The 121,896-nt window shown below is 40.5% G+C and overlaps 3 protein-coding genes across 3 annotated transcripts; 2 read left to right on the plus strand and 1 right to left on the minus strand.

Moving 5' to 3' along the window:
- The first annotated feature begins 11,283 nt into the window (after nucleotides 1-11,283).
- Nucleotides 11,284-45,656, plus strand: LRP12 (LDL receptor related protein 12). The gene is made up of 7 exons (XM_058177172.1): nucleotides 11,284-11,609; nucleotides 28,235-28,291; nucleotides 36,043-36,178; nucleotides 37,403-37,605; nucleotides 39,035-40,133; nucleotides 41,394-41,526; nucleotides 42,716-45,656. Exons 1-7 carry the CDS (start codon nucleotides 11,531-11,533, stop codon nucleotides 43,574-43,576), a joined length of 2,568 nt encoding a protein of 855 aa, XP_058033155.1. The 5' UTR covers nucleotides 11,284-11,530; the 3' UTR covers nucleotides 43,577-45,656.
- A 6,595-nt stretch (nucleotides 45,657-52,251) lies between these two features.
- DPYS (dihydropyrimidinase) lies at nucleotides 52,252-105,424 on the plus strand. The gene is made up of 10 exons (XM_058178214.1): nucleotides 52,252-52,517; nucleotides 71,081-71,239; nucleotides 72,700-72,879; nucleotides 75,927-76,116; nucleotides 87,013-87,169; nucleotides 88,541-88,682; nucleotides 91,828-91,970; nucleotides 100,465-100,672; nucleotides 102,346-102,447; nucleotides 105,033-105,424. The coding sequence occupies exons 1-9, from the start codon at nucleotides 52,272-52,274 to the stop codon at nucleotides 102,418-102,420; spliced, it is 1,500 nt and encodes a 499-aa protein (XP_058034197.1). The 5' UTR covers nucleotides 52,252-52,271; the 3' UTR covers nucleotides 102,421-102,447; nucleotides 105,033-105,424.
- A 1,182-nt stretch (nucleotides 105,425-106,606) lies between these two features.
- DCSTAMP (dendrocyte expressed seven transmembrane protein) lies at nucleotides 106,607-120,845 on the minus strand. Its single transcript, XM_058176989.1, has 4 exons — nucleotides 120,723-120,845; nucleotides 118,316-119,361; nucleotides 108,952-109,278; nucleotides 106,607-108,436 (listed from the first exon to the last, which is right to left on the minus strand). The coding sequence occupies exons 2-4, from the start codon at nucleotides 119,327-119,329 to the stop codon at nucleotides 108,350-108,352; spliced, it is 1,428 nt and encodes a 475-aa protein (XP_058032972.1). The 5' UTR covers nucleotides 119,330-119,361; nucleotides 120,723-120,845; the 3' UTR covers nucleotides 106,607-108,349.
- Nucleotides 120,846-121,896: the final 1,051 nt, after the last annotated feature.

The following is a 121,896-nucleotide window of genomic DNA, read 5'->3' on the forward strand; positions in this document are numbered from 1 at the left end:
TATATAATGGCATCCAATTCCAATATCATGTTGGGGCTTTTGAGCAAGGGAGGAGGAACGTGAGCACCGCCTTTCGCGCTGGCATTCCGGGATTTCCTTTGTTTAGAGCTGGGAATCCTCCTTCCCCTTTGCACTCCTCCTCCTCCTCTCTCTCTCTCTCTCTCTCTCTCTCACACACACACACACACACACACACACAGACTTCTAAAGTCGATTGGCACAATGAAAGGCAAAGACCACAATTGTTTTAAGAAAGAAGCTTTAGCAGGAGGGGATGGGAGGGTGTTTTAAGTTTTGGCAAACAGCCAGGCCAACTGTATTGGAGAAGGTCACACAACTGGCCTTAACATTTTAGCTGCTGTCTTTTCCTCACACTTGGGTTTAATGATATTAGAGACCCTTATTGCCCTGCCAAAAAAAAAAAAAGAGCCACCCCAACGTCTATGAAAATTAACCTTCTCTGCCAAGAGACACTGTGCAGGGTATTTTCACTATTGGTGTGCATACAGGCTTAGATTTGTGCTGGGTTCTTAGTGCTTAGAGCACTGACCTTCAGAGGCACCCTGGTCCCTTGGAAGCTAAAGGAGGACTCATTTTCATGCTTGCAGTTGTATTGTCAATTTCTGTGAGACAATGTTGTTGAAGTAACTCACTCACTCATTCATTCATTCATTCATTCCTTGTGTGTCCAATCACACTTAGCCAATAAAAATTCTATTCTATTCTATTCTATTCATTCATTCATTCATTCATTTTATTTTGTCAAATACATATTAAATAATTATATAAATATAAGCATGAATTGAATACATAAAAGGAATACAACTAAAGGGAACATTAGGACAGGGACGGTAGGCACGCTGGTGCTCTTATGCACGCCTTACAGACCTCTTAGGAATGGGGTGAGGTCAATACTAGATAGTCTTTGGTTAAGGCTTTGGGGATTTTGGGAAGAGACCACAGAGTCAGGTAGCACATTCAGGCATTAACAACTCTGTTACTGAAGTCACATTTTCTGCAATCTAGATTGGAGAGGTTCACTTTTAAGTTTGAATCTATTGTGTTCTCGTGTATTGTTGTGGTTGAAGCTGAAGTAGTCATTGATAGGAAGTACATTGTAGCAGATAATTTTATGAGCTATGCTCAGGTCATACCAAAGGCGGCGTAGTTCTAAATTTTCTAAAGCTGGGAATCCTCCTTCCCCCTTTTGCACTTTTATTGTTTTTCGTTCAAATAAATATTCATGTTATTTTACTTGGCTCTATCTTTATTTTTTACATTGACCAGTAGCTGCCTCATTTCCCACCCTCGGCTTATACTCGAGTCAATAGTTTTTCCCAGTTTTTGTGGTAAAATTAGGTGCCTCGGCTTATATTCGGATCGGCTTATACTCGAGTATATACGGTATATAAATCACACATTGTAGATTTCAGAAACCTATTAAAGTGATGTCTTAATAAGCCTTCCTATGGCAATGCTCCCATTTCTTTCTATACCACACAAATCAGAGTTTTCATGTCAAACCTCCATAGGATTCTGTTTAAAAACCTCATAATCAAAGCAAACAGATTTTTGCCAGACCTTGGGAAGTTCAGTTCATTCACCCCAGCAATCCATTATCCAATTCTGTCAGACCACAGATCCAGAAACAAATCTTTGCTATCCAACACAACTTGCATAGCCAGTTATTTACCTGCAGTGTTTTTTGACCCTTTCCAGTCCTCTGCCAGCAGTGATGGGTTTCAATTTTTTTATTACCGGTTCTGTGGGCGTGGCTTGGTGGGCGTGGCATGGCATGGCATGGCTTGGTGAGAATGGCTTGGTGGGCGTGGCAGGGGAAGGATACTGTAAAATCGCCTTCCCACCCCACTCCAGGGGAAGGTTTTTGCAAAAGCCACATTTCCTCCCGATCAGCTGGGACTTGGGAGGCAGAGAATAGATGGGAGCGGGGCCAGTCAGAATTTTTACTATTGGTTCTCTGAACTACTCAAAATTTCCGCTACCGGTTCTCCAGAACTGGTCAGAACCTGCTGAAACCCACCTCTGTCTGCCAGGTAATGCAGTTGGTAATGCCAACTGAACCCCCAGGATCTTCAACTTCCTTCCTACATAATAATAATAATAACTGTAACAGAGTTGGAAGGGACCTTGGAGGACCTTGGTTGCCAAGTGCCCAAACGTGGATCACTTGACCGTGGGAATTCTGCAATGGTCATAAGTGCAAGGACTGTAAGTTACTTTTTTCAGTGCTGCTTTCACGTTAAATGGTCACTAAACAAGTGGTTGTAACTCAAGGACTACCTGTAATTGCTTCTCCAGTATTAGTTGTCCTCAGTTGGATAGAACAATTATCAGTAGACTTAATAAACCTTGGGTGTTCTTTTGTGACTTCCCTGATCCATACCTAGTAAATACATTTACAAGTCAATGATTCTGGCTGGTACAATTTGTTGAAGGTCCTCATAGTAGGGAGTCACTGATTGCCACAATTTTATTGTCTTCTTGCACAGTATAGCTCCATCTTCTCTATTCTTTCCTCTCTTCAACAATGCGTCTTTTTCTTCTACTGAAGACAATCGTAATTGCCAACTCTCAGGACACCCACCCACTGTAAACAGAACCCTTCAAAATATAACCTTTTCTTCCCACGCAACTGAGCTCAGTTGTTCAGAGCACAATTCCCTAGTCATTCATTTGGCTTCTTGACTCTTCTTCCCATTGAATTCTGCCACCAAAGTTCTGTTCATTTTGTTTGCTTCTCCAGAAGGCTGGCTGCTGGGAAACTGCAAGAATTTGAATACTTTTATATACATTTCTCCCTTTTAAATTGTGAGTGAACTGCATTGAAAAACTGTGTACCTTGCTTATGAATTGGGTTGAAAATACAAAATTAAGGAGACTCCAATTAAATTTAAATTGGATGAATTTCTCCTGATTTCTATTATACAAAGGCTATAACTGTCATCCCATTTATTATAGCTTAAATAATACAGATGCCGCATTTCATATTTTGCACATTACTAATGAAAATTGCATGCTTCAATTCCTGTCCTCCCATGCTCTCACCAGGCTAACAAAAGTGATGTTTAAAAATAGCTATACAGAACTCAAAGCAAGAAAGCATATATACCGAGTGAGTACATGCTTCAGAGCTTCTTAGCAATATATTCCTCCCTGTTCTTTCAATTGTCTATATGTATAATGAAAATTCAGAAATAGCTTTCCAAGAAAATGGGACATGAAATGATAATATCATCATCAAAAGCATCTATAATGGCCATGAATTTCAAAAAGATGCTATTGTTTGTATTGCACATGGACAGAGTCCAAGTATAAAAAGGGAACCAAACACAAAATGTTACTTGCTTATACTCTGCCCGCCACACGTTTTTATTTCTCTTTTACTTCATCACCATCAAATAAAACAGTCCTTTTTAACACTAATTTTCCTTGATTTCAGTAATACCCAGAAGTCCCTAAAAAATAGAATGGGATCCACTGATAGACCTCTTGATGATTTGCATATCCAGGGGTTAGATTACTGTAATGCAGTCTTTATCAACCTGAGGAATCCTTGAAATAATTTACAGGTCTCAGGGACAACCTGCATAAAAATTGCAATACACAAAACACACACCAAAACATCATGGTGCAGTTCTCTTCTAACTTAAACAATATGTGTTTTATAATATTTATAACAACAGCCCACATAATAACAGCACTCCCTCTGACGAAACAGTGATTTTTAAAAAGTGTTAGAACATGCAGAGATGGACAGGCTAACAATGAAAATTAAAAAAAGAGGTGAAATGGAATACTATTTGATTTGAGGCACATGGTATAACTGGTTAGAGAATAGAAGCAAAGAATAAGAATGTAAAAGTAAATTAAGATGTGACAATAAAGAGTAATATATATAGGTATGTAATTGAAATATTGATGCATTGTATAAAATAGATATGTACACAAAAGGAAAGGAAGAATAACGAAAATAATTTGTATGTACTTAGGAGATATACTGATACTGAAGCGCTGTAAAGATTGAAATCGTGATATAAATGAAGAAAACTGTTTAATTAAAAACTATTTTTTAAAAAATGTTTATAACAGCCAAGTGGCAGACAGTTGTGGTATATACAGTTTTTCACTATTGTGTTAGCAATGTGTAATGCACAAAGATCCAAAAACAATAATTGGTTGTGTTTGTTTATTGACATCATGCAGAATCCCTAGTGATCCCCCTTGGATCTTTACAGTACTATGGTACCCTCCACTAAGAAAGCTTCTTTGACACAATCCCCAATCCCTCAGTGACTGTTTTTTCATTTCTACATTTATATTGTCACATAGAAGAGAAGAGGAGAGGAGTGGAGAGGAGAGAATTTTGAGATCCATTTTAGTAAGTGTTTTAATGCCACTTTAAGATTAGAAGATGGTTGGTTTATCATCTAAATTCTGGAGCTAAAAGTAATCTATTTTCCATCAAAATTAACTCTACTGGTATTTTGGATACCAATATTTCCAAAAATATTAAAACTTTTACCAAGGAGCTGAGTCACCCACTGAAAAGCTGCTATCAGTACAATATGAAAATGCTAATTCTGATCAGGCAACAAGGATTAGATTTGCAACAGGAGCAGAACCAGGTTTACCAATATAAGCATTAAGAAATTCAGCTGAAACCAGTTAAACCAAGGCCTCTCATTTCACCTATGTTTCCATAAAAATAATCTGCTGTGGTCACATTGCAAATCTGCATACCATGCTCATTTAATGAGCATTCTTTATTTGCTTCAGTTTTGTATAGCAGCTGTGAATCATTAAAGGTGTTTGTATCATTAACCAGGGACTGAAGATGTGGATTTAAGTGATATATACATGTAAAATCTTGAAAAGTGTAATGTGGGAGTGGTGTTTACAAAGTTGTTTAATTATGTTTATGTCCTACAATTATGATTACAGCGAATGGATAGCTAATTTTTTTTTTTGGTCCATCTGATCTGGCAAAATTACAAAAAAAGAAAAAAACATTTTACTTCATAAAATGAGACTCACATATAGAATAAACAGACACTTACAAGATCTATAAATGATGCTTAGACCTTTCATTCAATCTGAGTTCAAATACAACTTTAACTGTGGTCTGGATCTGATACCAACTCTTATCCTATCTCTAGTAAAAGTAGTCCTTTACTTAAAATGTTCACATTCGAAGTTACAATGGCACTGAAAAGAGACTTATGACCATTTTTTCACACATACAATCATTGCAGCATCCCCATGGTCACGTGATTTACATTTGGATGTTTGACAACTGACTCACATTTATGGCGGTTACAGCATCCCAGGGTCATGTGATCACCCTCTGCAACCTTCTGACAAGCAAAGTCAATGGGGAAACCAGATTCATTTAACAACCGTGTTACTAATTTAACAACTGCAGTGATTCACTTAACAAAAGTGGCATGAAAAGTCAGAAAATATAGAGCAAAACTCATTTAACAAATTTCTCACTTAGCAACTAAATTGTGGTCGTAAGTTGAGGACTACCTGTAGTCAGTGGTGGTATTCAAGTGATTTAACAACCGGTTCTCTGCCCTAATGATTTCTTCCAATAACCAGTTTGCCAAACTGCTCAGAAAGTTAACAACTGATTCTCCCGAAGTGGTGCGAACTGGCTGAATCCCACCACTGCCTGTAGTAGCTTCCAAGTTCCTTCAATGTGCCAAGATTTTTTAGGAATACATTTACCAATCTTTATCTTTATTCTAAATAACTTCATTTATCACGTCTTGGCAGGAGTTTAATCAATACCAGAAGTTAAAATTCTTCTGAACTGTGCTGGTTCAGCAAGCATCTTCCTTTGCTGTTCTTAGCATTTCAATTGAGGATTGTACTTTGTTCGGCTTGATTGCTTCTCTAACTATTCACCATTATTAAATTCCTTTTCATTTTGGTTATTTGTGTGCTTTCTGTAAGACTAAATTAGTCAAATATATGTAAATAAAAGCCCATCACTTATTTTTAAAAGGAAATGTTTTTACTAAAAATAAAAAACGTTTTCATAGGAACTTTTTCTTACACTATTTTATTTTTAGAAATAGAATTTCATAAGAGTTACCATCTCCTGTTGGCAGTCTTTTGTACAGAAGCAGGTAACTCACTTCTTACTCTTTGGATAAAATCCAGGATAGTAGACTGATCTTTCCCCCATCTTGTTCTTGGTTCTAAAAACCACAAAGAAAAACCTACCACTAGCCATGATCTTTGCTGCTTCCATCCCAGTCAGCCACAGACCAAAACAAATCAGTACAAATCAGCTAAGCCAGTATTTGGATATGAACAAGACAAAGATGCTTCATATCCAACATGGGAATCTTCACTATGTTTTGAGGTTCCTTGAAGGAGCCCTGCTTTTTTCTAAGTTCATACAGTAGTTATGCAGATTTCTAACAATGCATATTTAAGAACGTTTATGGAGATTTTCAACCATCCTGGTCATGGTTGTCCCAAAGGTGCATTTCAAAAGGCAACTTTCTTTTTTCCTTTAAAAACATTTTGCTTCTCATCCAAGAAGCTTCTTCAGTTCTGACTGAATGGTGAGGAATAGAAGGATTTATATTCTTTGCAGTCATCTGGTCATTAGCACTCTGAAAGTTGGTCGTTAGTCCCAAGTTGTTGTGGCCACTTGGGAATTTATCTGTACACTCAGGGTCACCTGAATCAGAATGAAGATCAGTGGTGGGTTGCCCCCGGTTTGGACTGGTTCACAAGAACCGGTATAAAACCAGTGGAGGCTCTGCCCACCGGCCAGGATGTCGTCAGGAAGCTTCTGTGCATGCACATGTGCGGTCCCATTGTGAATCAGTAATAAAGGTAAGTAGAACCCACCCCTGGTGCAGATGGGTCTGGAACCTTCTTGGGACTGCTGAAAGGACTGTGTTGTAAACAGAAGATAGGTAATGTCATATTCCTCCCTGTCTGTTGAGAGAGGGCTGTTCAATTTTAATGTGGAAAGCATCTTTGATTCTTCTTTCAAATCAATAGTACTGTCTGTCCAGATTGTGGAGTTTGCTGTCTTCAAAAAAAGTGATCTTTTTCTTTCAGATGCAGGTGGATTGCTGAATCTTGTCCTAATGGGTTTGTTCTCCTATGATGTGTGATCCAATTGCGAAGTGGTTGTTTTGTTTCCCCAATGTAATGTCAGATCAACATTGCAGATCTGTACATTTGGGATATGAACTGCAGATTGTTCTCTTTAATCCTGGGCTAATACATACACATTCTTAGCAAAACTGCTAAGAATATAGATAAAGTGAGAATCCATTATATGGAACAGATCAGAGTATCATGTAAAGGCAATCTGAATGTTGATTCTTTGTGTTTAGCATATATCTATTTTATTACTGCTTTTTCTTTTACCTATTTTATCCTGGAAATAGATCTTGTATTTTACCTTTTTTTTTTAATATGATCATAAGGCTAATCAATCAATAAACTACTTAACACATATCAATGTATTCCTATTTTACTTTAAAATATTGCACAGAGATTAAGTATGGCTTTATAATTTGATTCTATTTTGAGAACTAGCTGTGTCTCTTATATAGGGTAATTAACTAAAACTTTTTTTTTATCAACATAAATCTTTGCCAGAAAAATCTAGGGCAAAGATCTCAGTGGTATATAAGACCAACTGAGTTTTAAAAGTGGTAGAAGGAGAAATATCCTTCAGCAAAGTAATGTATTTCTAATGCAGACAAGATATAATAAATGTTGTGAAAGCTACAACCTCAAGGTTTCCTCAAGGCTGTTCGAAATCTCGTGTCCTATTTCTTGTAGAGTGACATGGGGGCCCTAAAGGCCTTCTAAACACCCAATTTTTATGTAATTGTAAAGAAACTGTCAAAAGAGGGGAAAGCCTTACTGTTAAATTCTGTGAGCATAGGAATGAGAGAGGCAATTTACAAAACACTGCAGGGCCATAACACTTATATTTATTTTCCTTATCAGATAAACATTTCTTGCCCTGATATAGAAGGCTTAAGAGAAAAGGAAGCCTTCTCTGAATTAATGGTTAATACTACTACCAGTAGTAGTTCTTGAAGCATTTGAATCTTGAAGCATTTGAATCACCTGAGGTGGCAGAAACTGCTTGAATCAAAGGATTCTTCCTAGTTACATTGAACTGATTTCATGAAGTCAGAAATCTAGATAAGGATTATCCTTCTCACCACCACTACCATCTCCCTTACTTAATAATTAATGTTAATGGACATGTTGGTCATCCAAACTAGAAACAAGGTTAACTTACAAACTGATCTGATTGATCCAATCAGATTTGACATAAAAAAAACCTTCCCTGTAAAACTGATTAGTATATTTGTTTACAGGCCTTAGGTGAAGGAAACTGACTCCTCACATGGTCACCCTTGGCATCTTTCACCTTTATTTTATATGGTTGATTTTATTGTGGTTTCTTTGATTGTTGTAAGCCACACACATATAGAATAGAAATATAGAGTTGGGAGGGACCTTGGAGGTCTTCTAGTCCAACCCACTGCTTAGGCAGGAAACCCTACACCACTTCAGACAAATGGTTTTCCAATCTCTTCTTAAAAACTTCCAGTGTTGGAGCATTCACAACTTCTGCAGGCAAGTTGTTCCACTGATTAATTGTTCTGTCAGGAAATTTCTCCTTACTTCTAAGTTGCTTCTCTCCTTGATTAGTTTCCACCCATTGCTTCTTGTCCTACCCTCAGATGCTTTGGAGAATAGCTTGACTCCCTCTTCTTTGTGGCAGCCCTTGAGATATTGGAACTCTGCTATCATGTCTCCCCTAGTCCTCCTTTTCATTAAACTAGACATAGACAGTTCCTGCAACCGTTCTTCATGTTTTAGCCTCCAGTCCCCTAATCATCTTTGTTGCTCTTCTCTACACTCTTTTCTAGTCTCCACATCTTTTTTACATTGTGGTGACCAAAACCGAATGCAGTATTCCAAGTGTAGCCTTACCAGGAATTTATAAACTGATATTAACACTTAACGTGATCTTGATTCTATTCCTCTGTTTATGCAGCCTAGAACTGTGTTGGCTTTTTTAGCAACTGTTGCACATTGCTGGCTCATATTTAAATGGTTGTCCGCTAGGACTCCAAGATCCTTCAGTTACTACTATTTAGCAAGGTACCACATACAGTGTACCTGTGCATTGTTTTTCTTACCTAAATGTAAAACCTTATTTTTTTCACCATTGAATTTCATTTTGTTAGATAGCGCCCAATGTTCAAGTCTCTCAAGATCCTTCTGAATCTAAAGCCTATCTTCCGGAGTGTTGGCTATTCCTGCCAGCTTGATGTCATCTGCAAATTTGATGAGTTCCTCATCTATCCCCTCCTCCAAGTCATATAGTTGTTCTGAGTCAGGCAGCAAACAAGTTTAACTAATAATAATATAGTAAAATATATATTAAAGAGCAGGTTTAATTGGCAATAACCAAAACTTTTTTAAAATCTTGGATGAAATCACCTTGTAGTGACTTGAGGTTCCTTATCAGTTAAGTTCTGGATATCAGTAGGACTTCTCTTTAAGTAATTCCATACAAAGTGTTTGCTTTAATAAAAGAAAAAGAAAAACTTGTTATTTACTGAGCTCCCATAATACTGTATAATGAAAGTCAGGAGGATACAGCAACACTGAATCTGAGTTGCTATACAAAGTAGGTGAATGGGGAGTGTGGCAGCTGACAGGTAGTCACAGTAAGTAAAACTAAATTCTAGCACAGGTTTGATCTGTATAACCTATACTTAAGTATCCTGCTCCCCAAAGAATGCTTTACACAGAAATGACAAACTCAGACAGGGACGTTAACGGTAAAGATTTTATTTATTTACTTAACTTCCTTCCTTCCTTCCTTACTTACTTATACAGGTAGTCCTCAATTTACAAGTTTGTTAAATGACCGTTCAGTTACGATACTGAAACAAGTGGCTTATGACCATTTTCACACTTGCGACCATTGTAGCATCCCCATGGTCACATGATCAAAATTCAGACACTTGGCAACTGACTCATATTTATGACAGATTGCAGTGATCTGGGGTCATGTCATCACCTTTTGCAACCTTTATGGAGATTCTCAGTCAACCAGGTTCTATGGGGGTGACTTGATGGGTGTGGCAGAGGAAGGATACTGCAAAATCCCCATTCCCTCCCCACTCCTGGGGGAAGGATATTGCAAAATCTCCATTCCCACCCCACTCTGGGGCCAGCCAGAGGTGGTATTTGCTGGTTCTCCAAACTACTCAAAATTTCGGCTACTGGTTCTCCAGAACTTGCTGGATTTCAGCCCTGCTTCTCATCCAAGAAGCTTCTTCAGCTCTGACTGGATGGTGGGGAATGGAAGGATATATACTCTTTGAATATGACCAGTTGTCTGCAAGGAGTATATATCCTTCCATTTCCCACCATCCAGTCAGAGCTGAAGAAGCTTCTTGGATGAGAAGCAAAATATCTTCAAAGAAAAACCAGTTGCCTCTTGAAAAAGCACCTTTGGGACTTTTGCAACCTTCTCACAAGCTAAGTCAATAAAGAAGCCACATTCACTTACAACCAGGTCAACCAACTTAACCGCTACAATGATTCGCTTAACAACAAGGTCGTAAAATGGGGGAAAATTCACTTAATTCCGCAAGTCTCACCCAGCAATAGAAATGTTGGGCTCTATTGGGCAGAGGGCGACCTGCAGTTTATTATATAGCAAATTTGGAGGCTCCCTCAGTGAGCGGTTCTTCAGCTTTTAGGAAGCTGCTTCGAAGTAATTCCTACGACCTGGGAGACAATAGATACGCCGGAGGAGGGGGGAGGAGGAAGGACGACGGAAGCTGAAATCCAAGCCATACGGAAGGAACCGGGAGGGAAAAGGCCGTCCCACACAGAAAGACCGGGACTCCCTTCCCAGGAGCAGCGACCGAGCGCAGAAGCGCGGGAACAGCATGGCACGCTTGTCCTCCGCGACGCGTCTCCGGGTGGAAGGGCAGGTCTAGGGCTGGCACCTCGGCCACCACCTCCGGCGAGGCGGTTGAACCGAGAACCCAGACACACGCCGCCCGAAGCCTTCTGCCGGCGGCTGCCTCTGCTCCTCCTCCGAGGGGAAAAACAGGGGTTTCCCCGCCCCGGCCAACCCTTTCGGGAGGCGGCAGCGGCGGCAGCTGCTCAGCTTTTTGGTCATGCGCAGTTGCGCCGGGGGAAGCCCCTCCCGTCGGAGAGCGCTCCGGAGACAGGCGAAGAAGCCGGCGGAGGGGGGAGCAGCGGTAGAGGCAACGGCGGGCGGCTCATGGCTCCCGGAGGCTGAGGGGGAGGAGGAGAAGGAGGAGGGCGGGGCGCGCGCGCGGGGAGCAGCGGCGGCGGGGGAGGGGGGCTCTTCCCCGGCCAGGCGACGGCGAGGCCCTCCCGCTGCGGGGCTCGCGACGCAACTCCGGCTGGTCTCCTCCTCCCCCCTCCCTCCCTCCCTCCCCCGCGCGGCGGTGTTATGGCCTCTTGCTGGGGCGCGGAAGGGTCCCTTGCTTGGAGGTCAGCGCAGCTCCTGCTCCTCGTCGCCTCCTGTTGCGGTAGGTGATGTCCTTTGTGTCCGCCCGGGAAGCCGGGCTGTCCCTGGACGAAACGCCGCTTCTCTTTCGGCGTCCCTCCTTCTTTTCCTCCTTCCTTCCTTCCTTCCTTCCCCCTCAAGCCGGCGGGACGAGACTTCCTGGCCCGGCTTTTGTTTCCGAGGAAGTCTGGGACGGCGGCGGGCGGCCCTGCTTTTCGTGCCCGTCTCTCCCCCACCCACTCCCCGTCTTGCCGGGCACCGAAGTCTCGGCCCGTCCCCGACTTTCCCCAGGAAGGATGGTTTTCGCTGTGAATGGGTCAAAAAGCCTCCTGGGGTTTAAAGCAGGGCCTGGCCGCGCTGGAAGATTGCCCTTCTTGGTCCCGTCCCCCCCACTTTGAAATGGGGAATTCGGCTGTCAAGAGATGCAAGCCGTCCATTGTTGGTGCTGAGACAATGGGAGGACCCCTGAAACTTCGGGGTGGGGGGGTGTCTTGGTACTACTTACCTCCCTCCCCCCCCCAAGACCACTGTTTTCTGGACTGATTTTCATTAACCGCCAAGCGCCTTCATCCCATTTCTGTCAGCAATTACAATGCAGTATCGGAAACGTCTCTCCGGTGCCCGTGAAGTTCAATGGAAGTTAAATCTAGAAGTATGTCTAGAGCACCAGCCTTTGCAGCCTATTTTAAGATCATTTTTATATAATTCCTTCCCTGAGTGGCCGAATTTCCTCAGATTTTTTTTTTCTATTCTGCGGGGGTGGGGGGTGGGGATGCTAAATGTCATTTTTTTTTTATTTTTTGGCATCCTTAAATAGGGTAGCTGTTTTTAGTTTTTTAGAATTTTGCCTGGGCGGGTTTATAAACGATCTCTAAAATTCCCCCGTTCTGCATCTTAACTTGGTTCTGAAATAGGTGATTGGTATTTGGCAGGAATAGACTTGGTGTGTTTTACAGGTTCTGTAACCGGAAGCTGCTTTCTGCTAACAGTTTCAGAGCAACATTTTCAGCACTGCACTTGGGAAGAAAGTTGGTACTATATTTGTGAGGGTGGTCTCAAGGGAAGAGGCTGTTCACACAACTTGGCTAAATGTTGAGTTACAGTTTTTAAGAAACACTACAATCTAATAGATTGTAATAGATAAACAGCAGGTGTGGTTTGAACCTTTGGAGGAGGAATTGATTTCTGTTATTAGGAAATCAAAGGAGATATGTTTCAAAGCATGGCCTTTCTGTCAAGACTGCTTTCACCTAGAGATCTGATGTAAAAGATTATGTGACTGAATAATATGAAGACTATACCCTTATCTGAGTTTTTGGGCATCCTGTTTGTTTCTCTTTATGAATAGCACATAATTTAAATCTCAGGTTTCCAGAGTGTGATTTGTGCCTTTATAGAATAGAACTGGTTGCTATAACAGTTAAGATGTTAGTTTTCCACTGTGTAAAATCCATATCCTTCCAGGGACTGTAATCTAAATCCTGAAACATTTTCTTTTATTTTGCAACTTAATTACATCAAGATGATAAGACAAACAACCTTGAGTGCAAGACATGGGATAGGAACTGGAAATTAATAGATAAATATTTCCCGCTGGGTCCATGCATCACAGTAAGCCATGGTTAGCTTTAAACATGTTCTGTTGAAATAGAAGAGTTCACTTACTATATTATATTATAGCCAAAATACATAAAATCATTTTAAGCCAAAAGTAGGTAACCACATTATGAATTAATGTGATACGTAGATTCAATCTTGTCTATCACTTTCTTGACGCCAGAAGCCATAGACCAATACATTTAATTGGTGGATTGCTGCCAAAATACATAAAATCAGCTTCCTCAACATGGTACAAACCAGATGCATTAAACACAATCCTGTTAATTCCTAGGCAGTAAATTGAGGAAATCTGGCTTAGAATTTTGAGTAAGACTGCTGCTTACTAGAATTTAAGTATACGCTAAATATAAAACTAATGTTCTTTGATTAGTTGAAAATTGTTTCTACTGTCTCACTAACAGATAAAAACATTGATATATTCATCATGCTTACCTTTATTTTAATGCTATAGATTAACATCCTTTGATGTGCTTTGAAAAATTCTGTTTTAGAAGGCATTTATTTGTTCTCAAAGAAGGATGAATATTAATATTTTAGTGTTCTTAATTTCCAATATTTCTGCTTTCAAATTAGAGAGGGAGCGAACTTTTTCTGTGCTTTTGCTCATCAGTATGAAGTTTTTGGCTGCCTTCAAAGCATTTATATGCAGTACGTAAATATTTCTATTACTATAGTTTACCAAATGATTAAAAGTAAAGGGTATTGTATGTGGTTGGCTTTGCCCTCTGCTTTTTAGGACTGCCAAAGTCTGGGGAAGTGGAAATAGTGGGCCTCTTGTTTACAAATTTGCAAAAGATCTTATGTATTTACATGTCTAAATTGGCTTAAAAATAATCACTTCTTCTCAAAAACACTTGTGTTTATAGTAAGCTCTCTAAAGGGCAAGTCTGTAAGTATCTCTTAACCTCTTTGTTTCTATTTATCAAAAAAAAAATAATGAAAGCATTCTTACTGTTAAATCCAACCTTGCATATTTCTGCAAATGATTCCCCCCCCCCCCCCGCAGGGTACATATTGTGAAACCTTGGTTTATTTTCCACAAAATAATTAATGTAATTGCCAGATCAAAAGGAATCTAATAACTGTATTATGTTATTCAAATAATGGGTGAACCACAAATCATACAATTAGAATTGGGTGGGGGAATTGTAGGGGTAATATTTGGATAGAGAAACATTGTAGTTTATTAATAGTACCAATTCTCAAAACTAAGAATCAAAAGAACATGTACATAAAATGGCAATAATTTCATGGGACAAAATAGATGCTAGAAAATTAGAAAAAAGAGGGAAGCAACATTAGCCCAAAATACTTACCAGTGTTGACCAGTTACAAAGACCAAAATCATAATCTTAATATAAAGATCATCAATAAGTAGGTTACCAACTATTGTCTTTCTGGAGATAGGTAATGAAAGTTTCAGGTTCTCTGCAGCATTGAATACAAGCAGTATATGATGGCATTGTTGTTGAGCTGAGTTTTATTTTAACTCTGAATAAGCTAGCAGAATGACTAATGACACATCAACATGTATTTATTGTTTCACATGATCTTACTCAGAAGTAGTTATTCTGATCTAGATTGTAGATAAATATATCTAAGGTTTCCTAATTTTATACTACTAGTACATCTAATAGTACACCAAGCCACTCTTTCTTTCAAAATCTTACTATCTAGGTTGCTTTCTTATTTTATTGATCCAAACATTCCTTAATACAATGAAACCTTGTTTATGGAGTTCGACATGGTGAATTTTGACATGACATGGTGACTTGAAATCTTGAATTTAGAAAACTTAGAACTCTGCCGCCTTCGACAAGACCTGTGTTTAACTCATAGAATCTTCTATTGCAATGTCCTTCCTGTTGAAGACTACTTCAGCTTCAATCATAACAATACAAGAGCAAACAATAGATTTAAACTCAATGTTAACCGTTTCAATCTTGATTGCAGAAAATATGACTTCTGTAACAGAGTTATTAGTGCTTGGAACACACTACCTGACTCTGTGGTCTCTTCTCAAAATCCCCAAAGCTTTAACCAAAAACTCTCTACTATTGACCTCACCCCATTCCTAAGAGGTCTATAAGGGGCGTGCATAAGAGCACAAACGTGCCTACTGTTCCTGTCCTATTGTTTCCTTTCATTATATCCAATTAATATAGTTATTACATACTTATGCTCATATATATGCTTATATATTATATAGTTATTTTCATGCTTATGCTTATATATACTGTTGTGACAAATAAATAAATAAATAAATTTCACAAGCAGTGAAATGTCATAAAATGATGCAACATAAACTACCTTAGTGGTCGTCTCACCAATTTAACATTCGTGAGTAAATAACTTCCCCTCCTTTAAACAAGCTTTAACTATAGTCTTTTTATCCAATAATGTAAATTTTTACTTGAAGATTATATTATTTGCTTCTATTAAAAGGTTTGCTATAAACCCTTAAGATAAAGAAGCGAGATACCTTCCTAGTTAACTTTATAAACTTGTATTGCTTTTGCAGTAATAATTCTGATGTATTTAATGTATTAGTTTAGTTTAGTTTAGTTTATTCGTATTTGTATACCGCCCTATCTCCCGAAGGACTCAGGGCGGTTCACATTAGGTATCCTAACAATGATTAAAACTAATTCTGAGTCACACTTTTCAAATATTTTAGCATTTAGTAAATGACATATGCCACTTGTCAAACATGAGAAGGTGGATGGGTAGGTTGAAGAAAAGCTCCACAGCTGCTTTTGCTCCATGGCAATTATAATTATGCCATGCAATGTGGCAGATTGCATTAAATGCCTTTTCAATGTTGCCTTGCCTTACCACTTTCAGTGCTGGTGTTCTTGATGCTAAACAATGGAACAGCATGATGGCACACTTCAGGCATGGCTATATGGGCCCAATGTTCCCTTTCTTAAATGTTCGTTGTCCTCCTCTATTTCACAATACTTAATATGCACTGAACCTCTTTCAAATAATAAACTGTGAGCCTGTCATGCTTTATCAGTTCTTTTTGGCCATGAAAACCTGCTGTAAAGACTATGAGCCTAGCTATAAACACAGTTAACATGAAAATTATCCTCAGAAACCTCAGTAAAACTGCACAAAAGGTTATTTCTTTCAAGGCTTTCTATTTTACATCACATTTTTGTTAAAGTTTCCATGGTTGCCTGTCATAAACAGAAGATCAAGATATAAAACTTCTTGCTGTTCACAAATAGCCTTTTTTTTAATTACTCTCAAAAATAGTAAGCAACTTTGGGGACATAGGTATACTATACATCAATTATCTCTGGCCTTTGGAATATGTCTGCCAGGGCACAAATGAGCACATGCACACAAAAACATCCTCTGATATAAGCATGTAAATATGAACACATCCTGATTTCTCTGGAGAAAAAGAGATAAAATTGCCACGTTTTTCTCTTAAAGCCTGGAAAAATAAGAGCAGCAGTATTGTTCCCATTTTGGGGTTCCACTTTTTTCCCCCCTCTACTACCTTTCTTAACTTACACCATTCAGTGTTCTCCTATTTTATACTTTTGTCTCTTCCTCATTTAAACCCTCTTCCTGTTCACTCTACAAATGGTTCTTCTTGCTTGTTGCCCCAGCTAACCAAAATTTCAACTGAAGACACCATTTCAAGACAGCTTGCATTTTCCTAATGTATTGCTCTCTTGGGGATATAGCCATTTATAACTCTTGAACTAAGAAAGATCTGCTCCAACCTTGCAAAGCTATTAGGGATGTGCAGGATGTGTAACTTGGAGGGGGAGGAGAGATGTGATGAATGAAAGCCAACAAAGTGCTTATAAATGCAAATATCGGTGAAAATATCTTATTACAGTTTCCTGTAATGAATGTGATTAGAGTTTGTAACCTTTTACACAGATATTCACCTAAAGGTGGGAAGAAACATCAAGAAAATATAGTTGTTTTAAATAATAGATTTGCTATTGAATATTTAATTCTGCATGGATGAAAGATAGAAATCAGGAATAACATTATAGTATTTTGATAAAGCTTAACCACAGGTAGTCTTCAACTTATGACCACAATGGAGCCCAACCTTTATGCTGCTAAGTGAAACATTTGTTAAGTCAGCTTTGCCCCATTTTATGATTTTTCTTGCCACTTGTTAAGTGAATCATGGAACTGGTTAAATTAGTAACAAAGTTGTTAAGTGAATCTGGCTTCCCCATTGAGTTTGCTTGTCAGAAGATTGCAAAACATGATTAGGACACTATACAGGACTCATAAATGTGAGGCAGTGGTCAAGCTTCAAATGTAAATCATGTGACCATGGGGATGATACAAGTGTGTTATATGTGTGAATAATGGTCATAAGTCACTTTTTCAGTGCTGTTGTAACTTTAAACAGTCACTAAATGAACTGTTGTGTCGAGGATTACCTGTAATTACCTAGTTAAAAGTACAACTTTTTACACCATGAATGGAGTCAAAACTGTTCTGATTGACATCTACTTTGTTGTTTTTGATTGGCAAATTTTTGAGGAATGAAACAAATTTTACGAATTGTTTCTTTAAATTTCAAAACACCTAAACATATTACATATTATTAATTATAAATCAAATTCTTCAAGAAGCAAAGTGATAAAATGAGAAGGTACATCGGAGATCATTTAGTCCAATGTTTTGCAGATATAAGTTGCCAACCTGCCTTGACTTATGTATCACAAGTGATTAGTAATAAAGTTATTGCTAATTTTTCCCTTTAAAAGAAAAAAAACATCTTAAATGGCTTACAAATTTCTTTTTCAACTTTCTACTGTTTGGCAACATTCTTTTCTATATAAGACTTTGTATAATTTTACGCATTGAATGTCTGTACTTCCAGTATCTAAAACTAACATAATCCAGAAGAATCTAGGCTATCCTTCTTGTAGAAACCTGTTTTTCTTTGTTAGCTATGATTAATGTTAAGACAAATACAACCCTAAACTAAACTAAAAAAATATCCCACTTTTTCTTAAGTGTTCATCAGTGTTCCTATTTTGATATATATAGTTTGCATATTAATATATAAAGTATTCTGTAGACCTAAAAGGTCTGTGGACAGAATCTGTTTTTTTTTTTAATTTCAGGCTTAAAAATATAAAACCTCTGAGCATAACAAACTGGATAATTTGTTTTTAAATTTAATAATAGTAATTTTCATTCTGCATTGTAATAGAGGATATATTTCAGTTCTTCCCTCCTTAACAAAAGCAGCTGCTATAGTAGAGGATAATAGTAGCACATGCATGACTTACTGTTCTTTCTGAAAGAGAAAATTGAGGCGTGCTTGAGGGCCGATGTACTATGATTTTAGTTTGATAATTACGGTATGTGTGGCAAGGTGTGGACAAAGGTTCACTGAAATGCATCTTCGTCAAGGTAGACAGTCTTGGATAACAATTCAAGGATACATAATTTATTTAAAAGTACTGCCTCTTTGTACCAGCGTATGTAATGTATAGTTTACTTGAATGGATGTACTACAAAAGGTTCAAGGTCTGAAACTTTAGAAATGAAATATGTTTGTCCATGTATGGAAAAGAAAAAAAAAACTGTAGTCCAAAAATTTAAATACTAGAACAGCAGTAGAAGAGAATAAGAACGGTCATCTTTTATATTCACCTGAATGAAATGGGCAAAAGAAAAAAAAGATTTTTAGGGAATATCCTTGTAATGTATAATATGACACCATACCCAGTCATGACTGAATTTGACATTTTCAGATGTTTTCCTATAAATTACACTGAGTTTCTGAAAGGAAAAGAAATAGATATTCTGGGATATAGAATTCTTCAGCTGGGTCTGTCTGATATGGATGCCAATATGTTTTCTACCTTTAATACTTAAATACAGACACCAAATCAATATTAAATGCAGAGAGTATATACAAATATTACATAGCATGGTATGTTGGAAATTAAACATACTGAGCAAACATTTTAAAATAAACATAATTATATGCAGTGAATTTAACAAGTGCAGATTTATAAGCATGAAAAGAGCACGGCAAAGAGAAGAGTGGAATTTTTAACAAGCTTAAACTTAAAATTGAGATAGTAAAAATAAATTGGAGAAATTTTAGGAGGAGTTTATACAAAAATATTCCCTATTTCTTTGCTTATTTAGTAAATTAAAGGGAAGTGAACTTTTGAAATAATATGATTTTTATTATGAAATAGGTGTCCAATGAGATCCAAAGTTTTATAAAACATTTTTGTATAATAACAGCATTATTAAGGGTGCTGTTAATTATTAAGCCTAGTGGGTATTGTAAGAATGGCAAAATTTGAAAAGATGACATCTGTAATAAAAATTGGAGGCTGAAACAATAACAGTTTGATATATAAACATGCAACACTGCTGAAAGCAAAAAGACAGAAAATCTCCTTATGGAAGTTATAGTGGGTTAAATGATGTTTTAAATATTAAGACAAAGTTAACATCAATCTTAATAAATTTGATAGCAAAGAAGTGAATGTGGCAGATAGTTTTCCTTTTTTTAGAACATGAGGATCATGGAGAAGTAAAGAAAAAAGGCAGAGAATATGCAAATTTAGACGAGGATTAGGACAGTTCATTGAGAGCAAACCTCAAAATAGTTGAAATGATGATAACGTATGGATTGGAAGCTGGAAAAAGAAAAACAACATAGACACCTTCACATTATCAGTTTGGAGATTGCTACTGAGGATAACATGAGCAGCAAGAAGAACCAGTTCCTCAATCCTGAACCAAATAAAGACCAACTAATCTCTTGAGATGCTGATGAATAAACAAAAACTCATATGCTAAGTATGTAATGCAGCAGATGATTGTGCTTGCCAAGTTTGATGGAAGTAGAAAAGAAAGGAAACAACAGATAATTACTGGAATATAATTGAAAGAGCTGCAAATCATTACTGGAAACAGGTAGGGATGGCAAACATTCATCTATGACATCACCAGTAGTCAGATTATCATCCTACACAGAGATAGTACTATAATGGCGGTCTAGTTCGCTTTTAGCATTGAAGGGATCCAATACAATCTATGGATTTAAGTTTTAAGGATTTTTATGTATAATTCATTCACTAAGTCTGTGGACTCAGCTGCCTTTTGACCCTGAAAAAGACTGGAATGGGGTAACATTCCTCTACATCTCCCCTCTCAACCTTCTGGTTTAAACTCAAAATAAGAGTCTTATAAAGATATATGAATGAACAGGGGCTACAAGCTAACTAAAGTTGTAAGATGTGTTTTAATGAGTTTCAAATTGGAACAGAAAAATCAGTCAGCTTGAACAAGCTGTATGAGTTAGTTGTAGACAGCTGGATTAGATATAGCTTTGTGGGATTAAATTTTTGTACAATTATTCCATAATAATTTTACTGTGATTATTTTTGTGCATACGTTTTATGAATAATTCATGGCAGGCCTTGCCTAACCAAGAGTTATTTCAGGTGCATGCATTTCATGGACCAGGAGACAAAACCAGGGGCACATTTTCATACTGAGAAAATAAGACCAAGATTAGGGATAAATCTCCTTGAGTTGTTCATATATGGACCATGAGAAACATAAACAATTTGTCTCACATCATTCTTGTAAAATGGACTATTGCTGATCTTTAAGTAGGAATTATTAATTATATATCTAATTTGTTCGTTCTTTAGAAATATGGGAGTAGTTTATATAGAGTTTTCAGTCTCCTATCAAATCACAGTTCAGTTTATTTACTGTATATCTTTCCTCAAGGCACATAATAATTCAGAAAATAATTAAAACATCAGAATATAGATGGCAACTAATAATTATACATTTTTATACATCTTTACATATTACATATTACAATTGAAAAAGCACAATAGCATTCTTTATAGAGACTAATTTATAATCACTAAAACACTAAAAATAGCTAATATACATAGATATTTTAGCAAAATATACAGTAGAATAATTCAAATACATTTTAACAAAATTATAAACATTAGAAAATCTTTTTTCCTGCTTGGCAGATATTTAGATTTTATAGTATTGTCCGGTGTAACAGGATTTTCTTTGGATTGCAGTTTCCATATAGTAAGGCTGTTAAAAGTTAAATTTCAAAACATCTGGAGGGAACCGATTTTGCTTTTCTCTGGATTAGATATTTAAAGGTTGGTGATTTAGAAAAAATTACCAGCATAAAAGCTATCAATAAATTTCAGCCATACCAGTAAAATAACTAGGAAGCATTTAATTAGTTTTTCAAATTTGGCAACTTTAAGATGTATGGTCTTAAATTCCCAGAATTCCCCTGGTGAATTCTGTGAATAGGAAGCCACACATTTTAAAGTTACCAAGTGTTGATGGCAGTAACAATAATAACCTAGTCTGACCATCATTCTGATTTTATGAGGAGGTTCACCATTATGAATATACATAATGCAGAACTAACCATCATTTGATATCACACAGTGTGATACATACTGGAAAAAAGGGTGGATTTTTAAGTTAACAAAATAAAACCCACAATTGTAACATTACAGTATGTAATCATCTCTGTCTGGCAAGACAAAACAAAAATCTGTTGGAAAGGATTGAGCCGCCTTCCATCTAACCAGTTTACAATTCTAGAAGCCAAATGTCAGTGTTGAAAATCTGACTTAACTGAGGAATTTTCTGTATAAATATTTATTCGGAATGCATCATCTGATTTGGAATAACATTGAATAATGAATAGAAAGGCAGCTGAGTAAATACTAATGATAAAAAGCAGAAGTGAATTGTTAATGCTGGGTTGAAATATGAATATAGAATTTTCTTGGGTCAGTCTAATGGGTGGTTATGTTTGTTGGTATTTTGATAATAGAAGGACAAATATAATAATAATGTATAGGTATCCTCTGCTTACAACCACAATTGGGCCTAGAATCCCAGTTGTTGAGCAAATCAAAGATTAAGCAAGATGCCACTTAATCACTTTGTGAAATGACCACAATCCCAGCTTCCCCAGTTGAGGTCATAAAGCCACCATCTGAATCAACGGAGTACTGGGAAGAGGGCATGGGACTCTTGAGTATGGTGCGGCAGCGAGAGGACCCAGACTTCCTTCCCAGGTTCTCTCAAGCCCCACCAGGATAATGATTGTGTGAACAATTGCATCCACTAGTGCTTTGCCAATTTTGAGATCTGTTCTTCCAGTAAGCTGAGGGATTTCTTGGATTCCTCAATGTGGATCACAAATCTGGTGAAAAACACTAGCAAACACTACTGGAAGGCTCAAAACACTGGTGTTCACTAGCGTTTTCCCCTCCAAATGGAAGCAATGGCATCAGGGGCGGGATTCAGCCTATTCGGTCTGGTTCGGGTGAGCCAATTGCTCCGACGATCTGCTGAGAGTGAACCGGTTCACTCCAACTGTCAGCTGCGTCCACCCGCCCGCCCTTGCGCTATACCTTCCTTTATTTCGTTCGTTTCAAGCCCAGCTGATAGGCACAGCAGAGAGGATTGCCATGCCTCAGTAGTGCTTTTAACACTGCTTTTAATGGTGTTTTCTAACCAGTTGTTACACCGGTTGAATCTCTCCACTGAATGGCATGCACTAAAATGCTAGTGAATACCAACCTTCTGAAAGCCTCAGCTCACTGGCGTTTACTAGCATTTTCCCTTCTGAAGAGGCAGAAATGATAGCATTTGCTAAAGCACTTTTGAACGCCAGCGAGGCTCAGAACGATGGCATTTGTAGGCATTTTCACCAAATTTGAAGTCGATTCCTCCAGTGTGTAGGAGGATTTTCCCTCCCTTGCAACCTGATGGTTTCCGCATTGACTTTCTGGAGAAGCCAGCAGAGAAGGTTGCAAATGGTGATCATGAAGGTTGCAAATGGTGATCACATGATTGCAGGGCACTTGGCAATTAATTGACAATGCAAACAGGTTGCCAAGCACATGAAATGTGATCATGTGAAGAAAGTGGCAGCTTGATGTGTTACAACTGCCAGAAGTGCTTTTTAGGCAGTTGTGACTGCAGGTCATAAGGCAAAAGCTACCTGTAAAAAAGGTTTATTATAATAGTAACCTATTTATTAAAACTTGTTTTCTATCTAATTTTCATGGCTCTGGGCAGATCACAAAATAAAATATAATATAGATAATATAGGGAAATTTACCAAGAGAGAGACAGAATTGGCTCCCTCTCCAAAAAGAAGGAAAATATTAAAGAAACCTGCTTACAGAACCTATCCTAGTTTGTAATATTGTCTGCCTGTGCCAGCTGTTAAGTTTAGTGGAAACCTTTGATTTCACAAAATGCAATAAAGGGTTTGTCTTCATTTCTACTGTTATAATTAGAAGCTTATATTATTTTTATTACTTTTTATTACTTAGCAGGCAAGAAGCAACTACATTGTTCCAAAATATTAAGATTGCCCATAAAAGGAAAATTAATCAGTATTTAAACATATTTTAAGGCAATTTGAATTATTGTTTCTATTGCTCTCTCTTTCCTTGAATGTGTAGATTTTACAGAATGTGCTGTTGTAGAAATCCTAAATCCTATCCTGACTACCTAAATCAGGAATGGGAATTTTCTTATTCCAAGGCCGTATTCTCACCACAGTAATATGTCAAGTGATTGCCTGCTAAAGGTTCCTCCCTCCCTCCCTCCCTCCCTCCCAAATCTATAGATACAGTATTTCTAGAAACCAAAATTGAGTGTTTGCATCAGGATAGTGGAAACTGATTTAAGTGTGACTTTTCCTGGCTGCACAGCAGCTAACATCATTGTCAAACTAGAGTTTTTCTCCTAATCCATTGCCTTGTAAGCTTTATTGCATATTTATGGGAATGAAAATTTTAGGGAGAAAAGCATATTTTAAAAAAGCAATCATATTATATATATATTTTTGCAAGTTCACTCACCATCTGTCTCTCTCTCAGTCCTAAGAAGGAAGCAATGGCAAAACACTTCTGAAAGACCTTGCCTTGTCTTGTTCAAGTACTTCTCAGGAGTCAGTACTGACTAAAAGCCATGCATGTATGCGCACACACTTTCACACAGAGACACAAGCTACAGGTAGTCCTCAACTTACAATCACAATGGGTCTGTTGCTACGACCACAAATTTTGTGTTGTTAAGTGAGATATTTGTTAAGTGAGTTTTGCCCCATTTTATAACTTTTCTTGCCATAGTTGTTAAGTGAATCACTGCAGGTTTTTTTAGTTTTTTTTTTATTTGCATTTATATCCCGCCCTTCTCCGAAGACTCAGGGCGGCTTACACTACGTTAGCAATAGTCTTCATCCTATTTGTATATTTATATACAAAGTCAACTTATTGCCCCCAACAATCTGGGTCCTCATTTTACCTACCTTATAAAGGATGGAAGGCTGAGTCAACCTTGGGCCTGGTGGGACTAGAACCTGCAGTAATTGCAAGCAGCTGTGTTAATAACAGACTGTCTTAGCAGCCTGAGCCACAGAGGCCCATTTTATAAGTTGATAAGTTAGTAACCCGGTTGTTAAGTGAATCTGGCTTCCCCATTGACTTTGCTTGTCAGAAGGTCTCGAGATCACATGACTCCCAGACAATGTAACAGTCATAAATATGAACCAGTTGCCAAGAATATCTGAATTTTGATCACGTGATCATGGAGATGCTACGAAGGTCATAACTGTGAAAATTAGTCATGTTACATTTTTCAGTGCCAATGTAACTTTTGAACGACCACTAAATGAACTACTGTAAGTCAAGGACTACCTGTAATTGCACAATAGCTAGAATTCATTGGCAAAATTTAAAAAGGAAGCTTTTTCCCCCCAATTCACCTCCCCCTCTTAGCTTTATGTTACATGGTATTTATGGAAAATCGAATATTTTATGGAGAAGTATATTTTAGGAAAGCAGTCATAATACTTTACAGTTTTTTCCATCTACGTCTGTGATTCTGTAATAGAGCTAAATATTTCTGAAGTAGCAGTCTTTTTCAAACTACTCATTGCAACAAACAACATTGTTATTAAGTTATGCTAATAAATACATGAAAAAGCTTACATTTCATTACCTTTAAATTGAGGTTGTTTACATTATACATTTTTCAGGGTAATATTTAATGCAGCTTGTGAATTGCATTGAGTCATTGTTGACAACTTTAAAAAAAAGGTAATACAATATAAAATGTTCAGTTGTAAGTAAGCGTTTACTGAGTCGAGGAGATAATGCTAAGAAAGTTAGCTAGTTTTCTGGAGGGTTAGAATCAACCAATGGTGAACCAATTTTATTTCTTTTATAATACTTTTGCAGTATTTTTAAAACTTCTGTTCAGTTATACTGAATAACTTTCAGTACAATATTATGCAGTACATCCTGTTTATGAGACCTTGTTTATGTAAGTCAAAGATAATACAATATTCTCTTTAATGGACTCAGGATTATTTGTTTTCTTTCTAGCATCTTTTCCGATGTTAGTGATCATTTTGAGTAATTACGTCAGTTCTGCATTATCCTTCCAAATGTTATTGCTCATTGCTGTCTCAAAGTCTCTCCCTTTATATAAAAAGCTGCTATTTTGTTACAGTATCTGTTTATCATGATTTATTTATGAACTGCTAACACTAATGTTTTTGCTCTTAGATTTTCTCATGAAAATTTTTGAAAGTTAACTGAGAATTACATTTCTTTAACCTCAAATTCTTTTAGATTTGAACCAGGTTTTTAGCCAAATTGTCCTGCTTTTTCCCCTTATATCTGATTTTCCCAGCATATTACTTTGAGTGAGGAACCACTACATCTGCCAACAGCTGCTCAAAATCTCTCACCATGTAACATGAAATGAGGACAGCTTTAATTCAACTCAGTTCTTTCATCATTCATCTTGTACCCTTCCCTCCTCTCCCCCCCCCCAAATAATTCTGCCCTAGAGAGGTTGTAAGTCTCAAGCAGTTGGTGGGGGGGTTTAGAAGACCAAAAGTTCTCAAGAGGTTTAGAAGGGTATTAGATTTCATCTGTTTTACTAGAAAATGCTTTCTTTTTGCCTCCTTTTTTAGATTTTTTCAAAATTTACATAATGTACTGTGCAGTAATGTTGGGGAGAAGGACCAATGTTGAAGTTTAGTTTGCCAGAGATTTCAGCCTGCAGTTTCAGACAGAATACAAAAATTCATAAATACTTAGAGTGTGCCGTGGGGTCCTTTTTTGGCACAGGGTAAAAAGATTGAAGCAAATGTTTTCTCCGTAACTATAATAAGTATATAATGGTCAAAAGAACGTCCCCTCACATTCATGCATGTAATAAAAGAACATTAACAAAGGGGGAAATTCAGAAGTTGTGTTTTTTTTCTCAAAAGGCAACTGGACTTTCTTTTTTTTCCCTTTGAAAACATTTCTCTTCTCATCTCAGAAGTTTTTTAAAATTCTTCCTGAAAAACTGAAGAAGCTTCTGGGATGAGAAATGAATCATTTTCAAATAAAAAAACCCAAGGAAGTCTAGCTGCCTTTTGAGCGGGGGGGGGGGAGTACCTTTCAGACAACCATGACCTAGATGATTAAGAATCTCCATAGGCAAAGGAGGGAAATATTTAGAATCCATGGCCATGGGAAGGAACACAGTGCATTGTGCAATAGAGAATACTGGAAATTCTGTTTGGGAATCTGTATTCTTACTGTTCTAATGTAGCAAATATTTACCGATTTACCATATTTTTTGCAAAATAAGATGCACTCCCTGCCCAAAAGTGGGTGGATGTGTCTCTGTGTCTTATAGAGCTAATATTGTGGTGGGGGAAGAGGGCTTGGTGCGGCGACGGCTTTTGTCACTGCCTGTTATTGCCAACACTAGGGAATGCTGAGCCTTCATTGCTGAGCAGCTTATTGGTGATTGGATAGGCCTCCCGGAATACCACCGATCAGCTGTTCTAGGCAGCGGCAATAGGCACTGACAGTGACATTAGGTGGCGATCCCCGGTGTCTAGAACAGCTGATCGGCAGTATTCTGGGAGGCTGATCCAACGGCCAATCAGCTGCTTGGCAGTTAAGACTCGTGTTCCCCGGCGGCGGCAGCAGCTCAGCTCAGTTGATCAGTGATGGGCGCAACGAAACAGAGCCCTGACGAGCCAAGTGCTGGGGCTGCGATAACGTGTTGAAGCTGAACAGGCTGTTTACTGCAAGGACACTAGCCAGATGAATACCAGATGGATGCTGGGACGCAGAGGCAGATTTTTTTTCTTGTTTTCCTCCTCTAAAGCTAAAGTGTGTCTTATGGTCCGGTGTGTCTTATAATGCGAAAAGTATGATACTTTCTCATTAAACTGATATGCTGCTTGGCTATCAATGATGACGTGATTTATGTTTTTGATTACTGAAACAAACCACTCCGCTTGTTGACCATCATCACATTGTGATATGTGTAGCTACCCATCTAATAAATGGAACTGAGATGCAGTATGTATATCAATATCATTAGGATGATGCTGTTAAAGCACCTGGCAACAGTTTTTTTAAAACATGGCAGATGCTATCTTATTTCAAAAGCAATCAAGATCTGCTTGGTCAGGGTTCATATGCTGGTTCCCTATAAGAGAAAATCTGAAAGAACTTCAGCCATTGGGGTTTTTCCTTTTATTATCTTTACATGTCTCATTATATTCTTCCCTTAAAAGCAGGAAGGGAAGTATAAAAAGAGTAAAAGAGCACTGGAAGACTAAACTAAACTAAATAGTTCAAATCCCTTGTCTGTTGCAAGCTAACCAACCTCTTAGTACCTACTAGTTCTTTGCATAACTTATTCATTGTGTAACATGGATTCCTTTGGTTCTTTAATTATATCATCATTTTATTCCCACCCATCGTTTCTTTTTCTGTTAAAAATACAGCACAAGAGACCTAGGATCTGCAGTATTTGAAAATTAAATGTTAACTTAGTATTAAATTAGAATATTAAAGTAGTTCACTTTTTTGTTCTTTTCTATAATACTGTATCTGAATATATTTTTTTTACAAATTTTATCTTGAAAATTAGTTTATTCATTATGTTTAATTTTAGGAAACAGTGCTCTTGCAGAACGTTCTGAAAATGTGCATATTTCAGGAAGCTCAACTGGTAAGTCTCTCTTTTTTGTAATGTTTAAATTTCATGCATGACTTAAATAGTAAATATTGAAAGCCACCTGGTATCTTATGAAGAGATATTTGGCTATAAAAATTATTACTGCCTTTTGCAGCATGTAATAAGGAATGAAGCAACTGGAACATGGAAAAAAAATTTCATAAGATAAATTTGATACCACTACTATGGTCACGAACAGATTATTCTTCTCTGTTTAATTATATTTCCATAGAAACATTAAAAAGAAAAGTTAGCAAATTTGATTTCTTATATCAAAGTTTTGTGCAATTAAATGCTTTGAGTCTTTTTAAAGTGTGTATTACACATCTTAAAACATGATGCAACATCTGAGGATGCTGTTAATTTGACTACATTACTATCTACTCTACAAAATAATAGGGTACGGTCCTTAAGGTTTGTGTCTACTCCTTTGTAGCCAAAAGGAAAAAATACAAAGAATTCCTGATGCTTGGTTGTATTGTTCTGTGTATATCTATAATAGCAAAAGCCATCCAGGTTTTTTTTTTGCACCCTAAAGAGCAAAATTAATAAAGTATATTAAGCTGTAATAAACATTCATATTCATAATTAAACAATTGAATAAAATATGCATTGCCCAATAAAACCCAGCAAAGAAAAAGAAAAAAAAAATAGAAGGCTATCCAAAGATTTTTTGAAAATCTATAATGATTGGCTTTAATGGACTTCAAATGGGAAACTGTGCCACACCTAGGCTATGGCTATAGAAAAGGCCATCTTCCTTGCACTTGTTACTTTAGTTAAGTAACAAGTTACTTTAAGTTAGGGGGCCAGTTTAGCTCAGGCTGGTAAGGCCTGTTATTAAGAACACAAAGCCTGCAATTACTGCAGGTTCGAGCCCGGCCCAAGGTTGACTCAGCCTTCCATCCTTTATAAGGTAGGTAAAATGAGGACCCAGATTGTTGGGGGGGCAATAAGTTGACTTTGTAAAAAATATACAAATAGAATGAGACTATTGCCTTATACACTGTAAGCCGCCCTGAGTCTTCGGAGAAGGGCGGGGTATAAATGTAAACAAACAAAAAAACAAACAAAAAAGTTGCCTCAAATGTAGACAAGCAAGAAGGACCTCTACTACTGAACATAAAACACAGATTATAAGCAGGGTGAAAGCAATCACTGAAGTAATTTGCTTTAAAACCAGTCAGGACACGTTTTTAAAAAAAAAAAAAATCTGAAGTCAGATTTTTTTTCATTGACCTTTCCTGCTTATCTACCTGATAGATAAATAGTGTTGATATCTGCAGCTCCAGCTTTATATTAATGTACAAGCATTAAGGTTGTTATGAATAGAATATGAATTAAGTCTAGTCTTGCATAGTGAATCAGTTCACCTAAATTCTAACTAAGAGTGTCAGTGGATTTGGTGTAGTGGATAAGGTTCCAGGCCAGAAACCAGTAGACACAAGTTCTAATCCTGCCTTTGGAAAAAAGCACACTATCAACTCTAGGAAGCAGACATTGGCAAACTTAGTTCTGAAAGACCTTGCCAAGGAAACCTGCAAGAACTTGTCCCAGTAGTCGCCAGGAGTGGAAAAACTGATTCAAAGATACAAAAACAAATGCTTTTATATATATGAAGTGAAATAATCGCCAACTTTTTTTAAAAAAACCCTTCAGTTGTAGCAATAGCATTTGGACTTACATACCACTTCAGAGTGCTTTTACAGCCCTCTCTAAGCGATTTACACAGTCAGTATATTGGCCCCAACAATCTGGGTCCTCATTCCAAGTGTTTTTAATAGAAAGCTTAATTATTGAGGATAAAGCAAAAACAATTCTGCAAGGACATGATTCCCCAGACATCAGCAGGAAGATGTAACATAACTCTTCAAGAGGAAACAGAGTGGATAGTTCTGGAAAAGGGGTGATGTGTGATTTGTCCTTTAAACACAAACTTCCTACATTGAAATTTTGATGAGATGATGATGATGATGATGATGATGATACTGATACTTTATAAACTGTATATGTTGCCTGACTTCAAGCAACTCTATAAGTTCTGAAATATCTAAATGTATGCAAATAGTTTTCTCAGTAAGGTAATTGAACAATGTTGTGGATAGGTGAGATTCACCATCATAAAATGAAACACTGTAAAATGAGTAATTGAATTTCAAGGAACTATAATCATTTTTTAAACCTTTTTTATTTTTGTAAACAGAGGATGCTGTGGCATGGCAAATCTCTCATATAGGAAACAATAAAATATATCTTTGTTGATTTTAGACAAACTAGATAGGAGGTAGCAATTAAGGTGCAAAAGAAGGAAGCTATGGGCTTGTTCAAGTTTTCATTGCTTCCTGTGGTCTCAACTGTTGAACTATTTCACTTTTGGTTTGTCAGAACATGGAACACTTGAATCATTTACATTTTGTACTCAGAAAGTTCCAACAAAAGATTTAAAGTCAGGCTATTTTGTTCTCAAAACAAAAGATCTTTTTTGTTTCTTGTATATCTGCAATTGGAATTAAAAATGCCTAATAAAATTCCTTGATTAAAAGATAGAGGAGACAATTCTAGAGCTACTACTTCTATACTTTGACCTTTTTTTAAGATAGGGAGCAAGCTTAGAAAAAATTGCCGTATTTTTCAGAATATAAGACGCACTTTTTCCCTCCTAAAAGTTGGTGCGTCTTATATACCAAATACAGCCATTTTTGCCCCCTGAAGCCCTGCCCCGCTCATCCCCTTTTTGTGAAAAATTGGCGTGCGCAGAGGGTTTGAGAGGCCTGCAGAGTGCTCTTGGGGACTGGGGGAGGGCAAAAACCTTTTTTTTTTCCTTACCACTTTGAAATCTTGGTGCGTCTTATAATCTGAAAACTACAGTATATCATATTTTAAACACTTAAAAGCTTAGCTATCTTTGCTTCAAAATCACTCTCAATATCTACAGCTGACCCAAAGTTGTTTATTCATTCAGCCAAATCTCTTCAAAACAGAATGACCGAGTTGGAAGGGAACTTGAAGTCTTCTAGTCCAACCCTCTGCTCAGGCAGGAAGCCCTATATCATTTCAGACAAATGGTTGTCCAATCTCTTCTTAAAAACTTCCCGTGTTTGAGCATTCACAACTTCTGGAAGCAAGGTGTTCCACTGATTAATTGTTTTAACTGTCAGGAAATTTTTCCTTAGTTCTAGATTGCTTCTCTCCTTGATTAATTTCCATCCATTGAATCTTCTCCTGCCTTCAGGTGCTTTGGAGAAAAGTTGATTGGAGAATAAGTTAACAGTTCTTTTAAGTTCTGGAATTAAAGTTCTTCCAGACCAAACGTAGATTTACAGTTTAAAACAAAAATATACTTTATTAATTAAATGTATCTGATGTACATTCACTAAACCACAGTCAAATTGTCAGGAATATTGTATGACTGGAAATCATCATGATTCTACAGAATTTAATCTATTCTAATTTTGTGGGGCTCTTACATTTTTTTCTTGGAAATCTTACATTTTAATTGTTATAGTTGGTATTAGCCTCTGGCACAAGTACTGTGCCACCAGGCCCCCCTCCCCATATATAATATGGAGATAATAATACTGACTTACTTCAAAAGCTATGAGAATTGAGTGAACATACACTAAAGGCATTAACAATCTGAAATCCCATAGAAATCAGAAACTGGGAAAACTGGAATCACTATATTCCCTAAATATTTAAATATTTTAGGCTTTAATTTTAATAAAGGTAAAAAGACAATTTTATAAGTGTTTTGCGAATATTATCCAATAAAGAACAACCATTAATAAAAAATCAGGAATATATTTTTCCTTGGTCTTTTTCTTTCTAACAGAAGCATGAGGTGGGCAAAACAGTATACTCTAAAGAACTGCAAATGAATCAGTGTTTGATAGTACTATAATCAGTTGTACCCTCCATTTGTTTTATTGCTTTCAAATCCTGTATTGTAATTTTGGGATTTTGGGATAGAACTCCCCCTAGGGAATTTCTAGTAAATTTGAAACTCTGCCTGTCTGATTTGTCTGCACAGAATTAAGAATCCAATCAGACCACATTCCAGCTCTGAATCCATTTGTCCTTAGAATTCTTCCTGATTTGTTTTGCTCCTGGGCTCCTAAAATTTCCACCCAAGATCCTTAGTTTCAAGTTTTATTTATTTATCAAATTTATATAGCCACCCATCTCATAAGAAGTTAGTTTGTGCAGTGCATAGAAGTATTTATTCTACTTGACAGGGCTGTAGAAAGCAGTTTGGCCCACTAAGGAGATGGGGAGAAGTGAGTCTGCATCCTCTTTTCTATCTCCATGGCACTAGTCGATGCCTATTCTTAAAGGCAGACAGGGAGATTTTAGTGGCAAAATTCTTGGCTAAGTTCAATTAGCAGCTACAGGCTCAGATGTCTGATCATTGCTACCCTAGATGGAGTTGGGCCCTAGAAAGAAAATTAAAAGTTTCTATTGCTTTAGGGCAATGATGTAGCCATCACTGCCCTAAAGCAATAGAAACTTTTAATTTCCTTTCCAGATCAAGTACCTAAAGTGTGCATGAATGCGCGCGCACACAAACCTCCAAAATGCAATGTGTATGTGGCTCCTGCGCATGCACCCTGTCCCCCACACATGTGCACATACCCCCACGCATGCACAGGCACCCCCATATGTCTGCACAGCCCTGCACTTGCACGTGCCCTTGCATGTGCCCTGGCTCCCGCACATATGCATGCACCACTGCATGTGAGTGGACCCCCACGCATGTGCGGCAGAGACCTGAAGACCAGCTGGCTGGTGGGAAGCATGCGCGGCAGGGTGACAGCTCGTATACCCACAGAGAGGGTGCTGCATGCTACCAATGGCTAGTTTGCCATCACTGCTTTAGGGTCTTAGTGATTTCATGGACTTGCAATTTGCCATTAGCTTCTCCCAGGGTGTTTTCCTAAGCCTATGTGTGGTATTTCCTATAGAAAGCCCGTTCAAAAGCTAACAAGTTCAACCACATTCCATCTGTTGCCCTCAACAGGCATAAGGCTCTTTCTACAAAAGTTTTTTCTAAAGCTTAATCTGATATTCTGGCCATATTGGGCTTCATAAGAAAGTAGCTTGAATTAGACTTAGATATTTTACAAAATGAGGGTTAACTTACCAGTTAAAAGTAAAAACAAAATAAATAATGGCTTATCATAACACATTTAGTTTTTTTCAGTGTTTTTTATTACCAAGGGTCTGTTGGGAGAATGACATTTGGGAAACTTCTGTTTTTGAAGGAATTAATTGCATTTTTAAAAAACAACTAATATTAATGATATAGCTGCAGTTTTTACATTACGGTTTCAAAATTCTTTGGAAGGGAAGTGGTTTGCCTTGAGGTTTGTTGACCTTTATATGGAAATGAGATCATCTGTTCTAGCTAATATCATGAATTCCAAGGAAAGATTAAATATATGTAAATAAAAATAGAAGTTCCCCAAAAATGGTGGGATAAGAGCACCACCTAATGGGTAGTTAAATAACAAAAAAACACAAAAACCCTCAAATCATTGCTGTATATTTGTGGAAAACCTGAATTCTAAATCTTTTAAGGTTTGCATTTTAAAAAATCCCAGTAATTATATATAATCCCAGTATAACAAGCATAAACCTATTTACTTTATACCATGTGCTCATTGCGGCATTATAATAAAATATTTTTGCTAGACATATGTTTACCTATAGCCTGTTACCTTTACCATACTACATTTATGCATAGTGTATTTTCCATAATATAATGTTGGGTTTTACATGAGTTGCTATATTTATATTTATTTTGTTGACAAGATTAATTTCACTCAATTTTCTTTTTCTTTTTTATCATATAGGTCTAGTATTTCTGTTCTTGTTTTCTTTAGAATAAATAAATGAAATGTTAAATACATTTCACTATTTTTATTTCATTTCTGAACACTTGCATATGTGAGTTTGTATAAACTTTTGAAAAATATTTGCAATGGTTATGCATTGTACTGACATTTAAAAGACAAATTCCATTTAACTGTTGCTGCCTTGTAAATATCTCGACATCTTGATCTGGACAGGTGACATTTTTAGCTTTAGTGGCACTTAAGTTATTAGAAGCAATCATTTAAATGATAACTAAATTAGATGTAATTATAAGATATTTAAAAATCCATGATTAGTCATTATAAGTACTTGTTATTGATTAAGCAATTTGTGATGTGAAATTTTTAAGGACTGAATGCAGAGGTGGGCTGCTGTCAGTTTGGACTGATTCGCACATACCAGTAGTTCTGGCCACTGGCTGGGTCCACTCCCTCGCTCCAGTGCTATCCTGTCATGTATATCTCACTCTCTGGCTCGCTTGCCCCTCCCATGCAACCCAGCTGATTTCCGCACCTCGCGCTCTACTCACTGCGGCTGCCCAAGGTGTTCTGGAAGCCTCACACAGGAAATTGTCATGTGTTTGAAGCAGCGTGCAAACGCGGAAGGCGACCGCTCACATTTTCGGTTCTGCACTAGGCGAACTGGTTGTTAAATTATATGAAACCCACCTCTGACTGAATGGAACATGGAATTGAATAGCTCCATTTTTGTCAAAACAATGCTGCATATATTAGTGTACAGCTTATTCAGCAACAAAAAATAAGATTTCAGAGTTATTTGGATTCTATTACACTTATATAGAAAAACTATGAGTAGTTCATATTGTTGGAGATGCAATGAAAATAATATTAAATTAAAATATATTTTAATGTCCCACAATTAGTTTACATACTAGATTGAAAATCTGATCCTATTTGTGATTTACAAAACAATTTCCTATGTAGATTATATGGATTATTATAATAAAAGCTACTTCTTTACTGAAATTAACTAAAATATGTATATACATTTATACATATGCAAGAATATACTCCAATGTATACTATAATAATTTATTGTTGTTTTGCTTTCCCTTTTATCATTTTCATCTTTGTGTTTTGTTTAAATAAATAATTACATGTATATGCCTTTTAAAATTACTAAAATGTTCTGATGTTTCATCCAAATTTTAATGATTTTTAAAAAAAAAAATTAGTTTCATTTTGGTGAAAATCAAAAATGATCATTGAAAGTTTTGTTCAGTTTTGTTTTATTTTATTTATTATAGTTTTATTCAGTTGTGATAATAGTGGAAAGTGACCAGTAGGGGACAGAAATGTTATTTTCGATGTGCAACCGATCTCTGATAACCTACAGTTCTATATAACAGATTTGGAGATAAGTGTTTGGTTTCAAGTGGCAAGATGGTTCTACTAGAACAGGGTTCTAGTTAAACTCAAGGCTCCGGCCTGCAGAGTACTTAGATCGGGCCCGCGGGGCCGCCCTGGAAACAATGAAGGACTAGCCCACAGTGCTTCTGTCGATGAAAATAGAGCTCAGGAAAGTTCCATGCGGCCACCCTGAGCTCTGTTTTCGCTGGCAGAGGGTTGCAGGAAACCGTGGTAGCCAAAAATTGAGCTTGGGAGCATGTTTTCGCTGCCAGAGCGCTGGGGCCACCACATGCACCCCTGACATGAATGACATCAAGCTGGTGAAGCTCACCCTGGTCACATTCACCTCAGCCCGTGGACGTCAAACACAACCCTAATGCGGCCCTCAATGAAATGGAGTTTGACACCCCTGTTCTAGAAGGACCAATTCTTTCACTTAAAGTTAATAACAGAATGCAGTAATACTTTACGACTACTAACATCAACTCTACATATTTTCAGGTTGTGGAGATATTCCAGAACAAATTAAAGGTCCAAGTGGGATAATCACAAGCCCAGGCTGGCCTCTTGAATATCCTGCGAGATTGAATTGTAGCTGGTATATCCAGGCAAATCCAGGAGAAATTATTACAATAAGGTAACTCATTTATATTTTAGGGATGTAATGTGAAAAGTGTAAATTAAACTTGTTTTCTGTTAGATGCTTCTCTACTGAAAATTAAGAGCTTTGCTGATACTTTGATTAATTGCATTTATCTTCAGATTTATTGGTATCTCTTGATTATTAAAAAAGAAAGCATCCTTCTACTAGACTTTCAGATACAAATCATTCCATTATTAATAAAGAATGTTGAATCCTAAAGTAAACATGAAACCCAATAACATTTCCCATATTAGGTTCTGTTGCAGAGTTTAATAAGTCGGGAAGTAAATATTTATGAGTTCAACTTTTTGAAAAAGGTCAAGCAAAACTGGTCACTAACCATGTACTTCTTTTGGTTTTCCATGCCCCATCATATTTTTGTTTTGAAAGCAGTTTCTTTGTGGCAAGGAGTCTTTTAAGATAGCAAATTCATTTAAAGTAGCAAAATCTTTTGAACAAACTACATTCATTAGGCAAAAAAAAAAGTAATTATACCGAAGTTTTTTCCATTCTTGGATGTGCTTATTTACTGTAACATTGTATACCTTTTTAACTTGCTGAGAAGGGATGTAACAAGTTTTCAAAACTTCCAAAGTGAAACAAAATTGAAAAATGTTTCCAATTCATCTTGCACAAGAAGAAATATAAAATTTGCTATGGTTTTTAATAGTAGACTACCCAGCCTCTGACATAGATACAGATTGGTTGCTTAGGATAGATAATAGAGAGAAAGGAATATTCTGACTGATATATCTGCTTTTTTGACATGTTAATTTCTCTCATAAGCTCTGTTTTCAATTAAACCAAAAAAGTGGAATAACCAATATTTTCATAGTGACAGAAAAAGTTCATAAATACGGATAGTTTTTAGGTATTATAGCATGCAGTTGTTTAGTTTAAAACTGGTAGGGCTTTCAAAGGTTTTCCCTTTCCCATAAAAAAATTAGGCAAAAGATTGAATAAGATAAATGTATTAACATTGAATAGAATATATGTAAATCATTACATTTTGTAAGCCACCTATATGTGAGTTGGGCAGCTATATAAATTTGTTTAATAAAATAAATACAGAATCCTCTGATAATGTTATAAATATTTCTTTAAGCCTTGTTAAACACTGTGACATCAAAAATTCATCATACATATGTATGAAATTGCCTTTTATTAAATAATGATGCTAATTATTAACAAAAGAAAATTCTTTTTTCCCCCCCATAGTTTTCAGGATTTTGATGTTCAGGGATCACGGCGATGCAGTTCAGATTCCTTAACAATAGGGACGTACAAAAATATGGAAAATTACAGAGTATGTGGATCCTCAGTTCCATCTCCATACATCTCTTCACAAGACCACGTTTGGATCAGATTTCATTCAGATGATATCATATCACGAAAGGGCTTCAGACTGACTTATTTTGCGGGTATGTTTAAATTTTAAAATGGCACAGTCAATACATTTGTTTAGAATGTGGGCTCCGTATAGTTTCATCTGTAAAGTGTAATGACTAGATTCAAACAAAGTCACTTTGTTTAACTGCAGTTTATCAAATCACACAACATACAAATTCACGAATTGTGATTTACAAACAAAAATGGCTCAATTTTTGAAGTCAAAACCCAATGAATTTCGTTATCATTGGCTTTAGTCTATACATAAACCTTCTTTATGATAGAAACCTATAATTTTTCTAATATTTAAAGTAGAAAAACTGCTAAAAGGTAATTATTATTTTTTATAGTTTAATTTTAGAAACATTTAAGAATTGTTAGGCATTTTTGATTAATTTAAATATGATCTACAGTTTAGGAAGATTACCTAATCTTGTCAATAATGTGAAAATATTCTCTGAAAAATACTGCCTTTCTGAAACAGACAAAATGGCACGCAAAATAAAGTAATTGAACTTAAGTTATATATCAGTAGCCAACACTATCAAATTGCTCAAGTTGATAGAATACAATCTAGTGATTTTTTATTAATTGGTGAAAGCTTTATTAATTATGGATATTTTATTTCTTGTGCCTTTATGTCAATTTTTACTCTTGATGGGTGCCTCTACTAGTCCTTGCAAATTTTTTGGCAAGGTTTAAGAAACGATTTGCAACTGCCTCCTTGCTAGAGCTGAGAGAGAATGACTGGCCCAAGGTGTTCAAGGTAGCTTTTTGTCTAAGACAGGACTAGAAGTCACCATTTCCTGGTTTCTTGTCTGATTCCTTAACCATTAAACCAAACTTAATTATGTCAAAATTTAAGTTACAGGACTGTTCACATATGAACAGAAATAAAGTATTTAGACACAAAAGTGATTTTTCATTTTGAGATCTCCCCTCAATATGTAAGGAACCTTAGAATCACCTTGGAGAAGCTGTTAGGAAGCAGCAAGTGCTAAAGCATACATTAAACAGTAGAGGGGAAGAGTAGAGCATTTGAGACACAGGAATCCCAACTTGCTAGATTCTGTTCTATAAAGCTTACACTCAATAAAGTGCAATTCTACTCTTCATGTAGAGTCAGTTTCTTGATCAGATATACCTCGTAGAGCTGACAGTTGATGCTAGTTTCTAACTCCTCCATCCGGCCAAGAGTCATGAAAAAGATTCTAATTCTTGATTTTGTTATATCATGCATGCAAGAGTTTAGAGGAACCTAGTTATTTTAGGATGGGCTGCAAAAACCTCAGATATCCACAGAAATGTGAATAAGCTGGGGGGGGGGGAGCAGGTCTTTATACTCCAGTTCCTTTTTCTACAGTTTACCTCACAGGTAGATGGGCCTAATGTAAAATTAGAAAGTAGTAATGGTAGAAAGTGGTTAAATAATTAAATGTTTCTTAAATATATCGGTTTCAGGGAAATCCAGCGAATCGCGTTGCGACTGTAACCAGTTCCACTGTGCTAATGGGAAATGTGTTCCAGAATCTTGGAAGTGTAATGACATGGATGAATGTGGAGATAATTCTGATGAAGAGATCTGTCCTAAGGCTAGTCCTCCAACTGCTGCTCCCTTCCCGCCATGTGCATACAATCAGTTCCAGTGTCTCTCACGTTTCAATGTTTATACTTGCATTCCAGAATCTTCAAGATGTGACGGAAACCTTGACTGTCTTGACTTAGGAGATGAAATAGACTGTGGCATGCCAAGCTGTGGGCAGTTACTAAAATATTTTTATGGTACTTTCAATTCTCCTAATTATCCAGACTTTTATCCACCAGGGAGCAATTGCACTTGGTTGATAGATACAGGAGATCACCGCAAAGTTATTTTGCGTTTCACTGACTTTAAACTTGATGGTACCGGTTATGGGGATTATGTCAAAATATACGATGGACTAGAAGAAAATCCACACAAGCTCTTGCGTGTTTTAACTGCCTTTGACTCTCATGCACCTCTTACAGTTGTTTCATCTTCTGGTCAAATCAGAGTGCATTTTTGTGCTGACAAAGTAAATGCTGCAAGAGGGTTTAATGCTACCTATCAAGTAGACGGTTTTTGTCTGCCATGGGAGATTCCCTGTGGTGGAAACTGGGGATGTTACACCGAGCAGCAGCGTTGCGATGGCTACTGGCATTGCCCAAATGGAAGGGATGAAACCAACTGCACCATGTGTCAGAAGGAAGAATTCCCCTGCTCCCGGAATGGTGTCTGTTACCCACGCTCTGATCGCTGCAACTACCAGAATCATTGTCCCAATGGTTCTGATGAAAAGAATTGCTTCTTTTGCCAGCCAGGGAACTTCCACTGCAAAAACAATCGCTGTGTGTTTGAAAGCTGGGTGTGTGACTCTCAAGATGACTGCGGTGATGGCAGTGATGAAGAGAACTGTCCAGTGATTGTACCCACCCGAGTAATTACAGCTGCTGTCATTGGAAGCCTTATCTGTGGGTTGCTTCTTGTCATTGCATTGGGATGTACTTGTAAACTGTATTCATTAAGAATGTTTGAACGAAGGTAAGCAACCTGTAAGCTTAAACTGCTGGTTTGTTTTTCTTTGTCTGAAAATATTATACAGGTAGTTTTTGACTTATCGACCATTCATTTAGTGACCATTCAAAATTAACAATGGCACTGAAAAGTGACTTATGACTGTTTTTCACACTTATGACCGTTGCAGCGGTCATGTGATCAAAATTAGGATCCTTGGCAACTGGATTCATAGTTATGATGGTTGCAGTGTCTTCAGATCATGGATCACCTTTTGTGGCCTGACAAAAAAGTCATTGGGGAAGCCAGATTCACTTAACAACCTGTGTGACTAACTTAAGGATTGCAGTGATTCACTTAACAACTGTGGCTAGAAAGGTCATAAAATGGAGCAAAACTCACTTAAAGCTGTCTTGCTTTAAGACGGATTTTTTTCTTTCATTAAGGCCAAAGAATTTGAAAGAATACAATAAATTTTGTAAATAAAAATGGTGGACAGCTCACAATGATTACTAGGTGCAAATAGAAATACACAATATTTCCATAGCAAGGAAGATAAAGCAGGAATGGTCAATTTGATTACTTTATTGAAAGAGGAAAATATGTTCTTATTTGGATATCACTTCTGGAATTTTTGCTTGTGAAGAAAAAAATGAAACTCTGATCTTGTTTTTGTTGATTAGAAAGATTTGGTGTTATAGAAATAGCTAGTTATATATGAATATGTAAAAGCAAAAAGTTGAGGTTGGAGTGTGTTTATCTTGTACTGTGCTAGAAAGTTGGAAGTCAATGCCCTCTTTTCTTTCTCTCTTCCCCCTTGTATCTTATACCCCCTTTTCTCCATTCCCTTTCTCTCCCTGAATTTCCTCTTTTCTTTTCTTCTCTGTATTTTATATAATAAAAATAAAAATATGATAAAAAAAGACAGAAATTATGGGCTCAATTGTAATTGTTCGTCAAGGCCAGAATAGCTTTTGTCACTGATGACTTCTACATGTTATTTGTCAAAGAAAAAGTATAAAAAAAAGTTTACTGCTTGAAATACATGAACAAATAAGAAATTGAAGTTGATATGCTTACACAAAGTTAGTATTATTGCGCTCATAATTATTTTTGCACCATCAGTGTGCAAATATGTCTTAGATTAAAAGAGGACAGGTCTTTGTCCTTGACAGTTGCCGTCTTAAGAGTAGCAGAAAGGTACTGTATAATACAAAATGTTGCTGTTATATATACATTGAAACAAGTGAGTTGGACTCCACGTAGCATGTTTATATTTTTGCACAGGTCATTTGAGACACAGCTATCAAGGGTTGAGGCAGAGTTATTGAGAAGAGAAGCCCCTCCTTCTTATGGACAGTTGATTGCGCAAGGACTGATTCCACCTGTTGAAGATTTCCCAGTTTGTTCACCAAATCAGGTAAGAACTTCTATGGTAATTATAAATTGGTTGCTCTAGAAAATTATGCACTACTTTGTTTGGTTCAGCTCCTTATTACAGCAGGGTTCTCTAGGCTCAAAATTATATTTATTTACATTTCCTGTATTTTTGGTAAATCTAATTGACACAAAATTAGGATTTTTACAGAGATACAAACAGTTTTATGGCCAAACAGTTTTGGTCATAAAACTCAGGCCGCTTCAGTTTAATATGTGAGATAACTACATTTCATGGGTTCTTGAAATATTTCTGAAATAAATCTGAAAAATATTTCGGATTCACAAACCGCATCTGGATACTACCTTGTGAATAACTCTTCTACATACAGAACTCTGTGGCTCAGGCTGCTAATGCAGTCTGTTATTAACAGCAGCTGCCTGCAATTACTGCAGGTTCTAGTCCCACCAGGCCCAAGGTTGACTCAGCCTTCCATCCTTTATAAGGTAGGTAAAATGAGGACTCAGATTGTTGGGGGCAATAAGTTGACTTTGTATATAAATATACAAATAGAATGAAGACTATTGCTAACATAGTGTAAGCCGCCCCGAGTCTTCGGAGAAGGGCGGGATATAAATGCAAATTTTAAAAAACTGAAATTATAATTAAGCCTGGAACAAATCCATGTATCTTCTTTCCTCTTTCTAGCACAATGTTTAGTGGGTCTGTACTCTGACTTTGAAGATTGCCCAGTACCTTGGAATACTGGTGGGTCTTTTTCAAGGCTCTTAAGAGTTCTATTTTAGATCTTGGAGGCCTCCTTCGAGAACCATAGTGGGGCTCTAAGAGTTCCACTCTATTATTTGGCCATGCCTCACTCATACACATCCTTTGTTTTTTCAGGTAGATGATATTCAGGAAACAATCTGGATTGGGTTTCAAGCTGCTTATGTAACTAAAATTAATGAAACATGAAGTCCATTCTAGACTGTTTGCCTAGTAACGATCTTTTTGAAAGATCACACCTAGATGAAGTTCAAGTTCCAGCATAATACTTTTATGACATTTCTAGCAAAAGCAGGCTTCTTGGCTGCCTCATCTCTCTTCTGCTCAGATCCAGTAAGTTATTAGTTCCATGTTAGTGGAAAGTGATTTGCAGAAAAAATAAAATGAAATGAACGTGCATGTTTACCTTTTTATAGCACTCAGTTTACCTATGTTTGTTTTTCAGGCCTCGGTCTTAGAAAATTTGAGACTGGCAGTGAGATCTCAGCTTGGATTTACATCTATTAGATTTCCAATTGCTGGCCGGTCAAGCAATATTTGGAACCGAATCTTTAATTTTGCAAGATCCCGTCATTCTGCATCCGTGTCATTGGTGTCATCAGATGGAGATGATCTGACCAGCCAGAACAGTAACAGAGAAACAGAAAGAAATAGTTCACACCGAAGTCTCTTTTCAGTGGAATCTGATGATACTGATACAGAAACTGAACGAAGAGACACAACAGGTGCAGTTGGTGGTGTTGCTGCTACATTGCCTCAAAAGGTCCCTCCTGCAACCGCTGTAGAAGCAACTGTTTTCTGTGGAACTTCCTCAACCCAGAATACTAGCAGTAGTACAGACAGTGGAAGAGAACCAACAAGCGTGGAACCTCCAAGTTCTAGTCCAGGACGCCATCATTTTTCTAGTGCGTTAAGTCGAATGACTCAAGGGTTACGTTGGGTACGCTTCACCTTAGGAAGAGCAAGTCCAGTTAATCAGAACCAAAGCCCTTTGAGACAGCTTGATAATGGAGTAGGTGGAGGAAGAGATGAAGATGACGATGTTGAAATGCTAATTCCAGTTTCTGATGTAGCATCAGACTTTGATGTGAATGACTGTTCACAACCTCTGCTCGATCTCACTTCAGATCAAGGACAAGGGCCTAGACAGCCATACAGTGCATCATCTAATGGAGTACAGCCCTCCAATCGAGATGGTCCCTGTGAGCACTGTGGAATAGTACACACTGCTCATATACCTGACTCGTGCTTAGAAGCTATGTTGAAAAATGAAACTAGCGATGATGAGGCTTTGTTACTCTGCTAAGTATTAATTGAATGAGTGGAAATGTCTGCAAGTTGGAGCAATATGGCGATTGGTTTTTGTACTTCATCCTTAAGGGGAAAAAATAGATTTTTGTTTCAAAAAAGAATCCAGGGCAACTCATGTGACTTCCAAATTTGATTGTGCATGACTGACTGAATCTGTTGCAACAAAGAAAGATTGTTACTGGTCTACATACATAATGTATGTTTGTTGCTAGGGTGGTTGTTTTGTTGTAGCTGTTGTTACTATTACCCTTTAAGGGTCCTTTTCTTGAGAGCTTTTCCTAGTACTGCTTTTTCTACTAGACTCCTTAAAGCCTGCGCAAGGAGTTGACGGAGAGTAGGTTGCCTCTGTAATTTATAAAACATGTCACCAACGGGTGAACTTGGTGGAATTTTGCAGCATGCAAGTTTCTGGCATACCTGTACGTGTGCATTTTCAGTGTTGTAAAGGCATGCATCTATCACCAGTTCCTTACTCATGCTTTCTGGAAGAAAGAAAGAATGGCGCTATCTAGGAAGTGGTCTTTGGTTTCAGACAGTTTTAACATTGTGTAATTTACAGTAGGAATATGGCTGCTCATCCACACTTGGCTGCCTACCATTCACTCCCATTTGTCAGATTGTTTTGTACGTAATATTTATTTCATGTTAAAATCAGATCCAGTGTAAATTGCCAATATAATTTAATACAGTATACTAAATGCTAATTCCTCTTGTGGTTTATATTGTCAAATTACTGAATGTTCTCTTGTCAAGTTTTTTTTCAAAGGATGGATTTTTTTCCAGTACACTACACTGTATTTCTTTTTCTTTTTCTTGTAAATGTTGAAATGGCAGAAACTGATGGCAAAGAAGTGTTTTGTAGGTTTTATAACATTAACTTCAATATGTTGGTCTAGAATGGTACAACCAAATAAGGTGTAAAAATTCAAAGTAATTTTTCATCTATCTTTGTAGATAGATACTTAAAGCAGATAAATATGCATTTGATTCTTGTATATAATGTGTTTTTTAAGAAGATGAAATAGGTACACATAACTTTAGAAAACTGCAATGGATCTTTCCCTAATAGAGTTTAAATTTATTCAATCTAAAGGGATTTGCACTAAACCTATATTAAGGTCTTTAAAGAATTAGTGCACATGCACTATAACTTTAAATATTAGTCTCTAATGCAACAATGAATATATACTTCCATAGCTCTGTTCTTACGTTCTAACTTTTTTTGATTTGTTGATACAATTGAATTTGCTTTACTAACTTCCTATTTATTCACCGTATTTAAAAACTAGTTTATGTAGTGTCAGTTCTTGCTTTAAAACAACAAAAAATTCTAGGTTTTTATTTTATTACATCCCACATTGTTAGTGCAAAATATATCAGCAATAGAAAAAAAATCAGTTTCCAGTTTAATGGCCAGCTGGTGGTTGTTACTTCTTGATGATACCAAGAAATGAATCTTTTGAGAAGATAAAGGTTGTGAATTGCTGTTATATTTATATTTGGGCAGTCTAAGTAGGCTTAATGATTTATTATGAAAAATGTATTTGTGTATGATTGTGTCCTATTTATTAAATTTTACATACATTGCTGAATGTCATTTTAAAGCATGTTTAAAGACTTGTGGAATTCTTGTTATGCTATCAAAAAACCCCTCATATTTTAAGATATATCACATTAAAAAAATTGTCATGTATTGCATGGCCCAGTTCCAAACAGACCGAACCTGATAGTGAACTATGGCCCGAGAGTTGGTGACCCTGACAAAGAGTACTCAGTATGCTTCATATTTGGGGATGGAGTGTGGATTCTGGAATCAAATTCAAGATTTCTAATTGCAAAATTGGCTGCTAAATTTCAAGTATTGTTTAATCTCTGAAGCTAAATATCAGGCCGTTTTTCTTTAAACGTACCAGTGGAATTAGGCTAAAATAACTTTGAAAGATACAAACCTATTGCAAAAGTCGATTGCCTAGAATTAAACATTTCATTTTCAGTGATTTCAAGAAAATAATGAAATTATTGTTTGAATGGATTATGACTTTTGTTTCTAAGAATAAAACCTTTGTTTTATCCTGCATTGTAAACAATTAAGTTATTCAGTATAATCCTATACATGGAAGTCCCTTCCTATTTTTTGTTCATTTAAGCAGCTTGCATACTAAGTAGGCATGCATAGAATTGCAACTTTAGATGCAATCATACATTCTAGATGTGGAAAATAATTTTCCAGCCAATTTTATGGGAAAAGATGTAAGCCAATGGCTTATCCAGCCTCCAATAGGCCAATAAAGAACTCAGATTAATCTGATTTTGTATTATCAGAGCCATCTCATTTCTCTTTCCTTAACTTGCCTCTTTCTTTAAGATAAAAACATATCTTACAGGCCTCTTTTTTCTTCTGTCGTTAGGCTCTTTTTTTCTTGCTAATAAAACATTTCATGAAAGACTTAGCATGCCTCTCTGGCGTCCAGTGTCTCTACCACTTCTGGCCTGGAGCTTCTTTCTTGCTCTATTTTAATGTTGAAATCCTTTGCGTTTGTGGCTGCCATCCAAAACCCCTCCCAATGGAAATGCAATTTTTGTTGTAACTGTTGGCTAGTTGAGCTGGAGAACTCTGCTCATTGCAAAGTTCTTAAATCTAAAGATTTACTTCCTTCCAAGGTTGGACTTTCTCTCTGAATTATGACCTATTTCCTGTTTTATCAACTCATTAACACCAATGGAAACATTGCTTTGTTCCCTGGATGTCTTATTAAATTCCTGCCTTTTATTTAAATTTTATGGTATCATTATTCACAGAGGTGATTTAAAAAATTTCCAAAGCAGTATTAGAGGTCTCCTTTAACAAGCTCCAACATGTATAGATAACATTCTACACTTCAGCAAAGAAGTGAGATAATGAACTGTATTTCCTGAGCCTTTGAATGTTTATCTGTGCATTCACATGACCTTTAATTCTAACCCGCTTAGTCTCAGGAACTTCATAGCTCTTCAAATTTGCTGTGTTTATCTTTAAACTGAGCATTTAGCAGAAGCTGACTATAATATTACGGTATGTTTGGAAGACAGGGCTCCTGCCACATAATTCTGTAAGGTTTCAAATGGCTTTTGTATAAATGCATCATCACATGTGAGCATGAAATGACTACTTGAAGAACTACTTAGGTAAGAACCATTTCTTGTCTTGATCACTCAGCACATGTGTATGGAATTGTGTGTTGACTCTTCTATAGCCTTATAAGCAGAGGGACACTTTAGGAGAGAACATCTGTAGGGATGGACCCTTTACCCACTTCCGCCATGCTATGTTCAGAGTGGCTGTGGTATCAGAGTTATTATTCATGTGTTTAACTGCAAACTTCTCCATAAGAATCCACAAAAGATCAAGTTGGATCTAATGGTTAAGACACCATGCAAGAAGTCGTAAATTCTAGTCCCACCTTAAGCATGAAAGCTAGTTGGGTGACCTACAGCCACTCATTCTCTTAACCCAGCCCATCTCACAAGGTAGTTGCTGTGGGGAACAAAGGAGGAGGAAAGAGTATTAGGTATGTTCACCTCCTTGAATTATTTATAAACAAGCAGGAGATAAATTATTAATATGTATACGTAGAGTAGTATGAAGAACCTATTTTTCTATGCATAATCTATAGTTATTAAAAGGAAAACACGATTTGTTAAAAGCAGATCATTTATGTGTACTGAAGAAATAGGAAAGAATAGAAATAAATTTTCCTGCAAAGCAATTGACAAATTTTTCGGAAAGGGCAAAGTACTTTTCAGTCAAAGATAAGGTTGGCCAAACTAACTGCAATCTTTTGGATGACCTTAATAGCCCGGCATGTGAAGAAAGAGCTGCTTGCAGAGATGGAGGTGACTTATCATAAATGCTTTGATAGCAATTACAGTCCAGGGAGAGAGAGAGACAGAAGTATTATGGATTACCATATTTTTATTACATTATTACAGATTATATATTATGTAATATATATTATAATTATATATTACATAATATTACAGAAATGGCTGTATTAAGCAGGTCTGTAAGAAACGGAACATTTGGGAAACGTACTGTTAACAATAATTTAACAAGACTGTTAAATTTAACAAAACTTAACAAGAATAATTTTTGAACTGATTCCAACCCTATCTGTTGCAGCAAAAACAAAATTTATTATTTATTTATGTATTAAATTTATATGCCTTCTGTTGTATTTAATTTGTTTGCAGTTGGCAAAGAAAAGCCATCCTTCTAAAAACATATGAAGAGATAGGCCTTTCTACCATTACAACAAAACAGAGATTTCTAACTATTTTTATCTGGTAGATCAGAGGTTCCCAATCTTTTTCGCCCGCGGCTCCCCCGGAAATCCGACCTGCAACTGCGCATGCGCACCAGACGCGCCCGCGGCTCCCCGGAAATCCGACCTGCAACTGCGCATGCGCACCAGACGCCCCAGAAATGGCGCATCAGCGCCGGACCCAGCGGGCGCAGATATTCCGCGGCGCCCCCATGACGATAGCGCGGCTCCCTGGGGAGCCGCGGCTCACAGTTTGGGAATCACTGTGGTAGATAATGGGCCACCCTGAGCTGATACAGCAAAAGTTGGTATGATTTAGTACAGAGGTCTCCAACCGTGGCAACTGGTGGGGCGGACTTCAACTCCCAGAATTCCCCAGCAAGCAACTGTTGAAGGAGTTGAAGTCCTCCAGGCTTAAAATTGCCAAGGTTGGAGAGTTGTGATTACCTGTAGAAAACCAAATTCAAATTGTTGGCCATTTCTGTAATGATACCATATAGGTCCTCAACTTACAACTATTTGCTTAGCGACCATTCGAAGTTACAGAGACATTGAAACAAGTGACTTACAACCAGTCCTCACACTTATGACCATCACATAGTCTCTTGATCAAAACTTGCGGTGCTTGACAATTGGCATGTATTTGGGACAGTTGCAGTGTCCTGAGGGTCATGTGATTTCCCTTCTGCAACTTTCCCAGCCTGCTTGGAACAAGCAAAGTCAATGGGGGAAGCCACATTCATTTAACCACCATGTGATTCATTTTTATTTTTTTATTTTTTATTTTTTTGTTTACATTTATATCCCGCCCTTCTCCGAAAACTCAACTATGGAGATTTGGTTGACAAACATGAAAATATACATATACATACACACACACACACACATATATATTTGTTTTTGTAGGTTTTCACGGGTATATGTATGCAGGTTTTGGTATGTTCGGGTCTTTTCCCGTGTAAGATTGGAAGTATTTAGGCAACGTTTCGATGAGATCTCACTCATCTTCTTCAGGCTTTGGCTTTGTTCTTACGTGAGCAAAGTGTGGATTTTAACTGCTGCTTCTCTATAAATATTGGGGGGGGGGTGTTCTTTGAATTGCAGGCCTAGCTGTTGCAAGCTGATTGGTTGGCTGTGTTGCTACATATTGATTGGTTAATGGAGTTTTTTGAATAGCTGGCCTAGCTGTTTCAAGCTGATTGGTTGGCTGTGTTGCTAATTGGTTAATGGGGTTGATGTTTGTTTGGGAAGTAGCATTTTGGGCCATGGTCTGGTTCCGAGTTTGAGGTCCTATTATGTGTTGATGTTTGTGTGGGGAGTAGTATTTTGGGGCCTGATCTGGTTCCGAGTTCGAGGTCTTGTCATGTGTGGATGTTTGTGTGGGAAGTAGCATTTTGGGCTCTGGTCTGGTTCCGAGTTCGAGGTCCTGTTGTGTGTTGGTGTCAATTTTTGTAGTTGGGATTCGTTTCTTGACTAGTGCTAGTTTCCAGATGTTTGGTAAGCGGGAGGTATTGTCACGTTTATTCATGTTATGGGGTTGTTTCTCTATTTCTATGGCTTCCATAATTATTCTCTTGTGATAGTGTTCAATTTTGGAGATTAATTTGGTTCCTTCAAAATCAATGTCATGTCCTGTTGCTTTAAGGTGTTGGAAAAGAGATGAAGTTTTTTCTTCTTTTCTTATTGCAATCTTGTGTTCTACTATGCGTGCATTTATTCTCCTATTAGTTTGTCCAATGTATGTTGCTGGGCAGATTTTGCAAGGTATTTCATAGACTCCTTGGTTTTCTAGCTGGATCTTGTCTTTGGGGTTTCTTAAGATGTTGGCTATTTTTTGGTCTGTGCAGAAGGCTGTCTTGATGTTGTGTTTGTGGAGAATTTTGCTGATTTTATCTGTAGTGCCTTTGATGTATGGGAGGAGGGCGATGTCATTGTTTTGTTCTGCGTCTTGGTTTTTGGGTTGAGTGTCTCTTTGGATTAGGTTTGTAATTGTGTTTCTTTGGAATCCGTTTGAGATTAGTACGTTTGTAAGTGTTTGCAATTCAGTTTCTAGGTAGTCTTTGTCTGTATTTGGTTCAGTTTCTAGGTAGTCTTTGTATTTGGTTCTGGAGATGAGAGTCTTGGCTACGGAGTCACATAAGAACAAAGCCAAAGCCTGAAGATGATGAGTGAGATCTCATTGAAACGTTGCCTAAATACTTCCAATCTTACACAGGAAAAGACCCGAACATACCAAAACCTGCATATATATATATAAATTGGGCACGACTCACTTAACCACCACTTTGCTTAGTAAGAAATTTTGGTTCCAATTGTGGTCATAAGTCAAGAACTACCTGTAATTCTATTTATTAATTAAAAATGCTTACATTTTGGCCATTGTAAAATAACCATAGAATAGCCATGGCCCACATATTATAAAATTACATTAAGCAATTTAAGTTGAAGGAGGCAATAGAGAGCATCACTGCAGGCGGAGAAGTCTAGAGGCAATGGTAGGAGGCAGCATTATGGCAATTTGATATTTTGTGAATAGACTTTTTTCCTCACCTCTGCTGTTACTTCTCAAGAATATAGATTCATTTTCCAAATGGACCCTTTATCACTTTGTAACTATGTCATTACCTAAGAGAAAATTGTATTTGAATTCAAAGCCACTAAATCTCAAATGTGCTTTTTTCAAAAGGCAGCTGGGCTTTTTTTCTTTGAGAAGAAGACAATGTTTAGTTTCTCATCCAAGGAGCTTCATCAGTTGTGACAAGCTTGATGAAGCTTCTTGGATAAAAAGTGAAACATGGTCTTCAAAGAAAAATTATCTTTTGAAAAAGCACCTTTGAATTAACTGACATGGATGATTGAGAATCTTCATAGACACAAGGCCATTGAATATTTGCAGACCAAACATTAAAAGTATTTAAATTTCAACATCTTATCAGAAAAGTAAACAAACCCAAAAGAAAGAGAGATAAAGTTCATTGACTCAGCATATGGTAACACAATATAGATTAACCATGTGTGAGATGGGAGATTACGACTAGGTTAGTTGGTTTTTGGATATTGTTCTTCCGTGTCAGTGTTTCTTGGCAACTTTGATGTGTGGACTTGATTCCCAGAATGCTGGCTGGAGAGTTGAAGTCCATCTTAAAAGTTGCCAGAGTTGAGAAACATTGCCCTTGACGAACAGTGGAGCAGTACACAAGCTTGAAAAACTGAAAAAACATCTCAGAAGTAAGCAGTGCTAAATCACTTCCATATTGATAAAAGGAGAATATTTGTAGCTCAGGGTGGAAATGTAGGGTCCTTGATGCTCTCTGAGCTTGGCTGTTTTCTTGTATAGATTAACCCCAACATTAGCACCAGACCAACAATCAAGAAGTAAACAATACCCCAATCAAGAACTGCCAAACAAGCTAACAGTAAAGAGCCTTATCAAAGTAACTCCAAGACTACTCCCACCAACAGTGGCTCCCACCAGCAAGCCACTGGAATATAAATTGGGAACAAATCCCACTTCCTTGTACTACTGATGATGTTTGGGTAATGAAATGTCTGCAAGGAAACAACCAAGCTCAGAGAGCACCAAGGACGCCTTCCTTCCATACTGTTACCCAGACAATTACATGGAAAGGTCTACAATTCACCAGGAATCAAACCCGAGGGTCTACATTAAAGATATTTCATAGGCTAGAACACCTCCTCTTTCCCCTAAGAATATGTTTGATTTCAACAGCTGTAATCCCAAATTTAGGACTACCTCATCTGGGCTGCAAAACTCTGGATCAGCACTAGTTGGCAATAAAGAAAGAATGGCCTTTGCAACCCTAGTTGGCAAGCCTGGCTAGGAATTATGGAGTTAGAATCCAGGACAAAGTAGGAAAACTAATTTTACAAAAAAAAAAAAAATTACAGAATTACGCTTACAAAAAGACAGTGTCTAGCCTAAATGTGCCATTCTAGGGAGGAAAAAAATATCTCCATTCTTTAAGCTACCAGATTCAGTAAGAAACTGGGCAATAATGCTAATTATGTATTCTTATTGCACAGTAATTATTGGCGGGTTTAATAGAATGGGGGTGTGCAGGGTTCTTTATAGATATGAGACCTTTACTCCCCCGGACGGCCATCAACTAATGACCCGGGGCTGGTTTGCGCCTCCAGAGCCACCCCTACCTGTGGCGCAAGAAAGCGCCAAGTGGCCTTTGGCCAAGGACGGAGGGGCGAATCTGAGTCCCTTCTTTAGAAAAAGGCCGCCAGTAAGGGGAGGTGGCGGGGAGAATCCCCCCCGGGGGGCGGGGCGGGGCGGAGGCGAGAGAACCCTTCAAAACGCGGCTCCGAAGAGCTCCGCGCACAGCGACTGAGCGCTCAGAAACTCCCTCAGAAGCGTCCACCATGCAGAAACTCTTGATCCGCGGCGGGAAAGTGGTGAACGCGGACTTCTCGCAAGTGGCCGATGTATACATCGAGGACGGGGTCGTGCGGGCGGTGGGGCCGCATCTCGGGCATTCTTCCGACGGAGTCCAGGTGCTGGATGCCACGGACAAGCTGCTGCTTCCCGGCGGGATCGACCCGCACACGCACATGGAATTCCCCTTCATGGGGACGCGCACAAAAGACGACTTTTATCAAGGAACGAAGGTAACGCATCCGAGGCAACCCTCTCTCTCCCTCCCGCCCACCATGGATTCCGTGAGGTTCCCCTAGGAACGGGAGAGCTGCTGGTGCAAATGTGCCCACTCCCACTTCCTGCAAATCGGCACCAGCAGTTTTTCCTTACTCCTCTCCACCCGCCCACCCGTTGGGTTGGGTGAGTGGAGTCTTCTGTTTTCTGAGATGGAGATGGCCAACAAGGATCCTCTCCAGCTTCCTCCAACAACTGATAAATTGTGCAACTAACGAAACACTGCAAGACATTTTCTTAAAGATCCCCTTTAAGAAGATTGGAGTAACTAAGGCAACACTCTTTTAAAGAAGGTCTTCTTTACAACAGTATTGTAAAGGATATTTACAATATTGTTGTAAAGAATATTATATTGTAAAGAAGGTCTTCTTTACAATCATGGACCCCCTCACTTCCATATTGTTACCCAGACAATTACATGGAAAGGTCTACACTGATTCACTGAGAATCAGTGAATCAGTAGACCCACTAAGGAGGGTCTTCTTTAAAGGTATTTATTCATATTCATATTTAAAGGTATTTCATATCTCCCTGTTACCTCACTTGGAAGCCACTTCTCTCCCTTTGTGAGATTCTGCTGGGAAGGTTTGGGTCATGTCCAATGTTGACCACTAGACAAGATGTCTATGGAGATTCCAGGTTATGGTTGTCCCAAAGGTGCTTTTTCAAGAGAAGCAAAACATCTTCTTTTCAAAATAACTGTTTTATGTGTATCAAGAACAAAACAGCCCCTTTTCATTCTATATATACCCAATATTTCTAAAACTATTTCTTTCCATTTGCATGCTCCAAACCAGGGATGAAATCCAGCAGGTTCTGAAGAACTGGTAGTGGAAATTTTGAGCAGTTCAGAGAACTGGCAAATACCACCTCTGGCTGGCCCCAGAGTGGAGTGGGGATGGGGATTTTGCAGTATCCTTCCCCTGGAATGGGGTGGGAATGGGGATTTTGCAGTATCCTTCCCCTGCCATGCCCACCAAGCCACACCCAGAGAACTGGTAGTAAAAAAATTTGGATTTCACCACTGCTCCAAACCCAGTTCTTCAATGCACTGGGCAGCATCTATCGCCACCTAAAGACGTATTCAATATACCTGGTGTATGTTGCCATCAAATTGCTTTTTCTTCCACAACTAAATTACGAAATATAATTTCTATTCTGCATGAGTTAATACAAACCAAAAAATTGAGTTCAAAATTATAACTCCAATTCAGGGATTTTGCTCACAGTGCCAGCAATAATCTAGGGCTGTGAATAATGGAATAATGCTTATATTGTCATAAAATTGAGTTCAAGCCACTCAAAATAAAGTTTTCCAATAGTTCTTTTATTCTTGTGTTATTCGGACAAAAAGCAAGACAAATGGGCAATTAAGCTTAATTAGTTCCTTTATATTTGTACATACATACATACACACACACACACACACACACACACACACACACACACACACACACACACACATATATATATATATATATATATATATATATATATATATATATATATATATATGTCTTTGGTTGTTCGGGTTTTCTCCCGTGTAAAATTGGAAGTGTCTTGGCGACGTTTCGACGAAGTCTCATTCGTCATCTTCAGGCTTCAGCTTCGTGCTTCTGGGAGCAATGTGTGATCGCAGCTGTTTCTTCCTTTTAACTGCTAGTGGGGGTTTGAACTGATTGGGTGGGAGCTTGGCTGTGCTCTGATTGGATGGGGTTTTCTGTGCTCTGATTGGCTGGGTGTGTGTCCTTTTTTGGTGGGAGCTTGGTTGTGCTCAGTCTAGCACAACCACAAAGCACGACCACAAAGCCAAACAACAGCTATGCAGCTCACCAGCTCAAATCCCCCTGCAGCACAGACTAGACTGAGCACAACCAAGCCCCCACCAACACAGGACACACCCCCAGCCAATCAGAGCACAGAAAACCCCATCCAATCAGAGCACAGCCAAGCTCCCACCCAATCAGTTCAAACCCCACTAGCAGTTAAAAGGAAGAAACAGCTGCGATCACACATTGCTCCCAGAAGCACGGTTGAAGCCTGAAGATGACGAATGAGACTTCACGAAACGTCGCCAAGACACTTCCAATTTTACACGGGAGAAAACCCGAACAACCAAAGACCTATATACAAACACCGTGAAAACCTCAGAAAACAAATATTGCACCTCTACGGGGAGGAAATCCACCATCTGACCAGGACCTATGAAAAACTAGAAGTCCAAAGAGCTTCCATTTTATGTGACCTCGCATTCCTACGAAACTGCCGCGATCAAAATTTAATCCCCAAATGCTTCCAATTGAAATTCCACTCCAACTCTGCAGCCACCAAACGCATCCTAAAAGAACAGAATTGGCCTTAATCAGAAATGAACTTCACACAAAAGATTCCTCCTAGATCAAATCAACAAAGATCTCCTCACACTTCACCTCAAACTCAGCAACAAGATGCACCCTGCACTTTGGGACAAATCCAAACAACTTGCCGCCTGGAGAGTCAAACACAGACCACCCTCAAGACAGACACACACCAACAAACTCAAGACTACAAGAACGCCAGAAACAAACCCTCCACCCTCACAGCAACACATGAAACAAACAGTGCATAACATCTCAGATAGGATCCTCACCAAAGCTGAAACCGATGTCCTTTCCAAAGGATTCAACTTTGCAGTCACTCCCAAATACATCCCCACTGAGACCATTATATGCGGAGTTGAAACCAGCCTGACCAAAATCAACCCCGATGACGCTAACAAAATCAGACTCGAAATCACCAACATCCTCTGCACCAGCAAGCCACCCAAAAGCAACTTACCCAAAGAGGAACAGACAGCACTACTTAACCTGAAAAAAGATACCAGCATAATAATCCTACCAGCAGACAAGGGCAACGCCACGGTGGTTATGAACACATCTGACTACCAAACCAAATTAACCAACCTACTCCAAGACCCTGCATACAAGCCCCTAAACACAGACCCCACCACCTACCTAGAAAAAACCACTAGATCCAAAATAAAAGCCTCCCCCATCAGCGAAGAAATCCAACAAAGAATCATTCCCAGAGAGAAATCATCCAGATGCCCTAAGCTCTATGGCCTCCCCAAGATACACAAAGAAGGAACCCCACTCAGACCCATAGTCAGCTCCATAGGCTCACCTCTACAAAACCTAGCCAAATTTCTCGCCAAACAACTACAGCCCTATGCAGAATCCATCACGTCACACGTAAAGACGACATTGCAGTGCATAGAGATCATAAAGAAACAAAACTTACAGCCCAGCGACCTACTCGTGAGCTTTGATGTCATATCCCTCTTCACCCAAGTGCCAATCAAAGAAGCCTTGACAGCTATCCAAAACAAATATAACCCCCCCAAGCACATCCTAGATCTGACCAACCACTGCCTATCCAACACATACTTCATCTATAACGGACAAAATACAAACAAATAGAAGGAGCACCCATGGGATCACCCTCTCACCTGTCATTGCCAACCTCTACATGGAACACTTTGAAACCCAAGCACTAGAAAAATCTGATCACAAACCCAAACTCTGGCTCAGATATGTAGACGACACCTTCATAATCTGGCCACACGGGAAAGAAAAACTTGAAAACTTCCTCACACACCTCAATAGCCTACACCCCAAAATACAGTTCACCATGGAAACAGAAGTTAATAACCAACTTCCTTCCTAGATGTCTTAGTCTACAGAAAACCCAATGGCTCCCTAGGACACACCATCTACCAGAAGAAAACACACACAAACCGCTATCTGCATGCACTCACACCACCACCCAGCACAGATCAACTCCGTAGCCAAGACACTCATCTCTAGAACAAAATGCTTAGCTGATGAACAACACCTAAAACCGAACTAGACACTCTCACTAACGTACTAACATCCAATGGATTCCAGAGAAATAAGATTACCAAACTAATCCAAAAGAACCCCCACTAAAACCCATAGTCAGCTCCATAGGCTCACCTCTACAAAACCTAGCCAAATTTCTCGCCAAACAACTACAGCCCTATGCAGAATCCATCACCTCACACGTAAAAACTCATTCCAGTTCATAGAGATCATAAAGAAACAAAACTTACAGCCCAGCGACCTACTCGTGAGCTTTGATGTCATATCCTCTTCACCCAAGTGCCAATCAAAGAAGCCTTGACAGCTATCCAAAACAAATATAACCCCCAAGCACATCCTAGATCTGACCAACCACTGCCTATCCAACACATACTTCATCTATAACGGACAAAATACAAACAAATAGAAGGAGCACCCATGGGATCACCCTCTCACCTGTCATTGCCAACCTCTACATGGAACACTTTGAAACCCAAGCACTAGAAAAATCTGATCACAAACCCAAACTCTGGCTCAGATATGTAGACGACACCTTCATAATCTGGCCACACGGGAAAGAAAACTTGACAACTTCCTCACACACCTCAATAGCCTACACCCCAAAATACAGTTCACCATGGAAACAGAAGTTAATAACCAACTTCCTTCCTAGATGTCTTAGTCTACAGAAACCCAATGGCTCCCTAGGACACACCATCTACCAGAAGAAAACACACACAAACCGCTATCTGCATGCACTCTCACACCACCACCCAGCACAGATCAACTCCATAGCCAAGACACTCATCTCCAGAACAAAATGCTTAGCTGATGAACAACACCTAAAACCGAACTAGACACTCTCACAAACGTACTAACATCCAATGGATTCCAGAGAAATAAGATTACCAAACTAATCCAAAAGAACCCCCACTAAAACCCAAGACAGAGAACAAGAAAATGGCACAGCCCTCCTCCCATATATAAAAGGCACCACAGACAGAATCAGCAAGATCCTCCACAAACATAACATCAAGACAGCATTCTGCACAAACCAAAAATATCCACCATCCTAAGAAACCCCAAAGACAAAATTGAGTTAGAAAATCAAGGAGTATATGAAATCCCATGCACCGCCTGCCCCACCACATACATTGGACAAACCAACAGAAGAATAAGTGCACGATTGAAGAACACAAGAACTCATTCAAAAAGAGGAACTAACTTCTTCCCTGGTCCAACACTTTAAAGTCACAGGACATGATATTGACTTTAAAAGACCAGAACTATCGCCAAAACTGAACACTTTAACAACAGAATAATCAGAGAAGCCATTGAGATAGAAAAACGCCCACACAGCATGAACAAACGAGATGATACCTCCCGCCTACCAGCCATTTGGAAACCTGCCCTTATTGACAAACGAGTCCCTAACACGAGGAATGACACCAGACCCACACCCACGAGGCCCACACAGGATGTCACCACCGCACATCCACCCAGAAAGCAGACCCAAACCCACACTGATCATGAAGCACGACCAAGGACCAGAAGCCAGACCGCAGCTGCTAAATTAGCCATTTCAAACCCCTCCAATCCATTCATGCAGCAGACTGACACCCACTACGAAGATGTAGCACGACCACAAAGCCAAACAACAGCTATGCAGCTCACCAGCTCAAATCCCCTGCAGCACAGATTAGACTGAGCACAACCAAGCCCCCACCAACACAGGACACACCCCAGCCAATCAGAGCACAGAAAACACCCATCCAATCAGAGCACAGCCAAGCTCCCACCCAATCAGTTCAAACCCCACTAGCAGTTAAAGGAAGAAACAGCTGCGATCACACATTGCTCCCAGAAGCCGAAGCTGAAGCCTGAAGATGACTGATTGCCGAACGTCGCCAAGACACTTCCAATTTTACGGAGAAAACCCAACAACCAAAGACCTATATACAAACACCGTGAAAACCTCAGAAAACAAATATATATATATATATATATATATATATATATATATATATATATATATATATATATATATATATATATATATATATATATATATATATATATATATATATATATATATATATATATATATATATATATATATATATATATATATGTTTTCTGAGGTTTTCATTGTTTGTATGTAGGTCTTGGTTATTCGGTTTTCTCCCGCCAGAAATTGAAGTGTCTTGGCGACGCTTCACAAGTCTCATTCGTCATCTTCAGGCTTCAGTCAGGCTTCTGGGAGCAATGTGATTGCAGCTGTTTCTTCCTTTTAACTGCTAGTGGGGTTTGAACTGATTGGGGAGCTATTGTATTCTGATTGGATGGGGTTTTTTTTGTGCTCTGATTGGATGGGGGTGTGTCCTGTTTGGGTGGGGGCTTGGTTGTGCTCAAATTAGTCTGAGTTGGCTAGGGGAACGCCACGGTGGTTATGAACACATCTGACTACCAAACCAAATTAACCAACCTACTCCAAGACCCTGCATACAAGCCCCTAAAAACAGACCCCACCACCTACCTAGAAAAAACCACTAGATCCAAAATAAAAGCCTCCCCCATCAGCGAAGAAATCCAACAAAGAATCATTCCCAGAGAGAAATCATCCAGATGCCCTAAGCTCTACGGCCTCCCCAAGATACACAAAGAAGGAACCCCACTCAGACCCATAGTCAGCTCCATAGGCTCACCTCTACAAAACCTAGCCAAATTTCTCGCCAAACAACTACAGCCCTATGCAGAATCCATCGCCTCACACGTAAAAAACTCATTCCAGTTCATAGATATCATAAAGAAACAAAACTTACAGCCCAGTGACCTACTCGTGAGCTTTGATGTCATATCCCTCTTCACCCAAGTGCCAATCAAAGAAGCCTTGACAGCTATCCAAAACAAATATAACCCCCCCAAGCACATCCTAGATCTGACCAACCACTGCCTATCCAACACATACTTCATCTATAACAGACAAAAATACAAACAAATAGAAGGCGCACCCATGGGATCACCCCTCTCACCTGTCATTGCCAACCTCTACATGGAACACTTTGAAACCCAAGCACTAGAAAAATCTGATCACAAACCCAAACTCTGTCTCAGATACGTAGACGACACCTTCATAATCTGGCCACACGGGAAAGAAAAACTTGAAAACTTCCTCACACACCTCAATAGCCTACACCCCAAAATACAGTTCACCATGGAAACAGAAGTTAACAACCAACTTCCCTTCCTAGATGTTTTAGTCTACAAGAAACCCAATGGCTCCCTAGGACACACCATCTACCAGAAGAAAACACACACAAACCGCTATCTGCATGCACTCACACCACCACCCAGCACAGATCAACTCAGAGCCAAGACACTCATCTCTAGAACAAAATGCTTAGCTGACTAACAACACCTAAAACCGAACTACACACTCTCACAAACGTACTAACATCCAATGGATTCCAGAGAAATAAGATTACCAAACTAATCCAAAAGAACCCCCACTAAAACCCAAGACAGAGAGCAAGAAATGGCACAGCCCTCCTCCCATATATAAAAGGCACCACAGACAGAATCAGCAAGATCCTCCACAAACATAACATCAAGACAGCATTCTGCACAAACCAAAAATATCCACCATCCTAAGAAACCCCAAAGACAAAATTGAGTTAGAAAATCAAGGAGTATATGAAATCCCTTGCACCGCCTGCCCCACCACATACATTGGACAAACCAACAGAAGAATAAGTGCACGCATTGAAGAACACAAGAACTCAATCAAAAAAGAGGAACCAACTTCTTCCCTGGTCCAACACCTTAAAGCCACAGGACACGATATTGACTTTAAAAAGACCAGAACTATCGCCAAAACTGAACACTTTAACAACAGAATAATCAGAGAAGCCATCGAGATAGAAAAACGCCCACACAGCATGAACAAACGAGATGATACCTCCCGCCTACCAGCCATTTGGAAACCCGCCCTTATAGACAAACGAGTCCTTAACACAAGGAATGACACCAGACCCACACTCACGAGGTCCACACAGGATGTCACCACCACACACCCACCCAGAAAGCAGACCCAAACCCACACTGATCAGGAAGCACGACCAAGGACCAGAAGCCAGACCGCAGCTGCAACATTAGCCATTTCAAACCCCTCCAATCCATACATGCAGCAGACTGACACCCACTACGAAGATGTAGCACGACCACGAACACGAAGCCAAACAGCAGCAGTGCAGCTCACCAGCTCAGATCCCCCTGCAACTCAGACTAATTTGAGCACAACCAAGCCCCCACCCAAACAGGACACCCCCCCATCCAATCAGAGCACAAAAAAAACCCCATCCAATCAGAGCACAGCCAAGCTCCCACCCAATCAGTTCAAACCCCACTAGCAGTTAAAAGGAAGAAACAGCTGCAATCACACATTGCTCCCAGAAGCACGGTTGAAGCCTGAAGATGATTTAATGAGACTTCGAAACGTCGCCAAGACACTTCCAATTTTACGCTGAGAAAACCCGAATAACCAAAGACCTATATATATATATATATATATATATATATATATATATATATATATATATATATATATATATATATATATATATATATATATATATATATATATATATATATATATATATATATATATATATATATATATATATATATATATATATATATATATATATATATATGTACACTATATTGTACACTTATCCAATTTCAAAATTATCTTACTACAATAAGCTATATCCAACAAGGCTATTCAAATAACTATGCCCAACAAAGCTACTCAAGTTTGTTTGTATTGTTGCCCAACTAGACTACACAATCACACAATACTTACATACACTCTCAACACAGGTGATCAGGCTGTATTATAGTGGGCTGGGAAGCAGCCTCAGGGCATCCCCTGCTCCAACAAGAGTTGTCTTGAACTTGAGGAGTCTGGGTTCATTCCAGTCTTCTCTTTATACCCAACTTGTTTACCCAGAATCCATGTATATGGTATATCTTGCCCCAGCCATATCAGAAGCTTAGATCGTCACTCTTATTCCAGGACTCTGTGAAAAATGAACCCACTGCATTCCTTAAGCCCACTAATGTTCTACTTAGTATCACCAAGTAGAACATTACACACTCATACACACCCATCTTTTTTTTTTATCAGTAGTAAACACATTCCAGCAACTTGTGTTTTCTAGTGAGCTCATGAAAAGGCTAAATGTGGTTGCATGGCAGGCGTTCATAAAAAGTTCATGTTACAGTCCTTCTATATGTAGGCCTTCTATGTTCATAACTAATATCATATTTGTGATATATTCATAATATACAACATAAAATATATAATAATATCACCAGAGTCACTGTGAGAAGAGCGATGAATGTTCAGTTCTCCAGATAACTGTTAGTTTACCACTGCAATCATTGTTGACCATTGATTAGGGTTAATGGAAGTCGGAATTTCATAATCAGGAGAGTTGGCTGTCCAAGGTGAAGAGGACAGAGCTGACCCAGCTTCTGTTCCACTTATAAAAGATGACAAGGAGAGGTTAATCTACACTGACACCTAGGGACCACAATTGAATTAGGAGTGCAGAGTAGGTCGTGTGGAACCCAACTCTGTCCTCTAACACTTAACCTCCAAAACTGCCTCCTGAAATTCTGTTTAATGGTTGGATGATCGCCACCCACAGCATCTAGGCTGGTCAGGAGATAAATTAGGAAATAAATCTCATAATTAGGTTTTATCTTTAATTTAGTAAAGAGGAACAATCATTTGACACTTTAATTTGGAAATAAGTAGCTCTGTATCTTCTTGATTGAGACTCCTATACCAAATAAATCTTTACTGTTTGCTTTTATCATGTCTTCCTAAGAATATATTCAAGAACAATGCAGTTTTAATTCAGAGACCAGGAGACTATGAGTTCTTGTCACACTTTAGGCTCTCCCAATAGCGAACTGGTAGTGAAGGTAAATGAAACCCTCTACAAATCTTGGTGCCTTATCCAGCAATCATGAACTGCCAGCTTTGTCTGCCTTGGTGTCTTATTCACTCCATTGCCTTTCTTCTCTAAGATCCTGATATTCTTGAGTCTTCCCTGCCTGTATTAATGTTAGGGTACACTTGAAATCTATCCTCCCTTCTCTGGTTCTTCAACAACAACAACAACAACTGATATATTTCCCTGATACCAGCTAAAGGTATTTCACATGAAACCCTCATGAAACCCTGAGGGGCTTTGCTTTCTTCTTCTGGGTCGCAACTGCCATATTTCAAAGTCATCATTTCCACTTCTGTTATTGTTCTGCTGAGATACAGATTTATTCTTCCAGCTCAGCAGTCACTCGGGAAATAGTTCCCAGTAATTGTGTGCCTTAGGAGCTTCTAGTTCCCTTCTTTCTTATCTGCGGACCATCTGGCTTGGTGAGGCTCAGTAACACAGAAATGATGTAAAAACTCCCGGGCAAAGCCTTTGAGGCTCCCCATACAGGTAGCCTCCACATACAACAGTTCATTTAGTGACCGTTCAAAGCTACAATGCCACTGAAAAAAAGTTACGGCCACTTTTCACAGTTATGAACTTCGGCAGCGTCTCCATGGTCAAAATTTCAATGCTTAGCAACTGGTTCATATCTATGACCGCTGCTGTGTCCCAAGGTCATGTGATCACCTTTTGCGAACTTCTGACAAGAAAAAGTCACCGAGGAAGCCAGATTCACTTAACAACTGGACAACAACCTTATCAACGGCAATGAGTCATTTAACAATTATGCCAAGACAGGTCATAAAATGAGGCAAAACTCACTGAACAAATGTGTCGCTTAGCAACATAAATTTTGGGCTCAACTGTGGTCATAAGTCAAAAACTACCTGTAGTCTTGAACACGTACATGTATGAGGGGCCCTTTGTGCTCTCTGAGTTTGCTTGTTTTCTTGGAGACGTTTCATTACCCTAACTCAAGGGTGTCAAACTCGATTTCATTGAGTGTCGCATCAGGGTTGTGTTTGACCTTGGGGGGTTAGAGGGCGTGGCCAGGGTGGGCATGGCCAGGTCAATGTCACTCATGTCGGGGGCACCTATGGTGGGCCAATAGCTCAGCCAGCGAAAATGGGCTCCTGAGCTCCGCTTTTGGCTGTGACGGCCTCCTGAAACCCTCTGCCAATGAAAACGGAGCTCTGTTTTTTCTGGCAGAGACACCACGAGCTGATCCTTCACTGTTTCCAGGGTGGTCCTGCAGGCCAGATCTAAGCACCCCGTAGGCCGGATCCAGCCAGTACTGATGACGTTACTGTTCTGTTTCCCTTCCCCCAATACTCCCAGCAAAGAGTCCGTCAGAGGCCTTCCTTTTTTTTCCCTTTTATTTACATAGATACATGTCCTGGCCACGTCTACCCACGGGCCTGCCAAGTTTCTGGAGATAACGAGGAAATTATAGATAAGGCCAGAATTACTCACGAATATATTCTTCCCTCCATTGAAATAGTTAGCTCGCGCCAATTCATTAGCTCGCGCCAACTCATTACTTTGTCCAAGACAAAAAACCAGGAAGTCCCGCCTCCTATTTATAGTCTCTGCAGATGTCACTGCATGACAATTATGACTTGGCTTTGTCCCAACTCTTCCGCTGCTGCGCACGGCGATTACGCTTCACGTGACCTTGCATCGCTCCAAAACTGTTCTTGGGGCGCTACAAATCAGAAGGAGGCTCCATGGAATCAGGCTGTGCCGGCCCCTCCCCATCCCTTTGAGTGGGTGCCAGGGAGGAAAGGGCTCAAGAGAAGCAGGGCTGGCCAGGTCTTCTCCTCACTTTCTGAATCATCCGAGTCCAGGAGTCCGGGTCCAGGAACCTGGGTCACAACACTATCCTCACCGCAGGGCCCTTCCCCGGGCTGACGATCGGGATGCGGTCGAGCTGGGTTCTGCTCATGGAAGGCCTGCACCAGGTCAGGGCATGAACGCCGGAGGCATCTACCCAGGAGAAATCAGTCCCGTATCCCTTCCACGCGATCAAATATTGGAAACGACCCTTCAGCCAGCGGGAGTCTCGTGACGCTGTGGACTTCAGATTCCTCCGATCCGCCTCGGCAACAGTGACGGTGCTGTTGGGCACCGAAGGGACTCGTGTGGCCTCAGGAACCAGAAGGGACCGTGAAAACGGGTGGATCCGCATGGATCGTGGCAGGGTCAGTCGGTAGGCTACCGGGTTGATGACTGCCTCGACAGGGAACGGGCGATGAATCGGTGGTCCAACTTTACCGGGCGGTCGGACGGGAGGTGTTTGGTGGAAAGCCACACCCGGTCTCCAACTGCCAGCGGGGCGTTCGCCGGGAGCGGTCGGCAGACCGCTTGTAATCCTCCTTGCCCGATTCAGCTGCTGACGTCAACTGTTGGACCGCATGCAATTCCGTCAGGAAGGTCTGCGCTGGGAACAGGAGAGTCCGTGGTGCCAGAGGAAGAGCCGCGGATGGTACCCCACATTGGCAAAGAACGGGTCATCTGAGTAGAGGTGTGCTGAGAGTTGTTAAAAGCAAACTCCGCCAGGGACAGGTAGTCGCCCAGTTGTCCTGTTGCTGGTTGATGAAGCAACGGAGATACTGTTCCAGTATACCGATGACCTTCTCTGTACCCCGCCGGTCTCCGGATGGTGCGATGACGACAGACACACCTGCACCTCCAACGCGCCATCAGGCTCTTCCAGAAGCGGGCTGTGAACTGAACTCCGGGTCTGAAACCACCCTGTCCGGTAGACCATGGAGGCGGAAGATGTGCTGCAGAAAGAGACGGGCTGCTTTTGCGGCTGTGGGCAGTCCGCGGCATGGGATGAAGTGTGCCATCTTGGTGAGCATGTCCACCACCACCAGCACCGTGGTGAACCCAGAGGACAGCGGTAGGTCTGTCAGGAAGTCCATAGAGATCGCCCCCCAGGGTCTGTCGGGTGTCGGCAAGGGCTGGAGGAGCCCGGGAGGGGCCCCCGTGGCGGTCTTGGCTTGCCGGCACGGTACGCAGGATGTCACGTAGGCATGTATATCATGCCGCACTCGGGGCCACCAAAAGGTCCGTGTCACCAGGTGGAGGGTCTTGAAGAACCCAAAATGTCCTGCTGCAGGGTTGTCGTGGCACTGGGTCATGACGAGGGCTCGGAGTGGTCCTGTGGGCACATATAATCGCCCAAACTTGAGTAAGTCCTCCTCCAAGGTCCAAGGAGACGGGGCCCACCTCCGCCTCCTTTGCTGCGACCAGGCGCCCTGGCGCTGCGCCTCGCACCTGGGCCCGCAAGTCCACTGGCTCCCGTGCTGCGGCCAAGGCTTCTGCCGCAGCACTGTCCGTGGAGGAAGGGGTCCTTGGCGCAGAGGTACTCTGGCTTGCGGACAGGGCATCCGCCTCCGGTTGTGACCGCTGGGAATGTAGGTCACGCGGAAGTTGAACCGGCAAAACAACGACCACCGGATCTGCCGCTGGTTCAACTTCCGAGCTGTGGTGAGGTGCTCGAGATTCCGATGGTCCGCTCGACCTCCACCTGATGTCGGGCCCTCCAGATGGTGTCGCCAAGCCTCGAATGCAGCCTTGATAGCCAGCAACTCTTTTCCCAGATAGTGTAGTTGCGCCGGAAGGATTGAGTTTCCGGGAGTAGTAAGCGCAGGGAAAAAGTGTGCCACCATTCGTCGGAGCCTGTAGCAGCACCGCTCCCAGAGCCACATTGGACGCGTCTGTTTCCACCACAAAAGGCCGGAGCGGGTCGGGATGCCTCAGGACGGGTTCTGTGACGAAGGCTTTCTTGAGGGCTGTGAATGCTTCTTGCTGCGGGGGACCCCACCGGAACGCAACCTTCTTCCTGAGGAGCTGGGTAAGTGGAGCCGTCAGTGTGGCAAAGCCCGGGATGAAGGTCCGGTAGTAGTTGGCGAAGCCCAGCAAGCGCTGAACATCCTTCACCCGACGAGGGGCTTCCCAGCTACACAAAGCTTCTACTTTACATGGGTCCATGGCTATGCCCTTGGGCGAGATGATATGCCCGAGGAATTCTATGGAAGTCCGGAAGAAGACACATTTCTCCAGCTTCGCATTGAGTTGTTGCTCCCGCAAGCGTTGCAGAACCAGACCGACGTGTCGAAGGTGGCTTTCCCTGGACCGGGAGTAAATCAGGATGTCGTCCAGGTAGATAACCACGAACCGATCCAACATGTCTCGGAACACGTCGTTCATGAAGTGCTGGAAACGGCGGGAGCGTTGGTCAACCCAAATGGCATGACAGTGTATTCGTAGTGTCCGTATCGGGTGCCGAATGCCGTCTTCCATTCGTCTCCTTCTCGCATCCGCACCAGGTTGTAGGCCCCCCGAAGATCAAGCTTGGTGAAGATCGTGGCCTCCCGCAACCTCTCCAGTAGCTCCGGGATGAGCGGCAGGGGGTAGCGATTCCGCACCGTAATGGCGTTAGCCGGCGGTAATCACAGCATAGGCGCAAGTCCCCTGTCTTCTTCTTCACGAAGAGGGCCGGGGCCGAGAGAGGGGACTTTGAAGGCCGGATGAACCCTCGGGCCAGGTTTTTGTCCAGGAAGTCCCTGAGGGCGGCCAACTCGGCCCGACATGGAATACAGGCGTCCCACAGGCAGTGGTGCGTTGGGCAGAAGGTCCACGGGCAATCGAGGGGCCGATGCGGGGTAGTCGGTCCGCCTCCTTCTCGCTGAACACGCCGGGCGAAGTCCGTCAGCTCAGGAGGCAAGGTGATGGCAGTGGTGGGACGTTCTGGCCGGCACAGGTGTGGCGGATGTGATCGACGCACTGCAGACTCGGGAAAGAGATGGCGTTCCGCGACCAGGCCACCTGAGGATCGTGGGTCCGAAGCCAGGCCAACCCAAGGACCAAGGGAAAATGAAGGTCCGCCGTGACATAAAACTGGATCGCCTCCTCATGGTCCCCAATAGCCAGGCGCAAAAGCCGGGTGGCAATTTAATGGGGCCGGACACCAGTTCTCGCCCATCAATTGTCTCTACCGCATCGGAGGGTCCACGGAACCACGGGGACCGCAAACTGGGTCACAAAGGCCTGGTCCATAAAGTTTGTTGTGGCCCCTGAGTCCACCAGCGCATGCGCCTGGAGCCCGTCCGACTGGTTCCCCAACCATATCCGTGTGTCCAGAATCAGATGCCGAGGGGGCCCAGAGTCTACTTCCAACGCCCAGTGGGGCTTAGTACGTGCCCGACCTAGGGTTTCCCGAGGTCGGGCCTGCTCCGCTTCCGATTGGTCACGCTGTGATTCGGGACCGGCGGCGTGCCCCACTTCGCTTTCTGGGGCAAGAAGCGGCGAAGTGGCGGGCTCCCCACAGTACAGGCACAATCCCCTTGGCGCCCGGTTCCGCTCCTGGGCTGTCAGGCGAGATCTGGCCGCTCCCAACTCCATGGGCTCTTCCGCAGCGGTTACAAAACGGGGGCGACCCTGGGTGCTGGTGGTGCAGGAAGTGGGGCAGATGTCGACGGCGGGTCCCGGGGTGCGACGGGACGGTCGCCGCAGACGGGCATCGAGGCGGAGACAAAGGGCACCAAGTTGTCGAGGGTCCGCGCGCCCACGCGGGCCAGCCTGCCTTGCAATTCCTCTGAGAGTCCCTCCTGAACGCCCACCAGCGCTGCATCATTCCAGTCAGAGTCCTGGCACAAAAGACGAAATTCGCGATGTACTCCTGCAGGGGCGTTTCCTTGACTGAGTTCCTTAAGGCGCCTGGTTGCCGTCAGCATTCGAACGGGTCCTCATACATGGTGCGAGGTGCTGCCAAAACGCTGTTGGTCCGCCAGCAGGGGCTGTCCTGGAGCAAGAGGGCGTGGCCCATCGAGCAGCCGAGCCGGAAAGAAGGTTAATCACGAAGGCCACCTTAGCCCAGTCGTCTGGGAAATCCTCTGGCCTCATAGCCATGTAGAGCTGGCACTGTCCCAAGAAGGTCGGGAACATCTCAGGCTGCCCAGAAAACTTATCCGGTACGGTTATCGGGCACTTGCGACGAGGAGGAGGAGTGGGAGGATGGGGGGGGGCTGCAGGCACATTCCTGGCAGCAAGTTGGCCTGCCAAGTGAGCCACTTGCTGCTGGAGCTGTTGATTAGCTGCTTGTAGCTGCTCTAACTGCTGCTGTACCTGCTGCTGATCCATCTTTGGTGGAAGATGTTTTAGTCAGGTCTTGGACAAAATGTTCTGTTTCCCTTCCCCCAATACTCCCAGCAAAGAGTCCGTCAGAGGCCTTCCTTTTTTCCTTTTATTTACATAGATACATGTCCTGGCCACGTCTACCCACGGGCCTGCCAAGTTTCTGGAGATAACGAGGAAATTATAGATAAGGCCAGAATTACTCACGAATATATTCTTCCCTCCATTGAAATAGTTAGCTCGCGCCAATTCATTAGCTCGCGCCAACTCATTACTTTGTCCAAGACAAAAAACCAGGAAGTCCCGCCTCCTATTTATAGTCTCTGCAGATGTCACTGCATGACAATTATGACTTGGCTTTGTCCCAACTCTTCCGCTGCTGCGCACGGCGATTACGTCTACGTGACCTTGCATCGCTCCAAAACTGTTCTTGGGGCGTTGCCAAATCAGAAGGAGGCTCCATGGAATCAGGCTGTGCCGGCCCCTCCCCATCCCTTTGAGTGGGTGCCAGGGAGGGAAAGGGCTCAAGAGAAGCAGGGCTGGCCAGGTCTTCTCCCTCACTTTCTGAATCATCCGAGTCCAGGAGTCCGGGTCCAGGAACCTGGGTCACAACAGTTACCTAGTTTGGGTAATGAAACATCTGCAAGAAAACAAGCAAGCTCAGAGAGCACCAAGGACCCCTCATGTCAACCCTGAGCTACAAATATTCTCCTTTATACGTACATGCACATGTATATTCATATAAAAGCAGTCCTATGTGAGGAACATTGCTTTGTACCTGTGCATCTTTAAAATATTTCCTCACTTAACCAAGGAGATGCTTTTGCCTTTGGAACGCATTTCAAAGCTACAACCAGTCCAGAATGCAATGGCTCAGATTATGATAGATATACAGGTAGTCCTTGACATAAGAACACAATTGTGAGCAGAATTGCCATTGCTAAGCAAGGCGGTTGTTAAATGAGTTGCCCCCAGTTTTACAGCTGTGGTTTTCGCCACAGTTGCTAATCAAATCACTGCAGCCGTTAAGTGAATCATGAAGTTAGTAAATGAATTCAGCGTGTCTTTCTCCCCCCCACCCCATGGACTTCGCTTCTAGAATGGTCGCAAATGGCAATCACCTGAACCCAGGAGTGTTGTAAGAATGAGGACAAGTGGTAATCATTTTTTCAATATCGTTCCAACTTCAAACAGTCATTAAACAAATGGTTGCAATTCAAGGCTACCTGTATCTCAAGAACCCACATAATACCCTAATTTTCAAAGCTGCACTCTTGGCAGTTGGGGTATTAGAGTACAATTGAAGGTGCTTTGTTGTCCCCCTTAAGTCTTACAATTTTAGTAGCCCTCCAGATATGTGACCGGTCCCTTTCCAGATTTTAGGAAGATTGGTGAAAAATCGTTGACTTACAACCATAATGGTGCCCAACATTTCTGTTGTTAAGTGAGACATTTGTTAAGTGAGTTTTGCCCCATTTTACGACCTTCCTTGCCACAGTTGTTAAGTGAATCACTCCAGTTGATAAGTTGGTAACACGGTTGTTAAGTGAATCTGGCTTCTCCATTGACTTTGCTTGTCAAAAGGTCACAAAAGGGGATCACGTAACCTCAGGACACATTAACGATCATAAGTATGAACCAGCTGCCAAGTATCTGAATTTTCATCACATGATCATGGGGATGCTGCAAAGGTCATAAGTGTGAAAAATGGTCATAAATCCCTTTTTAGAGTAACTTTGAACTGTCACTGAATGAATAAGTGACATAAGTCGAGGATTACTTCTACATGTCTTTCAGATTTTTAAAAGGTTTTTTTAGCTTTTTTTTAATTGACTGCATGTATGATTTTAACTTTTTTAATACTCTAGCCTACTGTACTGCATAATAGATTTACGTATTTTAATGTTAATATTATGATTTATGTGTAATGATTTTAGTTCTATGGGAATTTATATTGTGTCAGAAATTCTGATTTTTATCTTTCCATCACTTTTCATAAATTGACATGTATACCACACAATTTTATCCTGAATGAAGTGATTTACAGGGTCATAAAAAAGGGAGCTTATATTCTTTATATTAAGAATAAGACATAAATTTATATGTATACAGACTGTGTTTCCCCAAATATAAGACCCTGTCTTATATTTATTTGAGCCCCGAAATAAGCTCTTGGCTTTATTTTTGGGGAGGTCTTATCATTTTGGGGCACGTGGAGCAAGACGGAGCTCCTCTTGCCCTCTTACCTGATTTCCAGCTCTGTCTCCCTAACCCTAACCAGAGGAAATAGCGGAGACTGGCTGTGCATGTGTTTAAATATTTTTGGGGAGGGCTTCTTTTTGGAAAAACACGGTACATATGTGTGTGTGTGAATAATAATATAGCTTTGTGTCATTAATTTATAGACTGGTTCCTTTCATGTTGGAATGGTTCTAAATTGTTGTAATTCTAATGTTATATATTGCTCAGTGGGAAAACAAATATTTAATTGCAACCTCTCCTATTCAGGCTGCCCTTGCAGGAGGTACCACTATGATAATAGACTTTGCAATCGCTCAGAAAGGCTGTTCCCTCATTGAAGCCTATAACCAATGGAGAAGCGCAGCTGATTCTAAAGTCTGCTGTGATTATGCACTTCATATGATCGTCTCATGGTGCAGTGAGCAGGTACGGTAGGCATCACATCAGCCATACATTCATTTCTTTAAGGAAGACCAGCATGCAACATGGATGTTACCAGTGGCACAGGAGCAAAAGGCCTGTCATTTTCCTGGTCACAAGTATCAAAAGCCATTGGCCTGACTCAAGAATATGAGAACTGGAGCATAGAGGTGAAACTCTCTCAGCTTGAGGACAGTTTATTGAGTGTGTAGGGCTGTGTTTCTCAACACAGCCCTACAAGATATGTGGGCTTCAACTCCCAGAATTCCCTAGCCAGTGAGGATAGTTTGAGGTCTGAAAAGTACATTGCAATGTTCCAAGAGCCACAAAAAATAGAACAAGTTTTTAATTTGCACAGAGTATTAACCTGGGCTTGTTTAACAATGTAGACAAAGCCCTGGCTTTAAACTAACCTTTCATAATCTGGCCTTCTTTTGATGGTTTATGCATAAATCATCTGCAGAGATACCTTTCCCTAAGGAAATCTCCTAATCCCTTTCCCTAAATATTGCCATGTGATGGCAGCTACGAAGGTGGCCCTTTGGAATATTCTGCCCCCTGAGGTTTGGTAGACTTCTACCCTCCTAGTTTTCCATAAAGCTTTGAAGACTTGGCTTTTCCCCCCATGCACCAGGATAAGCTTGGATAACTGAACTAAATTAGAAGTCTGACTTGGTGCCAAGTTTCTGTTGTTTTTACCGTTTTTAGTTTTATAGTTTTATATGCTGTTTTAACTTTTAATTGGGAGTCACCCAGAGTTGATTAGAAAATAAACAGCTACCGGTACGTATATTTTTTTAAATAAATAAATCTACTGGGATTGTTCAGCCAGCAGTCCTTGGAAACTCAAGAACATATAAATGAGGATAGAGCTTTGATCATCTGGTCACATATCCCTTTTTAATATCAATGAAGTCCTTCCAGGATTATATGGGATATTGCAATCCCAAAACATCTGTGAAAATAATTAATCTCACTAAAGGGCAGTGCTTAATAGTACAAATGTTTTAGGAAATGCTTCAACAAATATATCTATTCCTCTTAAATTTGTCTAATCCCCTTTAAAGCCATCTTAGCTTATAGCCTTTAACATACCTTCTGGTGATTAATTCAATGTAAGATACTAATAATTGGTTGATGCAGGAAGAATGACATGTCCCATGTGAGTTTTTTTTCTTATAATTAAAACTGAATTTCTCAGTAATTACAGTTTTAATAACTCTTGAAAGTCCTTCTACAATCAGTGGAGTAGTCTTTCTTTTCTCTACCTTATTAAGGAGAGTTACAACTATATTATACTAGATAATTTTTAAACGAAAAATTAATGTTACCAGAATGATTATGGGCATAATGATGAAACAGGAATACCATAGCTAGATATGTTGATTTTAAAAAAAGAAAAAGTTTCAGCAGTATGCATAGAACAAATTGAGTTTTGTGACAATATTTTTGTTATTTTTTTTCAGGTCAAAGAGGAAATGAAACTTCTTGCCAGGGAAAAGGGTATCAATTCATTTAAAATGTTTATGGCATATAAAGATGTCTACATGATTGGAGATTCAGAATTACACACCCTCTTCAGTCACTGTAAACAAATTGGTGCAATTGCTCAAGTCCATGCGGAGAATGGCGATTTGATTGCAGAGGTAATTCCCATGTTTAAGATGATCTCTTCAGTCACTTGCAGTTATAATATACAGTATATATCCGTGATGGCGAACCTATGGCACGCATGCCACAAGTGGCACACGTAGCTATATCAGTGGGCACGCCAGCTCAGCTCAAGTGCGCATGCGCAACGTAGCCAGCTGATTTTCGGGCCTTCTTGGCCCACTAGAAGTAGGGGAACAGGCTGTTTCCTGTCTCCAGAGGGCCTGGGGTGGGTGGGGAAGGCCCATTTTTCTTTCTCACCTGACTCCAGATCCTCTCAACTTCCGGTTGGACAGGAAGTGACATTTTTTGTTGTCCCCGGCCTCCAGAGACTCCTAGACCAGGGACTTCCCAACTGGAAGTTGGGAAATGGGCCGTTTTGGGCCTCCGGAGGGTCTCCTAGTGGGTGGGGAAGGCTGTTTTTGCCCTCCTCAAATGCATAGAGAGGATCTGGAGTCATGTTAGAAAGAAAAACGGGCCTACCAGGCCATTGCGTGCAAGAAGCGGGGGGGGGGATTGCGCACGCATGCGCAGGGCGGGGCATATAGAATTATGGGTGTGGGCACGCGTGCGCACACACCTTCCCCCATCCCCCATCCTGGCAAGCAATGGCAAAAAAGTTAGCCATCACTGGTATATATGATATACAGGGTTGAATGGTGGGGTCCTTGGTGCTCTCTGAGCTTAGTTGTTTTCTTGCAAACAGTTGGGTAACACACATTGGTAAAATACATTGATGATGTTACCTAGTTTGGTAATGAAATGTCTGCAAGAAAACAACCATGCTCAGAGAGCACCCAGGACACACAGGAGCATCTGGGGAATTGTGTGTGTTAAAAAGTCAAGATGGTGTCTCCAGTTACATGATTGAAGCTCCACAAGTTGGTTGATAAGGCATTGATCTCACTTCACAGTCTTGCCCTGCAACTCCCAGTGACAACCAAAGCAGTCAGAGAAGGTACATCCTGATCATTTTAGTCTTGGAGATGGGGCGTCCATCAAAGCAGAGCATCCAAGATTTCCACAGCCCTAAAAGTAGCCTCTCATACATATACATACTTAGAAGTAAGACATGGAAGGGCAAAGAAACCTGACACATTTAGTTCCACTTCAGTGTTTCCAAGTTCTTTCTTATTCCCTTTGGGGGCATTTATGTCTGCTTGAAAAAAGCAATCCAGTTTCTATCTGCACTTTGCTTTATTCAATCAGGGTGCCTATACAGATCAGTGGCCTCAGTTTGCCTTGCAATTTCTCAAGACTTCTTCTACGGCAAAGAACTTCTGTTGTTCCAACTTACAGTCAAGATGCCTAAGGATCTCTTTTGAATTTCTCAGGTGTATTTCCAAGCTTATTTTATTGTTGGAGCCAGGCCTACAATATTCTATTACATAACTTCCATCATTCTGGATGCTTAAATGTAGCAATCAACAACAAAAAAAATCCAATAGATAGAATTCCCTGACAATGTATTACCTCAGATTTGACCAAAACCAAGGAGAAGAACATACTCCTTAACCACCCTAATTACATTACATGCACCTGTCACACATGTATGTATGTGCATGTAAACTAAGAATTCAACAGTTACAAATACATCCATATATTCATGCTTTGCAAATGATTTGGAGAAAGAATTAAGGAGCCTGAGAAAGGCACTTCATCTCTGCCAGCCATTAAAGCAGCCTCTCTTTTTCCAGTTGTCCATCATAGCCTAAAAGGAAAGATGCCACTTCTTCAAGGAATCCGCTAGTTAAAGCCATTGAATAATGACTTTATTCCTTGATTCCTTAAAGGAAATAAGTGTGTACTCATTAAGTCATTGAATTTTTACGGTGTGTATTTACTTCCATTTATTTCAGTAATTAATCTTTCCTTCTTTACTTACATCCAGACAGAACCAAACCAAACCAAAAGCTAATCACATAATTTGTTCTCCATAAATTGCAGGTAGGAATAATCTTTATTCTATACTAGGATGCTGAATATCATCTATGACAGTGATGGCTAACCTTTTTGCCATCATGTACCAAAAGTGGGGGTCACGCGGGGGGGTCGTGTGCAAGTGCCCACACCCAAAATTCAATGCGCCCTTCCCCCTGTATACGACCCCCTGCGCTCACCTGCTTTTGGCATGTGATGGCAAGGTGGGCCCAGTAAGCCCATTTTCCCAGTAAGCCCAGAGACTTTTTTGGAGCCTGGGGAGGGCAAAAACTGCCTTCCTTACCCCCCACCCCCCTGAGGCCCTCTGGAGGCCAGAAACAGCCCATTTCCCAACTTCCGGTGGGCCTGGAAAGCCCCAAAATCAGGTGGCCGGCGTGCGCATGCACACTAGAGCTGAGCTAGGGCAATGCTCGTGTGCCCACAGATATGGCTCCATGTGCCAACTGTAGGACGTGTGCCATAGGTTCGCCATCATGGATCTATGATATTCATATATGAGAGATCATAGTTGATCTCTCCCAGCCTGTATGTTCTCATTGAACTAAAAGAAAATTCTTCTTCAGTGGAAGGCAGAAAATTTTAAATTAATGTTGAGAATGCAGCAGAGATCATATACCTAAAGCTATATTATCAAAATAATGAAAGCAGCGTCAAGCTGCAAGCTCTGCCCTTTTGGAATATGTGTTTGTCTGTGTGTGTTTGTATATGTGTGACAGCCCATACAAAAAGAGTAGGGTTTGCATCACAATAGCACAACAATGCTTTGGTACACCCACTCATTTGACACATATTCAGGCCCTGCAAACAACACTAGTGAAAGTTCATTCCGACTTTTCTTTGCCTGAAAAATTCTGCACTTGTTCATGTAACATGTAGCTTGGCCCTATGTAGTTTCTCACGTCAGGAGTCCAATATAATGCAATTGGTTTGCTGGATTTTAAGTATTATGGTAAAATCAGTTGGTTGTTGGACCAAAACTTCCTGTACCATGGCAAGCAAATGAATGGGACTGTAATTTTTAATAGCGATTTGTTGAGCGAATCTCATTTCTTAGTTTTGCTGTTGGTAACGCTGGCATGTATTCACCATGGTTGGCCTACAGGGTGAAAAGAAGATGCTGGCTTTGGGAATAACTGGTCCAGAAGGACATGAAATGGCCCGACCAGAAGAAGTGGAAGCAGAAGCCACGTTGAGAGCTATTACCATTGCAAATTCAGTAAATTGCCCTCTCTATATTGTACATGTGATGAGTAAGTCTTCAGCCAAGATAGTGGCAGATGCCCGCAGGCAAGGTAGGTACTTGCTAAACATGCTTGAATATTCTTACTTGGTTCCAATATGATTTTACAGTTATCTCCATTGGAGGTTGTTTAGCTGATTGCCCTATCAAGTTTTAATTCCTCCATCCTGCCCTCCACTCCTTACAGTGTCTTTAATTAAGCAAAAAGAAATGGACAAGTTGCAAAGCAAAGTCCCAACTATTTACCATTACCTTTATTTAAACAAATGTCCTCAGCTTCACATAAGACCTGCAGATATTCTTATGAAATGAAAATTAGAAGTTCTTGCATTTGGATTTTTTTCTGTAAATGTACCGGTGGGATGGGGAATGTAGAAAGTAAACGCTAGAAGAGAATACATCCTGTAGGGCTAGAAGAACCTCCTCACCATTTTATCCTCATTTTATCCTTCACTGGCAGCCATTTTGTCTGAGTTTACAGAATATGGTCTCAGACATGTCTTAGATTTATATTCAGGAGCTCAAGTTCTTGTATTAAAAGCTTGACAAGATTTGGAGTCCGAGTTGCATGAAGATATGACAATGAAACATTGCATTTTCTTATGGATGAAGCTGCAAAGCTCTCTGTGATTAATCCTTCAGCTAAATGGAGTTGGTCTCTAGGTTTAAAGAACATTTCTACTTTCTTCTGCAGTCTAGGCTTCAGTTCTTTTCCCTGTAACTAATCAATATTTAATTAACCTAAATATAAGGCTGAGCAGAGTCCCTTTTCCCGTTATTATTAGGCTGGTTTCATTGTCCACAAGATGTCCACAAGATGTCACTGTTGACAATGCAATGAATTTATTTTGCAGTTGGAATAGCTATCTTTTGTGGAAATGAGGTGTTTTCAGAATCAAGTGTAATAAACTGTATAATCAGCTAAAATATGTAGGTCAAAGCAAAATTTCCCAAGGCTATCCAGAAGCTTCCAAACTGTAAGGATCAGAGTGTTTGTGCTTCATCATGTACATATTACATTCTCAACCGTGACAAACTTAAGATGTCTGGACTTCAACTCATAGTATTGAGTTGACAGGTGAAATCCACACATCCTAAATTTGCCAAGGTTAAGAAACATTGTAATACAGAACTTGCCTGCAAAAATGAATTCTTTTTTTCTAAATTCAGTATATTTTATCATTTTTACACATTATAGATCCTGTTTCCTCAAATAGTGTCCTTGCAGGGAGATTATCTAACAACTGGGGGAAAAAAACAGTGAATAATACGGTGACCACGTAGACATTTCCACATCTTAACCATAAAGAAGATTTGCTATTGCCTTTTCCCCAGAATGATTTCCAGATGACTAAGTCTGACCACACTAGACAACTCTTAACCATGTCTGCTCTTGAATAACGTTTTTGAGCTGGGACCAGACAGGTTTAATGGTATTGTTCATCACCCCTATTGAGCTATATATGAGTTCTGGCCAGATAGAATATATTTAATGTATTTAATGTACATTAACATTCATCTGATCATACAAATTACATTTATATAAATTATTGTCTGGGATTATGTCATTACTCTACTTCATTTATTTTGGAGTCAACATTATAGGGCTGTTAATCAATTAAGCCAATGGTTCCCCAACCTTCTCCTTAATGTGAATCATCAATCATCATCACACGTGTTTGCAGACACCACATAAACACATTTGGCTGAGAGGAGTCAGACTTGTACATTAAGAAGCAATAAACTGCAGCTATTTCTAAGCATTTATTATGGCCACTTGCAAACATATTGTATTCAGTGCAGTACATTCACTACTGCAGTTTTTAGGAAAAATTACATTGAGATTCAGATAACCTCAGGCATTGGCAGCTCCACTAGATGAGCCAGAGCAGGAAATCTACTGCACGGGAAGGCTAAAACTACGTTTATTGGCTATAATAACAGAATCTTGCTAGTCTGATTATAGCAATAGCTGTTGTGACCCAGGTTCCTGGACCCGGACTCCTGGACTCGGATGATTCAGAAAGTGAGGGAGAAGACCTGGCCAGCCCTGCTTCTCTTGAGCCCTTTCCCTCCCTGGCACCCACTCAAAGGGATGGGGAGGGGCCGACACAGCCTGATTCCATGGAGCCTCCTTCTGATTTGGCAACGCCCAAGAACGGTTTAGGAGCGATGCAAGGTCACGTAGACGAAATGGCCGTGCGCAGCAGCGGAAGAGTTGGGACAAAGCAAAGTCATAATTGTCATGCAGTGACATCTGCAGAGACTATAAATAGGAGGCGGGACTTCCTGGTTTTTGTCTTGGACAAAGTAATGAGTTGGCGAGCTAATGAATTGGCGAGCTAACTATTTCAATGGAGGAAGAATATATTCGTGAGTAATTCTGGCCTTATCTATAATTTCCTCGTTATCTCCAGAAACTTGGCAGGCCCGTGGGTAGGCGTGGCCAGGACATGTATCTATGTAAATAAAAGGAAAAAGGAAGGCCTCTGACGGACTCTTTGCTGGGAGTATTGGGGGAAGGGAAACAGAACATTTTGTCCAAGACCTGACTAAAACATCTTCCACCAAAGATGGACCAGCAGCAGGTACAGCAGCAGTTAGAGCAGCTACAAGCAGCTAATCAACAGCTCCAGCAGCAAGTGGCTCACTTGGCAGGCCAACTTGCTGCCAGGAATGTGCCTGCTGCCCCCATCCTCCCACTCCTCCTCCTCGTCGCAAGTGCCCGATAACCGTACCGGATAAGTTTTCTGGGCAGCCTGAGATGTTCCCGACCTTCTTGGGACAGTGCCAGCTCTACATGGCTATGAGGCCAGAGGATTTCCCAGACGACCGGGCTAAGGTGGCCTTCGTGATTAACCTTCTTTCCGGCTCGGCTGCTCGATGGGCCACGCCCTCTTGCTCCAGGACAGCCCCTGCTGGCGGACCAACAGCGTTTTGGCAGCACCTGCGCACCATGTATGAGGACCCGTTCGAATGCTGGCGGCAACCAGGCGCCTTAAGGAACTCCGTCAAGGGAAACGCCCCTGCAGGAGTACATCGCGAATTTCGTCTTTTGTGCCAGGACTCTGACTGGAATGATGCAGCGCTGGTGGGCGCGTTCAGGAGGGACTCTCAGAGGAATTGCAAGACGAGCTGGCCCGCGTGAGGCGCCGCGGACCCTCGACAACTTGGTGCCTTTGTCTCCGCCTCGATGCCCGTCTGCAACGGCGACCGTCCCGTCGCACCCCGGGACCCTCCGTCGACATCTGCACCCCACTTCCTGCACCACCAGCACCCAGGGTCGCCCCACGTTTTGTAACCGCTGCGGAAGAGCCCATGGAGTTGGGAGCGGCCAGACCTCGCCTAACAGCCCAGGAGGCGGAACCGGGCGCCAAGGGGATTGTGCCTGTACTGTGGGGAGCCCGGCCGCCGCGCTTCTTGCCCCAGAAAGCGAAGTGGGGCACGCACGCCGGTCCCGAATCACAGCGTGACCAATCGGGAAGCGGGCAGGCCCGACCTCGGGAAACCCTAGGTCGGGCACGTACTAAGCCCCACTGGGCGTTGCGGAAGTAGACTCTGGGCCCCCTCGGCATCTGATTCTGGACACACGGATATGGTTGGGGAACCAGTCGGACGGGCTCCAGGCGCATGCGCTGGTGGACTCAGGGGCCACAACAAACTTTATGGATCAGGCCTTTGTGACCCAGTTTGCGGTCCCCGTGGTTCCGGTGGACCCTCCGGTGCGGGTAGAGACAATTGATGGGCGAGAACTGGTGTCCGGCCCCATTAAATTTGCCACCCAGCCTTTGCGCCTGGCTATTGGGGACCATGAGGAGGCGATCCAGTTTTATGTCACGGCGGACCTTCATTTTCCTGTGGTCCTTGGGATGGCCTGGCTTCGGACCCACGATCCTCAGGTGGCCTGGTCGCGAACGCCATCTCTTTCCCGAGTCTGCAGTGCGTCGATCACATCCGCCACACCTGTGCCGGCCAGAACGTCCCCACCGCTGCCATCACCTTGCCTCCTGAGCTGGCGGACTTCGCCCGGCGTGTTCAGCGAGAAGGAGGCGGACCGACTACCCCGCATCGGCCCTACGATTGCCCGTGGACCTTCTGCCCAACGCACCACTGCCTGTGGGACGCCTGTATTCCATGTCGGAGCCCGAGTTGGCCGCCTCAGGGACTTCCTGGACAAAAACCTGGCCCGAGGTTCATCCGGCCTTCAAAGTCCCTCTCGGCCCCGGTCCTCTTGTGAAGAAGAAGACAGGGACTTGCGCCTATGCTGTGATTACCGCCGGCTAAACGCCATTACGGTGCGGAATCGCTACCCCTGCCGCTCATCCCGGAGCTACTGGAAAGGTTGCGGGAGGCCACGATCTTCACCAAGCTCGATCTCCGGGGGGCCTACAACCTGGTGCCGATGCGAGAAGGAGACGAATGGAAGACGGCATTCGGCACCCGATACGGACACTACGAATACACTGTCATGCCATTTGGGTTGACCAATGCTCCCGCCGTTTTTCAGCACTTCATGAACGACGTGTTCCGAGACATGTTGGATCGGTTCGTGGTTATCTACCTGACGACATCCTGATTTACTCCCGGTCCAGGAAAGCCACCTTCGACACGTCGGTCTGGTTCTGCAACGCTATGGAGCAACAACTCAATGCGAAGCTGGAGAAATGCGTCTTCTTCCGGACTTCCATAGAATTCCTCGGGCATATCATCTCGCCCGAGGGCATAGCCATGGACCCATGTAAAGTAGAAGCTTTGTGTAGCTGGGAAGCCCTCGTCGGGTGAAGGATGTTCAGCGCTTGCTGGGCCGCCAACTACTACCGGACCTTCATCCCGGGCTTTGCCACACTGACGGCTCCACTTACCCAGCTCCTCAGGAAGAAGGTTGCGTTCCGGTGGGGTCCCCCGCAGCAAGAAGCATTCACAGCCCTCAAGAAAGCCTTCGTCACGGAACCCGTCCTGAGGCATCCCGACCCGCTCCGGCCTTTTGTGGTGGAAACAGACGCGTCCAATGTGGCTCTGGGAGCGGTGCTGCTACAGGCTCTGGCGAATGGTGGCACACTTTTTCCCGCGCTTACTACTCCCGGAAACTCAATCCTTCCGAGCGCAACTACACTATCTGGGAAAAAGAGTTGCTGGCTATCAAGGCTGCATTCGAGGCTTGGCGACACCATCTGGAGGGGGCCCGACATCAGGTGGAGGTCCGAACGGACCATCGGAATCTCGAGCACCTCACCACAGCTCGGAAGTTGAACCAGCGGCAGATCCGGTGGTCGTTGTTTTTTGCCCGGTTCAACTTCCGCGTGACCTACATTCCCAGCGGTCACAACCGGAGGGCGGATGCCCTGTCCCGCAAGCCAGAGTACCTCTGCGCCAAGGACCCCCTTCCTCCACGGACAGTGCTGCCGGCAGAAGCCTTGGCCGCAGCACGGGAGCCAGTGGACTTGCGGGCCCAGGTGCGAGAGGCGCAGCGCCAGGACGCCTGGTCGCAGCAAAGGAGAGCGGAGGTGGGCCCCGCGTCTCCTTGGACCTTGGAGGAGGACTTACTCAAGTTTCGGGGGCGATTATATGTGCCCACAGGACCACTCCGAGCCCTCGTCATGACCCAGTGCCACGACAACCCTGCAGCAGGACATTTTGGGTTCTTCAAGACCCTCCACCTGGTGACACGGACCTTTTGGTGGCCCCGAGTGCGGCATGATATACATGCCTACGTGACATCCTGCGTACCGTGCCGGCAAGCCAAGACCGCCACGGGGGCCCCTCCCGGGCTCCTCCAGCCCTTGCCGACACCCGACAGACCCTGGGGGGCGATCTCTATGGACTTCCTGACAGACCTGCCGCCGTCCTCTGGGTTCACCACGGTGCTGGTGGTGGTGGACATGCTCACCAAGATGGCACACTTCATCCCATGCCGCGGACTGCCCACAGCCGCAAAACGCCCGCCTCTTTCTGCAGCACATCTTCCGCCTCCATGGTCTACCGGACAGGGTGGTTTCGGACCGTGGAGTTCAGTTCACAGCCCGCTTCTGGAAGAGCCTGATGGCGCGTTGGAGGTGCAGGTGTGTCTGTCGTCATCGCACCATCCGGAGACCGACGGGGTACAGAGAAGGTCATCGGTATACTGGAACAGTATCTCCGTTGCTTCATCAACCAGCAACAGGACAACTGGGCCGACTACCTGTCCCTGGCGGAGTTTGCTTTTAACAACTCTCAGCACACCTCTACTCAGATGACCCGTTCTTTGCCAATGTGGGGTACCATCCGCGGCTCTTCCTCTGGCACCACCGGACTCTCCTGTTCCCGAACGCAGACCTTCCTGACGGAATTGCATGCGGTCCAACAGTTGGTACGCCAGCAGCTGAATCGGGCAAAGGAGGATTACAAACGGTCCGCCGACCGCTCCCGACGGGCAACGCCCCGCTGGCAGTTGGAGACCGGTGTGGCTCTCCACCAAACACCTCCCGTCCGACCGCCCGGTAAAGAAGTTGGACCACCGATTCATCGGCCCGTTCCCTGTCGAGGCAGTCATCAACCCGGTAGCCTACCGACTGACCCTGCCACGATCCATGCGGATCCACCCGTTTTCACGGTCCCTTCTGGTTCCTGAGGCCACACCGAGTCCCCTTCGGTGCCCAACAGCACCCGTCACTGTCGCCGAGGACGGATCGGAGGAATCTGAAGTCCACAGCGTCACGAGACTCCCGCTGGCTGAAGGTCGTTTCCAATATTTGATCGCGTGGAAGGGATACGGGACTGATTTCTCCTGGGTAGATGCCTCCGGCGTTCATGCCCCTGACCTGGTGCAGGCCTTCCATGAGCAGAACCCAGCCCGACCGCATCCCGATCGTCAGCCCGGGGAAGGGCCCTGCGGTGAGGATAGTGTTGTGACCCAGGTTCCTGGACCCAGACTCCTGGACTCGGATGATTCAGAAAGTGAGGAGAAGACCTGGCCAGCCCTGCTTCTCTTGAGCCCTTTCCTCCCTGGCACCCACTCAAAGGGATGGGAGGGGCCGGCACAGCCTGATTCCATGGAGCCTCCTTCTGATTTGGCAACGCCCAAGAACAGTTTTGGAGCGATGCAAGGTCACGTAGACGTAATCGCCGTGCGCAGCAGCGGAAGAGTTGGGACAAAGCCAAGTCATAATTGTCATGCAGTGACATCTGCAGAGACTATAAATAGGAGGCGGGACTTCCTGGTTTTTTGTCTTGGACAAAGTAATGAGTTGGCGCGAGCTAATGAATTGGCGCGAGCTAACTATTTCAATGGAGGGAAGAATATATTCGTGAGTAATTCTGGCCTTATCTATAATTTCCTCGTTATCTCCAGAAACTTGGCAGGCCCGTGGGTAGACGTGGCCAGGACATGTATCTATGTAAATAAAAGGGGAAAAAAAGGAAGGCCTCTGACGGACTCTTTGCTGGGAGTATTGGGGGAAGGGAAACAGAACAATAGCATTTAGGTTTATATACTGCTTCATAGTGCTTTAGAGCAGGGGTTACCAATCTTTCAGACTTCAGGGACCACTAAATTCATAATTTTAAATCCTACAGACCATTAATATGATCTGCCTAATGACTGGCTGGGTAGCTGTGGCTGTGGTCATGTGACTGGGTGGGTATGGCCAACTCAATGTCACTCATGGCGAGGCGCCCCTCACTGGCCTCTATTCGCCTCTCCCCTCCCAGCCACTCCTTGCCTCCCTGCCTGGGCTCCTTAGGCCCCAACAGGAAGCAGTGTTGGAGCTAAGCAGCCACCATGAGAAAGAGTTGGCAAAACAGCTCAGTTCAAATTGGATCTGACCGAGAAGGAGGCTCAGCAGAAGCACCTCACTGAGGACTAGGAGCATAGGCTTTCCAAGCAGAGGGAAGACCTGCGGGAGTACAAGGCCAGGTACCAGCGCCTGGAGGCTCAGCAGGCTGAGATGGTCAGCCAGTTCCAGGCCATGATGCAGTCCCACTGGAACGAGGTCCTCTGGCTTGTCGCCACCAGTGGTGCTTCCCTCCAGCCTTCCCCCAAAGCCCCACACCAGGAGGTTGAAGCAGACCCCAAGTCGGAATTTCTACCCCCCTCTGACTTGCACAAAAAGACTCTGAAGGGGGAGACTCTCTGCAGCAACACAAAAGTTCATTGCACGTATCCAGCCCAGGGCCATAGTTTGAGGACCCCTAATTTAGTGCAATATAAAAAATGCAAATAATTTTTCTGCGGACCACCAAAATTTTCTCGTGGACCACCAGTTGGTGACCACTGCTTTAGATCACTCTCTAAGTAGTTTACAGAGTCAGCATATTGCACCCAACAATCTTGTTTTACTGACTTCTGAAGGATGGAAGGCAATCTTGAATCAGTCAGGATTGAACTCCTGGTAATAGGCAGAGTTAGACTGCAATAATACTGCATTATAATCACTGCACCACCAAAGCTCCTATATTATGTTATTCTTCTTCCTCTATCTTACAGTTCAGTGAATTAAGGAGGCCTCTGCATTGATTGCTTCTGAAAGTTATCTCACTGTTCTAGATTTTAAATGTTTCAGCCCCTTTTGTGCAGGTAATGATTTTGCACATCTCCATCCAGATCACTTTCCTTACTATCTATAAGTATGGTACATAGGAAGCCCATTGGATGCTGTAATTATCGCCTACCCATCTCAAATCATTTGCAGTAGCCCTGCCAGTTATCACCATTTGGGAATGGCTGAACTAGCCATATAATGGGAAACAATAGGAGGAATTTCTGTTTTAGGATAAAAGCTCCAGATGGCAAGAATTATAAAACCTTACATTCAGGTTTTCAATGTCTATAAAATCTCACCGGTAAGATTTTTTCATCCTAGCATCATCCACTTTTTTTGAGTCAACAAAATATTGCAACAGGAATTGACCAACTGGCTTCTCTTCCAAGCCTAACGCTGTGGGCTGAGAGAGAATGACTGGCCCAATTGGCCTTCATGCCAAAGATGGGGCTAGAATTCACAATCTCGCAGTTCCCTGCCTTGTGCTTTAACTTCCAGATCTAACTGGTTCTATTTTTTTTCCTGTACAACATTTGGCAAAAATAATCACAAAAGTGACATCAAAATGTTAGCTTTTTGTGGTTTTTTTGCTGCCAAATAATTGTCTATGTAACCTCAGTATGGTAGTACAGTAATCTGTACACAATAATCTATTGTACATAGATCTAGAGCTGTTTTTGATGACACTTGTAGTTCAATATGCAGCTACAATCACAGTTCAAAATATAGCAATCAAATTTTTACTGAGTTGGCTCTTTGGGAAACTATGCTGTCAATTTTGCAAAATCTGTCCTGGATAGATTGTCTTCAATTTTCTTATCCTTCAATAGCTTGGGATTCAAATATCAAGTTTTCAAAGGGCTGTTTTAATTTGAATTTAAATTCTTTTTGTGGTTTTATTTTTTTATGATAAATTTTATCATTTTGTTTCATTTCAATTTGCATAGTAAGCAGTCCTGAGATAAATAATACAAAACACAGTTTGCAAAGTTTTTAAATAAGTATCATCTGTTGAGTAAACATTCTTAGCTTTTCCCTCCAAAACTATATAAAGCAGCAGCATCTTTAGCTGGCCTCAAAGCTTTTGCCTTTATATCCCCAATGGTTACTTTGTTTGTTTGATCTCTCTGTCAAAAATAGATGGGCAGAGATATCTCAACAATATTGATTTAAAGACTCTGCAGATGTTGGATGGCTGCACATGAACATGTAATGTTATCCCTTATTGCATAGTTGTAATCAGTAGCCTTAAAAACATTTAGAACAAAAATATAGATTTTTTTTAAGATGTGTGATTATTAATATAAAGATCATTCGGGAGACAAGGAAGATGGGAATGATCACAATTAATCAGTGGTAAATTGGAGTAGTTCCTCTAATTAACAGTTGATGTTGCAGTCCAATTACCGATTCTATATTAGTAGATTATTATCATTGTGCTCTAGAGGAAAAGCTACCTTTCCTCTAGAGCAGGGGTGTGAGACTCGGTTTCATTGAGGGCTGAATCACGGCTGTGTTTGACCTTGGGGAGCTGGATGGGCAGCTCAATGTCACTTGTGTCAGGTACGCCTATAGTTTTAGCCTCTGCCAGCGAAAACGGAGCTCAAGAGTGCTGCATGCAGAGGTTTCAGGAGGCTGGCACAACCGAAAACTGACTTCAGGAGCTGTTTGTGGCCCTCCCAAGCTCCATTTTTGCTGGCAGAGGCACCGCGGGCTAGTCCTTTGCTGTTTCCAGGGTGGCCCCAATGGCCAGATCTAAGCGCTTTGAGTTTGACACTCCTAGAGCATTGTTTCTCAACCTTGTCAATTTTAAGATGAGTGGTATTAGGATTTCCTTCGGAGAAATGTGTGTGAGAGAGATCAATAAGAAGTATGCCAAAGTCTATCATATTCCTTGGCACTTTGCTACTAAATGTTGGTCTATCTGGTAATTTTTCTTCATTATTTTGTGTAAAAGGACAGACATCAATCCTTCTTTTAAATTATCTAAACCACAATGTAATATTAACTTCCCATCATCTTTTCTAAGCCTTCATCATCAAAATTTTGCCTCTCAGTTCAATTTTTTTCTACATGGGCTGTAGAAAACATGCAAGTATATATTTTGATTTTATGTCTACCCATACTTGGAAGATCAGTCTGCACATTCAATTATTGACATGATTTACAATAAATGATAGTTTCTGTAGCAAGCTTCAGTGACCACAGAAAAGCTGGGGAGGGAGTGTATATGTGTCCCCTAAACTTGCCCACTCCATCATTAGTTTCCCCCCACCCCAGACATCTATTCATCTACTAATTGGGATGGTTACACTTAGGTTACATGCATTCACTATATTATACCTGATCCAATCCTTTGATGTGGAATTGCAAGTTAGTATTACTAGCTTTGTTCTTCTTACCATTAATTTGCCTCATTCTTCTCTCCCTAGGCAAAGTTGTGTATGGTGAGCCTATAGCTGCAAGCCTTGGTACAAATGGCACCCACTATTGGCATAAGGACTGGCCACATGCAGCAGCTCACGTCATGGCTCCTCCATTGAGGCCTGATGCTTCCACTCCAGACTTCCTCATGAATCTTCTAGCAAAGTAAGGAGGTTCATCATTCACATTTCATAGAAGGATCCTAAGTGGTTGCTAAAGCCAGCATAAACAAAAATGCAAAATAGACTAATGTGCTTCAATGCATTTTGAAGGGAACATGTAAAATAATATGGAGAGGAGTTATAATATTCCTTTTGGAAGAAGTAACTAATGTTCTGATGTACATATATTTGTCATTTACAGTATGGTTTTCCCAGTTTGCTTGGAAACAGCTAAATATTGAACGGAAGTCATGCAGCTTATTTTGAGAGGATATCATAGACCGTCTCAGAAAATAGCTGATTTTGGAAGGGAAACTTCACCAATCCCAAAGATAAAAATGAAAGTGTTCTTTGAGTCAAGCTTGACCTTAGAGATACATCCATGTTGTTTACTTAGCAAAACTATACAAATGATTTGCCACTGCTATATACCGAGATGTTTTTCAACTTCCCATCTAACTTCAATTTAGGTATTTCTTTGTGGCATTCCAGGCAAATAATAATCAGGTCTAACCCTGCTTAGCTTTTCAACATCAGCCCCTTGGTGAGTTATAGCCCTCTTGATGGCCATATTGTAATAAGTTTCTGTTTACTAGGAGCCAATTTCAGTAGGTTGCTTTCTTCATCCTTCTCTCCTCTTCTGGCCCAAGTCCACTATCCTCCTAATTTGTCCAGCTTGTCTTGGTCAATTTCCAAATATTTGGAATGCTTCCAAAAAAAGCATTGGACTGCAGCCACCTACCATTTCTATTTCCTGAAAGGATTATGTGGCTCCAAGGCACTGATACTCTTTATACTGCAGCATTCCAGGTTTCCTTTCATTGGTAAATGAAAGGAATCTAAGCCTGCCTCTCAACCCACCAAAATAATACAGGCAGTCCTCAACTCACGACCACAACTGAGACCCAAATTTATGTTGCTAAGCAAGACAGTTCAGTGAATTTTGCCCCATTTGATGACTTTTCTTTCCACAGTTGTTAAATGAATCACTGCAGTCATTAAGTTAGTAACACTGTTGTAAAGTAAATCTGACTTTGCTTGCCAGAAGGTCACAAAACGTGATCACCTGACCACGGCATACTGCAACCATCATAAATACAATTCACTTGCTAAGTGTCTGAATTTTGATCACCTGACCATATGGATGCTGCAATGGTCGTAGGCAGTGGTGGAATGCAATTTTTTTACTACCAGTTCTGTGGGCGTGGCTTGGTGGGCGTGGTGTGGCTTGGTGGGCGTGGCTTGATGGGTGTGGCAGGGGAAGGCTACTGTAGGATGTATAATTCTGAAATGGAAGGTTGGTTGGGGCATTTAAGATTATCTCGTCCTTTATGCCATTCGAATAGTAGATTTCTTTTACCTTATTTTTTTTAAGTGGTGACTTGACTGTGACGGGAACAGATAATTGTACATATGATATCTGCCAGAAGGCTATAGGAAAAGATAATTTCACAAAGATCCCATATGGAGTGAATGGAGTGGAAGACAGGATGTCTGTGATCTGGGAAAAAGGAGTGGTAAGTAGGATTTCAATTCATTCTCTAATACAGTGACGGCGAACCTTTTTGTCACCAAATGCTCAAACCGAAATATGTGTGCATGTGCATGCGCCAGAGTACCAGAAACCCAAAGACCAGCCGACCGGTGTGCACCAAAATATTTTTCCCTTTAAATCTAAAGCATGCACAATAACGCATTCACTCTCAAAGATGGTTGCTCCTTTCTCTAATTTTCTGATCTAAACTAAATTCTTTCAACGGTATGGCTTAAATGGATATATTATCATGGATTTCTCTTTCCTGGAAAATAGAAGTCTTGTTACTGTACTTATTTTAGTAATATTTCTGATTTGACTATATAAATTGCTCTGGGTTGCTCTTGATACTGGATAGCACCTGGAAGCGATCCAGACTATGGCAGGTAATTTTGTAGAATTAGCTGCTTGGAAAGAACATTAGAACTTTATTTGAGCCCTGTTGTCCGGGTGTGTTTGTGAGTTTTACCTAAATTCAAGGACCTGGGGTTTATATAAATGTTTGTCTTAGATGCTTGAGTATATTTCTATCATATGTCCTTCCTTAATCCTTCATATCTAGCTAGATCAAGTTAAGTTGCTCTGAATCCCTTTTAAGGAAACAAGAAGGATAAAATATTCTAAATAACTAGATTATTGTCTACTAAGGCTACTCAAGTATAGCTCTGAACAAGGACATGAAAAAGATTTCTAAAATAGGCATAGGAACTCACTCTGGGTTGGGACCTTTGTGGGGGTTAAAAGCAGTGGTGAAATCCAAATTTTTTTACTACCGGTTCTATGGGTGTGACTTGGTGGGAGTGACAGGGGAAGGATATTGCGAAATCTCCATTCCCATCCCACTCTGGGACCAGCCAGAGGTGGTATTTGCCGGTTCTCCAAACTGCTCAAAATTTCCGCTACTGGTTCTCCAGAACCTGTCAGAACCTTCTGGATTTTACCCCTGGTTAAAAGGAATTCATTTATTTGATAATGTCTTTACTCTTGTCCCATTATCATCTTTCTTTGCTCCAAAAGGGAATATCTCATTTGTACTACAGAAAGTTATTCTTCAAATATAGTTAATAGTTCTATGGAACCAAATCAGTTCCTTAGCAGAAGAGTAAAAATGTTTTTACCAGCTTGGAAATGAGTTCCTATATGAGTTGTTTACTTTAAATATGCATAAGGTAAAGGTAAAGGTTCCCCTCGCACATACGTGCTAGTCATTGCTGATGCTAGGGGACAGTGCTCATCTCTGTTTCAAAGCCGAAGAGTCAGCGCTGTCTGAAGACGTCTCCGTGGTCATGTGGCCGGCATGACTCAACGCCAAAGGCGCACGGAACGCTGTTACCTTCCCACCAAAGGTGGTCCCTATTTTTTCTACTTGCATTTTTACGTGCTTTCGAAACTGCTAGGTAGGCAGAAGCTGGGACAAGTAACGGGAGCTCACCCCATTACACGGCAGCACCAGGGATTCGAATCACCGAACTGCCGACCTTTCGATCGACAAGCTCAACATCCTAGCCCCTGAGCCACTGCGTCCCTTAAATATGCATAGGATTGCTAAATTTGCAAACAATCTAGTATTTGATTTGCACCTGTTCCACCTTTTAACAAATGGTGACCTCTGAGAGCTTTCTTGACAGCACATGCAAAATTATTGAAGCAATTTATATTAATATCCATCAACTTTAGAACCTTAGCAATTCATTTAGGCAAGCTTTCTGTTTAGGCAGGAATTTTATCCATAATATGCATATTCAGTTTTGCTGTTTGCTGCACTTCCTTTCTCTATATATTTTTTTTATTTATTTCTTTTTGTCACAACAGTATACACAAACAAATGTCATAGATAAAACAGCATATCTTGAAGAATATATATATATATATAATTAAAAATATGCATCAACTATATTAATTGGATATAATGAAGGGAACACCAAGACTTCTTTCAATTTTATTTATTTATTGGGCTCCCACTTCAGAATTATTATAGTGATAAGCTGTATGAATTTTAAGAATGTATCGTAGTTTCGTGTACTATATTAGCCTGTTTAATTTCCCTGAAGCCAAATACGAATCAATTATTTTAATTTATCCAAGTTATAAATTTGGAGCTGTTTTCAAACTACGAGTTTCTCTTTAAGAAAATTATTACCTTGGTGCTATGTTTTTGATTAGCTGTTGGGAGTTGAAATGTTATGTCTTGAAATATTCTGTCCAGGACCAGATGATCCACGCAAGGATGATATCAAGAATTTCAAAATGGCAGCCACAAATAGACAAATGTACATAAAAATGAGTGGGGTCCTGATTGCTTGGACATGTCTGCCATCTTTACTTTTTTTTTACACCCCCACTCCTACCCCCGTGAAAGTGCTGGTACATAGGGGTGGTATTCACTTACTTTCCCTACCAGTTTGCAAATGTGAGCGCAAGCGTGCATGTTGATGGGGCACATGCCTTCCGCGCATGCACCCGACCTCAAAAATGTGCCTAAATAGGATGGCATAGGAACCGGGGCAGGTGGGTGGGCCCACTCACGATTTCCGCTACCGGTTCAGGTGAACCGGTCCGAACCAGCTAAATACCACCTCTGCTGGTACAGTACCTTTGTTATACGGGAATTATTTTCTCCAGATCGGAATGTTTATTATTTATTATTTACATACAGGCAGTCCTTAATTTACAACAATTCATTTAGTGACCACTTGAAGTTACAATGGCACTGGAAAAAGGGATTTACGACCTTTTTTCACACTTACTACTGTTGTAGCATCCGTATGGTTACATGGTCAAAATTCAGATGCTTGGCAACTGACTCATATTTATGACGGTTGCAGTGTTCCAGGATCATGTGGTCCCCTTTTGTAACCTTCTGACAAGCAAAGTCAATGGGGAAGCCTGATTCACTTAATTGTGGCAAGAAAGGTCATAAAATGGGGCAAAACTCATTTAGCAAATTCTCACTTAGCAACAGAAATTTTGGGCTCAGTTGTGGTTGTAACTCAAGAACTACTTGTATAACATTTATTTGCCACCCATCTTTTATCCAACAACAAAACGGGGTTCGCCTGCACTAAGCTTATGAATATTTTGCCTTCTTCATATGTTTTTATTAAGAATCCACCCACACTGTTTTACAGCACAGTGGCAAAATGGATGAAAACAGATTTGTAGCCGTTACTAGCACAAATGCAGCTAAAATCTTTAACATATACCCAAAGAAGGGAAGAATAGCTGTGGGCTCTGATGCTGACATTGTCATTTGGGACCCCAAAGCTACAAGGTAAGTTCTGACCTATCCTTTTGTCCATCATATCTCTGGGTAAAGGAAGAATAATTTTTAGGAAATAAATTCTGGTGAACAGAAGACATTTGACTTGAACTATTTGCAAGATAGTTGGTCCTGGGCTCAGCACATCTATGCAGAGGACTATGTCTAGTAAGAACATTTTTTAAAAAAAGAAATCTGTCTGAACTGCTAATCAGATAGAAAAATAGCAATTTCCTTATATAAATCTCTCTTTTTACGACCCTGTAATCTCTTAATCTGGGGTAGTCGGGCAACTGTATGGAGCTGAGTTGAACTGATATATAATTGATTAATAAACAATATAAATATTTCTTTCTTTGGGGTAAATATTTCATTTAGTTTTTTATTGTTTTAATATGTTTTTATTGTTTTTATTGTATTATATATTTTTAACTCTAAGCATCTCAGAGATCCTGATTGAGATGGGCAGGTACAGAAATTGAATAAATTACACTAAGTTAAATAATGGCCGTAACCTGTTACATTCCAGCTATATTGTTGGGGATTATGATAGTTGAAATCCAATATATCTGGAGGACATCAGGTGAGGGATGACAAAACACGTACCAAGTGAAACTACAAGCTATTGATAGACCTGTTTTGCAACTTTGAGTAATAATCCAGACATTCAAAGAAAATGATGTACACTTGATTTGTATACAAGATCCTGTGTTCAATCTCTGCCAATTCCAGGCAACAGATCCCAAATACCAAACCTAGGGAGAAATGTTTCTTGAAACCATAAAAGAATGTAACTCTTTCTCAACCTGATGCAACCTATCTGTATTGCAGTTGAAAATTCTGGAATTCCCCAGTCATCTCGGCTAGGGAGTTTTGGAAGCCTTTCTGAATATAGTAGATTGAGAAAGGCTGAGGCATAGCCTCAGTTCTGCATTGGGACTTATGACACACAGGCCATACTAAGACAGTCTGGGAATCATTGACTCAATACAACAGGAGGAAACCAGACTGAAGAGGGCTAACGTAATGCCTTATCTATCTGGGCATAGTGTAAATAAATCTATAAACCCTGTTTTGTTTTCCAGAATCAACTTGTAAGTCAAAGGAGTTTAATCCTCCCAACTTTTCAACAATGCACTCAAGGTTTATTTATTTTTCAGACTCGTTTTATATCTTTTCTGAGTCCATAAATTTAAAATGCCAGTGCTCTCTTCCCTGAGGATATAGCAGATAATTATACTTTCCTCCTTAAATTCTAGCATTATTCACTGTTGTGACAACAGCAAGCAGCCTGGATGAATTTCATAGTCATAGTGACCCAGCCTCCTTCGACTTGGCACTTTCAAGATCAGGCAGTCTAACTCCCATATTTACAGCAAGCATAAACACTAGGAATGAGGTCTAGGGCATCTGTAGAGCTTCATCTGGGAGAAGAATAGAATAGATAGAATATAATTCTTTATTGGCCAAGTGATTGGACACACAAGGAATTTGTCTTGGTGCATATGCTCTCAGTGTACTAATGTTGCAGGATCCAGTCTGGGTCAGTCATCAAGATCAGCTCAGAAGGCTAAAGTTCTGGTCCTAGTGACTGTCCCTGCTTGGATCTTGCAAGACTTGTTTTTCCCTATTTTCTTTACTTTTTTTAATATATTTTTTTAAGAACTGGATTTTGAGATCATGTACCAGATAGCAGGTGACAGATCAGGCCGATTTTATCTGCAGTCAAAAATTAATTGTGCTTGGGCTTGGTTATTATTGTTACTTAGTTTTAAATCACAGCATTAGAGAGTTCTGGGATTGCAAGATAAACCAAAACATTACCTCGCAAGACAATGGCAAAGCATTTTCCTGTTGTTACAATTTAATATAAATTGCTTAGTGGACCCTATCATCATACAATATTTTATGAATTTCTTTTATTAACTTTTAGTTCTGAATAGCCTACTTTCCAGGCTAGCTTCTTTTTAAGTATAATTGTTTTACTTCTGTGACAGCATAAAACAAAAATGATATGTTTAATATGATGAACTTGCCCTTTAACTTTTAAAAAATAATTTATACTAATAAAAAGCATGAGGATGTTAAAGTATTATTTTGGTTTGACCTTAGTGCTTGCTGGAAATCTATTTTAATGATAAGTATAAAAGTGGATGAAAAATAACAAAAGGCTGTTATGAAAGGATGTCCATCATAAAAGTCATACCAAATGTATGCTGAATACCAGATGGTCTCATTCACAGCAGATAGATACACTTCAGTGTTATAGATGAAACAAAACTGGATGTATTTTATTAATTTTTAATTTACTGTTATAAATTTATAACCTGGATAAATTAAAATAATTTTTTGGCATTTGTCTTCAGTTACATCCTATATTTTTACGTGTCTACCATCTTGCCTTTTTTATTCATCCTGAAGATGTCCCTGATTTATTACAGGTAGTCCTTGACTTATGACTGGCCATTTAGCAACTGTTCGAAGTTATGACAGACCTCCCCAGAGCTACTTACAACCTGGTTTCAAAGTTACAACAGCTGCCCTCCCACATTGCAGCCACATGATCACATTTTGAGCACTTCGTAACCAGCCCACATTTATGGCCATTTGCAGCATCCTGTGGTCATTTATTATGTTTTTTGCCCCAAACTGGTATTTACTTCCAGTTTCCCATAAAAAGCACCCATTGGCTAAAATGGGTTTGCTTAGTGAATATCACATTTACTTAATGCTGTGGCATTAGTTTAATGATCCCAACAAGATGGGATGTAAAATCAGGTGCAATCACATAGTGATACATGGTGGTATTATGGTCTGGTGGCACAGTGGTTAGAATGCAGTATTGCAGGCAAACTCTACCCACAGCCTAGAGTTCTGTCTGATGGGGCTCAAGGTTAACTTAGCCTTTCATCTATCTGAGGTTGGTAAAATGAGAAGCCAGATTGGGGACAATATGCAAATAATACTTACATTATAAACTGCCCAGAGAGTGCTGTAAAGTGCTATGGGGCTAAATGCTTTGTAAGTCTAAATGCTTTGGGTATAATGTATGACTGTAATTCTAGGCTCAGTTACAGACATTCAAAAGGAAAATGTTGCATAAATTTGTGTTCTGGGAATGTGGGTTTGCTGGGTAGAGAAGGTATGCCATGCCCAAAGGTTGTGGCTATTTAGTCTGCTGCTAAATATCTTACAGAGTGTGAATGAGTTTAAGACAGAACCTCAAGGGCCTTTCTGGAGGATATGATTAAAATCTACAAGATAGAAGGTGCAGCATTAAACAAGTGGTAATTTGGTAAGATGGTTAAGTATGCAAAACTAATGCAACTTCTACTTTTCTGAACTGGGCTATTAGAATCCCTGATCTTCAGCCCAAATAACACGTCTGTATTGGCATAGAAAAGTTATCATTTCAGTGAATTGTGGAGGTGTGTCTGACTTCACCTGCTGCCCTAACAAGCCCTGAATTTTCTGTTTTGTGTCAAGTTTTTGTTCCTGCATTTTGTCTCTGGTTCCTGATTGGAAACCTCAGGATTCTAGTAACAGTTTGTAAAGTTAATATTACTGTGACCTTCAGCCTGCCTTCGAAGCACCCTGTTTGATCTGGGCAAGTCTGTGGTGCTGAGAGTAAATTAGTTTTGCTCAGGGAAATTGCATTTTAGAACTACTGCATTTTTTATTTGTTTTGTTTTGCTTCATTTTATTGAGCTGGCTTGGAACCGCTGTCAGCTTTGATGGATATAAGAGAAGACTGTTCATGTTCTTTTACCTCTTTAGGCCTGAAGGAGTCTATAAGTGGTGTTCCAAGAGATGACTCTGACCCTGAATGCTGATTGTTTGTGAAATTAGGATCATCTCCTATAAAAAGAGTTTCTACTTCTGCATTACCATTTGAAAGGGGGAAGGTATCACCGAAGGAAAGAGGACACAGAGTGGTATAAAACTTTCAGAGTTAGTTTATAGATAGGGATGTTAATTCAGAAAGAATGTATTGTATTGATATAATTTTTAATATTCCCTGCATCTCATTACAGCACTGAAATCTCGGGCAATAGAATCTACAGATTGTCCTCTTTGTGGCTCTAATTGAGCTTGCTAATTACAGTCATAAGTTGTGACATTGGTTAAGCAGGTCATCCTGTGACTGACCCGATCTTATAACCATTCGTTTTGTTGTGGTTGTTAAGCAAACATGGCTGTTGTAAAGCAAATGCAGCACTCATTATGCCAAGCTGTGGTCATTAAGTGAAATGTTTGCTACAGAGCATTTTTGCCAGAATCTGTAGATGCTGGTTTCCAGCAAAAATGTTGTAAATTGCAGTCTTGTGACCATTGGACTCTGCAAACAGCCATAAATGAGGGTTGGTTGCCGAGCACCCAAAATGCAGTCACATGACTGCAGGTGTAGCCTGGCTGTCAGAATTTTGGAACCAGGTTGTAAATACTGTTTTTTTTTTGGAGGGGAGGGGAGGTCTGTTGTAACTTTGAATGGATATTAAGCGATCAGTTCTACATTGAGGACTACTTGTATAGTTAATAATAATAATAATAATAATAATAATAATAATAATAATAATAATAATAATAATAATAATAATAATAATAATAATAATAATAATAATAATATTTTAATTTGTATACCGCCCTTCTCCCGAAGGACTCAGGGCAGTGCACAGCCAGAATAAAATACAAAGAAAACAGTACATATAATATTAAGAACAACCCCTTAAAAAACTTATTCGATTGGCCAAAAATTTTAAAATACAGTAACACCCTATAAAAATTTATAAAAATCTAAAACCCATAAAAGCAAATTAAAAATTTTAAAATCAAGCCAGTCTAGCTAGACGGAATAAATAGGTTTTAAGTTCGCGGCGAAAGGTCCGAAGGTCGGATAGTTGACGAAGTCCAGAGGGAAGTTCGTTCAACAGTGTAGGAGTCCCTACAGAACTACAGTGTAGTTCTGGGTAATGGTAGTTTGCCAAAATGCAGTCTCTGATTTGAAGGTACATTTATTTATTAAATTAATTTTATAGATTTATATGTGCACCCCAACTAATAAAAGTGCAACTCTTGATGGCAAACAACAAAAGCAAATTTACAATATAACAAAAAATAGAAGCAACCGCAAAAGACACAGTTGACGTACAAGAGACATGTTTCTCTAGTGTCCTAGCAATAATGCCTGAGGGAACAACCAAGCTTTTGAGGCCTTCCTAAATGGCTGACATATGCTGTATTTCTAGGATGAGATAAAGCGTAACTGGCAACTATGGAAGAATAAGTAGTAGATGTTAGAAAGCCAGGTATTTGCATAATCCATGATTTCTGGCTTTGGGCTTTGTCAATTTTTATTTTTATTTTTGTCTGCAAATATGGGCAGTTCAACACATTTTTTTTATTATTCCTGCATGTTTGATATAGTTAAAGAAAAGAAAGAAACCAGGCTTTTCCTGGTTACCAATATCCTTTGTGAGAAGCAAAGATCTTGGAGACAATGCTTATTCCTCACCCTCATTTTGGGGATACCATATGTCACCTACCCTTATCTTGGGAAGTTTGCTCTTTCTACTTGATTTAACAAGCTTATCATGCCCTGAGTCATATGTGCTGGTTGTGTCTCAGTTCCTCTAAAACTCCTAACCCGGATTTTCCCTTCTTATGTAAGGCATTGTTCCTTCATGAAACTGAGAATACCACTTTGAATTATATTGTACTCAGCAGGGTTAGGAAGCTGTATTTGTATGAAAAATTTGTATTTGAAGCACTGAGGGTGCAGATTTGTGAGGGACAACATCATTGGAGGATAAATTAGAATAGGTGTCATGAGAAAAAAAAGATACACCTGTAGACAATGACACCTATGGACAACCCCTTATATACCAATATACCTGTCCGGTTTGTTGCAAAGATGCTAACTATGAAGTGGAAATTAGGCATCCATCTGTTCAGGATGTTTTTATCCTGCAATGAGCAGAGCTGGACCAGTGACCTTAATTAGTCTTTCCAATGCTATGATTTTATGTCAAAACCGTTCTTTAGCTAAAAAAAACAAAAAACAAAACGTTCTTTAGCTAACTTGAAGGATATGGGTAAGTTAGAGCACCTGGTATTGTCCTAGATGAGTTCCTTTTTCACTGATTTATTTACAGTAGCACTTCAATATTTTAGAACTGTGTATTGTGAGATCATGGATTGAACATTGAATGTTTGTTGATTTTAGCTGTGTGTTATTATGAACACAAATTGCATTTTATGGTACTTTTTTTAAGGTATCAAGGCAACTTACAAAGACATTTCAATTATTTATTTCCATCACGAAAACAGATAAGCAAAAAATACCATGTTTCCCCGAAAATAAGACCTTGTCTTATATTTTTTTGAACCCTGAAATAAGTGCTTGGCCTTATTTTCGGGGATGTCTTAATACTTTGGGGCGCATGGAGCAAGATGGGGCTCCTCTTGCCGTCTTACCTGATTTCCAGCTCTTTCTCCCTAACCCTAACCAGAGGAAGTGGTGGGGACCAGCTGCACATGCGTTTAAATATTTTTAGGGAGGACTTATTGGGGGGGGGTTATTTTAGCGCATGCACTCAAAAGCCTGATTGGGCTTATTATCAGGGGATGCCTTATTTTAGGGGAAACATGGTATTTTTTGCTTATCTGTGTTTATGGTGGAAAGAAATAATTGAAACATCTTTGTAAGTTGCCTTGATATCTTAGAAAAAGGACCATAAAATGCAATTTGTGTTCATAATAACATATAGCTAAAATCAGCAAACATTAAATGTAAAGGAAGTAATCCATCAAAATATGTTCAGAATGATCAAACAAGAAGGGCCACACGATGAATGTTTTCCACGCCTTAGTCACAACATAATTTAGGTTGAAACCAATCCATAAGCATGCACAGACATTTTCAAAATGTCTTATGGAATCCTATGAGATAAACTTGAAGTAAAAAATATTTGAAGGGAAAATGCAAAGCTGAAAATTTTCAAGTGGTGTTTGCAATAGGAGCTATAGGAAACAAATCCATTTGCACTCCTGTATCCTTTGAGTACCTTCTCATTCATTCTCTGTATTATTCTATGCTGAGTAATTTATTGGTAGTTGTTCAATCAGTGTGCTTTCCCTGAATCTTTGAGTTATTCTCCCTATCAGCTTTCTTAACTCTTACTTAATTCCACCAACATTGATTTAAGGAGCTCCAAACAAACAGTTCCTTAACCCTTTTTCAGACTCTTTTCTGAGCATGTTGAAGCTTTTCCATTTGAATATTTTCAGTGATTCAATGAACTATATTACTATTTCAGTTTCTTTTCAAACTGTGATACTCAAAACGGACGACATGAAAGCTTCTTCTACAGAAGCCCCTGCAGTTTTCATAGGACATGCTGTACAGTTCCAAAATAGAATAGAATAGAATCCTTTATTGGCCAAGTATGATTGAACACACAAGGAATTTGTCTTGGTGCCTATGCTCTCAGTGTATTTAAAAGAAAAGATACATTCGACAAGAATCATAAGGTAAAACACTTAATGATAGTCATAGGGTACAAATAGGTAATCAAATCATATTAGGAAACAGTCAATATAAATCTTAAGGATACCAGCAACAAGGTTACAGTCATACAGTCATAAGTGGAAGGAGATGGGTGCTAGGAACGATGAGAAGATTAATAGTAATGCAGATTTAATAACTAGTTTGACAGTGTTGAGGGAATTATTTGTTTAGCAGAGTAATGGCGTTTGGGCAAAAATTGTTCTTGTGTCTAGTTGTTCTGTGTGCAGTGCTCTATAGCGTCGTTTTGAGAGTAGGAGTTGAAACAGTTTATGTCCAGGATGTGAGGGGTCTGCAAATATTTTCACAGCACTCTTTTTGATTCGTGCAGTATACAGGTCCTCAATGGTTGGTAGCAATTGTTTTTGTTTGTTTTTTTTGTTTTTGCAGTTTTAATCCTCCTCTGAAGTCTGTGTCTGTCTTGTTGGGTTGCAGAACCAAACCAGACAGTTATAGAGGTGCCGATGATAAACTCAATAATTCCTCTGTAGAACTGGATCAGCAGCTTCTTGGGCAGTTTGTGCTTTCTGAGTTAGTGCAGAAAGAAAGAACATTATGGGAATTAATGCGAGAATTAATGGGAAGAGATTTCCCCATCATAGGAAAATATTTCTAATTTATTTTTATTAATAAAGCAAATGTAGAGACTATCTATCTCACTCACAGATTGACTCTGGGAGCTATACAATTCAAAACATAAAAATCATATAAATATCAATATTGATTGGGTCTGAAAACTAACTTACTTAAAATTCTGTCTGCTTCAGTGGAATTTCCAAAGGAGTGTTTTTGATATTGCTCACCCATTGTTGTGGTTGTGGTTGTTGTTATTGTTATTGTTTGTTTTGAGCTTTGAAAAGTTCTTAGGAGGTTTAAACTCTGGATTAAAATAGAAAACCCAAAATAAGAGCTGGTATCACTTTATTCTTCTTTCAAATGCAGGACCATTTCAGCAAAGACACATCACCAGGGCACTGATTTTAATATATTTGAAGGAATGCTCTGCCATGGAGTTCCCCTTGTGACAATTTTACGGGGCAAAGTGGCTTTTCAAAATGGAACCTTTCATATCAAAGCAGGAGAGGGGAGATTCGTTCCTTGTGACCCTTTCCCAGAATATGTTTACAAACGAATCTGGCAACGGGATCAGGTCTGTATTTCTACAATATATTGCTTTCTTGATTAAACAAATTTTTGAGGTTTTGTATGTTTCATGGAATAGGTTAGAGGTTGTAGAATGTTCCCTTTTCTTTCCTTTGACAAAAATAGGCAATCAAACCATAGCAAATTTTGTTAAGTCTTTTAACTGAACTCATACTTCTTATGGCTTGGAATAATATATCTGAAGGTTCTCTCTATAGCAGTGTCGGCGAACCTATGGCACGCGTGCCGGAAACAGTATGCAAAACCATCCTGTGAAGAATTTGCGGCTTTGCTGGTTCCTCTTCCACGTTCCTGTGATCACACATGCGCTTATCAGCTGGCCGTTCCACATGCGGGAGCAACGGAACCCAGAAGAACGGCATTCTAGCACATATGCGCAGGCTGGCACCTGACCTTCCGGGTTGACATTGCGCACATTGGAGATGACCAGCTGTTCATCGGGTGTGCTTCCATGCCGGTATCCGGGTGTTTAAGTGCTGGCTCGTGCATGCACGATGGACTGCCGCTCTTCCGGGTATCGGCGCTCCCGCACACGCGAAAGCCAGCAGGGCCACACATACCTCGTGGGATGGTTTTGCATGCCACTTCCGGCACACAGGATGGCACGTGGGAATGTCAAAGGTTCGCCATCATGGCTCTATAGAGTAGAGGTCTCCAACCTTGGCAACTTTAAGACTTGTGGACTTCAACTCCCAGAATTCCTGTCTGGGGAATTCTGGGCGTTGAGGTCCACAAGTTGGAAAGTTGCCAAGTTTGAAAATCCCTGCTATAGAAGATATAGATGAAGTTAACCTAAAGATATAACAAGGTATATCTTGTTATAAAATGTTTGGAGGTCTCTAAACAGAAGTTGGATCTCTTAGAAATGTTCTAGTGGATTCTGCACTAATTCTGTATGTTATAATTTTTACTGTTCCAGGGTTTTTTTTCCAGCTAAGAGATTTTGTTAGAGTAATATTATATATATTATCTATATATATCTTAACTGTCACAAATGCCTCATGTGCATAAATTGGCAGCATTAACTGTATATATATATATATATACAGTTAATGCTGCCAATTTATGCACATGAGGCATTTGTGACAGTTAAGAGCGTAATGACAGTGGAACCAATTAACTGGAGAAATGTTGGACTGCTCTTCATTAATTTTTCAAACAGAGGCTAGACTGCCATCTCTTGGGGATATTTTAATTTGGATGTCTGTATAGAGCAGAGAGTTGGATTATTAATCTAAATGGTTTCTTTGACTTCTATGATTTTATAAAAACAACTTCAGAATTCTGTGTATGATGTCAGCCTTCTTAGAGGAAACCAGAATTTGATTTATCTCAGCTTATTAATACAGTGCTAAAAACATTGCAGAGCTAGAATTTGGGGGGAGTGAGGTGGAGGTAAGGGGGAAGGAGAAGAGCTACTAGGAATCCCTATGGTCCTGTAAGGGAAATGCTGCCTTGATGGCCATGCAGCTCTCCCTCAATAGTCCGGATAAGCAAAATTGACAAGAATTTTGTCAGTTTTCTCCTTCTTTTTTAACATCTAGGCCAGGTTTGCAAAACATCAAGACTGTTAGGTATTCTATTTCTTTATTTTTCACTTTGCTGTTAAGAATAGAAAAAAAGATTTTTTTTAAAAAAAAATTAAATATATCATTGCAGGAATGTCAGCCTGTTGCTGTGAAGCGAGCACCGTATATGGGAAAAGTGGCTCCATTCTCCACTGCATCAAAATAATTTCATGATATACTTAGTATTCTTCAGGTAACTGTCTCATTTGTTCATTATTTGCTTGAGCCCAAGCAGTTTTATTGGCAGACAATATCATGTTTCCAATGGTGGGTTTCATCAGGTTCTGACCCGTTCTGGAGAACCCGTAGTGAAAATTTTGAGTAGTTTGGAGAACCACTGACTGGCCCCGCCCCCATCTATTTGCTGTCTCCCGAGTCCCAGCTGATTGGGAGGAAATGGGGATTTTGCAGTAACCTTCTCCTGGCGTGGGGAGGAAATGGAGATTTTACAGTATCCTTCCCTTGCCACGCCCACCAAGCCACACCATGCCCACCAAGCCATGCTCACAGAACCAGTAGTAAAAAATTTGAAACCCACCACTGCGTGTTTCCCCAAAAATAAGACCCTGACTTTTTTTTTTTTTTTTTGAACCCTGAAATAAGCGCTTGGCCTTATTGCCATGTGCTCAAGAGCCCAGTCGGGCTTATTATCAGGGGTAGGGCCAAATCCTCATGCAGTAATTCTTTTATTGGACTGAAAGTATGTTGAATGAGACAAGTTTCAGAACTTGATAATTGTGAACCATCTCAACTAGACAAAGTAAGAATATGTAAGTCAGATGAAATGCAGAAGATAACTCAAGACTTTTCTGAAAGGTTACTTCTAATGATTTGGATGAATGATCACAGAAGAGCCAAAATCAAAATATTTTTAAATTAGTATCGTGTCATGGGATGCCAAGGATTATTTTTCTAAGCTTTGTACCGACTGAAGAGCACATGAACTTCCCTCTTCCTCCAAAAGATTTTGATTATTTTGACAAACTAGAAGATGTTTTGATCTAAGAAAGATTTTTCCCAGTTCCATTTGTGTATTCTCCTGAAATTTCTCACTGCCAAACAATGACACTATGATATAGGCTTGAATTAATCATCTTTTTTTAACAAATGCAATTCAAATACTGCTCTCCACCTTAGGGGTTAAGTACTCAGTTCTTCCAGCCCTCTAAAGACTCTGGCCTAATTAATTTAGTCACATTAGTTCTGAAACCTGTAAATCAGGGGTGTCAAACCCGATCACATCTCAGACAGTATCATGATGTATCGGGATGTCGGGGTTGGCATAGCCTATGTGGCCGTATCCAGCCCAGGGGCCACCAGTTTGACAGGCCTGCTGCAAATCATCTCAGCAATAGATGTTCTTGATTACTCTAAAGCACTTTTAAAAATCTCTCCTAGTTTTGAATCTCCCACTCAGGAGATGCCAACAGGAGATATGTTCTTATTGTACCTTATGAAAATAACTTTGGCAAATAGCTGACCAAATCCTTTCCCTTGTGCACAATGGCCATGAGCTCACTTTGGTCCCTATGGGAGCTTGGGCAATATATGTAACGTGCATTCAGATCCTAGATTTTTCTAGCATTATATGTGGATGGCACCTGATATGGACCAGGACCAACCTGTGTTGATTTGGAAGGGGTAAACTTTCCTCACCCATTTGCTGTCACAGCAGTCCCCTTTCCCTTTAGCCCATGGACTTTGCAACAGGATTTTAGCATTAATGGTAAGAGAGGGAAAGCTTAACCCTCCTCAGTGTAGATGCAGCAGAATATGCAATTTGATCTTTAATGGAAGCTACTTCACAGGATTGTATATGAGGATAAAATATGGCAATCCTATCATTGTGAGCTTCTTTGAAGTAAAATAAAGACTTCTTTGAGTTGGGTGGTGACTTGGTGGACTTGTCCAGGTAATTTTCTTGGCAACAATATGAATAGTGGCTTTTTCTGGGATTTCCCCTCCCCCTTGACTTTTAAAAATAATCTATAACCATGTGATTTCATAATAGTGTCCTATCCAATTACTAAGCTGATTGGAGCTTTTTGAGATGAGCTAAGGTTATGTGGGTTGACAGAGAAAAAGTGGAATACAAATTATGGAAAATTAAGCTAAACAAGGAAGGTGTTGGGTATAGATCCTGTACATAACCTGAAGTAGGATGTTTTTAAAAAACCCTTCATTACACAATCAAAATCTTTTGAAGAGGCAGGAGAAAGTCCTGAATTCCGCATGTCTTAGGTCATAAATGCAATATACTATGAATATTGGCCAATTGATTGTTGTACTTTATTCAGGTTTAAAACTTCTGCGCCTTCAGATAACACACTTTGTCCCGTCGCCCAAAACGTTTCTTCTGCTAGAGTATTTCAGTAGCAGAGACCCTTTCTGATGTGAGTTCCTATTTTTCAGAACTAGTGCAAGGGGTTAGGCTAACACAATCATCTAATTTCATCTTTTGTTCCTTTAACAGTGTTGTAGAGTTTGTTCCAGCCAGAACATGACTGGAATAAACTCCTAGAATCGCAGAGATGGAAAGACTGTGTTAGCAGAATCAATATTTTTCCCCGTTATCATTAAGGAAGGCATAGTTCTGACCAAGAAGGAAAATCTAAAACTACAGAACCTGCGGGAAATATTGTTATCCTTTGGGGGGTTTTCTTCTTCTTTTGTGCACTCTAATTTTGTTATTGCTTCACTAGGTGACAAATTGCAAAGCAGAAGACTGCTTTATTTTTTTGAAGATTTATTCACCACCATTTCCCTTTTTCTCTGTAGGCCGAAACAGTTGCAATTCTTGATTTGTGTGTTTGAAGATTTCTGGATGATACAACCATCTGGTGAAACGGCACTGGCCATTGGTGTTGCAATCATTGCTAAATCTTACAAAATTACAGCAAGATCCTCCCTCTGTTCACATATTTTGACTTTTAGAGAAATTACTGTTGTTTTTTTAGCACATGATAACCTTGTTCTCAAGTCTTCTTTTAGTGCCTGATTTATAGCAAATACAGCTATCCGATTAGCTTTCATAGAGCACCTGCCAGGACTGTCTGCTAGAATAAAATCTGGACAGGATGAATTATTTGATCTGAGCAAGATGCAGCCCCTTAACTGCTGTTTAACTCAACTGTCTTTGAAATAAATGTTTCCAGGTTTATGGCATGAGTTAATCTTAACAATGAAACAATCATGATTAAACTGGGTATATGATTTGATGCAGTGGTGGAATTCAAATTTTGTTACTACCGGTTCTGTGGGGGTGGCTTGGTGGGCATGGCAGGGGAAGGATACTGCAAAATCTCCATTCCCAGCCCACTTCTGGGGGAAGGATATTGCAAAATCCCTATTCCCAACCCACTTCTGGGGGAAGGATATTGCAAAATCTCCATTCTCAACCCACTCTGGGGCAGCCAGAGGTGGTATTTGCTGGTTCTCCGAACTGCTCAAAATTTCTGCTACCGGTTCTCCAGAACCTGTCAGAACCTGCTGAATAGCACCCCCGACTTGATGCCTGAATTTGAGAGCTAAGTGATGGGTTAATCCCAAGTGCTTTCCTTTCCTCATCTCAAGTATTTTCCTTTACATTTTGGAAAACCCTAGTTAGATCCTCTTACTTCATTCCCTTTCAGGATTGTCCATCCAACACCTTTGCAGCATTCCAGAAGCAGATTTGGTCCTATCTGTTCACATGGCATTGAGTCATCAATTGGAACTGTTCTGGTGTATTTAATAAGATTTTTGGTTTTGCTCTGGTTTACTGAACTTGGAACAAAGCTGGATTACCCCTACAGGATTTATTTTTTTTGCAATGCTTTTCTATGACCTGTCTTGCCTTGGCATCTCAAGACAGCTGGACCAGACTTTTATATTTTTAAGAAAATGCAATGGCTCCGATTTGAGGAATTTTCCCCAGCAAACTAAATGTCTTTTTTCCTTATCTCAAAGAAAAAAAGGGAGGGGGCATTCTGGGTTTTTCTATGTGCCTTTGTCATTGTTGGTAGAAGAACTGAAGGCACTTGATGATGATATTTCAGAGAAGACAATGCCTAGCCACAAAACACTATAGGCAACCATCCTGGCATTATCTCTACCATACACACTAAAGCAGAGATCTCCAACCTTGGCAACTTTAAGACTTGTGAACTTCAACTCCCAGAATTCCTCAGCCAGCTTTGTTGGGTGAGGAACTCTGGGAATTGAAGTCCACAAGTCTTAAAGTTGCCAAGGTTGGAGATCTCTGCATTGAAGTATAACACAACTATCTTATACGCTCATCAAACCTTGCTAATTATATACACATATTTGACCCTTTATATACCCTTATATTTATATATATATTACATCATCTTTTGGTCTACATATCTTAGTTATTTCCTGTTCCAACTTCCATTTCTCAAATCCATGTCATACCATGTCCAATTTCTTTTTTAATATGATATAAATAAAAAAATATATTTAAAAAACAACACTGCAGGGCAAAAGTGAAGGAGAAGAGATTGGGCAAATCTTTTAGAAGGTGTAAGGAAGCAAATTGAAAACAATATTGAAAGAAATTGGGCAGCATATACATTTAATACATTACAGCTGGTCATCCCAAAGGTGCTTTTTCAGGAGGCAACTGGACTTTCTTGTTTTCGTTTTTTTCTTTGAAGATGTTCCACTTCTCATCCAAGAAGCTTCTTCAGCTCTGACTGGATCATGGAGAATGGAAGGATTTATACTCCTTGCAGACAGCTGGTCATTTGCATCCTTTTAGAGAGTCATTGAGGTCACTTGGAGATTCATCTGTGTCCACAGGGTCGCCCGAGTAGTGCAAATGGGTGTGGAGCTTTCTTGGCCGCAGGATGATTTCTGCCCTGTGTCCCTTCACTGTTGAAGACAGGCGCAGGCTTCTTGGGGATGAGTCTTTGTTGTCTGCATCTCAAACTGAAGGACAAATGGTTCCTGTAGTCTGCAATTTTTCTGGAAATCTGTTCATACTCCCACACCATTCAAAGGGGGTTCATCCCAAGGTGCATAGCTAAAGGTCTGTGGAGATTCTCAGTCATCCAGGTCATGGTTGTCTCAAAGGTGTTTTTTGAGGAGTCGGAACTGAAGAAGATTCTTGGATGAGAAGCGAAACGTCTTCCAAGAAAAAAACAAGGAAGTGCAGTTGCCTCCTGAAAAAGCACCTTTGGGACAGCCATGACCTGGATGACTGAGAATTTGCATAGAATTATAACTGGTTGCACAGTCAGCCAGATCCTTAGACATTTGTATTTGCATTTTTATCCACCTATTGACTCCTTCCCAAGGATAGGTAGATGTTATTGTTTGAGGATATTAAAGGTAGTGTTTCAAGATACAAACTCTTCCAACTAAAGTTGCTTTTTGCAATTGACCGGTGGTGATTTTGTCAATGCTGCTGTTTCGACATTGTACCCAAGACACCTAATACTATTGGTACTTTCTTTCATCAAAGTCCTTCTACTACTATTTGCAAGTCATTGTATTTTCTGATTTTCTCCAGTTCTTTCTCTTTTTCTCTTCTGCTTAATAAAAATAATTATTATATATCTGGAAAGGAAGTGATGTTTTGATGGGGTGTCAAAAATCGTCTGCTCAATTGAGTCACCTTAAGCTAAATGGCACAATTCTGCGGTGGCACGGTGGTTAAAGTCCATTACTGCAGGCTACTTCTGCTTATCACCGGCTGCCAGCAGTTTGGCAGTTCAGGTCTCACCAGCTCAAGCTTGACTCAGCCTTCCATCCTTCCGAGGTTGGTAAAATGAGGAGCCAGATTGTTGGGGGCAATATGCTGACTCTGTAAACCACTTAGAGAGGGCTGTAAAAAGCACTATGAAGTGGTTTATAAGTCTAAGTGTTTTTGCTATTGCTAATTCTGTAGTGAAACATAAACCAGTATAAGGAAAATACAGTAAATGTTTTTTTATTTATTTTTACTAATAGAGCCTTACATTTTTTAAATATTTCTTTAATGTTTCCAAATTTCATATTAAGGCAATCAGTATTTTGCAAAACACACACAAACATTTGACATTCCAGGAGCTCTTCACCAGGCAAAATGTTGAGCTTGGGAACTGTGACTAATGCTATAAAACAGGAATTTCTTTTTCCACATTGGTTTCTTTCTTCCTGGCATTTCCCAGTGCCTGGAGGATGGGAAACCAAAAATGTAACTGAAGGAAGAAGGAAAAAAGGAGAAGGTTAGTTTTACTTATTACAAACGAAGAGGTATTTGGTATCTGTCTCCTAAGCAGAACTGAAAAGTAATGAAGAAAAAAAAAACAGAAAAATTACGAGTAGATCCATTTCAGGCAGGATGAATGCTGAGCATTTCTTCTCCTTCATCCTTCAGGTATTGATGGAGGAAGCGGGAAGATTAACCTCAGACACATATTCATTTCAGTAATGGCTATAGGTATTTATGCAGAGACAATATCTATGCGAGTCAAAACATTACTTTGTAATAGAGATATAACCAGTGTAATGTGGTCTATGACCTAAGTTGCTTCCATATTTATTGAAAAATATGTGAAGATTCCCTTTAGAGTAATCTTGGGGAGCGAGAGTAGTATTGATCCCGACTCTATAGATAAAGTTTTGATGGTGCTTATTTTTGGTGGATTCTACAATTACATTCTGAACAGTGTTGCACCAACCAGCACTGTATTTCATATTATTTACAGTTTACCTTTGCAAACGAATTAAGTTTCCTTTTCACGTTTTTCTCGGAGAACTTGGATCTTCTGTTTAATAATTTTGTGTGCAGATACTTTATCCGTTTCATGTCTGTGCTTGGAAAGAACGCAGTTGCCACTAATATTTTAAGTTGTGTGAGTGTAGAAGTCAGAAGCCCCAACACTATTAGAAAGAACAAAATAACTCCAAGCTGGATCCATGTAGTAGAGAGGGAAATCTTGGGTTTGGGAATGCAGCTCTCTTCAAAAAGAGGCGTCTTAAAGTAAGTGGTCTTGTCAACAATCTCCCCATTGTTCAAGATGAATTTAGCAGCATTTTTCTGTATAAGAGGAAATGAAAGATAAGAATTATGCCATGATCTATGCTGGTCTTTAAAAGGGTTATGTTGAATAAATTACAATGCACCAATAAAGGAGACTATTTGTAGCCCAGGACTGAAATGTGGAGTCCTTGGTGCTCCCTGAGCTTGCTTTTTTCTTGCAGATGTTTCATTACCCAAACTTAATTTGGGTAATGCTTAATTTTTTAAATTTTTAAATTTTTTGAATTTTAATAATTTTAATTTTATTTTATTTATTTATGGGTCAAATTTGACGGTTTTAATTTTCGGCCATTTATAGAATAGGTTATTTTAACTGTGGTTTTAATTTGTATATTGTACTGTTTTAATCTGGCTGAGTCCTTCGGGAGAAGGGCGGTATAAAAATCTAAATAATAAAATAAAATAATAAAATAAACTAGGTATCATCAGTACTAGTGATGTTACTACCAGCACTAGCACTGATGATGTTGCCTAGTTTGGGTAATGAAACATCTGCAAGAAAACAAGCAAGCTCAGAGAGCACCAAGGATCCCTCAAATTACAGTGCAATGATGAATTTTCTCAACAAGACGTCTGTGTTTATTTTCCTGCAACAGGATATTAACAGTCTCTTAACTGTCTGACCTAGACCTTAAGCCATTAGTGTATCTTTCACATTTGGCAGCAGATACAAGATTTGGCAATGCTAAAAGCATCATCATCGGAATTATGGCCCTGAATAAGAACAGAATAATGATGGATGGGATTAAAGATCCCACTTTCTTGCCCCCTTGATTCAGCAATGATCACCTATGTGCTTTTGGATGCAACAGGCAAGAACGTGTGAAATAAGCTCAAACTGTTTCTGGAAAGAACAAGATTATCAGGGGGCTAAAATAGTGTTGCGTAAAGAGATTGGGGATGGCTGGTGGGGCAATTCTGGGAATTGAAGTCCACATACCTTAAAGTTCCCAAACTTGAGAAACACTGGTCTAGATTGTCTATTGGTGATGTTGCTTTGGCACTGCCAAATCCTATACTGAATCGGGAGGAAAGAGACCTAAATTGCTTATTCTCCCACAGAGTCCCTCTGTGTAAATATTGGCTGTCATACTAACTCTGAAGTGAGATGCTCTGTTCTGTGATTAGAAGCAGGATCTCCATACATTAAAACAAAAAATTTAAAACAGAGCATATTAGAAAAAGGCCGACATTAAAAATTTAAAAATTTAAAAAATTTAAAAATTTAAAAACCTTAACACAATAAAACCCCAATTAAAATTAATAAAACTATTAAGCCAGTCCCGCTTGAATAAATAAGTATGTTTTTAGCTCACGGCGAAAGGTCCGAAGATCAGGCACTTGGCGTAAGCCAGGGGGAAGTTCGTTCCAGAGCGTAGGAGCTCCAACAGAGAAGGCCCTGCCCCTGGGGGCCGCCAGCCGACATTGTTTGGCGGACGGCACCCTGAGAAGACCCTCTCTGTGTGAGCGTACGGGTCGGTGGTAGGCATAAGGTAACAGCAGGCGGTCCCGTAAGTACCCGGGTCCTAAGCCATGGAGCGCTTTAAAGGTGGTAACCAAAATCTTGAAGCGCACCCGAAAGACTACAGGAAGCCAGTGCAGACTGCGTAGCACTGGGTTATCTGGAACCCATAGCAGAAGCCAGCTGATTTCCCTTTTTTTTTCAGAATTAAAACTGAACTGGCACTTTCCACTTTTCCTTGCAGAAGTTTATCTATTTGTGCAGTGTTACGCTTGGGCCAATGACCTAAAAGAGGTTGGAATCTGCCTGGCTCCTGTCAGTCACCCCATCAATATGACTACCGATCAATATACCAGGCAGGGTATTCTGCCAGCTTAGCCAACAGTGTTGTTGACACATTTCTGGTAGGGAAGGGAGAAGACTCCAAATTCAGTCACATGCCAACGTGGTTCTGACATGCCACATAGATGTCAGGCTCCAGAACACAAGGAAGATATGCTGAGGTTTTTCTGAACGGTTTCGTTTATTGTTTCTCACCTATAGAGAGAGAAATCTTACCAAATTAAACTGCTTGCCTCATTAAGTATATACTCCGAGAACTCCTAGAAAGGAGCTTTTCTTAAATTTCTTCCTCCCAACCAAACAATCTAAGCTTCACTGCCTCTTATTCCTTGGCACCAGGGGTGAAATGCTCCTGGTTCGGACCGGATCACCTGATCTGGTAGCGATGGCGGCGGGTGGTTCAGAGAACCGGTAGCAAAAATCCCTGCCCCCACCCCTGCCCTCCCTGGCATGCCCAGCTGAGCCGCGCGATCATCAGAGGTTTTTTTTACTTTTAAAAGCATTTTTTCTTCGGCTGAAAAAATGCTTTTAAAAGTAAAAAAAAAGCCTCTGATGATCACGTGACTCAGCTGGGATCGTCAGAACCCTTTCAAAGCATTTTTTCTACAAGTTCTTCGGCCAAAGAGGCTGTAAAAAAAAAGCTTTTAAAGAGTTCTGGCGATCAGGCAACTCAGCTGGGATCGTCAGAACCTTTTCAAAGCATTTTTTCTACAAGCTCTTCAGCCGAAGAGGTTGTAGAAAAAATGCTTTTAAAAGTAAAAAAAAAAAGTTGGCTATACAGTGACATCAATGGTGGGTGAGGCTTTGCCATACCTTGTCCCATTTAGCTGCAGATACCCCGGAGAGCTTCTCTTGTTTCACTGAGAGCTCACCCAAATCTTCTCTCCCCCCCCCCCCCCGGTTGTATTCCACCTAAAGGAGAGCAATTTGTGCAGGTTTTTCCCATTGGCACAAAGGGGATCTACCAATGTTGCACCTAAATTGAATGGCAAATAGATATCCAAAGGAGCACCATTTTATTCTCCTTGAGTGCCAAATGCCCTGTTGAAAAAAAAATCCTTGCCTGAATATAGGAGGGCTGGAAAAAAAGGCCCAGCACACTTCTGCAGCCTTGTGCCTTACAGATACCTTGGACAGCAACTCATAGCATACAAGACTTAGAATTCTGGGAATTGTAATCCAACATGTCTGAAGGCAGTAGTTTGAAAAAGTGCTGTTTGGGTCAAGGAGGCTGAGGAAGTGGCGGAAGCATTTGGATTAGTTGTGTGGATTTCCCTTGGATAACTTTGTGATTTATAGCGTTTTCTAGCATCGCCCAACCGTAGTTGGGCTAAGATAACAATAAATGAGGGCAGGTGGCCTCTGGGGTGGGCAGGTTGTCTATAAGATCCCAAGTGAAGAAGAACAATTGCACTAAGATATGAAAATAGAAAGTAGCATTCTGGGAAAAGGAAAGGAAAGGAAAGGAAAGGAAAGGAAAGGAAAGGAAAGGAAAGGAAAAGAGAAAAGGCAGTCGCCAGGAAAATAGATATTCCTTTCCCATCTTCTCCCAACTGCTGTGAAGCAGTAATGGCAGGTACTTACAATGAGGTATCATATCTACTGAAAGCCAAAGGTTTGCTTTTATATGTATAATTTCCAGTGTCTGGGATTCAGAGGCTGGGATGATGATATCATGCAGAGCTGAAGTTTTGCCCTTACTTAATTTTTTTAAGCTTACTAAAATTGCTGTTTTATGCGTGCAAAGACTCTCTGAAAGCTTCCCAGACCTTATTTCTTTGGCTTTCTGTCAGAAATCAATGGGAAATTATGCCATCAATATTTCATGATTTGCTGACCAACTTATATAGCAGAATCTGGGTGAAGCGAGGGCTGAGCATTCCCGCCCCCCTCTCCCTGCACACAAAAGGTAGATTGTACAGCTAAAGTTCTTACATCTGGGCTGCCCTGATTAGGAGAGACCGTTTTCTGTCTCCGGGCTTCTTAACAGATCCATTTAAGTGGAACTAGCTAAGAGATAAGACACAAACAGCACACAGGGGGTAGAGTTTGGAGTAAGTGCAGCACAAATGGTCCTCTTAAAGCTTTAATACAAATATAACCCAGATTTGAACAGGTACTATTCACCTTTCAGTAATTGGTATTTGAAAGAGCTAATGGTTTTCAACTTGCTCCATTAATTATATGTGATTGGGTGAACAAATAACTCGGCTAGTTAACAATATATTTTTGTTCTTGTGATGATTTTTCTTCCCCTCCCCCATCCCTCAGCAATTTTAGGAGGCAGATCTTTTTTTTTTTTAAGTCACTCTGTTAAGAAGCATTTTACCCTTCGGTTGAGAATATTATTCAACCCTTCCATATTTCTCTTTTTCTAAGGATCCTCGCAACACTTTGTTATGTTCTGTGATTTCCAACATTGTGGGTACCCCTGACACCCTGCGGATCAAGCTTGAGCGTCAGAATCAGATGACCAATGATCATGATTTTTGTTGAGCTTGATGATATTCTAAAAAAAGAATGAGAGGCAGTCAAACAAAATATTTTATATGGTTATTTATGGATACGTTGATTGAATTTTATATTTTGGGATGTGTATGCATGTGTTGGGTATATGAATATAGTGAGCATTAGCTAGTGACTACCGTACAGTTCATTAAATGGAAAGAAACTGAAGAGTTCCAACAGAGTCACTGTATCAGTGAGAGGAGCACAATAGAAACTTAATAAATAAATAAATGGATTAGCATGAGCCAGGTGAAGAAAATCAAGAATGGTAGACCTCCTATAATCCCACCATCACCATCACTGCACATATACCCTGTCATTATCTGATCAATGTGATGATCATAGAAAGTTGCAATATGCCAGCATTTCTTCCTTCATTGTACTAGACAATTCAATGTATAATTAAACATACATTGGACAATGTTAATGTGGTCATTTATTTTGGGCTACAGCTCCATTCAATTCCAACAGCAGAGCCATACTAGGCTGATCTAATTCAACATCTCAATATATTCATGTTGGGGAAGACTTTAAATAAATATTTAAACAAAGAGTTTAGCTTACAACTTAATTGTTAAAAGTAGGATTATATTCTCTGGCAACCAGCCTCTGTTCCCACTCATTGTAGGTACACAAAGATCATTTGTGATTGATTAGTGAAAAGAAGCAATAGAAGCAATTGTTTAGGCTCAATAATTGGCCCTTATGGGATGTTTGCATTTATGCTCCTCTCCTCTAACTATATATTCAAAATTTGCCTACAATGGAACAGAGTAACAGAGTTGGAAGGAACCTTGGAGGTCTTCTAGTCCAATTCCCTGCTCAGGAACCTGATGTCCCACTGCTCAGGAAACCCTATACCAGGGTTGTCAAACTCCCAGGCCACAAGCCAGATGCGTCACGCACTGGCCACACCCACAGCCGGTTTAGCGAAGGGGGAAAAAATCCTGATACGTCACATGATGCCGCCGTGATGATGTGGGTTTGACACCCCTGCCCTATACCATTTCAAACAAATGGTTGTCGAATCTCTTCTTAAAAACTTCCAGTGTTGGAGCATTCACAACTTCTGGAAGCAAGTTGTTCCACTGATGGTTCTAACCGTCAGAAAATTTCTCCTTAGCTTTAGGTTGCTTCTCTCCTTGATTAGTTTCCATCTATCGCTTCTTGCCCGGCCTTCAGATGCTTTAGATAATAGCTTGATTCCCTCTTCTTTATGGCAATCCCTAAGATATTGCTATCTTGCCATCCTTAGTCTTCTACCCTATGGCAGCAACCATTCTTTGTATGTGTTAGACCCTAACCATCTTTGTTGCTCTTCTCTGCACTCTTTCTAGAGTCTCAACATCTTTTTTACATTGTGGCGACCAAAATTGGATGTAGTATTCCAAGTGTGGTCTTACCAAGGCATTTTAAAGTGGTATTAACTCTTCATGTGATCTTGATTCTATCGCTCTGTTAATACAGCCTAGAACCGTGTCAGCTATCTCAAAAAAAATCTTGTAAAGAAACTTCTGCTTTTCTATCTTGAATATGTGTTTCTAAACCTGCTTCAAATTTCCCTGGGTGCTGTTTTGAGTTTATTTTTTTGTTGGAAGCATGCTATTTCTCTTATTCTGGTACATTTCTCTGAAATTCATTTCTCTTCAGAAAAGCCCTTTGGAGCAAGGAAAGACAGAGAGCTGCTGGAGAGATAATGAAAACCAAACAAATCCCTCGGCTATTCAGAATTAAACCTTTTAGAATTTCAGGGATGTCTGCAGGGTGTGGTCAAAAACGTTCAAGGTCGCATCTGCAATAGTGCGATGCAAACTTTGCCTGGTTTTTTTATGAGCAACTCACAGTGTCATGGTCACCCTCTTCATTCTTTTGATCACACCCTGCAGACATCTTTGATGACACTAAAAGACTTTAGTTTCCTCTAGAGATAAAATTAGCTGACATATACATGGAATGGGATACATCAAGTTGCCTTGTCCCTCCTTAAGGTAACAGTTATTATATTCTTTCCTGTTTCATTGTAATTAGAAGATAAGAACCAGTTATATGGGTGAACCCAAATGACTTGTTTGCTGGAAAACTTATGTTTTTCATAATTGCTTCTTGTAAAATAATTTTGTCAAGGGTGAGACGAAAAATGATTGTTCAGTGCTAATTCCTTTTTTTGCTGTTTTATGGTGTGTTTTGATATTTCAGAACTATGTGCTTTTGGATCACAGTTTTATGTCAAATTCAACATTTGCTAATTTTGTATTGTAATGTGTATTCTGAATTATTACCCTACTTTTTTCCTGGAAATCAAGGCAACCTCCACAAACATAGTATGCAAAGTTGGAACTTTTCCAAGTTTGGGATGGTTATTCCAACCATTTAGGAAGAGTTTCTGACTTAAAATTCTTTCAGAATGGTCAAAACAAGCAGGGCACATACCAAATAATTTGCATGCCACCAATCACAACATAATTTAGGTTGAAACTAATCCCAAAGCATGCACCAAGTTCAATCAATGCATGAATACAGCCAAAAAGCATGTTCAAAGAGTCTTATAGAAATCTATACAATGAACTTGAAGTCAAAAATAGTTGAAGGAAAAATTCCCAGATGAAAAATTTCAAGCGGTGTTTGCAACAGTTGTATTTTAAAAAATCTATTTACTCTCCTTTTAAAAAGCAAGAATGTGAGGTAACTTGCTGAGAGCAAAGCAAGCGAGCAAAAAGAAAAACTCTTAGCTTGTGCCATTGTATCAGAGCAACATTTTGATGCCTGCTGAGAATTGTTTAGCTTCCAGAGTTATGAAGTGATTGTGTCCTTAATATAAGGGGTTGCTCAATGTTCCAGTTTGCCCAACAATTGGCAGGAAATACAGGCCATAAATCTGCTGAATGCTGAGTCACTCATCATTAGCAAGCAGATCTGAAAACCTCAGCTGAAAAAAAGAACATTTCCAAGAGTCGTATGCCTATTGCCTCTTTCAGAGCTAGCAAAAGAAGATTCATTTTTCTTTCCAGCAGCTTCCGGTAGCTCATGGAAGTAATCTGGTAACAAATCTATTGGGGTTGACTTTAGTTTTAATATGAGAAAGATATTTTCTTGATGCGTTATATGTCAAGTAAAAATGCAAGTAGAAAAAATAGGGACCACCTTGGTGGGAAGGTAACAGCGTTCTGTGCGCCTTTGGCGTAGAGTCATGCCAGCCACATAACCACAGAGACGTCTTCGGATAGCTCTGGCTCTTCGGCTTTGAAACGGAGATGAGCACCACCTCCTAGAGTCGGCAATGACTAGCACGTATGTGCAAGGGGGACCTTTACCTTTACCTTTATGTGAGCCTTAGATGCTGTTAGTTTTTTCTGCAGTTAAGTATGGTTTCAGCTTCTTGGTCTCTGCTTTTTACAGTTCCAGCCTCTGTTTTGTGGACAAAACAGAGGCTGGAACTAAACTTACATAAACTCCTTGTGGACAAGGAGTTTATGTAGGTCACTTGATTTAATAAAATCAATGTGGAATGGTGATTAAGGGGTAGGACTCCGAGTGGGGAGACTCAGTCAAGGAAACTTTTTAAAAATGTAAAGGTTTTCCATGTCCAGTCATATCCGACTCTGTTTCTTAGCTGAGGGAGCCAGCATTGTCTGAAGACACTTCTGCGGTCATGTGTCCAGCATGATTGTACCCCGAAGCGCATGGAACGCTGTCACCTTTCCAGGTACCAACAAGCATGCAAATGCAAGTAGATAAATAGGTACTGATAAGTGGTACCTATTTATCTACTCACATTTGCATGCTATCAAACTGCTAGGTAGCCAGGAGCTCGGACAAGTAATGGGAGTGCACCCCATTGCACAGTGCTCGGGTCGCAAACCTGGGCTGTCAGCTTTCCAACTGACAAGCTCAACATCTTTAACTGCTGGGGAATTCTGGGAGTTGAAGACCACACATCTCAAAGTTGCTAAGGTTGAGAAACACTATCCTGCTGTGGTGTTGGGATTAAAATGAAGGTCATCCCCACACATCACTTGAAAATGGATAAAATAAAATGTTAAGAAATAAATGCATACTTGGGAAGAACTCTACACAAAGAATCTTTTACTCCAGTAAATCCTCAAATTTGGGCAGTTTAAGAAATCACTTATTGAAGAAACTTAAAATACGCAAAGTGCCTTTATATTGGCTGAAGTCACAGACCTTGCTTAAGCCAGTCGGGTAAAGACCCTCCCATTGCATTTTCCATACCTTCTAAAATTGAGGTTCTTATATTTTTCACTTTCTGTCCATCAGGCACATCAACCATTCATCATGACAAAACAACGGATGTTTTCAGCAGCCTTAAACACCAAGCTTGGTGTCGCATTTGCTTTTGTTTAACATTTGGGCCCTTCAAACCAGGGATGAACACCAAGGTGTTCACTTATCTTTGCTACCGATTCACAAATGTGAACGCAGGGCCTTCCACGCATGTGCAGAGTGTCAAAAATGGGATAGGATTATGTCTGGGTAGGTGGGCGGAGCCTCCCGCCGCCGCTGCTTCTACCAGTTCACCTGAACCCGATAGATCCAGCTGAATACACCACTGCTTCAAAACTTGGGGTTTGTTTTCTTAAAGTGCCATGCCTACCCACCTCCAGGTTTTTCAATCCTTTTTTTTTTTTTAGCATAATTTTATTCTGTAGAAAATCTGTATCTGAAGCAATACCAAAAGTGCTGCACTGTAGCTAAGATACTTACGTGGTAATATAATTTGAAGTGGACCTCTAGCTCAGGGAAATCGTGGAGATGCTTGCTCACGGAAAAAATGAGCCAGTAAAGCAAATAATCTACTGCTGAAAAGACGACCCAAATGCAAAGGTTAGCAAGCACAGGGAGAAAAAAGCGTGCTGTGCATTTCCTTTCTTTAGGTGTTTGGCAAAAAGACGGCACCAGAGAGTACACATTTCTTTCTTCTTTACTCAGGGGGAGCACCGAGAGCTTTTCCTGCTGCCATACTTGTTCATTGTACTTGATGAACCCTCGGGTAATGTACGTGTTCTTAAACTTGATGGTCTGTGGGCTCCGGAAGTTTCGGATGAAGAGGTATGTGCCAAGCAGAACCAAAATTGTCCCCACAAAAGGCAGCACTTTCTTAGCCAAAAAGGACTGTAGAGCTATTATGGAGGAGATCTGACTGGTGATGTTGTGAATGTTCAGTCTTGTTTTTTCCAGCTGCAGCTTCAGGTCTTCATCTGAAACCAAGAAAGACATGTTTAAGCTGTCACGCACCAGAAACAGATGTTTGGAAATCTTCAATTGACTGTAAATCCACCGGATGGCTTTCAGAAAAGTGAGGTCAAGGAAAGTCCAAATCTGGGAATCGAGAGTACAAGTCACACTTTCTGCCAACTGCTTCAGGTTGAAAAAAATATTTTGGATGTTGCCAGCAACCACCATAGCAGTTCCAGCAGCAATGAGAGTGTTCCTGCCTTCGTGCAATCCACAAGAAAGGAAGAATACCACCACAAAGCAGCGAAAAGACTGGAAAAAGTACAGATTTACAGACAGGAGAATCCATAAAATATTGACTGTGACGATAGAAAGCATTGGATAGTCCAGCAGGAAGGAATACCCAGGTAGAAGCAGGAACAGGTTTGCTATTAAACTGATGGAGCTGCAGAGAGCAAAGAGGACCAGCTTATTTCTCCAGCTCAGCTTCCTCTGGGTCACAAAGAGTTCCCGTGATCGCTGGAGAAAGGTGACAAAATCCATTTTCTTTGTACTTCAGAGATCCAGTACGTTCACTTGGTGGAAATAAAATAACAACAAAGGAAATTAATCCTTCAACATAGAGCTTTATTCAGACCTATTAAGGCCCTTAAGGAGCATGTAGTCAAACTATTGACATCCCTGGTGTGATGTAGCAAGCAAGCAGCTCATCTCTATAGCTCTATAGCTTGAGGCAGGAAAATGGCTGTGATTTCCAGGGCCTTTGTTGTGATTTCTTTGGCTGAGGATAGTGTTTCTCAACGTTAGCAACTATCTGGCCCAGAATTCCCTAGTTAGCATGCTGCTGTTCTAAATACAGTGAAACTGGCCACACGAGTGAAAACTAAAGCACTCTTACAACTTGTAATTAATAAAGCAATTCTAGACATGCTTACAAAGAGTAAGCTTGATTAGGTCCACTGACAAAATGCATTTCACACTTGAAATTGGATTCATCTTTCTTTGAAAGTAACCCATATTGCCCATTTAGCCTGGCTAGGTGGCTCAGTGGCTAAGACACTGAGCTTGTCGATCAGAAAGTTCAGCAGTTTGAATCCCTAGTATAGGTTTACTGTGTAATCAGGAGGTTTGACTAGATGACCTCCAAGGTCCCTTCCAACTCTGTTACTGTTACTGCTCACGGTAGACCTTGTTTAGATGCACAGATGTGCAATGGAACCAAAAGAAGAATCAAAATGTTACACATTAGCAAGGAGCCTCAAGCAAAGCAATATATCTAACTTCCTACACTGTAGAGTTTTTTCCTGGCATAACTCAAGTGAACAATATCTTTGTTGTCTCCCAAGTAGCTTACTCTGTTTTTAATACCTAATACCGTAAAGAAGTTATTTCCTAAATTTCATTTGAAAATTAGTCTTCTTCAAATCAAATGTTCATCTTCTGTTATGAGATTTTTTCTTCTTCTAGAACCACATTCACAGTCTTTAGAGGAGGTATGCCTGCAGTTTTCAGACATCCAAATATGCCTTCACTTCATCTGTTTTTCCCAGATTAACATAACCAATTCTCTTAATTACTCCACATTGATTTGAGGTTTGGTCCCTCAACCATCCTGGTTGTCTTCCTCTGAACACTTCCAAAGATACAAGTGTTGCTTTTGAAATGTGGTTCCCCAACCTAGAAAAATACCCCATACATTCCAAAAGAAGAGGAATACAACATCCCGTAGACTTCTAGAACAGGGGTCTCCAACCTTGGTCCCTTTAAGACTTGTGGACTTCAACTCCCAGAGTTCCTCAGCTTTGCTGGCTGAGGGACTCTGGTAGTTGAAGTCCACAAGTCTTAAAGGGACCAAGGTTGGAGACCCCTGTTCTAGAAGAACCTTACAGCTAGCAAATATATTACACCTACCCAAATAATGCTAAAGCTTACTCACAAATTTCTCCACTGCAAGCATCCCGTTAAATTCTTTCACGTTGCATTTCTTGATTCTGATGAGAAAGACTAATGGGTGCCAATAAAAGAGTTCATTATGAATCATTCTGCTCGTGGAATCCACCCGTCCACATGCGTGGGACAAATGACAAAGCAACCAGAATGGTTCTGTTTTTGAAGGTGAATAAATGTGGAACTGTTTGCAAGAAGAATTACAGGGCACAACAGTAAATATTGTTAACAAAGATTAGCTACAGACTCTTTAGGGTCCAGTTAGATGCAGCTTGAAATCCAATTTTTTTTACTACTGGTTCTATGGGCATGGCTTTGTGGACATGGCTTTGTGGCATGGCGGGGGAAGGATACTGCAAAATCCCCATTCCCACCCCACTCCTGGGGGATGGATACTGTAAGATCTCCATTCCCATCCAACTCCGGAGCCAGCCAGAGGTGTTATTTGCCGGTTCTCCGAACTGCTCAAAATTTCTGCTACCGGTTCTCCAGAACCTGTGAGAACCTGCTGGATTTCACCTCTGCTTGAAATATATGAATGGCCCTCACTTGCTGTGCTGCAAATTGAAACAAAAAATGTGGACATTTGCTGGAAGTCTGGGTATTTCTGTAGGCTCAGCTTGGATCGCAGCTCAATGTGGTTTTTGTCCACCAGAGAGAGGAGCTGCTGGTGGTGTTAATAGCTCCTATCCTGGGATAACAAGTTGCAGGAGTTGAACAATTTAATGGTCCTTCATCCTCAGTACCACATTTATTAACAAGATGCCCACTTGTTGAAAACAACTTGATGAAAGCAAGCAATAAAGAACTGGAATCTTCAGATCTTTACTATTATTTATTTATTGCCTTTTAATGGTTAAAAAAAAGGGAGGCGGTGGCTCAGTGGCTAAGACGCTGAGCTTGTCAATCAAAAGGTTGACAGTTTAGCGGTTTGAATCCCTAGTGCTGTAAATGGGGTGAGTTCCTGTTAGGTGTCGCTTCTGTCAACCTAGCAGTTCGAAAGCATGTAAAAAATGCAAGTAGAAAAATAGGGACCACCTTTGGTGGGAAGGCAACAGTGTTCCGTGCGCCTTTGGAATTTAGTCATGCCGGCCACATGAGACGTCTTCAGACAGTGCTGGTTCTTCAGTTTTGAAACAGAGATGAGCATTGCCCCCTAGAGT

This window comes from Ahaetulla prasina, chromosome 3 (genome assembly GCF_028640845.1).
Source record: "Ahaetulla prasina isolate Xishuangbanna chromosome 3, ASM2864084v1, whole genome shotgun sequence".
Taxonomy (NCBI): Eukaryota; Metazoa; Chordata; class Lepidosauria; order Squamata; family Colubridae; genus Ahaetulla; species Ahaetulla prasina.

What these genes read in the sequence shown, in the direction of transcription:
- LRP12 (XM_058177172.1), top strand. Translation starts at nt 11,531, where the DNA reads ATGGCCTCTTGCTGGGGCGCGGAAGGGTCCCTTGCTTGGAGGTCAGCG. An exon ending in TTAAGAATGTTTGAACGAAG is followed by an intron (nt 40,134 to 41,393) that starts GTAAGCAACCTG and finishes ATTTTTGCACAG; the next exon opens with GTCATTTGAGACACAGCTAT. An exon ending in CAGTTTGTTCACCAAATCAG is followed by an intron (nt 41,527 to 42,715) that starts GTAAGAACTTCT and finishes TTTGTTTTTCAG; the next exon opens with GCCTCGGTCTTAGAAAATTT.
- DPYS (XM_058178214.1), top strand. Translation starts at nt 52,272, where the DNA reads ATGCAGAAACTCTTGATCCGCGGCGGGAAAGTGGTGAACGCGGACTTC. An exon ending in TCTCATGGTGCAGTGAGCAG is followed by an intron (nt 71,240 to 72,699) that starts GTACGGTAGGCA and finishes ATTTTTTTTCAG; the next exon opens with GTCAAAGAGGAAATGAAACT. An exon ending in ATGGCGATTTGATTGCAGAG is followed by an intron (nt 72,880 to 75,926) that starts GTAATTCCCATG and finishes GTTGGCCTACAG; the next exon opens with GGTGAAAAGAAGATGCTGGC.
- DCSTAMP (XM_058176989.1), bottom strand. Translation starts at nt 119,329, where the DNA reads ATGGATTTTGTCACCTTTCTCCAGCGATCACGGGAACTCTTTGTGACC. An exon ending in ACTTCAAATTATATTACCAC is followed by an intron (nt 109,279 to 118,315) that starts GTAAGTATCTTA and finishes CCTCTTATACAG; the next exon opens with AAAAATGCTGCTAAATTCAT. An exon ending in AACTTAATTCGTTTGCAAAG is followed by an intron (nt 108,437 to 108,951) that starts GTAAACTGTAAA and finishes TTCTTCCTTCAG; the next exon opens with TTACATTTTTGGTTTCCCAT.